Source organism: Typopeltis vanoorti, chromosome 5, assembly GCF_054136105.1.
Source record: "Typopeltis vanoorti isolate ZY-2024b chromosome 5, IOZ_Tvanoo_1.0, whole genome shotgun sequence".
Classification (NCBI taxonomy): Eukaryota; Metazoa; Arthropoda; class Arachnida; order Uropygi; family Thelyphonidae; genus Typopeltis; species Typopeltis vanoorti.
In genome coordinates, this window is record NC_143553.1 from 145,524,710 (window position 1) to 145,647,974 (window position 123,265).

A 123,265-nucleotide genomic window follows, 5' to 3' on the forward strand; every position below is an offset into this window, starting at 1 on the left:
ATCAATTTAAAACTAGGTGATTTTTAATTTAAAAAGGAAACAAATTTAAAGCGATGTAATATTCAGCTTAAAACTTAGTGGTTGTTATGTCATTTAAAACTTAACCTTTTCAATTAAAAAAATTACAAAAGCTGCTTTGCGAAATAGAAAAAAAAAGGTGGTGGGGGAGAAGGAGGATAGTTCACGGGATTCACGGTGACGTAACATTGTTGGGATTTCCAATGACACGTGCATAGAGTAGCGGTGAGGAAGCTTTCAACGAATGACTCGAACATTATAGAATTAGCAAATATACATACTTTTTTTTTCGGAAAAGCATTCGGTATTAGCAGAAAGAGTTTTTTCTCTTTCTTCAGCAGATTATCATGTTTAACTCAGAAACATGTATATGAACAAAGTAACTTATTTTTCATTTATTTACATTCTGTACTTTGAATTCCTATAGTTTTGACATCTGATGTTCAAAAGGCTGACTGAGAAGTTTTTCATTCTTTTTATGAATGATTGGTCCTGTCGTTTATAATTAAGAAATTCTTTATACGTCATAATTTCAGAAAAATAATACGCTGTTCTCAGTTACTTATATAGGTTTACTATTCAAAATGAGGATGCATTTAACTAGCGAAGTGGAACTTAATAAAGTACTTCTAAAAAACTTTGTAGATTCAAGAAGTAAGGGTAATGCCAAAATTTACCGAGACTATGAAACGAAAAATCATTTTCTACCGCAGTGGCTCAGACCTTCAGGTAAGATTATCGGGGCATACTCATGTAATTTACAAGAACAGCGACTTGCATATTATGAGATATGACAAAGAAAGAAAACGCTGTTTTCTTTCTTTGTCATACATGCAGTGATAACATAACATGCAGTGATAACATGACAAAGAAAGAAAACGCTGTTTTCTTTCTTTGTCATGTTATCACTGCATGTTACCTCTCACTGATTTACATTGAGCTTTGTACTTTTTTTTCCCCTCTACATATTCATTTTCAAGATGTGCATAACTACCATAACCAGCTATTTGTAGCAGGGTTCTTCATTTTCATTTGTTGAAATTTGCTGAAAACATATACAGCGTATATTGATAAGTAAACGTTTCCAATGCAGTTAATGGAAACAGTCACGATATTTAATAAAATAGGCTTTGGAGGTTATCCCAAAATCACATTTTATGATATGTGATTAAATGTTCCCATTCTCCTTTTAAATCTTGTGCTAACGTCATAATGCTACATTATGTAAACTTATATTGGCTGCTTTTCATTTCTTCCTCTTATAAATTAAGGATATCAAGAAATTATATTAATCCTTTATCCAAGTGCATTAGTCTACTTCTATATAGAGGCTAATGACTTCACATCAATTGTCTTAGTATCCCATAATGTAAAGCACACACCAGTTCAGATATATATATATATATATATATATATATAACGCTATACACGAGTAGCTCAGTTGAAAAGATACTTTGCAAACATACATTGTTTGTTTACACTTTGATAAAGGATTAAACCAAGAATATAATCTCTTGGAATCTTTAATTTATAGTATAATCAAGTGAAAAAATCTTTCAACGGCTATCTCTAATCCAGAGTTTAATAATAAGGTGTGACATCTTTTAACTGCTTGTATATGGAAAGTATATGACTTTGCATTACTTCAGCCTTGGTGTCTCTTCTGGGTCTGGCTCTCACTGATGTGGTTTTGCTTGGATGTGAGATGTCCCCCCAAAGTGGTCCTGTGGTTGCCTTGGTGAATGTCCTACCTTTGGGATATGAGCGGCTCTGCTTGGTAGTGGGGTGGGCCTGTGCACTGAGTTATTAGTTAAATTGTCCTTTGGGTCATTCGCTGAAATTAGCATGATCTGGGAGTTTGTCTGAGTTTTTGGAGAATTCTCTTTACTTATATAGTGGGGAATAGAGAGGCTTTGGACGGAGGTTGGTTGTTGCCTGTCAGTGAGTGGAGCCACTGTCGAGATTCCTGTCATGGAATGGTTCAAGTCAGGATCGATGAGTTTAATAGGTGATCCTTTAGTGTCACTCAGTCAGATTTAAAGTAATCTTGTAGATCACTGTGAGTTTTTGGAGAGGTATCCCTGCACTTTAACATGCATCAATAACTGGTGTGGGTAGTGGCCTTCCCATAATGCACAGCATGATACACACCTGAAATGGTGGATGCTTTGCATTATAGTATGTATGCTAAGGCAGTTGATGTGAAGTCATTAACATCTATATTAAACCAATAATATAATTTCTTGTCATCTTTAATTTATAGTATAACTAAGTGAAAAAACTCAATTTCTTCCACCTGTTCTGTCCATCAGTCTGTTCCTTCAAGTTTTGGTTAGGGAATATGTAGTAATGTAAGACTCAGTTGCTGTATTTTCATTATTTTGTTATTAGATATTGCCCTGCTGTCTTTTCAGTTCCAGATTCAAAACTGTTTTTAACTGAATATGGTCATATATATATATTTATACACACACACACACACACACTATATTATTATTATATAAGTGCACCTCCATGGAGTTCTTAGACTCATCATTAATAATCCACTAACATCAACACAAACCATTTTCACAAACCTGTCATATCTTGCTTTGAATTCACTTGCTGACAAAGCACTCATAACTGACTCCAGTTATGAGTGCTTTGAGAATGTGCAGAGAATGACTGACTCCAGTCATTCTCCCCACTTTCCCCATTTTCAAGGGACAATGGGAAATTGAGTGAATGACTAGAGTTAGTGATGAATGCTTTCATGAGGACTAGAAAAAAATCTATTCCTCATACCCTTGCTAACTCCAGTCTTAATTTATAGGAATGAACCCTAGTTTTTCCCACACTAGTCATGTGCTGAAAAATTTCCTTTGTATCAATCCTGTAAGCCCCCTGAGCAACTTATGTCTCTATGATATTTCTTTTCCTCCCTTATCTGCCTATCATTCAGCCTCTGTAACCCAGAAATCTTCAATCTCTCTTCATATGGAGCATCCCCATAGCCCTCTACCATCTCGACCACTTGCCTCTGGCTCAGCTCCACATCTCCAAGAGACATGGAGCCTTATAAAGAGGTATAATAACCTCTTATCTCAATTTAAAAAAACAAAGAAAGAAAAAAAAAGCCACTTTTTGGTCACTTTATGCTCTCTGAACTTTAACTCCCTATCCCCAAATCTCAGGCTTTGTCTGTTTCATGGAGTATGGTTCCATCAGGGTAGTATGCAGATAATAATCTTTTCACCTCAAAATGTATAAACTTACATTTTGCACATTAAACTGATATTTGTTCACCTTTGCCCAGCCTGTCTGGTTGGCCAAGTGGTTAGCGTGTCTGCTCTCCGGCCAAGAGGCCGTGGGTTTGAATCCCACCATGGGCATGGATGTTTGTGGTTGTCCTTAACTTTGTGTGGAAAGGGAATCTGCAACGCTACCACTTATTCTAGCAGAAGACATCATTGCCAAACCATGTGAGGTACGGCAGTGACCATACTGCGTCTACTGATGTCAAATGTGAATTTTTTTTTTTTTTTTTTTGCCCATACTACCAATCTATTGAAATCATCTTGAAAATTTTCACTGTCATTACACACAGCCTTGCCATAAATACTGTTTCAACTTCTGCACATCCCCTCTGCTGCCAACAGAATGTGCGAGCCCAGTTCCATTAGTGGCACTGTGCACAGCCAACATTTGTGTATTTATCGGTAGGGAGAGTTGTCTATCTGTACGGGTTAATATGTAGTGGGGAGATTATGAGAACTCGGGATCAGTAGGATGTTTGTGTATCAGATTATTAACCATTATAATGATACAGAAGATGTATCTGACTGCCAAAGAACAGGTTGACCACACTGAGCTAGGACACAACAGCTTGTGAGGGCTATGAAGGCATGCCTCTGCCATAATCCTATGAGAACACAGAAAGTGATGTCATGAGGGATGAATGTTTCTCAGAGAATGATGTCACATGTACTAATGACTTGGAGGTGAGAGCCTATTGTTATTCTACTGGACACTTTCTAACACCAAAATTTGTGCTTCAGAGGCTGATAAAATCAAAGTGCTTTTCTGGAATTATGTAAAACAGACACAGATATCCTCTTCACAGAAGAGGAAGAGTCATTTGACTGCCAAAATGATCAGGTATATGCTCCAGATGGACTGCATAGTACCCAGGATTCAGAGCGGTCATCACCCCCATCAGTGATGGGGTGGTAGTATATCGGAGGTATCCAAGTCACATTTCTGCAAGAAAGGGGGTCAAAATCTCTGCCAAAGTGTATCAAGATACTGTGCTAGAACCTGGTATACAGCCCCTGAACACCTCGTTTCATGGTAGGCAGCGGACTTTCCAACAGGATTCAATTCGTTCACTGATTAGCCATCTGGAAGCCCCCTGATCTGAATCCATTGAAATTGTGGTTGGAGTTTGAGAGAGTAGCCTGCAGGAAACACCACCCCAGCATTGCCAACATGAAGTGGATTTGGAGTGAGCAGTGGCAGAGTTGATATTGTGTGTACCATCATCGATATTATTATCATGTGACACCTCAGGAGTCCAAAGACTCATCGAGAGATGGGATCTACTCTACGACACTCCATCTTCATTACTTAATCTACCAACTACACCGAACTGCAACTACCATCATCATCTACTGCCCACCATCACTAGTATTTTTTGTCTGTAAATTGTGTGTGTTCTCAAGGCCAATTTGTCTGTATGTGGGATGAAAAACCTGAGTCTCCGACCAAAAAAAACCTTGCCAAAAAAAAAACAAAAAAACTGCTACCTCTGTAGCAAAGGTAGAAGTTTTTTTTTTTTTTTGGTTTCAGTTCCTCCATTTGGTTTCAGTTGTGCTACAGAGGCACTGAAAAGGTAATCATGCTGTGCTCATCCGGGATATGTGAATCACAAACTTCAGGTGTTCGTGAAGTCAAAAGGGGAACATTTCAAACATTGAGTGCTGCAATATGCACATTATACATGTGGTTTGTATGTGCTGAAACCTGTAAATGATTTACTGATTGATTAAAGTATAATAAACTTAGTTTAATCCTTACTGAAGGAGTAAACTAAGTCTATAGTAAAATTTATTATAGTCTAACCAAGTGAAAAATAACCTTTCAACATGATTGATTAAAGGTTTATGTGCTGTTCAAGTTGTAACAGTACTTCAGTTGAGTTTGATTCTCATTGTGTTGAGAGGAATCTTTATATAGGCTTTTTCAATTAATAGGTCCGTTAGCTTATCTCTGCATGTGATTGGCTAACTCACCTTCAAATGAAAAAACCCATATAAAGATTCCTCTCGTCATGAAGAGAATTGAATTTCTAATAGAAGGGTGCAATATACTATCATTTTTCCAATTGTGCTGGGCTCGTTTGGGATATGTGACCTCACAGACTTTGGGTGTGCATGAAGGCAAAAGGAGGATATTTCGAACATTGAGTGGTGCAATATGCATATTGTGCCACTTATACATGCATAAGTTATGTGCATATTGCAGCATTCAATTTACTTTATACTTGGCTTGTATGTGCTGAAAGCTGTAAATGATTTATTGATTGATTAAAGGTTTATGTTCTGTTGAAGTTGTAACAGCACTTCAGTTGAGTTTGATTCTCATTGTATTGAGAGGAATTTTTTTGTAGGCTTTTTCAATTATGTGCATTAACTGATCTCATACAGATATGATAGCAAAGGTTTTTCATCCTGCATACAGACAAATTGGCCAAAAGAATACATTCCATTTACAGACAAATACTACTAGCAGTGATTGGTAGATAGTATTTTATGTCGATAGTAGTAATATCTTGAAACTGGAGGATTAAGTAGGGTATACAGTGAGTTGTGTACACTGGAGTAGTGTGCCCTCCTGCAATGAGTCCAGGAACTCCTTGGAGTTGTCACATAATACTAGTAATAATGGTAGTAGATTCCATTTGGCAAATTTAAGGAGACAAGTCTGAAATAATGAAAAGTGGTAATGATAAGCAAAGTAGGGTATATAAGAAATCAATCACTCACGTAACTTCAAATTGATGAATAGTGGATATATATATATAGCACCACAAAATCCTTGTTAGCTTTTGATATGTTATAATTTTAATACATATTGAAAATAATGTTTAAAATGGTATACAACTCTGAGTTTTATATTTTGAAAAATTTGTTTAATGCCAGAAATTGTTCTTTTTTTTGAAAATTTTTGAGATATGTAATCTGTATAACACAGTTGTCCCAGTCTATTGTAAATCTTTATTCTGTGCACTCTTCTCTAATAGGAGGTATGCCTTTGTACGTAATGCAATGCTGGGAAAACTCTTTATGAAGCATATTTAATAGATGAATTTCCAATTTGGAGCATTTTGTCTTTTGCTTGGTTTCAAATAAGAATTTTTATCCAACTGATATTTATTTAATTTGCAAAGTGGCCAATAGTTTATAGAAAATGCATGACAATGATGCTAGCAAATCCAAATTATTAATTTTTTTTTTTAGCTTTCTTTTTTTTTTTCCCCTTTGCAGAGGTTTTGTTTTCACTGGAGATCATCTTCATTTCAGGATATTTGATAAAACTTTTATTGATTTGTTCTACAAAAAAAGTGGAAGGATGGATAGACAAAAACAAGTGGCAAGTATAGCATGTACTGTATACTAACAAAAGAAGCATGTCGCTGTTGAAGCTACCTTTGTCTCTCATACACACACATTCCACTTGTTGTTGCATGTACATAATTTAAATCACTTTATTTGTTACTGAATGCATAAATAATTACATTATAAACACCAGAGTGGAATTATAAAATATAGAATTATATAATTACAGAAGCATTTCTCCCCCCTTCAGAAATAATTAAAATATTAGCATTTCATGCATGCATGCATACGGTGCTTTTTTTTATTATTTTTTTTTTTATTTTTGGACAGTATGTAACAGTTCGTAGCGGAATCTTTATTAACAGTGATGTTAATAAACTTACGGATGCAATTCATTTAGAAATTTGTAACATTCAGTAATTTTGTACACATTTACCTATTATGCAAGTAAGCTTGCTTATTTAATGAAGTTTATATTTTACACTGTCTGTTGTTAAGATATCTGCTATTTAAAATTTTTATTAAAAATTATTGTATGTTTTCTTATGTTTTATATTCTTGTACTATAGTATTGTAGTGTACTATATAGTTAATATATATAATGCTTAATAAGCTGTGTTATACACTTAATTTGCTATTCTTATTACAAAAATGTTAAGTGCTATGAAATAACAATATCAGTAAATAATTTTTAGTTTTCTTTTCATATCCTTTTAATTTCAATTTTTCCTGTTTGCAAAGAACGAATAATGGTACTTACCATCAGTAGCCATTTGTACTCAGCTATAGGTGATGGCTAAGAATGCAGCTCAGCTACCTTTCAGTTGCTAAGGGCAGTAAGTGCTAAAAGAATTCTAAAAAAATTCTATAAAAGATTTTATAGGATTTTTTAAAAAATTATTATTCAATACAGGACTTAGTAGGGAAAACATATTCTGATTGAAGACGGTTTTATTTCAGCCTAGTCTCCATAGAAAAAGGCTTCATTTGAAAATTACATGCATGAAAGGATACTAACTCATGGCTGTGGTGTTTCTTGTAGCAGGAAAACCCTTGTTCCAGTGAGGTCGCTCTTAATAGACTGCTAGAAACTGAGGGATTGAGTAAAGGGATATGAAGTGAGGTTGTTGGTAATGAAGAAATCTCAATAAGGGGACCACACTATTTTCATTTATAATAGGTGTTTCAGATACTGAGTACTCTGGATGTCAGTAAAGCTGTGGGACTGGATGGTATTTCGCCACGAGTTTTGAGAGAATGTGCTAGGGAATTGACAATACCCTTAACATGGCTTTTCAATGAAAGTCTGGCTTTGGCAAAGGTGCCCAGGGAATGGAAGGAAGGTAAGATAGTGCCATTGCATAAGGGTGGTAACAGACTGGAAGTGTCTAATTATAGGCCAGTCTGTGTGTCATCAGTAGTTGTTAAGATCTTGGAGAAAGTAGTGAGGGACCGTGTACAGCATTGGGCAGATGAGGGTAATGTTATCTGTGAGAATCAACATGGATTTGTGAAAGGACGCTCTTGTTTTAGCAATATGCTAGCCTTTTATAATAAAGTTACAAGAGCATTAGATGAGGGAAAGGCATATACTGCAATTTTCTTAGACTTGGCGAAGGCATTTGACAAGGGTGCCACATGATAAGCTGATATTTAAGTTGCAGCACATGGGTCTGGATGTCAGATTGGTCAACTGGATTCAGGATTGGCTGTCTGATAGGTATCAGAGAGTTGTGTATGGTGGAGCAGTTTCCAGGAGGCAGAGGGTTACAAGTGGGGTCCCACAGGGCTCAGTACTAGGACCTATATTATTTAACCTTTATATCAATGACATAGCCAGTGGATTGCAGGGGGATATTCAGTTGTTTGCGGATGATGCGAAGCTGGGAAGGATTATTAGTAATAGTGCAGATGTGGTAGCCCTGCAAGAGGATTTAAATAAGCTAGATAGATGGGCAAATGAATGGGGGTGTCAGTTTAATGCAGCAAAATGTAAGGTCTTGAGGTTTGGGAAACATCGATGGGATGCTGCATACTCTATGGGAGGAGTTATACTGGAGGAAGTAGGGGAGACAAGAGATCTGGGGTTGATGATTGATAGAAACCTGAAGTTTAGGGGACATATTGCAAAGGTGGTGAAGGTAACACAGAGGATTGCTGCTATTATGAGAAGGACACTGACCTGCAGAGATAAGAGGGTTATCATTCCATTGTATAAGTCTCTGATCAGACCACACTTGGATTATTGTTCTCAGATTTGTTCCCCAGGATTTGAAGGGGATAAATTAACTGTGGAAAGGATACAAAGACGGATGACAAAGATGGTTTCAGGACTGTACAAGGATAGTTATGAGGATCGGCTGAGAGAATGTGGACTGCAGAGTTTGGTGGATAGAAGAAGGAGAGGTGATATGATTGAGACTTTTAAACTGTTGAGAGGTGGTTACAGGGTTGACACTGGGGAGTTCTTTCACTTGGTTGATCAGCGGGAAGGAGTGATGACAAGAGGCCATCCCTGGAAGTTACGAAAGGAAACTGTGAGCAAGAGGGTGAGGAGTGGTTTCTTTGTGTGGAGGGTGGTTGAGCCGTGGAATGCATTGCCTGATGGAGTGGTGGGAGCGAGAACGGTCAGTGAGTTTAAAGAGTGGTATGATAAACTTTATGTTTCTCAGGGGGGGACCTCCCCTCGATGAGTCTTTACAGAATTTATGTCTTAGGAAGGACCTCCCTCGATGAGTCTTTTGACTCCTTGGAGGCCTGAATAATAATAATAATAATAATAATGCCTTTAATTGAATTACTTTAATTGAAAGTACTTGTATTCTGGTGGAAGGAATTGCATGACAAGAATTGGTCCACCACTAAAAGGTTGTGACATAAAGATAGGCAATGTATTCTGCTTGCATTAATTATCCTAACAGCAATAAATTTATTATAAAAGTTTATTATAAATTTGAATAAAATCTTTGTCAGAATTTTATTAAAATTTGATATTTGGAATCCTTAGAAAAATTTGTCAGCCCATTTGTCAACTGAAAATTGTTATTTCATTAAATAGGATTTAAGATCTCTATTAAAATTAATAAAGATTTTAAATTGTTTTCAGTTTTTGTTTTTATGAAATGATTTGTTGTGACCAAATTATACAAAAAACAAATATGTCTAAGGCACCTAAGCCAAAAGTTAGGTTGATATGTCATAATCTCACAATAACTTTTGGCATAGAATTTTTACAAAAAAAACCCCACTATGTTTAGGTTATTATTCATAGAACTCTATTAAAAGGTCAATGAATAATGCAAATTGTCATCACAGATATTATTCTCAAAATATTTGTCAAAAGACTTATTAAATTATTTAAAAATAACTGACAGCAAGGAAAAATTCCAGAAAGTTGGAATTCTTGCAATTCTTGCAAAAACAATAGAAATATAAATATCAAAAATTCATTTCGCATCGTTTTCAAGCAGTGTTGTATAAAGTTATTAGAAATATAGGGTGCAGTATGTTTAGCACAAGTATGCTGTGGGGAAGCAGTTTACTTTGTTAGTGAATAAGTTCTATTCTTGAGACCACTTGATGCAAGATTTTTTTTTTTTTTTTAAATTATAAGTTCACTGCTTCACTTAGGTGTGCTAATTATAATTTTATTTATTTGCTATAAATTGGACTGAGTATATTGTCAAAATATGCTGAAAAGTCGACTCTGATAATGATAATGAATGATGTCACTAGTTTAACATAGTTGTTTTCCATTATGTATCTCTTTATACTTTATTTTTCATAAGATATGAATTGTATATTATTTCTTTATTTTATTTTAGAGTTTATTATATATTTTTTATTTTAGCTTGCATTCCAGCACGATACCTTTTAACCTTTTGGTCATTCTGGGGATTTTTTCTTGTTTATGCTCTTCGTGTGAATCTAAGTGTGGCAATTGTTGCTATGGTGAACAGTACAGCGGTTATTCCATTGGAGTCAAACAACCGGGAATGTCCAAATCTAATCGATCAAACAAATACAACATACAGCTTTGAGAAGGTATGTAATAATATTTAAATGTATGTTTTATTGTTGTTGACTAATTTATTATACAATTCTGTAATTGTATAATAAATTCTTCACTTGCTGGAGCTTTTATTTTGCCCACCAAAAGTTGAATTTTATGAATTATAAATGTAGAAGATGGAATAAATATAGAACTTATTAAATATGCAGGTATCCTATTTGTCAAAAGACATTAAATTATTTAAAAATAACTGACAGCAAGGAAAAATTCTAGAAAGTTGGAATAAAGCAATTATCTTATTAATATATAAAAAAGGCAATAAGTGCAACTGTGAAAACTACAGAGGAATAAGTCTCCTAAATATTGGTTATAAGTTGTATGTGCGAATACTAACTTCAAAACTTAAATTATATTAGAAGATAAACTTTGTGAAGAACCAAAATGGCTTCTGAAAAGGATAATCGTTTACTGGACTTTTATATTACATTAAAAATCTTAATGGAGAAGCATTGTGAATTCAATATAGAAACATGTATAGCATGGGTTACCAGAACATACATAGATTACCAGAAAGCTTTTGGCAGTCTTCAGGAACAAACTGCAGCCCATACTCAAGAAGCTAAATATTCCAAACCAGCTACTTGCAGTTTTGGAATATTTGGATAGCAATAGCTATCATGTATCTAAACAGCCAAATAGCTGTAAGAATCAATGAAAAAGTATTGAATAGAAATCAATAAACAGAGATGCTCTCAAGGATGCCCAATGTCACTATTATTTAATACCTATATAGATGAAATAATAAAGAAATGGGGGGAAAAAATATAAAACCTACATTTAAACTGGATTGTGGACCCATACTTAATACCTTTTTTGTTTGCAGATGACCAGATAATCATAGCTGAAAGTGGAAATGAAATCCAGAGATCAGTATACTCCTTAAACATAATTGCTAAAGAATTTGGAATGCAAATGTAAACAGAAAACCAAAATCAATGTTTTTAAAAGACCATCTCCAATGAGAAGTAAAACCATTATTTGAAAATTTAAAAAAATGTTAGAACAAATTAAGTGCTTCATGTATCTCGGATATGCTGTATCATATACAAAGGAAGCTGACATTGATGTCAAAATTTGAAAATCCTAAAGATAACAGGGATGATCAATAATATATTCAAACCTAACCAAATTCAAAAGCATACAAAAATAAGAGTTTATAAAGCTTTGGCAAGACCTTCTCTACTGTACAGAAGCAAATTATGGACCATAAGAATTGCAGGTTAAAAAAAGAATAGAAACTGGAGGGGGTGCTTAAGGGTTAAAGCTGTATAACTGAGAGGAGACCTCCACATAGACTTTAAAGGAATGCGGAGAACTGACCAGAACTTCTGACCTAATGTCCAATCCTCACCTTCTCATGGTGCAACCTGTTGGGTATCTACCTGGATACTGAACGAATGAGGATGGACTGGCAATTTGGAATTTAGCCGACCAAATTGTATTCTTATTGACTTACACCAATATACAAATGATGGTACAACATGACAAAATTTCATTTCTTTTTGTCTACATAAAAAATATCTAAAAAACTTTAAAAAAAAAGTTTTTAGATATTTTTTATATAGACAAAAAGAAATAAAATAAAAGTTTTTTTTACCTTAATTTTCTGCAGCCTCCTGGAACTTGACTTCTCTTTTTTTCTACCAGAATAGCAAAGTTTAGATAGAAGGACTTGGTAGTTGAAACTTTCATTATCGCCTTTAAATGGTCATCGGTTATCTTTGAACGATATTTTGATTTGTTTATGTGCATTTGAGAGAATAACTGCTCACAAACATATGAACTTCTGAAGATAGACATTATTCTTGCAGAAAATAGTTTGAATTCAGGATATTTATCTCCCAAAAACAGATAAAATGTTTTCATGTCTACCTTTGAAAATTTATCCATAAGAGCTAAATTACACTTTATATTTATCACTTTAAGTTGGAGTTCTTCAGGCACAATGTCTATGTCAACAGAAAATGGATCCAGGAAAATGGAGAATTTTTACTTTATTTCATGTAAATCTAAGAACCCTTTTTTGAAAATGTCTTCTTAGATCAGAAATTACATAGCTGTACTTTTCAAATGAATAAATTCCCTTTCAACATTTGATCGGCCCAAACTCAAACTTGATCTCAAATGCTTCAATGCATGAAGAAAGTTCAGTCACTAATTTAGTGCTTCCTTGCATTTTTAGGTTCAGATCATCCAAATGACCAGTAATGTCAACCATAAAAGCTAAATCTTGAATTCATTCAGTATCTTCAAATTCAGGCACATTTTTTTCTTTCATTTCCATGAAAACTTTAATTTCGCCAAACAATTCATAGAAGCATTTCAATACAATTCCCTTACTTAGCCAACGAACAATACTGTAATAGGGCAGTCCAGGAATATAAATCTCACTTTAGAAATTATCAAATTGTTGGTGATTTAAGTCCTGTGCACCTATAAAATCAACTCTTTTTACCACAATATCAATGACATGGTCCAGTTTGAGAGCTTTGCAGCATAGTACTTCATGATGTATAATGCAAAGCACACCATAGAGATGGTGATCTTTATTTAATAGCCTGCAATTTTGATTTTAATATGGACACTACACCCAAATCACTGCCTACCATTTGCAGAGCTCCATTTGTGGTCAAACTCACCATCTGTTTCCAGTTTATGTTTAATTTATCTAAAGAAATAACTAAAGATCGAAATATATCTTCCCCTGTTCTTTGACCTTTCCACAAATTCTTCTATGATGTACATATCTTCATCAATAACTCAAATAAAAATACGAAGTTATGCTACATTAGTAATGTCAGTGCTTTCATCAATGGCAATGGAAAATGCAAAAAAAAATGAGCTTTATTCTTAAGTTGCACGTTTAAGTTTTCAGAGCTATCCATAATATGTTCTGCAATAGTATTCCTTGACAATGATATATCTGAAAATAATTGCCATTTGTTTATTGCAAATCAAGCAGATCGGTTTACCATCCAATTCAGCAAAAAAAATATAAATCTGTCCATTTTTTTTGCATTATTCTACATTCACCATCAACTTTTCTTTGCTTTGGCTAATGGGGTTAGGTAGATATAAAATTTTTATGACTAAAATTATGTAAATCTAAAATTAGCTTTAGTGAAAGCAGTATATATGTGTGTGTTTGTGTGTGTATATATATATATATATATATATACACACACACACGCACACTTATATACTTTGTCTAATGCAGCTTTGTTAGCACATTCGTTCCGTGGTGTAAACGCAGTTCTGCAGCGAAAGGTTAAGCCTTAATCAATTTATCTTTAACCGTTTTATGACCTCTATAGGTATATATTAACAGAATAATTTAAAATTACAAAATAGTAATAAAATAATTTTTTCATAAAATTGAGCTGCAAGCAGGATTTGGCCCGGGCCATATGTTTAACACCTGAGTTACAGTATATAGGTTTGGATATCAGGTTAGTGAATTGAATTGGCTTTCTGATATTAGAGAGTTGTATAAAAGGGAGCAGTATTAAGGTAGAAGATTACAAGTGAAATCCCTCAGAGCTCAATATTGGGATCTGTATTGTTTAACCTTTATATCAATATTGCAAAGGTAGTGAAGGTTACCCAGAGGATCATTGAATACTGAGAAGGATGCTGTTCAGCAGAGATAGAAGAGTTGTTTAAAGCCATGACCACACTGGGATTATTGTGCTCATATTCGTCGTCGTGATATTTGAAGAGAATAAATTAACTTTGCAGAGGATGTAAAGGCAGATAACCAAAATGATATCAGGACTGTAAAATGATAGACTGAGGACATGTGGACAGTAGAGTTTGGTTGATAGAAGGAGAGGTGATATGGTGTTAACATTTAAACTGTTGAGTTAGTTTCAGGATTGACACTGGGGAGCTCTTTCATGTGGTAGATCAAGAGGAAAGAGCTACGACAAGGGACCATCCTTTGAAGTTATTAATGGAAGTGGTGAGTAAGAGGGTGAGGAATAGCTTTTTTTTTTGTCATGGAGGGTGGTTGAACCATGGAATGCATTACCTGATAGGGTGTGACAGCACAAACAGTGAATGAGTTTAGGGAATGGTATGATAGACTTTGTGTTGTTTAAGATGAGCCTCTCATGATGAGGTCCTGTATAATAATATAATAAAACTGTTTTTTATTATATTATTATACAGGAAGTTTTTTTAGGGTCTTTTCAAGAATGCACACACACACACAAATCTTGTCAGGATACTCAATAATGAAATTCTATAATTTTCCATATCAGTTTTATTTCTCCTGGTACAATGAGCTCTATCTTAGTCATATGGGATTCAACCATCTGCCAAGCTCTCTGAATCATGCATTGTAATCATCATAAAGCCTTCATTCCTGTGCATTTGAACATTTTATGTCTGTGCCTATAATTCTCTGCATTTCTGGTTTTTAATGAATTTTTATATCTTTATTATTGAAGTGTTCTGAAATATTTTTCTACCTTTGTTACATTGCTCCTGGGTATTTTTTTCTGCTGTTCTATTACCAGTTACCTGATTGTTCAAAATAATTATGCTAAACATTAGAATATTCTTCAGTGTTTATATCACTTTTATCATTTTTGATTTTCTTTTGGGGGATTTTCTCAGAAATTTCCAGAACATTTTAGTTATCTTCATGATATTTATCTTCCATATTCTTGCTATGACTTTTGTTTAACTACTTTTACACATTAAAATATGTATGAAAGTGGTTAAATAAATATATTTTTTATGATATTATAAAGTTATATGCTGATTACTAGCATGGATTTTTTTTTTCCTAGCCTGTTTTTTTTTTAACTTTCTGTTCTTTACTGAAACCTTTATCACATACTCTGTGAGCTATATCTAATGATGTTTTCTTCATTTTGTCATTGCCAAAGCTTTGTTCTTTGGTTATTTTTAAAACTTTCTTATACATTTTTCTTTTCAATATGATTCTTGTGTTTGTCTTGCTCAGTATTAAATGGTGTTCACTTCCTATTTCAAATTCCCTGTAAATGCTTGTATCCTGTAGATATCACTATCAATAATAACATAATCAATATGATTTTTTTTGTTTCTTTTGTGTGCTATATCAGTAAACTTATGCTCATGTTTGTGGTGAAATAGTATTAATAATGGTATTTATCATTATTGTTATTATGTCTTTTTTTTTTTCTTTGCCTTTTTCAGAATATTTCTGATAAGCCTAGGATTTATTTTCTTATCTTCTTGAACAATTTACACACACACACACACACACATATATATATTATTTTGCCAGCCTGGTTGGCTGAGTGGTTAGCGTATCTGTTCTCCAGCCAAGAAGCTGCGGGTTCAAATTCCGTGTAGGCATGGATGTTTGTGATTGTCTTCCACCTTCATGCATTGATTCACCCAAGTATAGATACTTTCCTAATATGGACTGGATCACCATGGGAGTAGTGTACCCTAACCTTCTGCAGTGGGTGAAGTCAGCACAATTTCTGATTACGGTGTACCATCATTATTATTTTGGTTTCTTGCAATACAGAATGCAATTTGTTTGACAAATTGCCAAGTTGTAAGCCTCGCTTCATCCATTCATTTGGTGTCCAAGTGAGTATCTAATAACAGTGCACCATGGGAAATTAAGGACTTTTAAATCAGATGCTCTAGTAGGTTCTCTGCATTCGTTATAAGTCCTATGGAGATCTATTAGTTATCTAGCTTAAGTGACCTGCCATTTTTATTTCATAATTTTTTTCTGGTATCTTCTGGTGAATGTCATCATCTTATAAACTGAAAAGCTGTCATCAACTTTTCTCTCGCTTTACAAGTGAATCCTGAAAAGGAAGGACTCCATTATTTTCTTTTTCTAATGCAAATTTTATTCTATGGAAAAGGTCATTAATTTTAATGTAAAATCTGTCTAATACTTCATTAGAATATGATCAAATAGTGAAATCATCAAAATAATGTAAGCAGTTGGAGAAAGAAAGAATGATAGTAGTGAAGAGTTGTTGCCAGTGTTCTCTGAAATAATTTAGATAACAGTGGTGACAAGAGGGGGGGGGGAAACCCATGTGTAACTTTTCACCTGCTTGCATAGATTACCTTGCAAAGAAGAGTATCCAGAATGCGAAGCAAAGTCAAATAATATAATGAATGTATGATGGACACTGGACAAATTATATTGTGTGCTTGACCATGGAGCGGGATATGCCAAATTGTCTTGTCCTTCCAGCTTGCATATTTGGTGGGCACAGAACAAATTGTTACATGTGATTTCCAGAAAACCAAGGCTATGTAGAAGGGAAAATACTTTTTGCTTTCAGGTTATATAAGTGACCATAATTAAAAAAAAAAAAAAAAAAAATCTTTATGTGTTTGTATTTTTAAATTTCTAAAGGTGTTGGAAGTTATGTTCCAGTTATCAGTAATCATATTTCAATATGCATTAATCAGACATGGACTATTTGCATATGACTGGCACATCTGAGGGAATTATTTAGTGGGAATATTTAGTTATTCGAAGTTGACAGGACATATTTCAGAAATTGGCAAAATAGTTCAAATAATTACTTTGATATTGGACATGTTAATATGCAGAGATAGAGAGATTATTATCCCTCTATATGATAAGGTCACATCTTGACTACTGTGTATAGGTTTGGTTACCAGAGCTTTTTGGAGATGAGTTGGTGAAGAATTTTCAGAGAGAAGTTAACATGCTGGTGAGAGCATGGAATGCACCTTATGAGCACAGATTGAAGGTATATTGGTTGCAAATTGACATAAAAGAAATTTTTCGGTAGAGAGAACTAGGGGTCACCCACTAAAGTTGTGTAAGAGTGTGATTATTAAGAGAAGGGGGGGGGGTTGTAGACCAGATTTTTTGTTTGGAGAGTGGTGAATGACTGAAAAATGGATTGCCAGAGGTAGTTGTGAGTGCTCTGATAATGAATGAGTTTAAGAAGAGTTATGATAGGTATTGTGTGAATAATGGTTAGTGTAGGTCTTGATGAGTCTTCTGACTGAATGAAGGTACATGTCTAATAATAATTACTTCTTGGATGTTTTCAGAATTTAATTGCATATTTAGATTTGGGATGTTGTGAATATTGTTTTAAGACAGCGAGATAGTAGTATGTTTTTCCCCCCTTAAACAGATGACTTGTTTTATAAATGATTTTTAAATGAAAATCATTAATAACAAAGAAATGTTCTGTGAAGTGGAATTTGTATATTTGAACATTTTTATAATTTTAAACTATTTTATGCATACTTTATTAAGTGCCTATCTTATAAGAATGTACTTTCTTTTTAAGGAAGGAGAATTTTTTTGGGATGAAGAAACTCAAGGTTTAATATTAGCTGCATTTTTTTATGGTTATATAATCACCCAAGTGCCTGGAGGATGGTTGGCAGAGAAATTTGGTGGGAAGTGGTTACTGGGTGGAGGAATTTTTTGCACTGCTTTTTTCACGCTGCTTACTCCCTATGCAGCTTGGTTAGGAGTTTATGCTTTAGTAATTGTACGGATCGCTGCTGGCTTAGGAGAGGTAAGTTTAGAAAATAAAATTCTTTCTCTTTCTTCCAGATATGATAATTTCCTAGTACATTCATCTCTTGCATAGAAAACACTACTACTCACTATAGCAAATGCCATTATAAAACTCATTAACTGTAACTAACTACTGAAATGTCACATTCTATGTAGCTATTCTAAAAGAAATTCACTATAGCAAACTATTCAGATTATTCTCAAGGGGCTATGAGTTTACTTTAGTGAGTGTTAATTATATGTATTATTCTCAAGCTTTATGCAGGGAATGATGGTATGCACAGGAAACACAACGAAGACTTCATTATTACTTTAAAAAATTTTCTTTCTTGTTGGTCTGTTATTTGTTAAATCTCCAATATTGCCAGCATGGAGGCACTCCAGACAGCATCATTCATTCAAGATCTTGGTCTTTCTATAGATATATTTCTTTGGCTGTTTTTGCTTTTTTTTTTTTGACTGTGTTTACTTCAAACATCTGTTTTGTTAACTTACCATCTCTCCATTCCATTTAATCATCATATATCCTAAATTAACTCATGTTCTTGAATGCTAAAAATATCAAGTTCTTTTCTAACACCTTCAGTTGTTCTGCCATAGATGCCATCTGTTCACGTCCTTAATTTTGCCCAACTCATATCTGTTTTATTTTTGATCCACCTCTCAGATGTGTACAATTAATTTAAATGCGATGGTGTGTTGCTAATCTTGTAGTTCGGCTAATTTCTCTCTTATTCTCTATAAACTTATTCGTTTGGCCCTGCACTTTGCCATTCTTGAAAATGCTACTATCTATTTCCATATCTAAAATTTTCATTAAAATTGCACCTACATAACTAAATTATATTATGTGTTCTGAAGGTTAAATGTTGATAATGTAGTAAATATTTTTTTTTTGCATATTTTGCTATAACTTCCATCTTTTTATTACTAATTTTCTTATTAAATTTAACAAGGCAGTTATTTAATTTGGCTTAAAGATTTTATGTAATATATTTATTTAAGAATATAACATCGTCTGTGAAAAACTGAGCTTAATCCTGTTATCAGAATAATCTCCAATTTATACAACAGGTTTAATCACTGTTCCTAAGGGATAGTGTTAATAATGTTAACTATCCCTTGGATTATTACTATAGCAAATGCCATTATAAAACTCATTCACTATAACAAACTACTGAAATGTCACATTCTAGGCAGCTATTCTAAAAGAGTTCACGTGGTTAGCTAGTGGCTATGTGATTCGCAACCATATGCCTGAGGAAGGAGTGTCCTAGGTTCGATTCCTGTCGATGGTGTGAGGAGCTTAAGGATCTTCCTCAGCCATAGCCAAGTTAGCTGGTCTTGGGGAAAGCAGGGTTTTTCCCCACCAGTTTATTGGGGTTTTTCATCCCACAAGCAAACAAGCCAGCCCCATGAACACACAGGCTATCGTCATAGGATATAATATTGCAAGGAAGGCAATGGGGAACCATCTTGCTCATAATCATTTTCCCTAGTATGGTAGCATATAGGTATCCTCCCCACCACCACCAGCCGTGTGGCTGAAGGAATAGAATTCTAAAAAAAATTCACTATTCAAACTATTCCCACATAGATTATAAATAACAGTAGAGATTGCAAACATCTGTCTTGCCTCATATTACATTTAGTACCAAATCAGATCAGAAATTAGTGATCCTTGTTATTATAGATGTCAATGTAGGCCAAAGCACAATTCTCAAGCCGCACATTGCTCTTGGAAGCTAACAATGCATCTCACAAAAGACCTCTGAACATTGAAAGAGTTAAAGTAAAAATCCTTGATGACTTGATGCTGGTCTCTTAAAACTGTAAATTAAAGAAATGCAACATAATGCACTGTTTTTTAAATATATATATAACCTACACCATATGTTATAGATCACAAAACCTTAACTACTTAACCACTTACCCACATATGGCACAATAGTGCCATATGTGGATAAGGGAGAGATAGGCCTTGGGAGAGAGAGAGAGACCTAAGCCTTCTTAGGTCTCTTTCTCTCTCAAGGACAGTATCCCCAACCCCCTTTTTACTTTATCTTAGAATCTATAAAATACCATGCTTATGCAGTCTGACCTACAAAGGGCAGACAAGGTGTGGATTTGAAGTGAGAAAGAAGGAACATGTTGGCAATGTTGAGCTTAAAAGAAAGATCTGGTTTGGCCCACCATGCCATATTTAGAAGAAAACTTTTATTCCTGGCTCCTAAAAGAATCCAGTTATCCATTCACACAGATTCTCAACAGAAACCAAGGACTTATATTAAATGACAATGGGAAATCGCTCATTAAATCTTTTAATATTTCAGGTTTCAGTTTTGCCAATAATCATCTCTAGTCTTCTTTACCTGATGACCGCTAATGCATGCCATGTGATTTTGCATTCTTGCTTAGGATGAATTGTTTTTTTTTGAGTGAGTGAAACTACAGTAATCTACTGTTTATACGACCTTCAAAATAATGACCCTTTAGTTATCTGTGCGTTAAGGCTTCAAGTGGTGCTGGGAGAAACTCATGTTAGAAAGCTTAATGGAGTGAAATAGCATGAGAAAAGATTAAAATATTAGTTAATTCTTCCAATATTTCATTGCAGTCACTGAGACATCGTCAAGGAGTACAATATGAGACGTAACACATATGCACATAAAGGCAACACAAAACAAAGTGAAACACAGGGATGAAAGACTAGAGTCCTAACCAGGTGGGATGCTCACTTTGGGCACAATTTGGTAGCCTTGGATGTTAATTGGGATCTCGACGTATTAGTGTCTCAAATAGAGATAGTTGTTGGAAGTTTTCCCACTTGGTTATACTCTAAATTAAAGAAACCAAGAAATTATATACTTGATTTAATTTTGGCCCAGTCCTGAAAATACTTCAGGCACAAACTTTGTTTCCTTACACTTGGATAAATAATCTTGAAACTTGAGTTACAGGGTTTATCTTATGAGTATGATGAACGGAGATCATCATCATCATCAAATGCCTGCCATGTACCCTCAAGGGGTGTACAGGATATGATAGTACTACATGAAAAAAATTACATCATTATTAATTTCCTATCTACAATTTTCCTCCAAATCAGTCTGTTACTTGTCAAGACTCCAACATTATCAGATCTTATATTTCTATCGTCTAAAGCATTTTGTACCGTATCAATCCACCTATATCTTGGTCTTCCTCTGGGTCGTTTTGCTGCCAACCTGGCAGAGAACACTTGTTTTGCTAATCTTTCCTCGCCCATTCTGTTTAAGTGACCATACCACCTAAAATTAGCTCTGCTAACGCATTCCTGGATGCTGACAATGTCAAGTTCTTTCCTAATATCCTTGTTTTTAATATGATATTGCCATTGATGCCATCTGTTCATGCCTATAATCTTTCTCAGGACTCTCATATCTGTGGTCTCTAGTCTTTGGTCAAGTGTTTTATTTCTGACCCAGCTCTCAGATCCATAAGTTAACATCTCCAATTTTGATATCATGTTTAATATCACTTTCTTTCATAATGTGATCCATATAAATAATGAATAACAGAGGGGATAATGTACATCCTTATCTCACACCAGATTTTACATTAAACCATCTGCCTGTACTTCCTTCAATTCTAACTGCTGACTTACAACTCAAATAAAGACTAAGTATTGCTTGATATAATGCCCCATTGACACCATATAACTGCAGCGTATTGAATAGCTTCTCTCTTGGCACCTTGTCATATGCCTTTTCCAGATCGACAAAACTTAAATACAGATCTTTGTTATATTCCCATGCTTTCTCGACTATTTGTCGTAAAGTGAAGATCTGATCCTGACAGCCTCTATTTGGCCTGAATCCAGCTTGTTCTTCACCAAGCTTTTCTTCTACAATTCTTCTCAACCATTTCTCAAGTATACTTGCATAGATCTTGCCAGGAACACTCAGTAGGGAAATACCTCTGTAATTCTCACATTCATTTTATTTCCCTTTTTATATATGGGTACTATGAGAGCTCTGCTCCAATCATCGGGAATTCGTCCCTCTGTTCAGGCTTTCTGAACTATGCAGTACAGCCACTGTAAGACTCTTATACCACCATACTTCAGCATGATGGTATAAGAGTGGTATATCAGAAGTATACTGGTCGAATATCATCTACTCCTGCTGCCTTTCCACATTTCAAGCCTTTGATGGCTTTTTCTACTTCTAGTATGGATATGTATTCCTGACTGCATGCCTGGTGAGTGTTTTTTACCACTGTGCTGTCATCACTGCTTGTTTCATTTAGCAGTTTTTCAAAGTAATTACTCCATACTTCAAGGATATCTTTTTCTCCAGTTTTCATGTCACCTTTATCATCTCTAATTCCTTTTACATCACTCTTTCCTTCATTCTTAAGCTTCTTCAACACCCTCCAGAATATTTTGCCACCTTCTTGATATTTATTTTCTATATTCTTACCAAAGTCCTCCCATGACTTTTGTTTAGCTAGTTTTACACAGTGTTTAGCATTCTTGCATTTGTCTCTATATTCTCTAAGAGCATAAGCTGACTTATTTGCCAGGAACTTTTGGTATGCTTTCTTCTTTTCCTTCACTGCCTCTTTAACTTCCTGTGTCCACCAGGGAGTTCTGATTTTTTTATCCTTACAGATAACCTCACCACATGCCTCTCTGGCAGAATCAGTCAATGTTTTCTTCAGAGTTTGCCACTGAATCTCCAAGGTTTGATTCCTGTTCTCAAACTCTTTTCATTTTTTCTTCAATAATCTTTGTGTATTTTAGCCTACAGTTCACATCTGAGAGCTGCTCAACTTTTATTCGATTTAAAACTTTCTTACATGTCATTCTTTTCAATATGAAATTCAATTTTATCCTGCTCAAGACTAAATAGTGATCTCTTCCAATTTCAAATCCTCTGTACACTCTGGTGTCCTGCACCAGGGAGAAAACATCACTATCAACAATAACATAGTCAATGAGACTTTTCTTATTCCTAGCCTCTTCTCTCCATGTGAATTTGTGCACATTTTTATGTTGGAACATGGTGTTAGTAATAACCAGTCCATGTCCTGAGCAGAAATCCAAGAGATATTTGGCATTATTATTAGCTTTGCTCTTTTCTCCAAATTTTCCCAAAATATTTTTGTATGTCTCACAATCATTTCCTACTCTACTATTTAGATCCCCAACAAGGACCCACTTTTCATTTTTCATTGTGTCAGTCGCTTTTTCTAAAGCCTCAAAAAATTCCTCCACTTCTACCTTAGTAGAACCTTCTGTGGTATCATAGGCACAAATAAGTCTTATTGTCCAGTTCCCCATTTTGATATTTGCCCACATTACTCTACTTGAGACTGACTGCCATTCAAGAAGATTAGCCTCGTATTTTGTGTTGAATACTATGGCTAGTCCTTCTTTTCCTTGATTGTCATTGCCTGAATATAACATTTTGTATTTGTTGCTCAGAAAGATCTCACCAGTTTTGGTCTTTTTTGTTTCAGTCACCCCTATTATGTCTATCTGGTACATATCTAATTCCTCAGCTAGCTCCATTTCTTTGCCATTCAGGCTTCTTACGTTGATAGTACCTATCTTTAACTCTGGTGATGTTGAGTTGGGGTTTATTTTCAGATTTGTTCCAGTAGCTGACTTTTCACTGTTCACCCTGGTTCCCTGGCGAAAACAACGGGGGCTTTGTTTAACCAGGCGACGTCCCAGCCGGCATGAAATTTTGTCATGTTGTACCATCATTCTATATTTTGGTTTAACCAATAAGAATACAATTTGGTCATCTAAATCCCAAATTGCCAGCCCATCCTCGTCCGTTCAGTATCCAAGTAGATACCCAACAGGGTGCACCACGAGAAGGTGAGGATTGGACATTAGGTCAGAAGCCCTGGTCGGTTCTCCGCATTCCTTTAAAGGCTATGTGGAGGTCTCCTTTCAGTTATACAGCTTTGGCCCTTAAGCACCCCATGAATGGAGATTGCTGACTTTAATAAAACTGTGGATAGGATTTGAGCTCGATGAGAGGTCATTTGTGTATATGAGGAAGAAAGTGGTGAAATAACAGAACCCTGAAACACCTGCATTAATTGAAAAATCTGTAGAGAGAACATTTGTCACCATTACATTCAGTGAATGGCCTAAGAAAAAATTGACCATTCATTTACAAAGGATGGAAGGCAGACCATAAGATGATAATTTGCTGAGAAACCGTCAATGCCAAACCCTATCAAATGCCTTGAGATGTTGAGTGCAACAGCACAGGTTTCTTCAAGACTTTCGATGTTGTGTGTCATGGGTGGAGGGTGATGGAGGCAAAAACGATTGCTGTAGATGTTTACTAGTTGAATCAATATGGCTAGATATTGATTAGTTTACAGCTCTTCAAGTGATAAGTGCCTACCATCAGACTATAAGCCTACTTCTCTCACCTGAGTGCTGTCTGAAGTTGATTGTTGTCGACTTTTTTCATTAATTTAAACAGTCTGAAGTGAGAGCAATAGATTTATAGTTTGTTGGTAGGCATGTCAGTTTTGGAATTGGTTATATATGGGCTTGCTTCCATGCTATGGGAATAATGCCAACTGAGTATGATATGGTGTAGAGATGAATGATGCCAAGAGTTAGCTTTATATGATGTTGAAATGGCACCATCTGGGGGGGGGGGGCAGAGCACATATTGGGTAAACATTGTGCCCAACAGCTTTTTACAGTAACAGAGATGATATAACCATCATTGGCACAGGCAAAACATTTCTACATTTAACCCTTTAAAAGTCAGACTTAGCCTTGCTAATATTTTTTAGGAAGGGACAGACACTGCATATTTATTGCCATTGCCCATGTACATCATTACATAATGTGCAGAAGCAAGGGAAAGGAAAAGGCATCAGGATTATGGGGGAAAACATGATTTTGTGAAGGGTAGGTCATGCCTCAGTAACTTGCTCACATTTTATATAACACAGTGACAGCTGAGTTGGATAAAGTTAATGGGTTTACAGTGATACTACTGGACTTTGCAAAAGTCCTTGACAAGATACCACATGGAATTTGAATCAATAAACTGCAGCACATGGGGATGGATGTAGGGTTGGTGAGGTTGCCATACCAGTTCTGGCAACACAACATTTTTGTAGTTTCTATGCAAACACTTTCTTTTCCATCATAATGCTTATTTAGATTTTAGCCATTACAGATTTAGTTTAATCATTAATTCAAATTGCCAACCAATCCTCATTCATTTAGTATCTAAATGAATGATTATAGTGAAGTTTCAGAACTAAGGTAAGATTATGATTGGACACTTTTTGTAGAAAGTTTTTCTACCTTGATACAAAGTAAATTATAATAGACAAAAAGTTATATTTTTGTTTTAATCTTTTACCCACGTGTGAGAAAAGTTTACATGTGATGTATCTTTATGACTGGTCTACACTATATGGAGGCTGTTGACTTTGTCAACTGCATCAGTATTTCATAATGCAAAGCATACTTCCTTTAGATATATATATTGTTACAAAATTAATGACGGAAAAACTCATGTAAAAAGATTTTTTATTAGTATAATTTTCGCCTGTGTGTCACAGGCATCTTCGGTACATTTTTAAGTTCAAATTAAATAATAACAGATAATTCCAAAAAGCACCACCTAAGCAGTCAGAGTAAGATAACTAAAAAGGTCAATAAAATTTCCTAAAAAAAAAAAAATTATACGTATAATAAAAAGTTAGGCCTGTGTAGCTCAGTAGAAGTGGCGTTTGCACTCTACAGCGCTTGACCGCACGAAGAAAGGGTTTGGTGGTTCAAATCTAGTCGCCGACTAGAGGAAATTTTTCTAAGCCTTTTTTCGACCGGTTCCCAAGTTAGTCGATCTCTGGCAAGGGAAAGCGGGTTTTTCGTCCCGTAAACTCAAGAAAATCGACCGTAGAACCCACATTATTTTCAGACATTAAATATATTGTGTTAAGGTTAGGGACCACGAGATGGCGGCACATTTGAGCCGTCTCTCTTCATTGTGTACCGCTTAATTAGTGATAGCCTTGGGCCATCTATCTCCGATTGGTACCAGTGGAGATTGAACTGCCCACTCAGTCTCCAAAAGTTAGATAGGGCTAAATGGCCTCGCCTACTCCCGTATACGGGAATAAAAAGGCGTTAGCTGATTTTTTTTTTTATTATTTTTTTTTTAAAAAGTTAGGAAAGATTAGCCAATTTGTAAAGTATTATCTCTTATAAAGGGGATAGATGTAAACCATCGGATCGGTTTAAGTTAGGAGAGGGGAGTAAAGTTTCGCATGTTTCTTTATAAAGCCGTTCTATGAGGAACCGACTTTTGTGAAGGACTCTCGTCTTTTTCCAGTGAACTCTGTGTCTGGTTAATGTGGTGTTCTGCAAGTCCAGACTATTCAGGTTTAAGGTACTGAATGTAAGACTGATGTTTTTCTAGTCAAACAGAGGCAGATCTTCCTGTTTGTCCAAAATAAGATAATCCACAAGAGCAAGGAATCTGATAGACACCTGAATAATTAAGATGTGGAAGCTTGTCCTTAGGAGAAGTGAGAAAGGTGGAGATTTTTCTGACCGGACGAAAGGAAACAAAAAGGAAACGTTTTGAATGTGCGAAAATTCTTTTTAATGCCAAGCCTCCTTGTCCTAATCTTTCTTATTCTGAATTTAAAGCATTGAAATCTCTGAAGAATAATAATAATATAATTATTACGAAAGCTGACAAAGGGAAGGCTGTAGTTATTCAAGATTGGAAAGAATATGAGAGAAAAATGTCTCTATTACTCCACGACTATTCAGCTTATTGGCCTCTTGCATCGGATCCTACTGGGAGTCAATTGAATAGACTTAATTCTCTTATAGACAATGTATCTACTTGGGATGAAGATCAAAAGAAAAAACTGAGAACCTTCTTTGGTCGTCCACCTAGATTGTACAGTCTTCCGAAAGTTCACAAACCAGACATTCCGTTGAGGCCAGTTGTAGATTGTATAGGTTGTCCCACTTACAAAATTTCAAAATTTTTATCAAATTTACTCACTTCCTCGACTAGAAGAACTGACACTTATATAAAAAATACTTTGGATTTTAAAAAAATTTCAAATCTTCATTTGGACATTTCGGATATGATAATCAGTTTAGATGCTGTTTCTTTATTTATAAACGTTCCGTTATCTGAAAGTATTGAATTACTGCAACAGGAATTTCCTTCAGACATTGTAAAAATATTTGATTTTGTAATACATTCTGGCTATTTTTCTTTTAAAAATAAATTTCAGAGAGAAACTTCAACAGTTTCTCACCAAGTTAAATGCACTTCATCCAAGTGACCCATATATATTGTATATAAGGGTCACTGCTCACTAGTGACTCTTCTCATAATGCACAGCGATATACGCTTATGAAAGGAAGTGAGTTTGGCATTATGGGAATAATGAAGCAATTGATGCGAAGTCAACAGCCTCTGTATAGAAGTAGACAGGTGAAGATGTCATGCACAAACTTTGTTTGCTTATACTTGGTTTCTTGTCTATTGTAATTTATTTTGAAATTTTAGTTAACTCTGCATTCTGCCTAGTTTAAATGCTGTTTTTGTATTAAATAGGTGTATTATTATTTTATTTTATTTTATTTTTTTAGGGTGTAACATTTCCTGCATTTTTTGCTCTCTTTTCACACTGGGTTCCTGTACAAGAACGCAGTACTCTGATGTCTATTGCAAGTAATGGGGCTACTATTGGAACTGTTGTTACCTTACCACTTGCTGCATTATTGTGTGAACATGGTTTTGCTGGAGGATGGCCTTCTGTATTTTATGTGTATGGTAAATATTGATTTTAATCCATTTTTTATCTAATAATTTTCTTCAAAATGATGAGAATGTTATAACACAATTATAATTTAAAATAAATCTTTCTTCTAACCATATATAATATAGTGGAGGATCCATTGTAATATATGCTAATCTTCCCATTCTCAGTGATATTCTTATATATTTTATCATATTATATATGAAATTAATATTTAGAACTTCAGAAGTGTACCTGGGCAGATGGTTATAAAGATTTTTTTTTTTTACCTTTCTGTTTTAGCATGACATCAAAATAAATATGAACCATTTTTTATTTTGTGTTCTTTTCATTTGCTAAACAAATTAGATTTTGTATGACCAAACAATTTTAAATAATATTATGTCAAAATAATGACTTTTCAGATCTCTATAACATCCAACCAAGACAAATTGTATAGTTACTTTGCATTAAATAAATAAATAAATATTTTTTAATTAAATTTTTTTTTTATTTTTGTTGGCAGAACACATAAATATTAGCATTTAAACTTTTTTCTTTAGGTGATTTTTATTTTATTTAATCTTTGTTGTTTGTTGAAAATTTATTAGGTTATTAGTTTATTTTTTCTTAAGAGATTAAGCCTTGAGCACTGGAATTATTTATGAGAAATGACTGAGCTAATTTAAATGATTTTTTACTGTTAAATTCTGTTTTTTAATAATGCTTGTTTCCATCCAATGCTTTGTTTTATTATTTTGCACATCAACAGGCTCTCCATGTGTTTTTTTCCCAATCATTTACTTAATTTGTTAGTTAAACAATAATCATTTACTTAATATTTCCATGATGTTAAAAAAATTAATGCTGTAAATGTTCACTTTGTACCAGAGTTTCACAAAAGTCTTTATGGGAGAAAAAAAAAAAATTTTTTTTTTCAAGAATTCAAGACCCAGATTTATATTCCAAAAAAAAATTTGAAGTGAGTTTGCTAGTCAACATAAGAAAAATTCACATGTGCAGATTCACACAACTATCATTATCATCATGGCTCTTTTTAGTCACTCATGCCTAAATACCTTTCATAACTTTCTTTGAATACATTATGCAAAGATTCACTCATAACATCTAATAGTAGGCAATTCCACACTTACCATACATCATGAGAAGAACTTTGACCTCACATGCTTGTTTCTAGGTATCTTCAGTTTCTAGGTATGGTTCTGGATTCTACCTGTTATAAGCTGTAAATTCTCACTTGTATCTGTAATGTATGATTCCCCCTTACTAACTTGTATGTTTCTATCATGTCTCCTCTCTGTCTATTTATCAAATTTAGATGAGTTCCTTCTCTCAGTTGAAAAAATGGTGAAGAACCAAGCATTCATGATCTGACTCCATGCATGCATATATGAGGGTTGTCTGAAAAGTTCTTGGCCTCGACCATAGATAGCAACACTGTTTGCAAGATTTATTTATTTTTCTAAGTTGGTGCATCTGTCATAAGCATCCATGTGAAATTGCAAGTCATTCTATCTAATTGCACATCTTCTACAATGGCAGTTCTTTCTTTCGTAGTTTACAGAAAGCCTATCCACAATAGGTACGTTCACAAACTTCCCATTATTCACTCCCTCCCCCCTCTCACACACACACACGTGCACGCACGCGCGCACACACACACACACACACACACACACACACACACACACACACACACACACACACACACACACACACACACACACACACACACACCTAACAGTATGTTATCATAAAAATCCTTGTTCACAAATTCACTAACCTCTGTTCCAGAAAGACTGCCCTCATAGCTGAACTGTCATTTATTTGTCATACCTTCCTATCCAATGGCTACAGTGTCAAAAAAAAATTAACTAAATAATTGTTTCTCTTACATTCTTTTCAACATATAGATTACAGTAATGTTGTTACTATTTCCTATTCTGGGACACCTCTGAAAGAATAACTAGAACTTTAAAAAAATGCAATCTCTACACTACTTTTATATCTCATGTGAACCTGGCTGCCCTTTTCTGCTCTCCAAGGATCAGCTCTCTCTTCCTCCTCCTCTGTTTCAGGTGTATGCAAGTTCCTTATTCTTGCAGCTTGTATTATGGACAAACTGGGACATCTACTAACATTCCATCTTGAGTAACACCAGAAATATATCTGCTGCCATAACTATGGTCACTTCAGATCTAGCTAGACCTTGAACACCTTGCATAGAATCAAATGAAAAAAACAAACAAACAAAAAAAACGACTATGCTTACCACAGTAAATACACACTTGAAAGATTTTTTTTTTTTTTGGAATCAGCAGCAAATTTAAAAAACAACAGCAACCAAATCTTGGTAAATATGGTTGTGTAACTTCCCAAGACTTCAGAAACACTTATTAGACCTCCTATCCAACAAGCCAAGGATGAGAAGAGGTCCTAAGAGGGCATCCCTCTTCTAATCTAACATCTACTTATTATTTGTGTGTGGGTTATTATAATTTTTATATCATATCCCAGATGATTTCTCTGTGACAGAGACAAGATATTGGAATCATTGAACCTGTGTTATAACTACATCATGTTGTTTTTATTCCATTAAACTTGAAGATGAATCGCTGCTTAGCCTGCAACTTAGCTTGCTTGGCCTAATTTCTTATTGTAATAAGAAATTAAACCAAGAAGGGCTCCCTTGCCATGCTGGTCATTATGCCTTGTACTGCTCATGAGCTTTCTGATCACTTTTTTTTCTCTCTTAATGTCCCACAGTATTTTATTTTATATTTGCAGTCCTGCATAATGTTACTACTTATCCATCTAACTTCTACCTTCCTATCCAGTGGCTACAATGCCAAAAATAACTAAATAACTGTTGCTCTCACATTCTTCTCAACACAAATTATAGTAATGCTGTTACTATTTCCTATATCTGGGGCACCTCTGAAAAAATAGCTAGAACTTTAAAGAAATGTAATCTGTGCAGTCATTGCTTTTTTTCAGACATGCATCCTCTCTTTGTCGATTTGTATGCCATGACACTGCTTCAAGTTGTCTCATAGTCACTGGTTCTGTAGTTTCACTTATATCTCTTCTTAACTGAGAATTCCACATATTTAGATACCATCATCGAATTCCTGACATATACCCTGAAGGGATGTACAGGATATTGTGATAGTGGAACAAGTAAAATATTTCAGCTACTTAGGCACAATTTTTAGTCAAGATGGTAAATTAAATATGGAAACAGACAACAGAATCAATGAAGCTGGTATGGTAGGAAGTCAACTGAATAAATTTACTGATTTCAAACCGATTTTAACTTATGGATCTGAGTGCTGGGTTAGAAATAAAACTTTTGACCAGAGACCACAGATATGAGAGTCTTGAGAAAAATTAGGGGCATGAACAGATGGCGTCAGTGGCAGTGTTATATTTATTAAGTGTTCTATATTTCTATTATTATAATTATTATTATTATTATTACTTAACACCTCCAGGGAGTACAAGGACTCATCGAGGGAGGATACCTGCTCTACAATGCTCCGTCTTCACCACTCCACCAACCGCAACTACCTTCATCATCTACATCAACATTATCTACCGTAGACTACCACCACTAGTATTTTCACAGACAATTACAAACATCCATGCCCAAAGCGGAATTCGAACCCACAGCCTTTTGGCTGGAGAGCAGATACGTTAACAACTCAGCCAACCAGTCGGCATTATTACCCTGCTTTGTCTTTAATTTCTTTTATTTACTTATTCAGGAATGGATGACTGCTGCCATCAGTCTATTTCTACTATATCTTATTTCCCATGCTCTATAGTCTAACAAATTTATTGGTTTTACGACTGCACCAATTAGACTATATATTGAATGTGAGATTATAAGATCTTAAATCAAAGACAAAGCAGATATCGTTTATTTCCCCCGCTTATATATATATATATATATATATATCCTTACTTTAAATTTGTCATGGCTTAATTATAAATCCCATGAACTTCTATCTTATACTGGTTCAAATATTTTAGGATAGTGCATTGATCGAATCAGTCCAATGTGTTCTTCACAAACCATTTAATTAAGTCAAAAGGAAATATTTACAGAATGATGTATACAGTGTCATTACATGATGTATACATATGTATATATAGTGTTATTACAATTCTCTTTATAATTTTAATTCTTTCTAATCTAACCTTCATTCTAAGCTAATTCACAATCTAGCATAACATTAACTGAATATAAGGCATACCTTGTTTAACCCTAATTCAACATTAATACACATTATCTCATAATCATATTCTTGTTCAGCACACTCTCTTTGACATTAACCTTTTGTTCATACGTAAGTCTTCTTCTTGTCTTTCTTTTCATCTGCTGGCTTGTTTCTGATTTTCCCGCTAAATTTCTTCCTTGTCCAAGTCATCTATTATTCTTTGCTGTATAGGACCCTTGACTTGGTGGCCATGTACAGCTCTTTCCTTTCAAGATGATCAACACAATACTTCTCATGTGGCGATGGACCCAGGCAGAAGACTCAAAACCCATTATGCTTCTCTTTAGATTGCTGACAGCAAACCTAGCATAATGATGATGGAACCAGGTAAGAGAAGGTTTGAGAACCCTAAGACAAACTTCCTTCTCTTTCAATTTCCAACAAGAACCTTACATGATAGCAGACTCATGTGAGAGAAGGCTTAGAAAACCCCAAGAGAAACTTCCTCCTCAATGACTTGCATTATATATGCTCAAACATTCCTTGTTCACATGCATGTCTCTCGAAAATGGTCATGTATTGACCTTTGGACATGCTGACGTCATTCTTCGTGCATCTTTAGAATTCTCTATCCATGGAAATTCTTAGAATTCTTCACTATTTTTATAATTAGACTTACTGATTTAACATGAGTTAATATTGTTACATGATAACGTCATTATTTTAACAAAGACTCATAAGATTATTACAAAAATTAACATTTCTCTAATACATCATTTTCCTAAACAAAAAACATGTAAAAACGAACATGATAAGTTACAAAGTCACATATCATAAGAGATTTTACAGTAATATCATATTAATATCAAGATATAGCAATGTCATAACAGTATCATATATGCTAACAACTCGGCCAGCCAGGCTGGCCGAGTGGTTAGCATATCTGCTCTCCAGCAAAAAGACTGCAGGTTTGAATCCTGCCATGGGCATGGATGTTTGTAATTGTCTGTGGAAATACTAGTGGTGGTGGTCGGCGGTAGATAGCTTTGGGGTAGTTGTGGTCAGTTGGTGGATTGAGTGGTGGAGACAGAGTTGTAGAGCAGGTGCCCTCCCTTGATGAGTCTTTGGACTCCCTGGAGGTATCAAATAATAATAATAATAATAATAATTAAAAATGAGGATATTAGGAAGGAACTTGACATTGTTAGCAGAGCTAATCTCAGGTAGTATGGTCACTTAAACAGAATGGGAGAGGAAAGATTAGCAAAAAAGTGTTCTCTGCTAGCTTGGCAGTAAAAAGACCCAGAGGAAGACCAAGATATAGGTGGATTGATACAGTAAAAAGTGCCTTAGAAGACAGAAATATAAGATTTGGTGTTGTTGGAGTCTTGACAGATAACAGATTGATTTGGAGGAAAATTGTTGATAGGAAGTTAGTAATGATGTACGTTCTTCATGTAATGATGCAAGTACACCTCTTGAGGGTACATGTCAGGAATTTGATGATGATGAAAAATGAAAAGATTTCTGAAGAATGTCAATTACAATCCATAAATGCATAGATAAAAAAAAGAGAAAATTGGAATGGAATCAACATGTCATTAGAATGGACCTAGAAAATAGTTAAACTAGCAAGAAACTGGAAAACCAAATATGGAACTTGGTAGAGCAAAAAAAAAAAAAAAACAATCTCCCTGCATAGATGAAACACTATGTTATCCTCATAGATAAGGACACTGTAGAGAAAACGAATTTTAAGTAATGAACCTGAGAGCAAATTTACAAAAATAGTTATTCATAGACTAGAGACCATAGACATGAAAATTCTGAGAAAAATTTTAGTGGTTGGGCAGTGGCATCAATGGCAGAATAATATTAAAAATGAAGATATGAGGATGGAACCTATCATTGTTGTCTTTTCAGAATGACAGCAGAATGTGAGCGGAGTTTCTATGGTTATGTAAACAAAATGGAAGAGGAAATGTTAGCAATACTGGAGTTTAATGTCAGGAAAACCAAGCTCTAGGTGGTTCGATGTAGTTTAAAGTACCTTAGACTGAAAAAAAAAAATCTGACAATGTTGGAGTCCTAACAGATCAGACTAATTAGGAGGAAAATTGTTGACAGGAAGTTAGTAATAATGTGAACTTAATCATATATACTAACATAGTATCTTTTCCATCTCCTTGAGTGCACATATCAGGAATTTGAAGAGGATGATGAAAAAATGTATAATTAAAAAATCCTTATTTCATCGGTGATATTATGTTTACAGCCTTTCATGGGTGGGAGTTACACTAAAAAAAGCTTGTATCCATTAAACGTCTGTTGTGAATGATAAATTGGGTAGGAAGATTTTGCAGTAAAAAGATGAAAATGTCAGGAATATGAAAAATATCAACTGCAATTTCTCATTGAAGAACCTATAGAATAAGTAAAACATTTAGGCCAATTTTTAGCATATGGAACAAGAAAAATTAACAAAAATATTAAACTAGTAGTATAGAGAATGGAGTTAGAATTAAAACAATTAAGCTGTATAACTGAGAGGAGACCTCCACATAGCCTTTAAAGGAATGTGGAGAACCGACCAGGGCTTCTGACCTAATGTCCAATCCTCAGCTTCTCGTGGTGCACCCTGTTGGGTATCTATTTGGATACTGAACGAATGAGGATGGGCTGGCAATTTTGGATTTAGCTGACCAAATTGTATTCTTATTGGTAAAACCAAAAAAAAAATGATGGTACAACATGACAAAATTTCATGCCAGCTGGGGCGTCGCCCGGTTAAACAAGGCCCCCGTTGTTTTTGCCAGGGAACCAGGGCGAACAGTGAAAAGTCAGCTACTGGAACAAATCGGAAAACACACTCCAACTCATCATCACCAGAGTTAAAGATCGGTACTATCAACATAAGAAGCCTGAATGGCAAAGAAATGGAGCTAGCTGAGGAATTAGATAAGTACCAGATCGACATAATAGGGGTGACTGAAACAAAAAAAGACCAAAACTGGTGAGATCTTTCTGAGCAATAAATACAAAATGTTATATTCAGGCAATGACAATCAAGGAAAAGAAGGAGTAGCCATAGTATTCAACACAAAATATGAGGCTAATCTTCTTGAATGGCTGTCAGTCTCAAGTAGAGTAATGTGGGCAAATATGAGAATGGGGAACTGGACAATGAGACTTATTTGTGCCCATGAGCCCACAGAAGGTTCTACTAAAGTAGAAGTGGAGGAATTTTTTGAAGCTTTAGTAAAAGCAACTGACACAATGAAAAAGGAAAAGTTGGTCCTTGTCATCATCATCAAATTCCTGCTATGTACCCTCAAGGGGTGTACAGGATATGATAGTACTACATGAAAAATTTACATCATTATTAATTTCCTATCTACAATTTTCCTCCAAATCAGTCTGTTACTTGTCAAGACTGCAACATTATCAGATCTTATATTTCTATCATCTAAGGCACTTTGGACCGTATCAATCCACCTATATCTTGGTCTTCCTCTGGGTCATTTTCCTGCCAACCTGGCAGAGAACACTTGTTTTGCTAATCTTTCCTCGCCCATTCTGGTTAAGTGACCATACCACCTGAGATTAGCTCTGCTAACGCATTCCTGGATGCTGGCAATGTCAAGTTCTTTCCTAATATCCTCGTTTTTAATATGATATTGCCATTGATGCCATCTGTTCACGCCTATAATCTTTCTCAGGACTCTCGTATCTGTGGTCTCTAGTCTTTGGTCAAGTGTTTTACTTCTGACTCAGCTCTCAGATCCATAAGTTAACCAGAGTTAACTTATGGATCTGAGATTTCTCCAGATCTTCCTGTCTGTCCTACGTAGCAAATCTCGCAAGAGCAATGGATTTTGTAGACTCCTGGTTTTTTAAGAGGATGATGAGATGGTTTTGGTGGATGTAGGAATCTTGAGATTTTTTCCATAGGAAGTAAGGCTACTTTTATGTTGTGTTTGTTCATTAATTTGGCTAGCTTGTCTGTAACATTTTTGATATAAGGAAGCGAGATTGCGTTTTTGTAATCCTGTTTTATTGTGTTGTTAGCTGGAGGCATTTTAAGGATTTTCTTGATGGTTTTTGTTTCATATTCATTCTGTTGGAGGATTTGTGTTAAGTATTTTAGTTCTTCATTACATCTTTCTTGTGTGCTGGAGATATTGTATGCTCTGTCTCGAAGAGTTTTAATTAAGTTTATTTTTTGTGAAGGATGGTGGTGTGAGGTTGCATTTAGAAATCTTCCAGTATTTGTCGGCTTCCTATATGCTGAGAAGGAGAGTTTACTTTCTTCATTAACTTCTAATAGAATATCCAGAAAAGGAAGTTTTTTATTTTTTTCTTGTTCTAAAGTGAATTTTATGGTGTTGTGCAAATGTTGAGATAATCTTTGAAATTGATAAGTTCATCTGTTGTTCCACTGAATATGATGAAAATATCGTCCACATAGTGTAGCCATATTTTTGGTTTTTTATGGTAATTCTTAAGAGCATTGTTTTCAAATTTTTCCATAAATAGGTTTGCTAATACCAGTGATAATGATGAACCCATGTTCATCATTATCACCAGTATTGTTCAACGTCAATAACGTTATATATCTGCATTCTGTTATTTGAGTTTTATGAATAGCCAGATGGTTATGATTTGTATTTATTAATTCTCTTGTTTAAACTTTAAGTTATACTATTTACCCCTGAAGATGTAAATCCTACGATTTACGAAACTTGTCGGGAACTATTATTTCAGTGTTTTATATAACTGAATAATAAAAAAATGTGGTGTAATCACCGAAATATGTCTTTTGAACCAATTAGCCACAGAAGTTTACGCCTGCAAGTAAATTATTTTGTTAAATAATATGATATCCTGTACCCCACTTGGGGGGACATAAAAATAATGATATTTACATATTCAACTTTTTCTGAATGCTTGGTGGCTAGTTTTATTTCAGCGAAATATTTGTGTGTGTATGTGTGTGCGCCCGCACATGCATAATCTTAGATGTTTATGCAGCAAATTTTGTAGATTTTTTTGTCTGGATGCATTCTGCTGTGTTTTCAGATGTGCATGATCTTGGTGATTTTGCATTAAGGCACTTCCTGTTTCCCTAAACTGAGTAAACCATTGATTAATGGTGCTTTTCTGATTAGGTGATTGTGTTTCATATGTTCATCAAACATGATATTGAATGGTTACAGTTCCTTGAATTGGCATACTAGAACTTGGACTGAGATCTTTGCAGAACATACACTGTTATATTGATTTGGATAAATACATAACATGAATATCACTAAGCCATTAATGATGTGCATCTATGATGACTATACCCATACTATTACAGTAATTTATTTATACATTTTGTTTGGTTCCATGTTTCCTAACATATATTCTTATAATTAATATTTTGTATATCCTACAATTCAAAGAATAAAATTCTGAACAAATAGGTTTTCATCATCATCAAATTCCTGATATGTACCCTCGCGGGCATACAGGATTATTATGATAGTACTACATGAAAAAGTTACACCGAACAAATAGGTTTTCATCATCATCAAATTCCTAATATGTACCCTCGGGGGCATACAGGATTATTATGATAGTACTACATGAAAAAGTTACACCATTACTAACTTCTGATCAACAATTTTCCTCCAAATTAACCTGTTATCTGTCTCTTCTTCTTTCTTCTTTGGTGCCTCACTCCGAAAATTGGTAAATATAGCAGCACATCACAACATCCTATCTTGTGACTTCCTTTTTATCTCTTCATAACTCTTAGCACCAGTTAGCATCGTTATTTATATATAAAATTCTTGGTCTGCCTCGTGGCCTCTTTCCTTCTGCAGTCCTCTCCATTATTTCTGTAATCAGTCCCCCATTCCTCAAATGGTGTCCAATTAGGCTTTTTCTTCTCTTATTGATGTGTTTCATTGATGACCGCTCTTCATGAACTATATTCAGAACTTCTTCATTACTTTTCTTTTCTGTTCAACTAATTTTCATCATCTTTCTCCAGCACACTAAAGTTCAAATGCCTTGAACTTTTTCATGTCTTGTTTTGTTAGAGTCCAGGCCTCACAACCATATAATGCAATGCTCCTTATGTATGTTTTCGCTAGCTTTTTTTTGAGCTGGATGCTAAGTCCTTTACTGGTAAAAATATTTCTTCTGTTATAGAATGCTTTTTTGGCTAGGATTATCCGTGCTTTAATATCTGAGTTTCTTCCATCTTCTGTGATAAGACTTCCAAGATATTTAAAAAAGGATACCTGTTGTAGTAGGTTATTATTTATTTCTAGGTTTATTTTCATTGGATTTGCTTTACTTGTAATTAATAATTTTGTTTCTTATAATTAATTTTTAGGCTGTACTGTATGAAGATTTCTTCCATCAATTAATATCAATTCCATTTATCTTAATTCCAGTTTCTATTAGTTCTTTCAGTTTATTTATTGCATCTTCAATGTACAGATTAAACAATATGGGTGAAAGCACCCCTGTCTTACACCTCTACGTACTTTTGCTATTGCGGTTTTTGTTGTATTGTTGGCTGCTTCTATTAGGGCTTCTTGATGCTTGTAAAGATTAAATATGAGCCTTCTATCTCTCCAATCTACCTTTATTGTTTTTAGGAGGTGAAACATTTGATTCCAGTCAATACTATCGAAGGCTTTCTCCAAGTCAAGAAAGATTATCAGAGTATTTTGATTCTTCTCCAATCTTCTTTCAATAATTGTTCTTAGAGCTAGTATTGCTTCTCTTGTCCCCTGCTATTTCCTGAATCCAAACTGGTCATTGCCAACATATTCTTCAACATTCTTTGTTAGTCTTTTTTTGTATAATTTTGAGTAGTATTTTCGAAGCATGTGATATTAAGCTTATTGTTCAATGATTTTCACACTTGTTTGCATTATTTACTTTAGGAATGGATATGATAGAATGTTGTGTAAAATCTTTGGGGATGATCCCTGTTTCATAAATATCCTTTATGATCTTGAAAAGGTATGCCTTAGTTATGTTTCCTGAGTATTTTATTAATTCTTAAGGGATCAGTGCCTGGTGCCTTGTTGGCTGACAATTCATTCAGTGCCCATTCAAATTCATCTTTTAATATAGTCGGACCAATTTCTTCCATATCAAGTCTTGTTTCAGCTTCTATAGCCTTGGCATCTAGATCTTTTTCACTATATAGATCTTCTAAGTACTCCTTCCATCTTTCCGAAATTTCTTACTTATCTATAAGTATGTTCCCCTGTTTATTTTTGATAATTGTACTTCTTGTCTTGTTTTGCTGGCTTATTCCTTTTATAATGTTATAAGCTTTATCGATTCTTCCAGCCTTTGTTAGATCTTCTATTTCTTTACATTTCTCTGTATTCCATTGTTCTTTTGCTTCTTTACACTTTCTATTTATCATATTTTTTATATGTTTATATTTATCTTTGCTTTCTTCCTTTAGGGAGGTTTTGTATTTTCTTCTTTCATCTATTAGATCTAGAATGTCCTGGGTGATCCATGGTTTTTTTATTTGCTTCTTGCTTAATCCTATGCAGTCATTGGCATCCTTGATGATTGTGTCCTTCAAATGAATCCATTTTTCCTCTGTTTTTCTTTCCCCTCTCTCCCATTTTAATGCTTTCATTAAAACAGTTTTCCTCTGTTTTCAGGTTACTTATGTTTCATTTGGGCCTTTACCATGGTTGTGACAACTTTTTAAATTTCAGATTACATTTCAATAAAACCAAATTGTGGTCACTATCAACATAAGCTCCAGGGTAACTTTTGCATGATTTTACTTAATTTTTAAATCTATTTCTTGTCATAATATAATGTATTTGGTACCTTCCTATATCCCCTGGCATTTTCCAAGTATACCTTCTTCTTTTTGGTACTTCATACCAGGTATTAGTAATGATCAGATTGAATTGGTGGCAGAACTCCAAAAGTCTATCTCCTCTTTCATTTCGGCATCCAAGTCCATACTTTTCCACCTCTCTACGATCTTTGCCTTCACCAATGACTGCATTCCAATCCCCATGACAATAAGATTATCTTCCTTCTTGGTCAGTTTGATTAGATTCTTAATATCTACATATACTCTCTCAACTTCATCACCACTGTGGTCGCTAGTAGGCATGTAAGCTTGTATTATTATAATATTTGTTGGTTTTGCTTCTAGTTTTACCATTATCAATCTGCTACTACATTTTACTGAGTTGATTACTCTTCTTCCCCATTCCTTATTGAGAACCTCCGCGACTCCATTTTTTGCTGTCTCATCACCCGAATAAATGATTCTGTAATCACCACTCCAAAAGTTTCCAGTTCCAGTCCATCTCATTTCACTAATTCCCAATATGGCTATTTTTAATCCATCCATTTCTCTCTTCAAATTTTCCAATTTTCCAATTTGTAGGAGGGTTCTCACATTCCATGTCCCAATGAATGTACAAGGATTTCGCTGGTTTACGACCTGGGAAGCCTTGCTTCTTCCCCTGCCATGCACAAGTATTGAGCCATTGTGCGCTTTACTATCTTTTAGAATGTCCATCCATACTGCTATCTTACTAGGGAAAAATAGAACAAGGTGGTATACCCTTGCCTTCCTTGTCCAGCAATAGCCTTCTAGAGAGGCTCAGTGTGCTAGCCGTTTCTCATTCCTCGTGATTATCCGCCTACCACAGTATCTTTTACACCGTTGTCACTTATGGTGATCTTCCGCTGATCAGGATGAAAATTGTTGCTGCCCCAACTTCCAGCGGGCTGTAACTTATTTAATGGCGGTTATATGTCGCATCCCCGTCAGTGGAAATGTGTGGCTTTTTATAGAGATAACCATGCCACTGTCTATCTCGCCACTTCCTGTTGGTAGATGCCGTCCCATTGTCCACGACTGCTTATTCACAGGTTTGCCTGTTTATTCGCAGCTAACCTCTGTATCCAGAGGCCATTCCCCTATCTGCAACCCGGGGACGCACTTGGTAGCATGGGACCCATGCCCCAAGTGTTATCTATCAAGATTCCAATATTATCAGATCTTATATTTCTGCCTTTTAAGATGCTTTTTACTGTGTTGGTCCATCTACATTTTGGTCATCCTCTGGGTCTTTTCCCTGTCAAACTGGCAAAGAATATTTATTTTCTCATCTTTCCTCTACCATTCTGTTTAAGTGACCATACCATCTGAGATTAGCTCTACTAATGTATTCCTGTTAAAATTGATTTCAACACCATCTTGTATACAGCTAATTTAGTGTTTTCACTAATTTCTTTCTTATTTCATATAAATTTATTCATCTGACTTCCTACCATACAACTTTACTAATTCTGCTGTCTGTTTCCATATTTAATTTACCATCTTCACTAAAAATTGTACCAAAACGGCTGAAATGTTTTACTTGTTCTATAGATTCACCATTCAGGATACAGTTGATGTTTTAAATTTTTCTGCCTATTATCATATTGTCTTTGTTTTTTTTATTTCTGATTTTCATATCAATTTCATTATGACAGTTATTCAATTTAGTCATGGAATCTTGCAAATTTGTACTGGATTTATTCAGAAGAATAACATAATCTGCATAAAGTAAAGAGCTCAGATAAAAAAAAAAAAAAAAAAAAAAATCAGCTAACGCCTATTTGTTCCTGTATAGGGAGTAGGCGGGGCCATTTACCCTATCTAATGTTTGGAGACTGAGTGGGCATTTCAGTCTCCACTGGTAGCCAATCAGAGAGATAGCTGGCCAAAGGTTATCACTGATTCATCGGTATGCAGTGAAGAAGGTGGCAAGCTAGTGCTGCCATCTCGTGGTCCCTAACACAATATTTTTAATGTCTTAAAATAGTGTGGGTTCGACGGTCGATTTTCTTGAGTTTACGGGACGAAAAAACCGAGTTTCCAGGAGAATAAACCTGCTAGCCCGTGCCAGAGATCGACTAACTCGGAAACCGGTCGAAAAAAGGCTTAGGAAAATTTCCTCTAGTCGGTGACTAGATTCAAACCACCAAATGCTTTCTTCGTGCAGTCAAGCGCCATAGAGTGCAAACGCCACTTCTACTGAGCTACACAAGCTAAGATTAACATCACTAATTTTGATATCAGATTGAATACCACTTTCTTCATAATGATATCCATATAGATAATGAATAACAGTGGAGATAATGAGTACTCTTGTCGCACACTTGATTTTATCTCAAACCATCTCACTGTACCTCCTTCAAGTCTAACTGCTGACTTACACCTTAAATTGAGACTATGTATTGCTCAATATAATGTCCTATTTACACCATATAACTGTAGCATTTTGAAGAGCTTTCCTCTTGGCACCTTGTCATATGCCTTTTCCAGATTTAAAAAACAACCCTTAAATACAAATCCTTGTTATATTCCCAAGATTTCTCAACTATTTACTTTAAGTGAGAAAATCTGATCCCGACAACCTCTATTTGGCCTGAATCCAGTTTGTTCTTCACCACGCTTCCCTTCCACAATTTTTCGTAATTGTTTCTGAAGTATACTTGCATAAATCTTACCAGGAGCACTCAATGAGGAAATATCTCTGTAATTCTCACATTCAGTTTTATTTCCCTTTTTTATGTATGGGTACTATGAGAGCTCTGCTCCAATCATCTGGAATTTGACCCTCTCACCAGGCTTCTGAGTTATGCAATGCAGCCACTGTAAAACTTTCATACCTCCATATTTGAGCATTTCTAGCCGAATTTCATCTACTCTAGCTACCTTTCTACATTTCAGGTTTTTGATGACTCTCTTTCAAAGTAATTACTCCAGACATCTAGAATATCTTTAATTTTCATGTCACCATTATCATCTCTGATTCCTTTTACAGTACTCTTTCCTCTGTTACATCCTGAATAAAACATTTTTGAAAGGAATTTATTCATTCAGGATTTAACAAGTCTAAAATAATAGATAAGAAAAAAGAGCTTGTACTCGAGTAGAAAGAATGAAATGTCTGTTGTAAATAAAGTTAGAATGTTACCTCTTTATGCAGAATTACAGAACTTAGTGTTAATCTCCAGAAATCATGTAGAGAATTTGTATAAAAATATAGTTCTTATAAGGTTTTTTGTGTACAATGAAGTAGCAGACACAGTGTAAACAATAGTCCAAGGGTCACATGCGAGCCTTAGGGCAAATGGCGAGCCTGAGGCAGTGTTAATCTTGGAAGATGACGCACGCTCAATTTTGTGAAGACACTACTCGAAAAACACGTGCAGTACCGTATCGCGGTGGTCAAGGCAGGTCAGTCTCAGGCCAAAAGAGGGTGCAAAAGCTAAAGAGAATAAAAGGAGTTTGCACCCCTCCCTCGCTCCTTTTTTGCTTGTTCATTCCTTCCCGTGGACCTGTAGATCTCGGATGAATTCGAGACACTATTCCGATATCGGACAGTGAGCCTATCCCCTCGATGTCCGGACGGCGCTAAGCACAGAATATCGCCATGTGTTGTCCACGTTCTTTTGCTGAAGATTTCGTCTGAATGAATCATGGACGTATCCCACGTTCCTACGGCAGAATGCCAGGAATCATCGAAAGCAGAACCAGAATGACGTGGACATAATGCCAGGAGCAGAGCAGATGTTTCAGTGGATGACTAGTTAAGATCCCACCACGTGGACACAAGCTTATGGAAGTTACGTGTCATGTTATGATAAAGGAGGTAGAAACAGACGGTCCTGGAGATCTTATTGCAGACATGGTAATGTAGAGATTTTGATATTTGTTCCCCGTTAGATAGGAAAAGGAAGTTCATAAAGTAATAATCAAGTGTGGACTGAATTAGAGAACTTTAAATATTTGTTTAGTAGCAGATAATTTCCCTTAGACAGATTGTCCAGGAATGATTATAGAAGTTTGTGTCATAATTAGTGTGTGTAAACAACCTTGAAAGCAGAATGATAATTGGATCTATTTAGTGTATATAATATGTGAGTTTAATGATTTAACTTAAAGGAATGTGTTTTTTTTCAAGTACTAGAATGTTAGTTAATTTCACATAGTTTGATTGAATATAGCATTGACTTATTTGAATGTGAGATATGATTAGCTGTATATGATTTAAGATTCCCAATAAATATGTTGTTTCTTATATGTCTGCGTGGTGCCTGTAATATGAACCAAAACTACCACTCATAAAATCTGAACCATAGTGGGAAAGGGAAGGAAAGTATAATATGTTGTATTAGAGGTCACAACTGCAAACAAAGATCATATAACTTAGTAGAGTGTTTAGTTTTATGAGTGAGGGTACTAAATTGTTCACAAATGTGCTTCAAAAAATCTGGAAAGGTTCCCCTGAATAAGAGTCTCTTCTGTTATAGGAATATTGGCTGGTGCAGCATAAAAATATAAATTTTGTCAAGATCCGAAAAGGGACTGCCCCAGACAGCTAGATTAAAGGATTCTTTCTTTGTCAAGGATTAATCTTTTCTAATTAGAATAAGCATGTGTACAATCTAGAGATCGGCTAGAGTAGTTTATTTTGTCTCCCTTATAGTACAAGAACATGGGAAGTGATAGAGATATTTAAGTCGGTAAAATATTGGAAGAGTCTAATGGTAATTGTAGAGAGGCAGGATTATAATTAAACTAAACCAAGAATAAATGCTAAAAGAAAATATAAGAATAGTGATGACATAAGACCTCTATTTCTAAGCTCTTTCAATAGCCTCTAGAATATTTTTCACTTTCCTGATATTTATTTTCTTACCAAAAGTCTTCCTATGACTTTTCTAACAAATTGATTTTCTAACGTATCAAAATAAATTTTGAAATGTTGTTTCTTTGAAAAAACGGATAATGCTGAGAATAAAAGGTGTTTTGTGTTAACGGTTCCTTGTGATCACATTTAATATAAATTTCAATGTTCTTGGAAAATTAAAATTTTTTTCTAGTATAATGAAATTTTTTGCTTTGTATTTTTTTTAAAACAAAATCTTTCATAAATTTATGATATATACATATATATATATATATATATACATACACACACACACACACTTTTTTTTTCTTTTTAAGGTCTGTTTGGATGCGTATGGTTTCTCATTTGGATATATGCTGTTTCTAATACCCCTGAAGAGCACTCTACAATTTCTAGAAAGGAACTTAATTGGATTCAGAAGAAAAGGGAAACTGATGTTAAAAGATGGAGCGTGTGTAATTTTATTAAAATTTATGTGAAAATTTCTTTGAGTATTTTTGAATTACCTTTAGCATTTAATGTTTAGTCACAGATAAATCATCTTCTTCCTTACTTGCCAAATTGGACGAAACATGACAACAATGTGCTTATATTTGCTTACTGTCAAAATCATAGCTATGTAAAAAACAACCTCTAGTAGGATATGTATGAGTGATTTATCATGAAGATAATTTCTAGAAGCATTTCTTGAAAACCTTTTCAAGAAATTGCCTTTTCTTGAAAACATATACAGATTTATTTTTATGCACTTTGAAATAAACAATGGGATTTTTATTCACTTAGACATCTACACTTTCAGAATCCTGAAAAAGAAAGGATCCAAAGATAAATAATGATATTGCACTGATTTAAACATAAAATATAAGAGATGTTTTATTGTAGTATGAGGAACATTAGTTTCCTAACAATCTATTTCAACATAATAAGTTAAAATTATTCCAAGAATTATCAGTGTCCCATGCCCTATCATTCTATTCTTGTACCTGAAGAAATAAATTACCTTGCAGGTTTCAGAGTTTATTTCCAAGAAAAAAAAAAACTCATGCTAATTCTTTAATCTTGAATTTTTTGGAAATCACCAGCAAGTGTAAAGATGAAATAAAATATTGTAATGCTTTATGCAAAATCTGCATTTTGAATGCTGTTGATATGCCTGCAACTTCATTTCATACAGAAATATGTAATGGAATATATTAAGGATTTAGAATTCTCTTTCATAAATGAAATAAACAAAAATGTGTATGATAATTTTATAAAAGTAATGATAACCACGGTGTTTTCTTTCTGTACCTAATTTTTTGATTTATTTTTGATCTCTGTAGGGAAGGAAAATTATTATTATTGTTAGTATTATTAGACTTCCAAAGAATCAAGGACTCGTTGAGAGAAGCCATACGTCACCTACACCAACTGCCATACCGTCTCTTAAACAAATTCATGCTGGATGAACTAACCACTTCAACAGGCAAACTGTTCCACTCACTTGTGTTTCTGACAGAAAAAATACCTCTCACCCCTTTCTTAACAGCACACAAACAGAACTTCCACAAATGTCCCCTTTCTCCACCTTTCATATAATGAAAAATTTTATCAGCTGATATCCCGTATGCCCTCTCCAAAGTTTATAGATCTCTATCACATTACCCATCTTTCTCCTGTCTGTGTCTGCAGTCTTATGCTCTCAATCCATACTTGTAATGTATACCCCATAATCCCTATCATCTTTGTAACTTTTCCTTGCAGCTTCTTTATTCTTATGGAACACAGAAGACAAATCTATACACAGTGTTTCAGGTATGGTCTTATCAAATCCTTGTAAAGAGACAAAATAACTTATCCTTACATGTCAATGTTTGTTTCAATATTGAAATTATCCTCTAAGTTGTAATTTGCAATTTTTGATATGTGACCCTTAAATTTCAAATTCCTGTCCCCGATAACTCCAGTATATCTAGCCTCGTCAGTTATTCCAAGCATAATCCCACCAATATAATATGCTGTTGGATGTCTCATCACACCAGATTACATACCTTTTCATTTACTAACATTGAATTGATGGCTAACATTATTGTTTGTTCTGCCTATCTTTGCATCATCATCAAGCAGTTGAAGATTTCCCAGCAGTCTTTTTCCAATATCACTGATATATGGATTAAACAACAACAATGGTCCGAGGACTGTTCCCTGGGGCACACCACTGGTCACCTTAAATCCAGAAGATTCACTCCCTTCCCATATACCACTTTCAGATACTTGTCTGTCAGCCACCTACTTATCCAAGTCAGTAGTTTATATTTCAGTCCCATATTCTTCAGTTTATATAACAGCCTTTCATGTAGTATACTATCAAATGCCTTAGCAAAATCAAACAGTGTCATAGTATATTTCCTTTACCTTTAGTAAACTCATGCTGTTCCTTGCAAAGTGTAGTTTGTTTGTTCACTCATTGCTGTATGTGACTTCTTACTAACTTTCTAAAATCGTCACAATCATGCCAGAGATACTGATAGGTCGATAGTTAGATACATCGGTCTTTGCGCTGGAATGATCTTTCATGAGTTAATACTCAGATGATACAAACATGTTAAGGGCCTAGTTGATTGAACATTCCTTTGGCAAACATACTAATATTCCATCTGTCCCTGTTGTCAAATTTCCAGGTTATGCACCAGCATTAGAACCTCCATCTCTTCATCAAATTTTTTTTGATTACCTTTAGTCTGTGCAGCCAATTTCTTTTCATATTCCAACTTAGCTTTTCGTATAGTACTAGTAACTATCTTACCTGCATTTAATATATTTCATAACTTCTCTCACTGTTATTCTCACAATATTCTTTTCATATCTTCTTATTATTATGGATCTCTTGCTTAATAGGATTGTGCATCTGTTTTACTCCCATCCTATTTGTTCTTCATATTCTAGGAACATATTCAGATACTGCATCATTTAAGCATATTTTTAGAGCTTCTCATGCACAGCTGATATATACTTCCTATTGACTAACTGATACCAGGGAACTAAACAAAGTATTCTCCTGAGTTTGTTATAATTTCTAGATTTGTAGTTCAGCATGTAACCTGTCCTGATTGGAACATCCATATAGTTGGTTACTTCCCTGGTCAGTACAGCATGATCGCTGTCACCAACTTGTGGCAAAACAGTCACATCCTTAACTGAGATGCTGTTTGATGCTACAAGAATGACAGCTGCAGCCTTCAGATTTATATATCAGCTTTCAGCATATCAAATTGCAAGTTTGGTAATTCAAATATATATTCATAATTTTTGGGGTGCTTAAGGATCAAAGCTATATAACTGAGAGGAGACCTCCATATAGCCTTAAAAGGAATGTGGAGAACCGACCAGGGCTTCTGACCTAATGACCAATCCTCACCTTCTCGTGGTGCACCCTGTTGAGTATCTACCTGGATACTGCACGGACGAGGATGGGCTGACAATTTGGGATTTAGCTGACCTAATTGTATTCTTATTGGCTTAAACCAAAATTTAAAATGATGGTACAACATGACAGAATTTCATCCTGGCTGGGGCGTCGCCTGCTTAAACAAGGCCCCCCCGTTGTTTTTGCCAGGAAACCAGGGCAAACAGTGAAAAGTCAGCTGCTGGAACAAATCTGAAAACACATCCCAACTCAACATCACCAGAATTCAAGATCGGTACTATCAACATAAGAAGCCTGAATGCTGAAGAAATGGAGCTAGCTGAAAAGTACCATAGCCGATAAGGAATTGGATAAGTATCAGATCGACATAATAAGGATGACTGAAACAAAAAAGACAAAAACTGGTGAGAACTCTCTGAGCAATAAATACAAAATGTTATATTCAGGCAATGACAATCAAGGAAAAGAAGGAGTAGCCATAGTATTCAACGCTTAATACGAGTCTAATCTTCTTGAATGGCAGGCAGTCTCAAGTAGAGTGATGTGGGCAAATATGAGAATGGGAACTAGACAATGAGACTTATTTGTGCCTATGGTCCCACAGAAGGTTCTACTAAGGTAGAAGTGGAGGAATTTTTTGAGGCATTAGAGAAATCAACTGACACAATTTAAAAGGAAAAATTGGTCCTTGTCATCATCATCAAATTCCTGACATCTACGCTCAAGGGGTGTACAGGATATGATAGTACTACATGAAAAATTTACGTCATTACTAACTTCCTATCTACAATTTTCCTCCAAATCAGTCTGTTACTTGTCAAGACTCCAACATTATTGGTCCTTGTTGGGGATCTAAATAGCAGAGTAGGAATGATTGTCAGATATATAAAAATATATTGTGAAAATTTGGAGAAAAGAGCAAAGCAAATTTAATAATAATGGCAAATACCTGTTGGATTCCTGATTAGGACACATGGACTGGTTAGTACTAACACAGTGTTCCAACATAAAAATGTGCACAAATTCACATGGAAAGAAGAGGCTAGGAATAAGAAAAGTCTCATTAACTATGTTATTGTTTTCCCACTGGTGCAGGACACCAGAGTGCACAGCAGATTTGAAATTGGAAATGATCACCATTTAGTCTTTAGCAGGAGAAAATTGAATTTCATATTGAAAAGAAGAACATGTAAGAAAGTTTTAAAGAGAATAAAAGCTGAGCATCTCTCAGGTGTGAACTGTGGACTAAAATACACAAATATTATTCAAGAAAAGAATGAAAGAATTTGACAGTAAGAACCAAATCTTGGAGATTCAGTGGTAAGCCCTGAAGAAACTGATTGATTCAGCCAGAGAGAGGCATGTGGTGAGGTTGTATGCAAGGATAGAAAAATCATAACTCCAATGTGGACACAGGAAGTTAAAGAGGCAGTGAAGGAAAAGAAGAAAGCATATCAAAAGTTCCTGGCAAATAAGTCAGCTTGTGCTCTAAAAGAATACAGAGACAAATGTAAGAAAGCTAAAGACTGTGTAAAACTGGCTAAACAAAAGTCATGGGAGGACTTTGGCAAGAAACATAGAAATAAATATCACAAAGGTGCAAGATATTCTGGAGGTTGTTGAAGTTCAGAAATGGAGGAAAAAGTACGGTAAAAGGAATTAGAGAAGATAAAGGCAATATGAAAAAAGGAGAAAGATATCCTTGAAGTATGGAGTAATTACTTTGAAAAACTGCTAAATGAAACAAGCAGTGATGACAGCACAGTGGTAAAAAACATTGACCAGGCATGCAGTCAGGAATACATATCCATACGTGAAGTAGAAAAAGCCACGAAAAGCCTGAAATGTGGAAACGCAGCAGGAATAGTTGATATTCGACCAGAAATGTTCAAGTATGGGAGTATAAAAGTTGTACAGTGGCTGCACTGCATAGTTCAGAAGGCCTGGACAGAGGGACGAATTCCAGATGATTGGAGTGGAACTCTCTCATAGTACCCACATATAAAAAGGAAGATAAAACTGAATGTGAGAATTACAGAGGCATTTCATTACTGAGAGTTCCTGGTAAGATATATGCAAGTATATTTGAGAAACAGTTGAGAAGCATTGTGGAAGAGCAAGCTGGATCAGACGAAATAGAGATTGTCAGGATCAAATTTTCACTTTATCACAGATAGTTGAGAAATCATGGGAATATAACAAGCATCTGTATTTAAGTTTTGTCGATCTGGAAATGGCATATGACAAGATGCCAAGAGAGAATCTATTCCAAACGACACAGTTATATGGTGTTAATGGGGCATTATATCAAGCAATACTTAGTCTCTATTTGAGTTGTAAGTTAACAGTTAGAATTGAAGGAAGTACAGGAAGATGGTTTAATGTTAAATCTGGTGTCAGACAAGGATGTATATTATCCTTTCTGTTATTCATTATCTATATGGATCAAATTATGAAGAAAAGTGCTATTAAACCTGATATCAAAATTGGAGATGTTAATGTCAGCTCTTTGCTTTATGTGGATGATGTTATACTTCTAAATAAATCTGTTACAAGTCTCCAAGATTCCCTGACTAAACTGAATAACTGTTGTAATAGATATGGTATGATGGTCAGCATTAAAATGACAAATACAATGAAAATAGGCAGAAACATTGAAAATATCAATTGTATTGTGAATGGAGGTTTTCGCCCTGGTGCAGGACACCAGAGTGTACAGAGGATTTGAAATTGGAAGTGATCACTATTTAGTCTTGAGCAGGATAAAATTGAATTTCATATTGAAAAGAATAACATGTAAGAAAGTTTTAAAGCGAATAAAAGTTGAGCAGCTCTCAGATGTAAACTGTAGACTAAAATACAGAAATATTATTGAAAAGAAAATGAAAGAGTTTGAGAACAGGAATCAAACCTTTGAGATTCAGTGGCAAACTCTGAAGGAAACATTGATTGATTCTGCCAGAGAGGCATGTGGTGAGGTTGTGTGCAAAGATAAAAAAATCAGAACTCCCTGGTGGAGACAGGAAGTTAAAGAGGCAGTGAAGGAAAAGAAGAAAGCATATCAAAAGTTCCTGGCAAATAAGTCAGCTTTTACTCTTACAGAATACAGAGACAAATGTAAGAAAGCTAAACAGTGTGTAAAACTAGCTAAACAAAAGTCATGGGAGGAATTTGGCAAGAATATAGAAAATAAATATCAAGAAGGTGGCAAAATATTCTGGAGATTGTTGAAGAAGCTTAGAAATGGAGGAAAGAGTGCTGTAAAAGGAGTTAGAGTTGATAAAGGTGACATGAAAACGGGAGAAAAAATCCTCGAAGTATGAAGTAATTACTTTGAAAAACTGCTAAACGAAACAAGCAGTGATGACAGCACAGTGGTAAAAAACACTGACCAGGCATGCAGGCAGAAATACATATCCATACTTGAATTAGAAAAAGCCATCAAAGGCTTGAAATGTGGAAAGGCAGCAGAAGTACATGATCTTCGACTAGAATTACTGAAGTATGGTGGTATAAAAGTCTTACAGTGGCTGCACTGTATAGTTCAGAAAGCCTGGACAGAGGGACGAATTCCTGATGATTGGTGTAGAGCTCTCATAGTACCCATATATAAAAAGGGAAATAAAACTGAATGTGAGAATTACAGAGGTATTTCCCTACTGAGTGTTCCTGGCAAGATCTATGCAAGTATACTTGAGAAACGGTTGAGAAGAATTGTGGAAGAAAAGCTTGGTGAAGAACAAGCTGGATTCAGGCCAAATAGAGGCTGTCAGGATCAGATCTTCACTTTACGACAAATAGGCGAGAAAGCATGGGAACATAACAAAGATCTGTATTTAAGTTTTGTCGATTTGGAAAAGGCATATGACAAGGTGCCAAGAGAGAAGCTATTCAATACGCTGCAGTTATATGGTGTCAATGGAGCATTATATCAAGCAATACTTAGTCTTTATTTGAGTTGTGAGTCAGCAGTTAGAATTGAAGGAAGTACAGGAAGATGGTTTAATGTTAAATCTGGTGTGAGACAAGGATGTACATTATCCCCTCTGTTATTCATTATCTATATGGATCACATTATGAAGGAATGTGGTATTAAACCTGATATCAAAATTGGAGATGTTAATGTCAGCTCTTTGCTTTATGCGGATGTTGTTATACTTCTAAATAAATCCGCTACAAGTCTGCAAGATTCTCTGACTAAATTGAATAGCTGTTGTAATAGATATGGTATGAAGGTCAGCAATAAAAAGACAAAGACAATGAAAATAGCCAGAATCGTTGAAAATGTCAACTGTGTTGTGAATGGAGAACCTGTAGAACAAGTAAAACATTTCAGCTACTTAGGCACAATTTTTACTGAAGATGGTAAACTAAATATAGAAATAGACAACAGAATCAGCAAAGCTGGTATCGTCGGAAGTCAATTGAATAAATTCATATGGAATAAGAAAGAAATTAGTCGGAACACTAAATTAGCTGTTTACAAGACTGTGTTCAAACCAATTTTAACTTATGGATCTGAGAGCTGGGTCAGAAGTAAAACACTTGACCAAAGACTAGAGACCGCAGATATGAGAGTCCTGAGAAAGATTAGAGGCGTGAACAGATGGCATCAATGGCAATATCATATTAAAAATGAGGATATTAGGAAAGAACTTGACATTGTCAGCATCCAGGAATGCGTTAGCAGAGCTAATCTCAGATGGTATGGTCACTTAAATAGAATGGGAGAGGAAAGATTAGCAAAACAAGTGTTCTCTGCCAGGTTGGCAGCAAACCGACCCATAAGAAGGTGAAGATATAGGTGGATTGATACTGTACAAAGTGCCTTAGACGATAGAAATATAAGATCTGATAATGTTGGAGTCTTGACAAGTAACAGACTGATTTGGAGGAAAATTGTAGATAGGAAGTTAGTAATGATGTAATTTTTTCATGTAGTACTGTCATATCCTGTACACCCCTTGAGGGTACATGGCAGGAATTTGATGATGATGATGATTGTGAATGGAGAACTTATAGAACAAGTAAAACATTTCATCTACTTGGTAGGTAAGATGGTAAGTTAAATATGGAAATAGACAACAGAATCAACAAAGCTGGTATGGTAGGAAGTCAACTGAATAATTTTATATGGAATAAAAGAGAAATTAACCGAAACACTAACACTAAATTAGCTGTATACAAGACAGTGTATAAACCAATTTTAACTTCTGGATCTGAGAGTTTGGTCAAGTGTTTTACTTCTGACCCAGCTAGAGACTGCAGATATGAGAGTCCTGAGAAAAATTAGAGGCATGAACAGATGGCATCAGTGGCAATATCATATTAAAAAAGAGGATATTAGGAAAGAACTCGACATTGTCAGCATCCAGGAATGTGTTAGCAGACCTAATCTCAGGTTTTATGGTCACTTAAACAGGATATGCAAGAAAAGATTAGCAAAACAGGTGTTCTCTGCCAGGTTGGCAAGAAAATGACCCAGAGGAAGACCAAGATATAGGTGGATTGATACCATACAAAGTGCCTTAGATGACAGAAATATAAGATCTGATAATGTTGGAGTTTTGACAAGTAACAAACTGATATGGAGGAAAATTGTAGATAGGAAGTTAGTAATGATGTAAATTTTTCATGTAGTATTATCATATCCTCTATACCCCCCCCCCCCCGAGGGTATATATCAGGAATTTGATGATGATGATTCATAATTTCTTTCCAAGGAATTAAGTCCTCTACCTTTTTTTCAAAGTAATATTTTTATTCAATTTCAAAAATAAAAAAATAGTGGTTGAAAATATATGTGCTCAAAGCAGTTCATAAAATTAGTATGAAATTGAAATTTTGCTAGTGCACACACACACACTAATCACATAAGGCCCAAATAAACAGATTTCTGTAATGGATGATTATTATTATTATACATATATCCCCATGCAGTCAGAAGACTCATTGTCGGAGACCCATGCTAACCTTTATACACAATACATATCATACATCTTCTTAAAATCATTCACTGTCACAGCTAATTCTGACAATTTATTCCACCTATTCATTATCCTCCAAGCAAAAAATCTAGTCCACACACACATTTACTAACCACACACCTGCACAACCTTCAGGAATGACCTCTAGTTCTTTCTCTATTTCTCATGTAGTAAAAAATTTCCTTTGTATCAATCTTATAGAACCCCTTTTATAACTTCTGTTTCTCTCATGTCCCCTCATTTCTGCCTATCAACTAAACTTTGCAACCTACACACCTTCAACCTCATAGTGAGCATTCCACAGATCTGTCACCAACATAACTCATCTCTGAATCCTTTCCACCACTTCCTAATTGTAACAAATGAAGACTAGGTTTGTGCATAGTAGTCAAGATGTAGCTGAATTATAACCTTATAAAGAGGAATAATAACCTACCTATCTTTACTTGTTAGTGTGTTTTTCAACATATAAGTAATTTTTTGATTTATTTTACCAACTTTTACAATAGGCCCTCTAAATTCAATTCTCTGTCCACCATTAACCCTTAGTCCCTAGCTGCATCAATGTGATACATAGCATGTAATCTTTTCAACCCATAGTTCATAAACTTACATTTTGCAACATTAAATTGACAATCATTATCCTTCATCCACAATACTAAGTTATTTAAATCATTCTGAAGGATATCTACAGATCACTTTTTATCAACTATAGGCCTCCTCAGTTTTGCATCATCAGCAAATAACTGAATATTCCCACTCCTTATATCTTTCCTTGTATAATTAATATAGGAATTAAAGAGTAGTGTCTCTAGTACAGAACCTTGAGACACAATCTCTAGGCACCCTCATTCTCCTAGATTCCACTCCACCATATAGCACTCTCTGATGTCTGTCAGCCACTCCCACATCCATGCTATCACCTTTTTATACATTCTTATTTGCCCCAACTTTTATAATAATTTTCCATGCAGTATTCTGTCAGATGTCTTTGCAAAGTCCAGCATCTTCATGGTGTAGTCATTTACCTTATCTAGTTTTGCTATCACTCTGTCATAAAATGTGAGCAAATTACTAAGGCAGGACCCACCTTTTAGAAAGTCATGCTATCAACACTAAAGTATCATATTCCTATCCACCCACTTGAACCAACTTTTCTGTAGTGTAGCCACAACTCCTGATATGTTAATTGGTCTGTAATTTGCTATTAATGGAATTTGTAATGGAATATCTTATCCTCTTTCCACTTTCTTGAAATCTTGCCAGAGCTGAGTCTTAAATTGAACAGCTTCATCAGAGAAAGATATCCTTGAAGTATGGAGTAATTACTTCGAAAAACTACTAAATGAAACAAGCAATGATGACAGCACAGTGGTAAAAAACACTGACCACGCATGCAGCCAGGAATACATATCCATACTTGAAGTAGAAAAAGCCATCAAAGGCTTGAAATGTGGAAAGGCAGCAGTGGTAGATGATATTCTACCAGAAATGCTCAAGTATGGGGGGGGTATAAAAGTCGTACAGTGGCTGCACTGCATAGTTCAGAAGGCCTGGACAGAGGGACGAATTCCAGATGATTGTAGTGGAACTCTTTTTATACCCATGTATAAAAAGGGAAATAAAACTGAATGTGAGAATCACAGAGGTATTTCCCTACTGAGTGTTCCTGGCAAGATCTATGCAAGTATACTTGAGAAACGGTTGAGAAGAATTGTGGAAGAAAAGCTTGGTGAAGAACAAGCTGGATTCAGGCCAAATAGAGGCTCTCAGGATCAGATCTTCACTTTACGACAAATAGGCGAGAAAGCATGGGAACATAACAAAGATCTGTATTTAAGTTTTGTCGATTTGGAAAAGGCATATGACAAGGTGCCAAGAGAGAAGCTATTCAATACGCTGCAGTTATATGGTGTCAATGGAGCATTATATCAAGCAATACTTAGTCTTTATTTGAGTTGTGAGTCAGCAGTTAGAATTGAAGGAAGTACAGGAAGATGGTTTAATGTTAAATCTGGTGTGAGACAAGGATGTACATTATCCCCTCTGTTATTCATTATCTATATGGATCACATTATGAAGGAATGTGGTATTAAACCTGATATCAAAATTGGAGATGTTAATGTCAGCTCTTTGCTTTATGCGGATGTTGTTATACTTCTAAATAAATCCGCTACAAGTCTGCAAGATTCTCTGACTAAATTGAATAGCTGTTGTAATAGATATGGTATGAAGGTCAGCAATAAAAAGACAAAGACAATGAAAATAGCCAGAATCGTTGAAAATGTCAACTGTGTTGTGAATGGAGAACCTGTAGAACAAGTAAAACATTTCAGCTACTTAGGCACAATTTTTACTGAAGATGGTAAACTAAATATAGAAATAGACAACAGAATCAGCAAAGCTGGTATCGTCGGAAGTCAATTGAATAAATTCATATGGAATAAGAAAGAAATTAGTCGGAACACTAAATTAGCTGTTTACAAGACTGTGTTCAAACCAATTTTAACTTATGGATCTGAGAGCTGGGTCAGAAGTAAAACACTTGACCAAAGACTAGAGACCGCAGATATGAGAGTCCTGAGAAAGATTAGAGGCGTGAACAGATGGCATCAATGGCAATATCATATTAAAAATGAGGATATTAGGAAAGAACTTGACATTGTCAGCATCCAGGAATGCGTTAGCAGAGCTAATCTCAGATGGTATGGTCACTTAAATAGAATGGGAGAGGAAAGATTAGCAAAACAAGTGTTCTCTGCCAGGTTGGCAGCAAACCGACCCATAAGAAGGTGAAGATATAGGTGGATTGATACTGTACAAAGTGCCTTAGACGATAGAAATATAAGATCTGATAATGTTGGAGTCTTGACAAGTAACAGACTGATTTGGAGGAAAATTGTAGATAGGAAGTTAGTAATGATGTAATTTTTTCATGTAGTACTGTCATATCCTGTACACCCCTTGAGGGTACATGGCAGGAATTTGATGATGATGATGATTGTGAATGGAGAACTTATAGAACAAGTAAAACATTTCATCTACTTGGTAGGTAAGATGGTAAGTTAAATATGGAAATAGACAACAGAATCAACAAAGCTGGTATGGTAGGAAGTCAACTGAATAATTTTATATGGAATAAAAGAGAAATTAACCGAAACACTAACACTAAATTAGCTGTATACAAGACAGTGTATAAACCAATTTTAACTTCTGGATCTGAGAGTTTGGTCAAGTGTTTTACTTCTGACCCAGCTAGAGACTGCAGATATGAGAGTCCTGAGAAAAATTAGAGGCATGAACAGATGGCATCAGTGGCAATATCATATTAAAAAAGAGGATATTAGGAAAGAACTCGACATTGTCAGCATCCAGGAATGTGTTAGCAGACCTAATCTCAGGTTTTATGGTCACTTAAACAGGATATGCAAGAAAAGATTAGCAAAACAGGTGTTCTCTGCCAGGTTGGCAAGAAAATGACCCAGAGGAAGACCAAGATATAGGTGGATTGATACCATACAAAGTGCCTTAGATGACAGAAATATAAGATCTGATAATGTTGGAGTTTTGACAAGTAACAAACTGATATGGAGGAAAATTGTAGATAGGAAGTTAGTAATGATGTAAATTTTTCATGTAGTATTATCATATCCTCTATACCCCCCCCCCGAGGGTATATATCAGGAATTTGATGATGATGATTCATAATTTCTTTCCAAGGAATTAAGTCCTCTACCTTTTTTTCAAAGTAATATTTTTATTCAATTTCAAAAATAAAAAAATAGTGGTTGAAAATATATGTGCTCAAAGCAGTTCATAAAATTAGTATGAAATTGAAATTTTGCTAGTGCACACACACACACTAATCACATAAGGCCCAAATAAACAGATTTCTGTAATGGATGATTATTATTATTATACATATATCCCCATGCAGTCAGAAGACTCATTGTCGGAGACCCATGCTAACCTTTATACACAATACATATCATACATCTTCTTAAAATCATTCACTGTCACAGCTAATTCTGACAATTTATTCCACCTATTCATTATCCTCCAAGCAAAAAATCTAGTCCACACACACATTTACTAACCACACACCTGCACAACCTTCAGGAATGACCTCTAGTTCTTTCTCTATTTCTCATGTAGTAAAAAATTTCCTTTGTATCAATCTTATAGAACCCCTTTTATAACTTCTGTTTCTCTCATGTCCCCTCATTTCTGCCTATCAACTAAACTTTGCAACCTACACACCTTCAACCTCATAGTGAGCATTCCACAGATCTGTCACCAACATAACTCATCTCTGAATCCTTTCCACCACTTCCTAATTGTAACAAATGAAGACTAGGTTTGTGCATAGTAGTCAAGATGTAGCTGAATTATAACCTTATAAAGAGGAATAATAACCTACCTATCTTTACTTGTTAGTGTGTTTTTCAACATATAAGTAATTTTTTGATTTATTTTACCAACTTTTACAATAGGCCCTCTAAATTCAATTCTCTGTCCACCATTAACCCTTAGTCCCTAGCTGCATCAATGTGATACATAGCATGTAATCTTTTCAACCCATAGTTCATAAACTTACATTTTGCAACATTAAATTGACAATCATTATCCTTCATCCACAATACTAAGTTATTTAAATCATTCTGAAGGATATCTACAGATCACTTTTTATCAACTATAGGCCTCCTCAGTTTTGCATCATCAGCAAATAACTGAATATTCCCACTCCTTATATCTTTCCTTGTATAATTAATATAGGAATTAAAGAGTAGTGTCTCTAGTACAGAACCTTGAGACACAATCTCTAGGCACCCTCATTCTCCTAGATTCCACTCCACCATATAGCACTCTCTGATGTCTGTCAGCCACTCCCACATCCATGCTATCACCTTTTTATACATTCTTATTTGCCCCAACTTTTATAATAATTTTCCATGCAGTATTCTGTCAGATGTCTTTGCAAAGTCCAGCATCTTCATGGTGTAGTCATTTACCTTATCTAGTTTTGCTATCACTCTGTCATAAAATGTGAGCAAATTACTAAGGCAGGACCCACCTTTTAGAAAGTCATGCTATCAACACTAAAGTATCATATTCCTATCCACCCACTTGAACCAACTTTTCTGTAGTGTAGCCACAACTCCTGATATGTTAATTGGTCTGTAATTTGCTATTAATGGAATTTGTAATGGAATATCTTATCCTCTTTCCACTTTCTTGAAATCTTGCCAGAGCTGAGTCTTAAATTGAACAGCTTCATCAGAGAAAGATATCCTTGAAGTATGGAGTAATTACTTCGAAAAACTACTAAATGAAACAAGCAATGATGACAGCACAGTGGTAAAAAACACTGACCACGCATGCAGCCAGGAATACATATCCATACTTGAAGTAGAAAAAGCCATCAAAGGCTTGAAATGTGGAAAGGCAGCAGTGGTAGATGATATTCTACCAGAAATGCTCAAGTATGGGGGGGGTATAAAAGTCGTACAGTGGCTGCACTGCATAGTTCAGAAGGCCTGGACAGAGGGACGAATTCCAGATGATTGTAGTGGAACTCTTTTTATACCCATGTATAAAAAGGGAAATAAAACTGAATGTGAGAATCACAGAGGTATTTCCCTACTGAGTGTTCCTGGCAAGATCTATGCAAGTATACTTGAGAAACAGCTGAGAAGAATTGTGAAAGAAAAGCTTGGTGAAGAACAAGCTGGATTCAGGCCAAATAGAGGCTGTCAGGATCAGATCTTCACTTTACGACAAATAGTCGATAAAGCATGGGAATATAACAAAGATCTGTATTTAAGTTTTGTCGATCTGGAAAAGTTATATGACAAGGTGCCAAGAGAGAAGCTATTCAATACGCTACAGTTATATGGTGTCAGTGGGGCATTATATCAAGCAATACTTAGTCTTTATTTCAGTTGTAAGTCAGCAGTTAGAATTGAAGGAAGTACAGGAAGATGGTTTAATGTTAAATCCGGTGTGAGACAAGGATGTACATTATCCCCTCTGTTATTCATTAACTATATGGATCACATTATGAAAGAAAGTGGTATTAAACATGATATCAAATTTGGAGATGTTAATGTCAGCTCTTTTCTTTATGCAGACGATGTTATACTTCTAAATAATCCGCTACAAGTCTGCAAGATTCCCTGACTAAATTGAATAACTGTTGTAATAAATATGGAATGAAGGTCAGCAATAAAAAGGCAAAGACAATGAAAGTATCAGGATCATTGAAAATGTCAACTGCGTTGTGAACGGAGAACCCGTGGAACAAGTAAAACATTTCAGCTAATTAGGCACGATTTCTAGTGAAGATGGTAAATTAAATATGGAAATAGACAACAGAATCAACAAAGCTGGTATGGTAGGAAGTCAATTGAATAAATTCATATGGAATAAGAGAGAAATTAGTCAGAACACTAAATTAGCTGTATACAAGACAGTGTTCAAACCAGTTTTATCTTATGGATCTGAGAGCTGGGTCAGAAGTAAAACACTTGACCAAAGACTAGAGACTGCAGATATGAGAGTCCTGAGAAGATTAGAGGTGTGAATAGATGGCATCAATGGCAATATCATATGAAAAACTAGGATATTAGGAAAGAACTTGACATTGTCAGCATCCAGGAATGCATCAGCAGAGCTAATCTCAGGTGGTATGGTCACTTAAACAGAATGAGCGAGGAAAGATTAGCAAAACAAGTGTTGTCTGCCAGGTTGGCAGGAAAACGACCCAGAGGAAAACCAAGATAGGTGGATTGATATGGTACAAAGTGCCTTAGATGATAGAAATTAAGATCTGATAATGTTGGAGCCTTGACAAGTAACAGACTGATTTGTAGGAAAATTGTAGATAGGAAGTTAGTAATGATGTAAATTTTTCAGTAGTACTATGATATCCTGTACACCCCTTGAGGGTACATATCAGGAATTTGATGATGATGATGACTTCAAGAGACTGCCCATTTTGAATCTATTAAGGGGATTTGATCTTTTAACTCTGTTGAACAATTCACCCATTTAGAATTATGGCCAGTCTTTAAAATCTGGGTTTCATGAAACAAAAGTTTAACATTTTGACAGAAAAAATTTGATGGATTTCCTCAAAATATGATTTATAGCAAACACTGCTATAGTGAATTAGCTCACTTTAACAAATTACTTTTCAGCAGTTTGTTATTGTTAATATATTACCATTCATCACTGTAGCAGTCCCAGTTAAATCCTCATAGCTTTGGTGCTATGCTAAAGAACATTTGCTATAGTGAGAGTTGACTGTATTAATGTAATACTGGAATGTTGTGGTTGCATGTCAGAACCAAACTTTAGGTTTGTCTCTCTCTCTCTCTCTCTCTCTCTCTGTCTGTCTGTCTATATATATAGGGTGGCCCATAAGTCTCAAAGAGGTTTAAACATTTAATAACTTTTTTATTTATTAATTATTTTATTCTTTTTCCTTTTAATGAAATATAGAACCTGGAGACTTTTTATCAGTTAAGAAAACCCACATTTTGTAAATGCCTTCCGTTTAATGCTTCACAAAGATGGATCCTTTCTGTGGCATGTTCCATGGCAGCTGTTAATGTTTCTTTCTGCAGTGCCCTAATTTTTGCATGAATATTCTCCTTCGGTTGTTGGATTGTCTGAGGCTTGTTCACATACACCTTATCCTTCAGGTAACGCCCAAGGAAGAGGTTGGTAGCTATCATATCTGGAGAATGTGATGGCCAGTTTATTGTAGATCTCTGCAAAATTATTCGCTCACCAAAAAAGTGCCCAGGAGTTCCATTCTGGTGGCGTGGGCAGTGAAAAAATCTCCTCATTTTGGGTTTCTTTAGAATAATAAAAAAAAGAGAATAATTAATAAATAAAGTTATTAAATGTTTAAACTCCTTGTGACTTATGGGTCACTCTGTATATATATATAGAGAGAGAGAGTATACATACACACAAAAAATTCTCTCTCTCTAGAATTGCAATTAGCATACTAAACATTTAATTCTTGAATAAACTTCTTTTTTTTTCATCTAGGATGGTGTTCCTTGGAGAGCTATAATGACATCGCGTGCTGTGTGGGCTCTTGCAATTACAAAACTCTGTGCTGGTTGGGCATTTTGTACATTGTTAACAGAATTACCCAACTACATGCATTCCATATTGCATTTCCCAATTGAAAGGGTAAGTTATTAATATGCATTTTATTTGTAATTTTTATTGACAATTTAAGTAATAAATAAACCTATTAAGTAAATGTTTGGTTATATGGCTTTCTGTAATAAGCGCTATCTTTTTTTTTGTAAACATTTAGCAAAAACCAGTAAAGTTAAGTACAGTATTATTCAAAATATCTACAAGGAAATTTTTTTCTTTAGAAACTGATGAATCAGGATGAAAGCATTCAAGATTGCCAGTCACTTTCTGCTGCTCTGGTTTGTCTGTTTTTGAGATGGTGTGTGTGTGGGGGGGGGAGTGATCTGAGAACAGGGTTACCCATAAATCACGAAGGAGTTTAAACATGATAGGAAGAACAGTCCTTTTATCTTTATATATATGAGATGGGCTAACTTATTTTCAGCTGAAAATCTCTTTAAATATTTCTCATTTACTGAATGGGATTCAAAATCCAATGTAACTTTTGAGCTGAAAGTCTCATAATTGTAGTCTCAAATTTTTGGAAACCTCAAGCTTCCAAAAATTTTTGTCAAGGATGATTCAAGGAGTAGTCACTGAGTTATCTGATGTCTGTTCAAAAAAAATAAAATATGTTTGTGTACAAGTTTATTGAAGTTAAGCCACAGGTTCACTGGTTGCTATGTAGTATCACTCTTCTTTGGTGATCTAATAAATTCAAATATGTCTTTTGAAAACCTTCATGGCTCAGGCAGCCATAGATCTCTCTGTTTCAAATCCTATCTAGGATGCAAAGAATCTTCTTCAGGGTTCTTTGACAGTTCGGGTTCTTTTACATCCCTCAAAATGGGCAGACTGACCTGAAGAACACGCAATTTACAGCCATAGCAGACAACAATGCAGATAGCATGCCCTTCCCCCTCAAATCGTATGTATTATCAGGTTTCTAAGAAGTCCAAGTTTCTCCATGACAGGCCATTGAGTCTAACAAAAGGGTAGATGAGCTGGACGTTTTTCTCTGTAGAGATTTTCATGCTCTCTGCAACAGATTGTGTGTATTAAATTTTATTTTAAAATGGGCAAAATGACTAGTTAAACACCAAAGTTTTTTTCCAAAAAAATCTTTGATATCTATTTGCAATTGACAAAATATATGTGCAAAGCCAGTATTTTGCTAACTCAAGCTATCATTATTCCAGCACTCAAAACCACACATGCACACAATTTGGATAATCATGGATAATCCAACAATAGGTTGTTCATACCATATATGTTTATATTTTTATGCTCTTTTCTTCTCACCATGATATTCTGTCCTGTATGTTCAAAATACTGGGTTTCATATTAACACAGGTTGCTATAAACTGCTGGGAAGAATTTCTACAATTTTATCATCATCATCATCATCATCAAATTCCTGCCATGTACCCTCAAGGGGTGTACAGGATATGACAGTACTACATGAAAAAATTACATCATTACTAACTTCCTATCTACAATTTTCCTCCAAATCAGTCTGTTACTTGTCAAGACTCCAACATTATCAGATCTTATATTTCTATCGTCTAAGGCACTTTGCACCGTATCAATCCACCTATATCTTGGTCTTCCTCTGGGTCGTTTTCCTGCCAACCTGGCAGAGAACACTTGTTTTGCTAATCTTTTCTCTCCCATTCTATTTAAGTGACCATACCATCTGAGATTAGCTCTGCTAACGCATTCCTGGATGCCGACAATGTCAAGTTCTTTCCTAATATCCTCATTTTTAATATGATATTGCCATTGATGCCATCTGTTCACGCCTCTAATCTTTCTCAGGACTCTCATATCTGCGGTCTCTGGTCTTTGGTCAAGTGTTTTACTTCTGACCCAGCTCTCAGATCCATAAGTTAAAATTGGTTTGAACACAGTCTTGTATACAACTAATTTAGTGTTCCGACTAATTTCTTTCTTATTCCATATGAATTTATTCAATTGACTTCCCACGATACCAGCTTTGCTGATTCTGTTGTCTATTTCTATATTTAGTTTACCATCTTCAGTAAAAATTGTGCCTAAGTAGCTGAAATGTTTTACTTGTTCCACAGGTTCTCCATTCACAACACAGTTGACATTTTCAATGATTCTGCCTATTTTCATTGTCTTTGTCTTTTTATTGCTGACCTTCATACCATATCTATTACAACAGTTATTCAATTTAGTCAGAGAATCTTGCAGACTTGTAGCGGATTTATTTAGAAGAATAACATCATCCGCATAAAGCAAAGAGCTGACATTAACATCTCCAATTTTGATATCAGGTTTAATACCACATTCCTTCATAATGTGATCCATATAGATAATGAATAACAGAGGGGATAATGTACATCCTTGTCTCACACCAGATTTAACATTAAACCATCTTCCTGTACTTCCTTCAATTCTAACTGCTGACTCACAACTCAAATAAAGACTAAGTATTGCTTGATATAATGCCCCATTGACACCATATAACTGCAGCGTATTGAATAGCTTCTCTCTTGGCACCTTGTCATATGCCTTTTCCAAATCGACAAAATTTAAATACAGATCTTTGTTATATTCCCATGCTTTCTCGACTATTTGTCGTAAAGTGAAGATCTGATCCTGACAGCCTCTATTTGGCCTGAATCCAGCTTGTTCTTCACCAAGCTTTTCTTCCACAATTCTTCTCAACCGTTTCTCAAGTATACTTGCATAGATCTTGCCAGGAACACTCAGTAGGGAAATACCTCTGTAATTCTCACATTCAGTTTTATTTCCCTTTTTATATATGGGTACTATGAGAGCTCTACTCCAATCATCGGGAATTCGTCCCTCTGTCCAGGCTTTCTGAACTATGCAGTGCAGCCACTGTAAGACTCTTATACCACCATACTTCAGCATTTCTGGTCGAATATCATCTACTCCTGCTGCCTTTCCACATTTCAAGCCTTTGATGGCTTTTTCTACTTCAAGTATGGATATGTATTCCTGACTGCATGCCTGGTGAGTATTTTTTATCACTGTGCTGTCATCACTGCTTGTTTCATTTAGCAGTTTTTCAAAGTAATTACTCCATACTTCAAGGATATCTTTTTCTCCTGTTTTCATTTCACCTTTATCATCTCTAATTCCTTTTACAGCACTCTTTCCTCCATTCCTAAGCTTCTTCAACAACCTCCAGAATATTTTGCCACCTTCTTGATATTTATTTTCTATATTCTTGCCAAAGTCCTCCCATGACTTTTGTTTAGCTAGTTTTACACACTGTTTAGCTTTCTTACATTTGTCTCTGTATTCTGTAAGAGTAAAAGCTGACTTATTTGCCAGGAACTTTTGATATGCTTTCTTCTTTTCCTTCACTGCCTCTTTAACTTCCTGTGTCCACCAGCGAGTTCTGATTTTTTTATCTTTGCACACAACCTCACCACATGCCTCTCTGGCAGAATCAATCAATGTTTCCTTCAGAGTTTGCCACTGAATCTCAAAGGTTTGATTCCTGTTCTCAAACTCTTTCATTTTCTTTTCAATAATATTTCTGTATTTTAGTCTACACTTTACATCTGAGAGCTGCTCAACTTTTATTCACTTTAAAACTTTCTTACATGTTATTCTTTTCAATATGAAATTCAATTTTATCCTGCTCAAGACTAAATAGTGATCACTTCCAATTTCAAATCCTCTGTACACTCTGGTGTCCTGCACCAGGGAGAAAACATCACTATCAACAATAACATAGTCAATGAGTCTTTTCTTATTCCTAGCCTCTTCTCTCCATGTGAATTTGTGCACATTTTTATGTTGGAACATGGTGTTAGTAATAACCAGGCCATGTCCTGAGCAGAAATCCAACAGATATTTGCCATTATTATTAGCTTTCCTCTTTTCTCCAAATTTTCCCAAAATATTTTTGTATGTCTCACAATCATTTCCTACTCTACTATTTAGATCCCCAACAAGGACCAACTTTTCCTTTTTCATTGTGTCAGTTGCTTTTTCTAAAGCCTCAAAAAATTCCTCCACTTCTACCTTAGTAGAACCTTCTGTGGGACCATAGGCACAAATAAGTCTCATTGTCCAGTTCCCCATTCTCATATTTGCCCACATTACTCTACTTGAGACTGACTGCCATTCAAGAAGATTAGCCTCGTATTTTGTGTTGAATACTATGGCTACTCCTTCTTTTCCTTGATTGTTATTGCCTGAATATAACATTTTGTATTTATTGCTCAGAAAGATCTCACCAGTTTTGGTCTTTTTTGTTTCAGTCACCCCTATTATGTCGATCTGGTACTTATCTAATTCCTCAGCTAGCTCCATTTCTTTGCCATTCAGGCTTCTTACGTTGATAGTACCGATCTTTAACTCTGGTGATGTTGAGTTGGGGTTTGTTTTCAGATTTGTTCCAGTAGCTGACTTTTCGCTGTTCGCCCTGGTTCCCTGGCGAAAACAACGGGAGCCTTGTTTAACCGGGCGACGCCCCAGCCGGCATGAAATTTTGTCATGTTGTACCATCATTTTTTATTTTGGTTTAACCAATAAGAATACAATTTGGTCGGCTAAATCCCAAATTGCCAGCCCATCCTCGTTCGTTCAGTATCAAAGTAGATACCCAACAGGGTGCACCACGAGAAGGTGAGGATTGGACATTAGGTCAGAAGCCCTGGTCGGTTCTCCGCATTCCTTTAAAGACTATGTGGAGGTCTCCTCTCAGTTATACAGCTTTGACCCTTAAGTGAGCCAGTGGTCTGAATAAAGTTTCTACTCACTATCTAGACTGTTTGAAATTTTTTAAGAATCCAGAGGATAGCCTTATTTATCTGTAATACTTTTAATATAAGGCAGGAGGATGATGTTTTATGTATAATAAGATTTAGGGAATGGAACTTTTTGTTTAAATTTTTGCTGTAACTGTTATAACTAGATAGATGCCCAATGGGTAACATCTGGTAGAAGTTTCTGTGATTAGAGTACTTTGGAAAGTTGTTTTAAAAAACTAGTGATATTGCTTGTAAATTGTATTAGATGTAGTTTATGCCTGGTTCCAGTTAGATTTAGATTTGTTTTTTCTTGGATATATAAGTTATTCTCTATCGTACATTTCATAGTGCACCAGATGGCACTGATGCAAACTAGAACAGTGGCACCCAAAATCTTGTTCCATTCTGACAGATTTTGTTCATTCCATCTTTTTCTGTATCAAAAGTGAAACTAATTCTCAGTAGAAATGACAAAAGAGAAAGAGATCATCTCATTTAGAGCCAGTTTCAAATGGAGAGTATGTGGTGATTCCACTGAAAACTGCTATTCAAAATCTGCTCTATTTCTGTTTGTGAGTTATATAGGCCTATTATCTTAAATCAGCCGAATATACTGAATAAGGACTCGTGGACCAACAGGGCCATAAGGGGCAATCATCTTGATTGTAAGGGAAGTGACACTCCCATGGACCCCTAGCTGGATCTATCCTCCTCCTCTTCTTCTATTTTGAGGAAGATCCACTCACTTTAATCTTTCCTATAAGGCCTTATCAGCCAACTCTTCTTATTTTATGATCCTTATGCTATTAGAATACTCGAGGGCCATGGGGTCTTTTCATTTCTGACCTTACAACTATGCCCTCTCTATAAACCTTACTATAATCTACTCTTTCCCCTTCAATATACCCTATTCTTCCTATGGGTTTAAATTTGGAAGAAGGCTAGTTCAGAATCCTTAAGGTATCAGCCCTACCACTGAACTATTCCATAGTCAGGCTAGTCCCCTGACATGGAGAACATAATTCTACTTGTAAGCTGACAGAAAAATATAATCAGATTGAATCTATGGAAAACAACCCTGGAATGGAAAAGGTAAAACAAAAATGGAGACGACAAAATATAATACGCATAGCAAACTGGAATGTAAGAGGAATAGCATATAAAGAAATAGAATTAGACCAACTATTAAATGAAAGAAATTTTAATAATCACTGAAACAAAAAAGAAATTAAAAGGAACTATGAGAACCGAAATTTTAATGTGATATACAGTGGAGTTGACAGAGACCAAAGAGCACAAGCAGGAGTCATGATTTGGATTCATAACTCCCTTTCAAAACAGTTAAAACATTATAAATTATTGGATGAAAGAATAATAGAAGCTAGAATAAAAATAGATAGAGGCTATTTAATAACAATTGGTTTATATTCCCCCAGAAGAAGGAAGAGAACAGGATAATATTGATTTTTATAATCAGCTACAAAACATCATCATCATCAAATTCCTGCCATGTACCCTCAAGGGGTGTACAGGATATGATAGTACTACATGAAAAATTTACATCATTACTAACTTCCTATCTTCAATTTTCCTCCAAATCAGTTTGTTACGTGTCAAGACTCCAACATTATCAGATCTTATATTTCTATCGTCTGAGGAACTTTGTACAGTATCAATCCACCTATATCTTCACCTTCTTATGGGTTGGTTTGCTGCCAACCTGGCAGAGAACACTTGTTTTGCTAATCTTTCCTCGCTCATTCTGTTTAAGTGACCATACCACCTGAGATTAGCTCTGCTGATGCATTCCTGGATGCTGACAATGTCAAGTTCTTTCCTAATATCCTAGTTTTTCATATGATATTGCCATTGATGCCATCTGTTCACGACTCTAATCTTTCTCAGGACTCTCATATCTGCGGTCTCTAGTCTTTGGTCAAGTGTTTTACTTCTGACCCAGCTCTCAGATCCATAAGTTAAAACTGGTTTGAAGATTGTCTTGTATACTGCTAATTTAGTGTTCTGACTAATATCTCTCTTATTCCATATGAATTTATTCAATTGACTTCCTACCATACCATCTTTGTTGATTCTGTTGTCTATTTCCATATTTAATTTACCATCTTCACTAAAAGTCATGCCTAAGTAGTTGAAATGTTTTACTTGTTCCACAGTTTCTCCATTCACAACACAGTTGACATTTTCAATGATTCTGCCTATTTTCATTGTCTTTGTCTTTTTATTGCTGACCTTCATACCATATCTATTACAACAGTTATTCAATTTAGTCAGAGAATCTTGCAGTCTTGTAGCGTATTAGGCCATAATATTATAGATGATTATACTGACAGTTTCACCACATGTGATTTATGAAAATAACATGTGGAATTTTGCTATGGATCATATAGTTTTTGAGTGGATATATATTTAAAGAGGGAAGAACCTCAGTCAGAAATGTTCCATAATCCAGATAACCATTGACTTTGAGAACTGATGAAATTTGGGCGGTTGGGGGAAGGTTAAGTGAGTAGTTTAATATGGATAGAAAGTTAATTGTAATGTGATAGCAAAAAATTTCTGCATGCTCATACAATTCAATTTTAATGGAATATATGATATTAAGAACACATTATCATTTTGATGATAATTATGTTATCTCAGCTGTTTATTACATCATGGTAGCTTAAAAATGACAAATTTCAAACTTAAATTATTACTAAGACAGTTCTGTACTAGGAATATGAAATTGAGTCATGGGACTGAGATCATCTTTGGTGAATGCATTTAGTACGTATTTGATTCTGAAGTAAGATGCACAAAAAATGTACTGATTATTTGTGTGATTTTTACATGGCAGTAATTGTTTGGATTAGTTTGTAAGTTGGAAGTTAATTAACCATCAGCATTTCCAACATTTTTTCCATCTGATGCTGTCATGGCATTACAGACAGATGCAGTTTATATATAACACTAATAAATACTATAGCAGGTTTTGCTGCACATAGTGATTGATTGTACATGAACGTGTATCAGAGTTCTTTCCATATTTTAAAACTTCTCTGCTTGTTTTTTGTGGCAGCTCTCACCATAGCAGACTTCATTATAACATAGTATCAGAAATTCCAGCAAGCATCTCATTTCATCAATACAATGCTTAGAGTAATTCACTATGGCACATCATCCACTCTAATGAACTACTCCATTGGTCCCTATGAGTTCACTATAGTATCAAATATTGAATAATTATGCTAGGTCATTTTAGAAAGTCTGGTATTAGAAGATGTATCATGTATTAAAGAATTATCAAATATTCTTTTGTTTAGCAGGGCAAATAATGCATATGTATTTGCAAATTCAAAATTCTATAATCAACTTCACTATACAAAGAGTTAATCATTTCTTCACTCCATTATGCATTAATGGAAACTAAATATATGTATTTTAAATTAAGAGGATATTAAATCCCACATTATTTCAAAGCCAAATATGAAACTCAAAGATCGGAATCAAAGAGTTTCATGCCGAATATAGCAAACTGTAAAAGTTACGGCGAATTGTAGCGTAAGCTAAAGCACATAGCACATGTAGTGCAACACTAGGGCAACTTGTTGCAAAGGTGAAGAAAGCTCTGATCACTATTCTTAATATTTCCCATAATGTAAAACACATCTCTTAGGAAATGTATGATTTTATACATTATGGTGGAAGGTCAATGATGAGACCTCAATAAGGGATGAAACCGGTCTGGGTAGTGACCTTCCACCATAATGTATAACATCATACATCTCCTAGGAGATGCATTTTACATTATGGGAAATATTAAGAATAGTGATCATAACTTTCTCCACCTTTGCAACGAGTTGCCCTAGTGTTGCGCTACATGTGCTATGTGCTTTAGCTTACGCTACAATTTGCCGTAACTTTTACAGTTTGCTATATTTGGCATGAAACTCTTTGATTCTGATCTTGGAGTTTCATATTCGGCTCTGAAATAATGTGGGATTTAATATCCCCTTAATTTAAAATAATGTTACATCGCCAAAGTGAAGCCTATTGGCTCTTTATATTTTAAATATATGTACATCTACTATACGAGCATTTTTCTTTGTTCTTTTCTTATGTATAATAAGAAAAAACAACCCGTTATTGACCATCAAAACGTTTTAAATAGAATTTAATCTTTTAAAAGTCTTCATGTTTGAATCATACATTGGTGATTACTAAGAGAACCCTGTGTAGACATCTGCTTACCCAACTGATAGTTACTGCTTATTACAGGTAAATGGAATAAGATAAATACAATAGTTTCCTATATTCATGATATTTACTGAACATCATTAAATCAGTAAATCATTAGTTAAGTATAAAATTATTTAATTGTTCTGTTTATCAGTATGGGTTCAAATTCTAACCATGTCTCATTTTTATTTTATTCAGAATGGTTTCCAGAATTCTTTCCTGTACATTGCTTTAAGTGTGACTACTGTTTTGTCTGCTATTGCTGCGGATTATCTGCGATCACACAGATACCTGTCAGCTACTGCCATTAGGAAGTTGTTCCAAACTATAGGTAAGTGATATATTCAGATAATAAGATGAAATGAGATTTTTTTTACTTCATTTCTTAATATTAAAAGAATAAGTTTATAACTGCTTAACAGCAAAAATGTTCTTTTTAAATTTATTTTTTCTAATAGTAAATACATTGGGTGCAGTGGTGTTTTGCACTTGAAACTATATGAAATTTATTTTTCTTCTTTTAGTGGAATAAGTTCTCTCTCTGGCACATTATCTCATGTTTCTTTAAACTTTGATATTGTAATTATAAAAAATGTTATCTGGTCTTTAGTAAAAGAAGGAAAACAACCCATTATTGTTGTTATATAAACTGCATGATCAGCAATAAAAAAAATAATTATTTTATCATCATCCACTTCACCCACTAACTAAACTGTCAGATCAACACTTTATTTTTGGGTGATTTTCATCTTATTATTTTTAGACATGTTAACTATCATTGGTATTATAACTGCAAATATGTATGTATGTATGTATGCTCTCATGTTGGTTTGCATATTTTGCAGATGGAAAAAAATCAGAATTAGAAATTGCAAATTCAGAGATTCTATAATCAATTTTATACAAAGAGTTAATCCTTCATCAGTATATTATGTATTAATGGAAAATATTGGCTGAAGTCAGTCATGGTTGAAAAATCCCACATTGTTTTAACCATGACTGAATTTACCCAATATTATTTATTTATTTTATTATTTTTTTTTGTGACTCCCACTCACAAAAGGTTATATAAGCCTGCACTACATTGGTGCTGTGGATTGGGTGAGGATTTTTTCCCCCATTTTTATTAATTTTTATGATTTTTTTTTTTAATTCATTTTTTATGCCATCCCAAAATCCTGTCCTAAAGATCAAACATGGAGCTTTTTCAAGCCACTTTAGGCCTCCAGTAAGTGGAGATGGTGGTAGTGGTCTTGCACTGGGCAGTAAAATTCATCTACCTCTTAAAGACAGTCAGATACCTTTGGTGAGATTTGAACCTGTAACCTGTTGGTTGGAGAGCAGGATATGGTCACTTGGATAACCTGGCTGGCAACCAACTCATCTAACCAGGCCAGCAAATGCAGATTGCATGCACACACACAAAGTACTTCAACACCTATAACACGTGGCATATCACTAAATAAAATAAAATAAAAATCATATATTGATGATATTGCTGTCCTGTAGCACAATATTATCCTGATAATTCCAGATGAAAGCAGAACTTGTTATTGCCAATATATATATGTGGGTGTCCAGGTAAGATTTATGCAAACACACTTGAGAAGAGGCTAAGAAAAGTTGTGCAAGAAAAATTTGGAGAAGAATAAGCTAGGCTCATGCCAGATACAGCTGAAAGGATTGGATTTTTTACTTTAAGCGATATACAAGGTGTCCCATAAGTTGTTAGATATTTCAATAATTCATAAAAATTAGAAAAATTCGTATATTAGAGTGCGGTTTGCATGAAACTGTTGTAATAGATATGCTATGAAGGTCAGCATTAAAAAGACAAAGACAATGAAAATAGGTAGAATTGTTGAAAATGTCAGTTGTGTTCTGAACGGGGAACGTGTGGAACAAGTAAAACTTTTCAGCTACTTAGGCATGATTTTTACTGAAGATGGCAAATTAAATATTGAAATAGACAACAGAATCAACAAAGCTGGTATGGTAGGAAGTCAATTGAATAAATCATATGGAATAAGAGAGAAATTAGTTAGAACACTAAATTAGCTGTATACAAGACAGTGTTCAAACCAATTTTAACTTACGGATCTGAGAGCTGGGTCAGAAGTAAAACACTTGACCAAAGACTAGAGACCACAGATATGAGAGTCCTGAGAAAGATTAGAGGCATGAACAGATGGCATCAATGGCAATATCATATTAAAAACGAGGATATTAGGAAAGAACTTGACATTGTCGGCATGCAGGAATGCATTAGCAGAGCTAATCTTAGGTGGTATGGTCACTTAAACAGAATGGGCGAGGAAAGATTAGCAAAACAAATGTTCTCTGCCAAGTTGGCAGGAAAACGGCCCAGAGAAAGACCAAGATATAGTTGGATTGATACGGTACAATGTACCTTATACGATAGAAATATAAGATCTGATAATGATAATATTGGAGTCTTGACAAGTAATAGACTGATTTGGAGGAAAATTGTAGATTGGAAATTAGTAATGATGTAAATTTTTCATGTAGTACTATCCACTGACACAATATTCATTGTGTCAGTGGCTTTTTCTAAAGCCTCAAAAAATTCCTCCACTTCTACCTTAGTAGAACCTTCTGTGGGACTATAGGCACAAATAATTCTCATTGTCCAGGTCCCCATTCTCATATTTGCCCACATTACTCTACTCGAGACTGACTGCCATTCAAGAAGATTAGCCTCGTATTTTGTGTTGAATACTATGGCTACTCCTTCTTTTCCTTGATTGTCATTGCCTGAATATAACATTTTGTATTTATTGCTCAGAAAGATCTCACCAGTTTTGGTCTTTTTTGTTTCAGTCACCCCGATTATGTCGATCTTATCTAATATCTAATTCCTTATCTAATAACTTATCTAATTCCTCAGCTAGCTCCATTTCTTTGTCATTCATGCTTCTTACGTTGATAGTACTGATCTTTAACTCTGGTGATGTTGAGTCGGTGTTTGTTTTCAGATTTGTTCCAGTAGCTGACTTTTCGCTGTTCACCCTGGTTCCCTGGCGAAAACAACAGGGGCCTTGTTTAACCGGACGACGCCCCAGCCGGCATGAAATTTTGTCATGTCGTACCATCATTTTTAATTTTGGTTTAACCAATAAGAATACAATTTGTTCGGCTAAATCCCAAATTGCCAGCCCATCCTCGTTCGTTCAGTATCCAAGTAGATACCCAACAGGGTACATCACGAGAAGGTGAGGATTGGACATTAGGTCCGAAGCCCTGGTCGATTCTCCGCATTCCTTTAAAGGCTATGTGGAGGTCTCCTCTCAGTTATACAGCTTTGACCCTTAAGCACCCTTAAGTAAGCTTAAGCTATTAGTGATGTTAAATCACTAATAGCATTATGCTTTCACTGAAGAAAAGGTTAATTATGTAAAATAAACTGTATAAATAATTAAATAATTTATATTATCATGCAAAATAATATGAATTATTTATGCAATTTATTTTACATGATTAACCTTTTCTTCAGTGAAAGCATAACGCTATTAGCGATTTAACATCACGCGGCTTGTGCTATTTTGAATAAGTCAATTGTTTGTATTCTGCCTTGTAAAAAAACGGTTGTTTAAGCCACTGATGATAGTTCATTAATTTCAAACTGAAATATTTGCCAGTATATTTAATGAATAATACTTTTCTTTGTGTTTATGTGTAGATAACTTATAATACTATGACATAAGTATCCCTGAAAACTAGAAATACTAACTTCCAATCAACAATATTCCTTCGAATTAATCTGTTATCAATCAAGACTCTAATATTATGAGCTCTTTCATTAAACTGTTTAAACTAAACATATTTGGTCATTTATATAATTCAAATACAAACTTATTTATTAATTACTGCATTACAGCCTACACCAGTTTCGCCAGCAAACTGTCTGGCTTTTTCAAGGCATTTACGGAGACATGAAAAGACATTTACTAGTTTTCATGTCTCCGTAAATGTCTTGAAAAAGCCAGACAGTTTGCTGGCGAAACTGCTATAGGTTCTAATGTAGATTTGTTTTTCGTAAATGGTCAGTAATTAATAAATAAGTTTGTATTTGAATTATAAGATCTTATATTTCTCTTTTTTAAGCACTTTTGACTGTATCAGTCTGTAGTCCTTGGTAGTATTTCTGCCAACCTTTCCCTCTCCCATTCTGTTTAAGTGAACATACCACCTGAGATTAGCTCTGCTAACACATTCCTGAATGCTAACAATGTCAAATTCTTTCCTAACATCCTCATTTTAATATGATATTGCCACTAATCTCGTCTGTCCACTCCCCAATCTTTATCAGAATTCTCATATCTGTGGTTTCCACTCTCTTATCAAGTTCTTTATTTCTAACCCAGCTCCCACATCCATAAGTTAAAATTAGTTTGAACACTGTCTGTATACAGCTAGTTTAGTGTTTTGACTAATTTCTCTTTTATTCCATAAATGTATTCAACTGATTTATTGCCATATCGGCTTTGCTAACTCTTTTGTCAATTTCCATATTTAATTTATTGTGTCCACCAAAAATTGTGCCTTAATAACTGGAATGTTTTACTTGTTCTATAGGTTGTTCTCCATTCAGGATGCAGTTGATGTTTTCAGTATTGTATTTCTGCCTATATTCATGGTCTTTGTGTTTTTATTGCTGATTTTCATACTAAATGTATTACTGTTGCTATTCAATTTAGTCAGGAAATCCTGCAGACATGTACTGGATTATAACTATAACATTACCTGCATGAAATAAAGAGCTGAGATTAACTTCTTTAATTTTTATATTTATAATGTGATGCATATACAGAGGAGATAATGACACCTTTTTCTCACACCTGATTTAACTCACACCTGATCGGACCATCTTCCTGTACTTCTTTCAGTTTTAACTGCTGACTTACAACCCAAGTACAGACTAAGTATTTCTTGTTTATTTTTTTATAACATCCCAGTTACAACATATAACTGTAGTATTGTAAACAGCTTTTCTCTTGGCACCTTGTCATATGGTTTTTCCAGATCTACAAAATTTAAATGCAGATCCATACTATATGCCCATGATTTCTCACTATTTGTCTTAAGATGAAAATCTGATCCTGACAATCTCAATTGGGCCTAAATCTGGCCTACTCTTCTCCAAGCTTATCTTCCACAATTTTTCTCAGCTGTTTCTCAACTATACTTGCATAAATCTTACGAGTAACACTCAGTAGGGAAATTCCTCAGTAATTCCCACATTCAGTTTTATTTCCCTTTTTATAGATGGGTGCTATGAGAGCTCTATTTGAATCATCTAGAATTCAATCCTCTGACCAGACCTGAATTATACAGTGTGGTCACTGTAAAACTTTTATTACACCTTCATATTTGAGCATTTCTTGTTGAATATCATCAACTGCAGCTGCCTGCTCACATTTCAAGATTTGAATGGCTTTTTTTTTTACTTCAAGTATCGACGTGCATTCTTGCTGAGTGTTTTCTCTCACTGCTAGTTTAATTTAGCAATTTTTCAAAGTAATTACTCCAGACATCTAGAATATCTTTATCTTCAGTCTCCATGTCACCATTATCATCTCTGATTCCTTTAACAGTACTTTTTCCTCTATTTCTAAGATTTTTCAATAGCTTCCAGAATATTTTGTCACCTTCCTGATATTTATTTTCTATGTTCTTGCAATAGTCTTCCCATGAGTTTAGTTTAGCTAGTTTTACACAATACTTTGCTTTCTTCCTTTCCTTTACTGCTTCTTTAACTTCCTGAGTCCACCATGGAGTTCTGATTTTTCTATCTTCAGACAACTTTACCACATTCTTCTCTAGCTAAATCAGTCAATCAATCAATGTTTTCTTCAGTTTGCCATTGCAATCTCTCGAAGATTTGGTTTTTATTTTCAACACTTTCATTTTTTCTTGAATTATGTTTGTATATTTGAGTTTACAGTTCATTTCTGAAATCTGCTCAACTTTGCTTTGTTTTTAAACTTTCTTCCGTCCAGTAGCTGACTTTCAGAATGGAATTCAATTTTATTCTGTTCAATACTAAATGGTGATCACTTCCAGTTTTTTCAAACTGTATACTCTTGTGGCCTGAAACAGTCAGAAAACATCGCTGTCAACAATAATATAATCACTGAGATTTATTTCTTGTGTCTTCTCTCCATGTGAATTGGTGCACATTTTTATGTGAACATTGTGTTAATAATAACTAGTCCATGTCCTGAACAGAAATCTAGTAAGTACTTACCATTATTATTAGTTTTGCACTTGACTCCAAATTTTCCCAAACATTTCTATGTCTGGTACTCGTTTCCTACTCTGTTATTTAGGTCTCCAACAAGGACCAACTTTTCTTTTTCCATGTGTTAGCTGTCTTATGTAATGCCTTGAAAAATTCCTCCATTTCTTCCTTACTAGAATCATAAGCACAAATAAGTCTGATTGTCCAGTTCTCCATTCTGATATTTGCCCATATCACTCTACTTGATATCGCCTGCCATTCAAGAAGATTATTCTCATATTTAAGTTGAATACTATAGCTACCCCTTTTTTTTTCTGATTATTATGATGGTGAGGGCTGCACAATGTATAACATCTTATATTTGTTGCTTAGAAAAATGACACTTTTTTTGTCTTCTTTGTTGGTAAGATGTATTAATGCAATCTTATACTTATCCAATTCTTTTGCTAGTTCCATTTTTATTACATTGATGCTTCTTATATTGATGGTTCCAATCTTGAATTCTTCTTATGTCGATTTGGTATTTAGTCCCGTAGCTGACTTTTTGCTGTTCGCCCTGGTTGTCTGATGAAAGCAGCAGGGGGGGGGGGGCTTGTTTAACCAGGTGGCATTTCTTCCAACTAGGAAGATATCCTTTTGCAGTGGGAATGCTTACTGCAAATGTGGAAACTTGCCACACCATGGGAAGGCAGGGTTGACTTGGAGGCTGATATTGTGCATTCCTGCCCATTAGTGGCCTTAAGTGATTAAGTGACCAGGTATTGTATTAATGCATCAGAAATGTGATTATGGATAAGATATCAAATTTCAGTTAGGAGAAGGTATGCAAATAGGGAATGATGTTTGCAAGGAATGAAGATCATGCATCGAGAAAAGAGAAAGCTGAAGGATTTCATTTGTTAGAATTTGGACAGAAAATAGAATGGTGAAGGCATTTTTTGTCAGGTATCAAAGTTCAGAACAAATAAAAATCTAAACATTTTAAAATAATTTTTATAGTAGTGATGTAGCATTATCAACCATATATCACATGTCACATTCTATTTGGAATGTTTATTTTTTAAGACAGATTTTTTTCCCTTTCTAGGTTTAATTAAATGTAATATACAAAATTTGTATGTTTCATTTTAGCATGTATGGGCCAGGCAATCTGTTTAGCATTAGTACCTAGTCTAGGATGTCATCCAAATGAAGTCATTTATCTTCTAGTATTGTCTATGTCTGCTGCTGGCCTTTCTGGTGGTGGTGAAGGACCTGTTGCATTAGATATTGCACCAGCATTTTCAGGTTTGTTTTATATTACATGACTTATATGTTTACACCTCAGGTAGAGTTGTTATCCTAACAAATGAAAGTAGACATTGAAAGACCCTTCTCCCTCTTTCTTCACTTTTATAGAGAAAAACACTTTAAAATAACTTATAAAAGCATCATGTCAGGAAACTTTGTCACATGTATTTTATATCATTTTATTTAATTATTTAACTTATCATCTAATCAAGAAATAATTAACGATACTTATGATGGTAAATGTGTTACACAAACTTTTTAACAAGTTGTCTAAATATTGTATTGTAGGTACCATAATTTTTTTTATGCTTGGTTTTATCAGCTTCCACATGATATGTAATTTGCTTGATACTACCAATTTTTTAAGGACTGAAACTTATTCTTCCAAACGTATGTATTTACCCATAAAAATAAAAGAAAAATGTGTTCATTTTACAGGATATGACATTGCTCATTAGCAATAGAATATAAATTTCCTTCACTAAAAAGATGCCAAAATACAATCAATATTAAGGTAATTGACGATTTGTCACATGCCTTAATCTTGTTCCATATTAATGAGAAAAAGCATGAAAAAATTGTTTATTACTAGGTTTGTAAAAAAGTTAAAGAAAGAAGAAATATATGAATATATGTAGGCCTCATTTTACATTTCCTCAATTTATGAAGATTTGTATTAACAAACATTTCAAGATTTACAGCAGAAAATCAAAAACATAAATAACAAAACAAAAGACAATAGCATAAACACAGCATGTCGGCAGCATTCGCAATTGTCTTTTGTTTTATATTATATTATATGGCATTGTGGATACAGATCCAACATGAACCATGTAAAGACCGCTGAAAAAGCATAAGTTCTACTAATATTATTATTTTAACAATAAATTTAAAATGTCATCTAAACATAGAGCTGATTTGCATCTTCCTCAGCTAAAAAAAAAAATCACTTACCATTGAGAAAATAATGGAAGTGATTCAGTGCACTGAATGAGGTATGTGTCATTCTGATCTGTTTAAATTAAAGAAGACGTTAACAACTTCTACATTTTCAACAATAGTTACTTCACAACTGGGCTACTTGTATATGGGATACTAAGGATGAATTAAATAATTAGATGATTAAATAATAAAGGATGAAATATTTAAGTATTTCATCCTTTTTTACTTGGATAAAGGATGAAACCAAGAATATAACTTCTTGACATCTGTAATTTATAGTATAACCAAGTAGAAAAACTTTCAGCACTGTCTCTACGTCACACCTTTTGACTACTTGGTATCACTTCTGGGTCTGGCTCCCACTGATGAGACCTCAATAAAGGTTGAAACCAGTCTGGATAGTTGCCCTTCCCATAATACATAGCATTATACATGTTCGTAAGGATATGTGCATTGCATTATGGAATACTAAGGCAATTAATGTGAAGTCATTAGCCTCTATATACAAGTGGCCCAGTCATGAAGTGAACATGCAAACTGTGTTTGTTCGCACTTGGATAAAGGATGAAAGCAAGAATATAACTTCAAGTAGGAAAATGGATTTATACACTTACTGAGAGATAACCTCAAGTAGTTATCTCTCAGTAGATGTATAAATTTCATTTTCTTCCTGCTGTGTGATCTTTCTTCCTTCGAATCTATAGCTCCATACTTGAAGTCCCCCATAATAATCACTTGACCTGCACTCATCATACTAATTTGCAGGTGTACATCTTCCAGATCATTCCTAGAACCCCCTGGCCTATAGCAGTAACCAACCATATTATTATGTGACACCTCCAGGGAGTCCAAAGACTCATCGAGGAAGGATACCTACTCTTCAACTCTGTCTCCACCAACCCAATCCACTAACGCCCACCTCCGCTAGTATTTTCACCACAATCACAAACATCCATACCCATGGCGGGATTCAAACTTACAGCCTTTTGGTCGGAGAGCGGATAGATATGCTAACCACTTGGCCGGCATACATATTTTGTCTTATTAGCCTTGATCTCATACTAAGCTGCTTCAAATGAACAGCTGTCCTCCTACTTATCTCCTATTCTTTTTTTTTTGGCTGCAATTCATCTGCTATCATCAGCAGCACCCCAAAAGAAAATCATTAGCATTGCATGGTTTCAATCCATTGCTCAGCATGCTTTCACTGTGCCACTCTGCTGGTTTTGCAAGCCACCCACAGTAAGCTGAGTTTTTTTATTATTTTTTTTTAAATCTATTTTCCCCTTTAACTGCTTTGGCACATATTGAACAAAGACTGGAAAGTGGATGAGAATTTTGTGTAGAATGGGGAAATGAAGGCCTTGTCTATGAGGACAATTTCTGTGACTCACTTGGAACACTTATTTGGGTCAGCAGAGCAGAAGCAATAGTCTGACCATGGAAAGAAAGAGTAGGAGTTCTGGATTTGATCTCACTTAGTACCTTTTAGTGCCAAAGGACACAAGGTTGAGAGTGGTTGAAGGGATGTTCTATGTAAGAGGAAACTTGCACAAGATTGGAATGGGAGTCATTGAGAGAAGTGACTTCTGTGGTGTATATGGAATGATAACTGGTTAAAAAAGATCAAGGGTATCGTAAGAGGAAAGAGTTATTAGGAATTTGAGTAAGTGTATGATTTGCATTCGGTCATTAGTTATAGCAAAAACTTCAGGATCACGTACAGCTTGCACAGAAATGTTTGAAAAAGAGAACTGATTGGAATTGCAGAAGTGATCATCTATTAAGATGACTTCACTATTTGGACAACTGGATTGCAGAAGGCTTCATGGATAGGAAGGTGAAGAGGTCAGAATAGTTTTCAGAATTTGGAGTGCAGTAAATACAGTAAATGAATGTTACTGAATGGTATTAAAGAAGCATTGTACCAGAGGAGATCAAAAGCAAGGAATTGGACAGTCTCTGTCTCATAGCACCAGATCTCAAAAAGTCACTGGTGCCCTCCTTGTGACAAAGTAATGAGGAAGTGTGTAATTTGGACACTGAAGGTGGATGGTATCTGAAGTAGCTGTAATTTGGATTTCTGTAAAGAGTAGGAGGTGTTCATCTTCACTTGCAGACATCTGAATCAGATGTCTGCAAGTGATGATGTATGTTATTTATGCTGGCATTTAGAGAAGACCCAATAGCAGTTTTCAAGGTAATCTGGCCTGCATTAAGCAGAGTGGTGGTGGTTTCATGTTTGAAAAATGAAAATTATCTATCCCTTGCCACAGTGGGATTTAAACCTGTAGCCTTTTGGTTGAAGAGCAGAGATATCAGTCCTTGCACAGGCTGGCAACTTATGAACAAGAAAAAGGAACTATCTAAATATGGAAAAGTTGGTTTTAGATATGTTAATGATGTTTTTATAATATGACTCTTCACTTGAATCTTAAGACAGAATTTGAATAAACTATCATACCATTCCATGATATAAAAGTAGACATTAAAAAAAAAAAAATGCATGATGTTCAGAATCCACAAACTGTGAATTCATCTTGGCATCTAGCACAGAAAATAGGCATAATTAGAGCTTTAACATGAAGAGAAGGAACTTTCATTAATAATAACACTGATAACTGAAAGTCATAAATACTGAAGAATGAATTTCCGAGTCACTACTAATCCCAACTTTTGAATATGTTTTCTATTAACATTTAGTCATCATCATGCATACCTAGCATGGCCTGTTCCAGCCTTAGAAGTCATCGTTGAATTGTTTAAGAGGATGTCCTGGTTTTCTTTTTCCTAATGGCTTGTACTTTAAGGCTTGTTTTGGTAATCTTTCTGTTTTCATTCTTTGAATGTGTTCCATCCATTTATGTTTTATTTTTTTAATTTTTTTCTATTAGTGGTTCTTGGTTTAATTCTTTCATAATTTCTTCATTTCTTTTGTGATCAAATAGGGTATACTTTGCAGTTTTTCTCATAAATGTCATTTCTGCTGTTGTTAATCTTTGTTTGTCTTTTTGTTTTATTGTCCAGATTTTGCTTCCATTCATTAAGACTGGTAGGGCTAATGTATTGTATACTTTTAATCTGGTTTGTTTTTGAACTAGGTTTGGTTTGGTTTAAATATAGAGTTAATTACACCTGTTATTTTTAAATATTTTGCAATTTTTATATCTTTTTCATTTTCATATGTGATCATACATCCTAGGTAGTTAAATGAATTCACCTGTTCTAAGATCTTGTTATCTATTAACATTTAGTGCCCATCACAATTAAAATAATGTGAGTTACAGAGAAGACTGCAAAAGCCCGAAAAACTATCTTACAGAAGGGTTATAGACAGAATAGCTCGAATTCATGAATGAATATAGGGCACATAGAACATATTGACTGTCTCACTACAAAACAGACTAGGTTGTCCTTGCTTCTCTGTGCATGAAAAATTTCACACTCCTGATAGCAGTAAAACAAGATAAGGACCTGTGCATTCAACTGACATGAATCAACTTTAACAGACATACAGGATCCATCAAAAAAAAAAATGTATACACACTTTAACAGATGTCATCTATGGATATTTTTCAAAGTTGGATCGAATTACAGTAGCTATGTGTAGTACGATGTTCTCTTAAAAGATGTTGTTACTTGTATGAATACTATCATCAACACGTGACCGGTAGGGCAGTCAACCAAAATGGCCGAGGCATGCTTGTCGTTCGAGGAACGCAAGACCATTTTAAAGTGGTATTTCAAATTTGAGAATGTTGTTGAAGTTCAACGACAATGGAGGTGTGAGTTTGCAACACAACCTCCAACATGCCTGACAATTGCATGTATTTGTGATAGGTTTGAGATCCATGATACCTTGTGTGATGTGCACAAGGGAGATCCGGGAGGCCTTTCACAGCAACAAATCCTGCTTCATCGGCTATGTGTTGTTGACTGTCTGATTTTCCTACCAGTCATGTGTTGATGCTAGTATTCATGTGAGTAATGACATCTTTTGAGAGAACATCATATTACACATTGCTACCATAATTTGATCCAAATTCGAAAAAAGTCCATAGATGACATCTATTAGTGTATACGTTTTTTTTGCCGGACTCTGTATCTGGACACTATGGTGATTATAATCACAGTTGAAAAGAAGACGTCAAGACTTCATACATGGGTCTTTTTAAGCTGAAGGTGAGCTAAAAAGGTTCAAGTCTTTTCCTCCCAGAAACTTTGGTTTTTAATCTGCAAAGCAGACAAATTAGTCAGGCGAACAGGCACACTTGTTAGACATAAATATGTTGATCTCACAGCCTTGGTTTTCTTGGCCATAATTCCAGTCATTATGTCCATCAAACCAAATCTATGAATAGTATTTGTTGGGAATACTATTCATAAATTTGCATACTTGAAATTCAGTGGAGAATGCTCAGAAGCATGATATTAAGATGATATCCAGATTGTGAAATGCTAACCTAAAATCTGGTTTACAGATTTTTGGGTTGGAGTGTAATACTAGCCATAGAATCCTTTAGTTTAACACCAAATTACTACACAGAAGTGCATTCAAATAAGAAAACTTATTCAGCTGAATTTATTTACTGTTGTTCAGGCTGATATGTCTGGAGAAATTCAAAGCCACACAAATCAGTGTAGCTATTCAGTAGCCTTATTAACCAGAATGATGATAGACTTTCTATATCCTTATATAATTTCCCAGAAATTGTTATATTAACTTCTATCTTAACAGATTCTCTGTCATTTCTATTGATATAAGCAAAAGGAAATGAAGATGGAATATATCAAGGATATCTTGATTAAAAAAGGAAATAATGACCAGGTCGTTTAACAGTTATTAACAAGACACAACAAACATTGAACAAGATTCATGCACTTTGAATAGCATACTTATTAAAAATTATGACATCACAGTGACATTTGTTTACATATAGAAAGTAGTTATTATGTTTTGTCATCTAAGGCTTCACGTACTCTGTCATGGAAAACTAGCAGCCTACAAAATTTATTGCTCCTGTGGCATTTTTGCGACAGGAGCACTTTAAAATAAAATTTAAAGCCACCACAAATCAATGTAACTGTTCATATCAAAAGAAAAATATACAGTAGTACTATATTTAAAAAAAAAAAAAAAAAAACTACTACAATGCCAATACGTGGTATACAGCAATAATATAAGAAAGCTTAAAGCAGCAGAGATGATTTGCACACACACACATACCAACTCAATGCAACAAAAATCAGTGTTCTCCTCATATCAGCCAGTTCAATTAGAATGCAACGAGACTCAGTGATGCATGTATATAATTGCAGACATCATTTTACAGGACAAAAAATTCTTAGTTATCTAACAGGCTTATGACTAATATATGTTATTTTTATGTATCTTGGTATATTTGCAAGTTCAGTCAGATTACTAATTGCTCCTACAAAAAGTAGTTATAATACCAAGGAAATAATATGGAAGTTTAAACTTGCTTATTTATCTTATTTCATATTTACTGATAGGTGTATAGTCCAACCCCGTTTCATTATGAGTTCATTATTATAGCAAACTCATAATGAATTCACAGTTCACTGCTTGAGGATGTTCTCTATCATAAACAATTCCTTTGATTTCCACGAGTTGGCTTTAGTGAGAGTAATTAATTTCTCTCACTTCCTCTATAGATCTTTCCTCCCAGAGACACAAAGCAGAGCAATGGAAACTTTGAAATGTCTGATAATGTAGATGAAAATGGAACAGAAAAGAGTGAATCATGTCTGATTTGCTCTACATTATCAACAGTTTCAGAACATAGAACATAATTTGTTTTCCAATATTTTCCTTTAAAAGAATTAAAAAGCCATGACAAAAAAAATGAGTAGATACTTTTTTTTTTGCCCCTGCTTGTATATCTTTTATTTGTTTCAGCCATTCATGTTAATATAAATTATAAGTTAAATTATTATTATTTTATTTTTGTAATTTAATTTTCATTTAATGAAAAGGCAAAATTCAAATATTTTAATCATAAGCTCAAGAAGCTATATAAGCTTGTCCAAACAGCAGGTTTTTACAAACATCTATGCCTTAGTAGGGATTTCAATCTGCAGTGTTTATGGTAAATAAGCAGTGGTAATGGCCGGCCGAAAGAGAAGTAGATTTATTGAATATTAAACAAATTTTAATGAAATTTTTGTGTTAGACTTTTTATATATCAGCCTGTGTAGCTCAGTAGAAGTGGCACTTGCATCTTTCTTCTGCGGTAAGCTGCCCGAAGATAGACTTATAGTTCAAGTCTAGTCACCGATTAGACTTGGTTTTTTCTCCTGGAAACTCAAGAAAATTTACCGTAGAACCCACATTATTTCAGACAGTACATATCCTGTTAGGGTTAGGTACCAAGAGATGGCAACACTTGTTTGTTGGTCTTTTCATCAGTCGCTGCCTGTAATTAGTGATAGACATGGACCAACTATCTCTGATTGGCTACTGGTGGAGATTGAACTGCCCAGTTTAGTCACCAAGAGCTAGATAGGGTTTAAAGGCCTCGCCTACTCCCTATAAGGGAATAAAAGATGTTAGCTTATTATTATTATTATTTTTATTTATATGAATATTCATAGGCAAGTATCAATATAAAAAATGTTTTTGCTGTGGAGATGAACAAGCCAGTACAGTTGGGTAAGATATTATTTTGCAACTAAAATACTTTTTAATCTCACTTATCTGTGGAAGGTCATATTCTTCTAAAGACAAGCTAATACCAGCTTTGGTGTCTATAACAGTTGCCTTGAAAAAACAAGTCAAAAGCCTATCATTCACTGAACATAGCTCAGATATTTACCTTTTTTTTGGTTATTGTTTTAGAATTAAAAAAAGTGTTTTGTTTCAGGTACTGTTTGTGGTGTTACTAATGGTTTTTCAAATTTGGCTGGAATTTTAGCTCCGATGACAGTTGGTTTTCTGACACAACATAATGTAAGCCAATTAAAATTTTCTTCTTTCACAATTTGTGTGATTAGTTGATAATTAAGCATTGCATTTTATGAACTTATTTTATTTTATGTTTAAGGAAACCTTAAAAAGCTGGGGAAATGTCTTTTATATATCAGCTGTAATCTCAACAGTTGGAGGATTAATATTTTGCACCTTTGGCTCTGCTGAGGTTCAGGAGTGGGCAGTATCATCTGATTCATGCTTTGTAAAACTTTCTGTACATAGTTCAGATGAAGATGAAGAAGTAGAAGAGTTCAGTATAGAAAAATAGTTTGTGTAAAATTATAAATTTAAATTCAATTGAAAAGAAATTTAATCTATCATTGATAGATTTTTAGAGTATACACTACCTTTAAATCAAGAATAGCTTTAAATATCTTTGATTGAAATATAATTTTATGGTATTTTGATATTGAATCCTGAGATTTTTTTTTTTAATTTAACTCTTTCATTTTGTCCATTAGCTATCTGGAATCAGGATAGCTTTATGCCATCAGGGCCAGCTTGATACTATGCAGCTATAAACTGGACTTGAAGTGCCTTAATTAATATTTGATATAGTTCGGTAGTGTGTAATGCAGTTTAATATTTAAGCATGCAAATTATGCATGAAATGTCTCAAATAATGATATTACTAGTTAACTCTTCTTTAGAGAAATGAAAGGTGAAGAAAATTCTTTATATGTTAACTAGTGAGTGAGTCAGTGAGAACAAACAAGTACAACTAACATGTTAGGTAACTTTTTAAAGAAAACATTTAACCACTACTTCAGCATATGGATTATAGGATATTCTAGAACTTGAAAGAAAAAATAATTCTTTCAGTAGAAGAAAATCAAAACTTGTTTGGTGTGTTTTGTATCCCACATGCCCGTTATGTTTGGTGTCCAACTAAGTGGGTCGGGGAGGGAAAACAACATGTACTTAATATGTGTGCATTTTAGCAACTGTTGAAACCTAAGCCTAACATGGTAAAAATCCCATCTAGAACTTGAGGAACCTCTATAAGGACTTTCTACTAAAGATGATTTGGCCAATCTGATGTCAAGTAATAAGATTTTTCTTCCTGGAAACTCAAATTTTCATCCATTTTAACAGACAAATTTGTCAGAAAAGCACGCACGCGCGTGCACACACACACATGCACAGAGTTAACAGACTTACTGATGTTATAACTTTAGTTGTTTTGGGTATAATTCCAATTATTCCAATCTCTAGTGAAAAAAATTGCCTATAAATCACATGAGCATTTCTTATATTTGTATTATTCTTTAGAGGATTTTATGTTTATGACATGTAAATTATTTTATGATCTGATATTTATTTGAGAAAAAGTTGCATGGGCTTAACATAGAAATTGACAATGTGTTAATTCTTAAGTTTTTTTGTCTAAACCAGTATGTTTTGTAGCTCATGAAGAACATTTCAGACTGTTATCATTTTGATAATTCTTGCAAAACAAAATGTATTAAATTAATAAATTTTAATTAATTTAGAAGGTAAATATCAGGAAAGTGGCAAAATATTCTTGAGGCTATTGAAAAAGCTCAATAATGGAGGAAAGAATACTATTAAAGGAATCAGAGATGATAAAGGCAACATGTAAACTGAAGTTAAGGATATCCTAGATATCTGGAGTAATTACTTTGAGACTGTTAAATAAAACAGGAAGTGACAGAACTGTAGTAGGAAATTTTCAAGAGAAATGCAAATAGGAGTACATATCAATACTTGATGTCGAAAAGCCTGTCAAAAACTTGAAATGTGGAAAGACTGCTGGAGTAGATAATGTTTGACCAGAAATGCTCAGATATGAAGGTATTAAAGTTTTACAAATGTCTATACTGCATAATTCAGAGGACCTGGTCACTGGAGGTCAAATTCCAGATGATTGAAATATAGCTCTCAAAGTGCCCATCTATAAAAAAGGAAACTGAATATGAGAATTCTAGAGGAATTTCTCTACTAAGTGTTCCAGGTAAGATTTATGCAAGCATACTGAAAAGGGGCTGTGAAAAATTGTGAAAGAGAAACTGGGAGAAGAACAAGTTGGATTCAGGCCAAAAAGAGATTGTCAGGATCAGATTTTAATGGAGTAACAGACTCCATTTAGGAGGTTCATTTTGTTATACACAGCTCATCATGCCTTAAACACATTCAAATTCTCTGCAGACCAAGCTCTCAGGCAATGTATTCCAATCATTCACAACTCTCCATGCAAAAAACCTGCTTCTCATTCCTTTGCTCACACCTTTCTTATACAACTTCTAAGGATGATCTCTTGTTCTTCCCCAGTCTCCCACCAATTTATGAAAAACCTCTTCAACTTCTCTATCATATCATCCCTCTTCCTCTTATCCACTAGAAGGTAAACTGCATCTTCTCAACTGTTTTTTATGCTCAACATTCCAGAGACTACAAACTACCTTAATGAATTGTCTCTGGACCCTTTCCAATATCTCTTCATCCTTTTGAAAACCAAGTAACCAAATCTGTGCACAGTAGTCCATATGTGGCCTAATGAAGGCTTTATACAATGTAACCAGAATCTCCTTACTTCTGTAAAGTCACTGGCCTCTGCATCATTGTCTGAATTTGTTGTGTTGTCTTCACAATTTTGGTAATGTATTCTCTAAATTTTAGATTTTTATCCACATTTTATCCATCACCCCCCAAGATCTCTTATTTACTCCACCTCCAACAATATATCAACAGGCATAAACTCTATATCTCAACTGTTTTCCAAAATTTAAAACATTACATTTTGCAACATTGAATGGCCATCCCCACTCCTGCACCCATTCACTTAGTCTATTCAAGTCTTCTTATAAGGCCACAACATCTGCTGTGCTCCTCATAGTTTGTCCCAGCTTTGCATCATCTGCAAACAACTGAATATCCCCATTCAGATCTTCTCTAATATCTTTAACATATAGGCTAAACTTGCCGTTTAGCCTATATGCCTAAAGAAATCTGTTTTGGCCCCAAAACAGACTCCTGAGGAACACCACTAGTGACTTTCCTCTTCCGGGATGTTGCTTCCCCCATACTCAATTGCTGATACCTATCATACAGCTAATCTCCAATCCAGTGCACTAGTCTAATAATCAACCCCATCTGCTCTAGTTTGACTATCAACTTATCATTTGGTAATCTATAAAAAGCCTTTGCAAAGTGTAAGTATGCTAATGTGTATCCATCTTCCAATGCTGCTGTCACCTTATTGCAATAAGTAAGCCGATTACTGAAACATGACCGCCCTTTAGCAAATCCATACTATCCATCAAAGATAATATCACATTATCATCAATTTCCTGATTCATACTCCCAAGGGGTGTTCAGGTTACTATGACCTCACTGCATATTTAAGTTTACATTATTATTGATCTTCTATCAACAATTTTCCTCCAAATCAGTCTAATTACTTGTTAACACTCCAATATTGTCATATCTAACATTTTATGCTTCTAAGGCACTTCTGACTGAATCAATCAATCCACCTAGACTTAGGTGCATGATGACATCTCGGCATCAGACACCTGTTTTGCTAACCTTTCCTCACCCATTCTATTTAAGTGTCCAATACCACCTAAGATTAGCTCTGCTGACATATTCTTGAATTCAAATATCAAGTTCCTCTCTAATATGATTCTGCCCTTGATGCCATCAGTTCGCTCTCCAAATTGTTCTCAGAACCCTTATGTTCAAAACACTTGATCAAAGACTGTGCTCTAGTCTTTGATCAAATGCTTTATTTCTAATCCAACTCTGAGATACATAACTTGGTTTGAACACTATCTTATATACTGCTAGTCTGGTGTTTTGGCTAATTTCCTCTTATTCGATATAAATTTATTCATTCACCATACCAGCTGTGTTTATTCTGTTGTCTATTTACAGATTTAACCTGCCAACTTTATAAAAACTGTGCCTAAATAGCTGAAATATTTTATTTGCTTTATAGGATCTTCATTCAGAATGCATCTGAAGTTTTCTGTTTCTTCCTATTTTCATAGTTTTTGTCTTTTGCTGATTTTCATGCCAAATTTCTTACAGCTTTATTCAATTTAGTTGGAGAATCCTGAAGACTTGCACTGGATGTGTTCAGGAGTACAACATCATCTGCATAAAGGAAAGAGCTGTTTGCCATTTCTATTTCTAATATCAGTGCCACTTTCTTCCATAATGTGATCTGCATAAATGATAAATAAGAGTGGAGATAAAGTGCATTTTTTTCTTACCCCTGATTTTACATCAAACTATTTTCCTGTATTTCCTCCAATTCTTACTGCTGACTTACAACTTACATGTAGACTATGTATTACTCTGTACAATGTTCCATTCACCGCATATAATCGTAGTGTTTTGAAAAGCTTTTCTCTGGGCACTTTGTTGTATACCTTTTCTAGATCTACAAAACTTAAGTATAGATCCTTGTCATATTCCCATGATTTCTCATCTGTTTATCTTAAAGTGAAAATCTGATCTTGACAACCTCTTTTGGCCTGAACCAAACTTGTTCTTCTCCAAGTTTCTATTCCACAATCTTTCTCAACCTATTTTCAAGTATGCAAGCATACTTGAAAATAGGTTGAGCGACAAGAACACGCTTGTCACTTTTGTTATAAAAGGCAAGCATATTACTGAAACAGGAACACCTATTAACAAATCCATGCTGACTTTCACAGATTTATTCCTTATCTGTTCAATTTTCAACATCTCACTAATTTCTCCAAAATCCTAATGACTACAGAAGAAATACAAACTGGTCTATAGTTTAATGTCTCCACTCTATCACCATTGATTTTTGCACCCAGCTCCATATACATTATTCAAATCAAGTAATACAACTTATTTTATCAACTAGTGAACTACAGGTTCAGCCTCACTTCATGATCCTTACACAAATTCTTAAAATTCACTGCCTTAATAGGAGATTGAGTCTAAAATAATAATACTGGATGTTGAAAGATTTTTACCTTGGTTCTGTTATACATTAAAGATACCAAGAAATTATATACTTAGTTATAATCCTTTACTCAAGGAAGCAAAACAGTGTTTTGTGTGTGAAATATTTCTTGGTATCTTTAATGAATAATACCAGAGTCAGTCACTTCAAAAACTTGGCATTCAAAACCATTATCACGAGTTTTCATTTTTTATATTAGGCCACTAGCCTGTTATGGCAAGTAATTTGGTTTCTTGTGAATTTAAGGTTTTAAATTTTTGAACAGTTACCATATATGTCGGCATATAAGACAACTCTCAAATACTACAGAAAACCCCTCGAAATCATGGGTCGTCTTATACGGCAAGTATAAAAAAGGGAAGCTTAATTTCTTGGATGAACATTTAGTTAGTTACAATACATCGTTATATAAGAAAATAGGCAGTGTTTATAAACAAATCAGATTAATTTTTGTTACATAAATTTATTTAAAATATTACAATAGATGTAAGTCTTAAAAAAACAAATAATTATTGAGGTTAATAATTATTAACCTCGATTTTCATGTTAATTTTCTTCATCTGTTGAAAATAGTTCCTCAGATTCATTGTTTAAATGATTGTCATATGGATCCCAGTTCGAATCTGGTGAATTGATTTCGTTTTCATCATCATCATCAGTGTCCCACAACAGATCATCTTCCGTACCATCCATAAGATTAGAGATACCACACGTTTTAAATGATTTTATTATGGGTCTCTACTTTTACTTTATTCCATGCTTTGATCACAAAATTGCACAACATATCAAGTGATGCAATATGCATAGATCCACTGTTTGTAAATGATTTTTCACCAGTCAACATCCAATTATTCCACTCTTCTTGCATGTGATCTTTAAATAGTTTGTTCAAGCAGATGTCTAGTGGTTACAACAGAATTAAACCACCTGGTATAACAGCAATTTTTGTATTATTTTTTTCTAGAAGACTTTTAGTATTCTCAGTTAAATGACTAAAAAACATATCCCATACTAATAAACTGTGTTTCTTCATTATACTGCTTGGTCACGTGTTCCACACATTATTTATCCATAATTTCACACCATTTTCATTCATCCATCCTTTTTCATGAAAATGTACAAAAACACCTGAAGGGTTTTTGTACATTTGTAAATTGGGGGGGGGGGGTCATCTTATACAACCGATACAAGCTTAAAACCTAAAAATAGCCTAAAATTTAGGCCTTTTCTTATATGCCGACATATATGGTAATCCTCTCTCTCCCTCCAAAGCCTGTTACTGTCTGTTTATTGAGGGAGGCAGGAGAAAGCAAAGCGTTTATGAGAAAACACTGCCTTCTTCATGTGAGACTAATTTGCCTTCATTGAAAACTTTTATAAATATTCCACACACTCTAAATTGGATTCAAACCAAAGTGTGTGTGTATATTTATATATATATATATAGCACCTCCATAGTGCAGTTGAAAGAATGGCAGTATATTCTGTCCTTCGATTGGAAAAGACATGCGTTCAATTCTTGTCGTGATGAGAGGAATCTTTTCATGGACTTTTGGAATTGAAGTTGAGTTAACTGATCTCATATGGATGTAGCAGAGTTTTCCCTCCCAGAAACTCAGGTTTTTTATCTTATGTACAGGCAAGTTGGCTATGAGAACACACTTAATTTATAAACAAAAAATACTGTTGGTCGTAGTGATGGACAGTAGGATAGCATTGATAGTTATGTGTAGAGGAAGAATTAAGTAGTAGGGGTGATGGTGAGATGTGTGTGTGTGGCAGAGTGGAGTAGAGTGCCTTCATGCAATGATTCTTTGGATTCCTTTTATTATTATTATTATTATTATTATAATAATAAAACTAATATTGATTCACCTGATATTGTACCAAATAATAATTATGCTTAATACAAAAATTATGGATGACTCAGCTGCATACACTGCTATTATTACAAATTATTATATTGAGTAATCACCTGCCTTTTGATTGTTTCCTCTAGTAGTGTTTCCCTTACAAACTAAAAATGACCCCAAGCACACACAAAAGTAGTATTACATATATTTCTTTTGTTCCCACCCCAGATGAACTTAAGTTTCTTGAATGGATTGACAGTAGTAAAAAAAAAAATTAGGCATTTTGCAAAATGCAGGAATAGTTAGCTTGTAGATATCCATAAATTTTACTGAAAAATATAGAACTGCCAAGTTGTTGGAAAGAACTCATTGTTGAATTGATGAACATTGATACAAAACTGTTATTCTCAAAGCAATGCCATGTAACGTAATATCTTTTGTCTGTAATAGATCTCAAGGAAAACTTATTATTCATTTAATATATTATTATATATTAAATAAATTTAATAACATGTATGTGAATGTTTAATGTAGCCTAAACTAATGCTTTTCAGTGTGGGTTGGTCCTCCGTTGCACTGTCTATTTCCTTCTTCTTTAATGGGCCACAAAAAATTATTGAAATAAATATATTTTTAATACTGGGCATCAAGAGATTATAAATGGGCATTTAAAAAAAATTAACATTGCATATTATAGTAGTATAGTGGAACCATGGAAGTTTAAAACTTCCATGATTCCACTATATAAAGATTCCTGAGATATGCCTGCCTCGCTGGCCTAGTGGATAGTGTATCTGCTCTCCAGCCAAAAGGCTGCGGGTTTGAATCCAGGCATGGATGTTTGTGATTGTCTGTGGAAATACTAGTGGTAGTGGTTGGCGGTAGATGGCATTGGTGTAGTTGCGATCAGTTGGTGGATACTAGTGGTGGAGACAGAGTTATAGAGGAGGTGCCCTCTCTCGATGAGTCTTTGGACTCCCATGTCAAATAATAATAATAATAATAAAAGTAGAGACAGCACTGATGAAAACTGTGCAAGTAGATAGCAATAATTGTAGTTGTAATAGTCATAGTGCCTAATAATATTTGTGATTATTATAACATTGCAGTATTTACATGAAAGTAGAACATGTTTCTGCCTTCATTGCATTATTGCAGCTCTTTAAACTTAAGAATACATTAAATGAAATATAGCACTGAAACAGAGTTGAAACATTCAGACATTGAGTAGTACCATTAAGGATCTCCATAACTGGGGAAAAAACATGGTAAGAATCAAGCAACGTGCTAATCATAGTGCATTAACTGTAATAAAAATTACTTTGTCAGGCTAGAAAATAAGGATTTATTTGGAAGATTTCAAGTTACACTTTTAAAATTATACACCTGATATATTGTGATATATTCAGATATGCTGCTGGTGTCTAAGACTGTCCCTGTTTGGTGTTTTTAATTGATTTAATATCATATACAGTCAGCTCTCACTGTAGGAAACTTGTTCGCTATAACAAACTACTGAAAAGTTTAAGCCAGAGTCTCGCAGCACCAATGTTATTCTAAAGGAAATTTATTCTAGCAAACTTCCTTTGACTCTTTGAGTTCATTATTGTGAGAGTTGTCTGTAGTGATCGTGTGCTTCCAAACTCAAAAATAAAATGTTATACAAACTGCACAACTATTTTTTGAAATTTTTTTAAAATGTTTCTTTTTGGTTGTCTGTTATTATCATTTTTTATAATGTGCAATGCATGATAATGTAAATTAACAGAAAAAAGAAGAAAAATGGTTTGAGTATTATTATCAGTTGATTATTATTAGTATTATAATCACTTTCCTTTGTGGAGCTGAATGTAGAAATTCTAAGATTCTATAGCTGACTTGCAGTTTTGTGAAGAACATATTCCCAGAGAAAGTTGTTGAAGGTTTTTCTACTTGATTATACTATAAAGTAAAGATACCATGAAATTATATACTTGGTTTAATCCTTTATCGAAGTGTAAGCAAACAAGTTTGTGCCTGAACTATTTTCAGGACTAGAGTAAGTTGAATGTCTTATAGTCATTAAAGAAGCTAATGACTTCACATCATTTGCCTTAATATCTCATAGTGCAAAGCACATCTTGCTGACATGTATAATGCAATGCATTATGTGAAGATCACTATCCAGACCACTTTTAACCTTTATTGAGGTCTCATCAGTTGGAGCCAGACCCAGAGGTGCTGCTAAGATTGAGGTAATGCAGAAGTCATATTTTCATATACGAGTACCAAAAGGTGTCACACATTATTATTAAAATACTCTGGATTAGAAAAAGTTGTTGGAAGTTTTTCCACTTGGTTATACTATAAATTAAAGATACCAAGAAATTATATACTTGGTTTAATCCTTTATCTTACATTTAAAAGGCTTTTAAATCAGCTAATGAAAAATCTGTAACTATTTCACCAAATAATGCCCAATAGTAGTCTAAGTAATTTTATTTTATATATGCTTTGCTGAGGATTTGGATATGTTTGCTCCATATGTATGATGAAAATTTCACCATTCTTTTTATTTTGAGAATTTTGTTTTCTTTCATTTTGGAATCAAACTTCTGATAGAAATGTTGATTGCAATTTAACTTTGTCAATCAGTATAGGCTCAGTTTTCCAACCTTACTGAAGATTATTTTTTCTCTTGTAATTCAATAATCCTATTTATTTTTTCTTGACTGGATCTCAGCTTCACTTTCTTCACTCAAGCTTCCTTTTGTATCTTACTCAAAACTCCTGATACATTGAATTATAAGTAAATAATTGATTTTAATTTATTAAAAAATTCATAAATAGAAAACTATACCTAACTGACTGTTGTACTTTCCAGTTCTTTACTAAAATGACAAATTCCAATTCCTATCCATCCTTATTCTCCCCCCCCCCCTTCTGCTTTTTTAATGCACAGATGTAATAACCAACCTGCTAGAAAATTTGTTTTCTAGCAGGTTGGTTATTAAATAGAAAATAGCAAAAGTTATTAAATAGCAAATGAAAAAAAAGCAAGTTTTTTTTATTTGATTTTCCAACAGAGGATTGATCTAATTTACCTTGATACTAGTAGAACTTCATTCCCTGATTGCATTTTCACTGTGAATGACAGTGGATGGTACTGAATCTTCAAATATTAGTGCTCTCTCTCTCTCTCTCTCTTTTAATGTTTTTTCTCCTTTGACTGTAGACCTGATATCCATATTGTGCTATTGATTATGCTTCTTTTTTAGTTGACATATTTTGCACTACACAAAAAATGACTTGATTTCTCTTTGAGATATATATATTTTTTGTTTTATAATCAGAAACTGGTTTCTTCCATTTGCCATACTTGCTAGTCATGAGATGAAATCCTAATCCAAATATCATTCATCACTAAGGCATAATGTTTTTCTTCCCTTCATTGTCAAAACTAGATTAATACTTATAATATATAAGGAAAAAAATTCATCTTAACAAACTCCTAGTGTCCTAGTCAGCATAGGTTTCTTATAGTTCTTCTTGTTCCTTTAAATCCAAATTCGGTTTATTCATAATTGTCTGGCATTTAGGTGAAATTAAAAAACAGTTTCAGTGAAAATATTTTTTGACTTTTATCAAAAGTAATGCTTTGCTTTAAAAATATTACTTAAAAAAAATCAATATCACTATAAAATTATTCGTTGAAAATTTTTCATTGGTAAAATTATATTGAATTTTACTTAAATTACTTTTTTAAATTATTCTGAATATTAGATACTTAATAGTTATTTTATTTTTAAATTCCTGTTAATATATGGGTATCTCTCTCTCTCTCTCTCTGTACCCTGAAGGCACTATATACAATATGTATACAGTGCCTAGCATCCCTCTCCTTAAACTCATTCACTAAAAAAGTGCTTATAATCATCTCTGGTAATTCGTTCACCATGCTTGAAAAATCTAGTCTTCACATCATTGCTTACCCTATTATTACATAACTTCTAGGAATGGTCTTGTTCTCACTCTCACTTCCTATATTCAAATAGAATATAGATATATTCCTATATTGGAATATTTCTTCTGCATCTGTTTCTATAAATGGTCATTAGTAATGTGTTTATAATCCCTCTTTTTCTATCTCTCAAACAAATTTTGTAATCCTCAGACTTTTAGTTTATCTTTATAAGGAGCATGCTACAGATCTGTCACCATTTACACTACATCCCCATTAATGTAATGCACTGCTTGTAATCTTTTCAGTCCATAGTGCAAAAATTTACACTTTGCCATATTCGCAGTGATTATCCTTTGTTCATACCATTGTTTTATTTAAATCATCCTCTAGGATTCTCACATAACATTTATTAACTGTTGTCCTTCCTAGTTTAACCATTAGCAAACAATTAGCCATTTCCTCTCAAATCATCCTACCTCATATCATTAATATACAATTTAAAGAGCATCAGTTTAATCCTATTAACAATATCAAGGAAAAAGACAGGTGACCAGTGGTGTACACCATCGGTCACCTACCCTCTTTCTAGATTATTCTGTCCCATCATATACTAATGTTTTGATGTATGTCTAATCTTTGTCACCTATTTCATATCCATCCATCCACATTTCTTCCATGTTCCATAGTAGATTTTCATACAGCATCATGTCAGTTGCCTTTTCAGTGTTCAGCACTGTCATGGTATTGCTAATTATTTTATTATATAAAGTGAGTAAATAACTAAGGCAAGATCTGCTCTTCACAAAGTTATACTGTTCTCCATAAAGTATCATATTCCTATCCATCCATTCCTGAATTCTGGCCTTAACTATGGAATTATTTGGAAACCGTAGTTGGAGTAGAATGGTATAGGATATTCTGTAATATTATACAGTATTACAGAGCCTTGATGCAAATGCAACCATGAGATTAAAGATGATATATCAATTCATGTATTATGAGAATGTAAGAATTGGCAGTGTCTTTGACCAGCTTGTTTGGATCTCAGTTCTGGTAGGGTCTCAAGAGAGTGTAAAGAGAAGGAAAATAGTTCCATTACATAAACAAAGCTCCAAGACATAGGTTGTAAGTTATTGGCTGGGCAGCATCTCACAATATATTTCATTAAATAAAATTTAATTAAGACCCTTTTGGACTCCAAAAGATTTCAATAAATGTTTCCAACAGTGGGAGAAACAGTGAATAAAGCACATTATGATACTATTGAAACTTGTTATTATTTTAGCCAAGATAATTATAGCAATTCTAACGCAGTTGTTATTGCTGTCAAGAGAACAGCTGTAACCTCTATTTCTTTTTTTAAGCTCAAATTTAAATGAATTTATGGTAATCAGTGATTTTTTTTTCTCTACAGAATAATGCTTTTGCTACATAGTTAACAATTTTAGTAATCATGCATTTATAACTAACTTATTTTAATAAATGTTATTAATAATATTAGCAATTTTTTAAAAAAAGAAAAAGTTTCATTGAAATTAGCCAATTGTAACTTTTACAATTTCACTGGCATTGTGATTTTATGTTGAACTAATTAAAATTGGAAGTAATTCTTTGTGCTGTATATACCCTGCCTTTTTTGGTCTTTTATTAACGTGCATTTCTACTCAATCCATTTTTTTTTTTTAGAGTTTTCCCATATTGTTGTATATTATGAAGATAAGTTATAATACAGGGTTAGCCTAAAAAGAAATAGACACTTTCAAAGTTTTACAGATAGAAGAGTTTTAATAGCATGGCTCAAATACTCACATGGTTTGAAGAGTATGTCCTGAAGTTTACATGGGTAAGTTACAAGTGTTCTATGTCTGACCCTTTTGTAACACAACAAATATCAATACGATAGTTCAGTTCTTCCCAAACACTTCTCAGCATGCCCATGTCAACAGTCGCAGCAGCTACTGTGGTGCGTTGTTTAAGATCGTCCACACTTGTAAGGAGGGGAGGAACAAAAACTCTGTCCTTTATGTATCCCCATAAGAAGTAGTCACAGGGTGTTAAATCCATACTTCTTGATGGCTAACATGTAAGAGCCATGTTCTGGGCAGTTGAATGTCCAATTCAACGGCGAGGCAAATTTTCTTGGACAAATATGAAATTGTCATTGTCTTCTTGTAGTTGAGGCATCAGCCACTCACGTAACATGTCTAGGTAAGTTATTCCACGTACTTTTTTTCTGGTCCATACACCTTTTTACGGGATACAGCGCAAAAAAAACGTTCACTTTGGGTGAATCCCTCACATGCTCCACTACAGCTCTTGGGTTTTCAGTTCCCCTTATGTGAACGTTGTGTTTGTTCACTGTACCACCAATGTGGAAAGTTGATTCGTCACCGAAAATTAGACAGTCAAAGAAATCATCACTTTCTTCACTCCGTTGTTGCATGTCCATACAGAACGAGTGACAGAGCATTTTGTCATTTTCACCGAGGTTCTGCAATAATTGCAACCGGTAAGGGAACATTCGTAAACGTTTATGCAAGATATTCCACACAGTCTTTTGTGGAACTTGAAGTTCTAAACTTGCATGTGTTGTCGACTTCTTCGGGCTGCGTGTGTAAGTCTCATGAACACGAGTCACTGTTTCCTCAGATACAGGTGGTCACCCAGGACTTTTCCTCTTGCACAGACAACCAGTTTCCTTAAATTTCTTGCTCCAATCGTAGATTGACTGCCTTGTGGATGGTTGTTTACCATACCATGTTGTAAAATGACGCTACACGACAATAACAGAATTTGTTTTTGCAAATTCAATCACGCAGAAAGCCTTCTCCACCTGGCTAGTGGCCATACTGCTCAACTTACGTCAAGGACGCCCACGTGATGCTGACGTCACGAAGACAAACGAAAAGTGGAGGTTGTAAACTTGAGGACTTTTTCTATAAAACAGTACTAAATGCTTTCTGATGTAACAAACAAATTTCAATTTATAAAGCGTTTAAACTGTCTATTTCTTTTAGACTAACCCTGTATTATGAAATGTGAATTTTTTTTAGACATGGTTTTACATTGTCCACTTATGTAGTATGTTAGAAAACAGTTGTTTTCATCAGTATATATGAAGTGGTTTAAAATTACTAGTTGTGCAGATTTTGATAGTTTGATAACATTTTTATAATAACTCGTGCAATGTAATAGTGTTTGAGCTTAATTTTATTACTCAAGTTATCCTAGTCACCATTGTTTGTGATCTTGGAAAGTTTTTTAAAACTGAGAATACTGGAGATTATTATTTGTAAACATCTGTGGATTCATTTCAGTATTATTGTGGCTCCAAATATTATTAAGGATATGTACTGACATTGCAATGCATATGCCTATCTGCTTATCTTTCTTTTGCTATTGGAGTAGATTATGGTAAGAATGGGCACTAAATAATGTTGAAATTTGGGTTGAGAGAATTTTGTCAGTGTGCTGTTAGTTGCAGCCTAAATTAGTAACAATACAGTCAGAGATGGAAACTGTTTCATTTAATTTTTTTTTTTTATGATACACTGAAGTTTTGCCTTCAGTTTTTTTATTAGTATCAGATTAAATGTCAGATTTTTTTTTTTTTTCTGTAATTGACTAATGTGGGACACTATGGATGAATCAGTTTCAGTATTCATAGTTATATTATACTTGACAAGAAATTATATTCTTGTTTTAATCCTTTCCCCTAGCATAAAAGTTTGCACATGTGAAATATTTTCACATCTGGTCCCTTTTCATTTGACTTCTGTGTGAAATTCATTCATGCATGTATTCCAAGTCTCTTGACTGAGTAATACAAGTTCTAGACATATTTAAACCACTTTAACAGAAAATATAATTCGCAGCATTAAATATTGAATTTATCTGAGTAAATAATGAAAACATTTTTATAGTTGCAATAAATTCAGTAAATTTTGTTAAATAATGCAAATAGTAACAATTTACAATGATGTCGCAACAAAACCTACTAAATAGCTGCTATTTAGTAGCATGATAGAGAGTAAAACATAACAAGGTTGCTATGAATGTTCCGGTATAAAATCTAGCAACCCTGCTGAAAGAAATAGTGGTAGTCTTGCATGGTCTGCCACTTAAGTAATTTGAGTTGCTGGTGTATAATTCATTTCCAATAATTGTTAGTTCTTATTAATTATTACTGCTTAATTATGACTGTATATAACTGTGCTCTTTTTTTAATTTGTGAACCCTTTTACAATGGCAGTTAGCACTAATAAAAAACTAAAATTATCACAGAAAGGAAGTGGAAGAAATTTCCAAGATGCCTGGACTGAACAATATGTTGTTATTAATAGAGGTGATAAAGTTCTCTTTAAATTGTGTGGTGAGCTGTCTGTGAGTAGAACTTGGAATGTAAGAAGACATTTTGAAACTAATCACAAATGGCTCCTAGAAAAAACTTTTGAAGAACGCAAAGAATACATATCGCAACATCTAAAACTGGCAGAATCACAATCAGGGACTTTAATTAAATTTGTTTCAGGACCTTCAAATTTAGTAGCCGTAAGTTACAGTATTTCACATACTATTGTTGAACATGGGAAACCACTTAGTGATAGTGATTATATTAAAGAAGCTTTCGTAAAGTGTGCACCATTTTTATTTGAGAACTTTCATAATAAGGAAGCTATTGTAAAGCACATGAATGAGTTACCATTAAGTAGGAATACTATTAAAGACAAAGTTATATCAATGACTGCTAGTATAGAAAATCAAATACAAGACTTGAACTCATGCCATTGTTTTTCCATTTATCTCGACGAAATTACAGATATTACATCATCAGCTCAATTGGCTATTATTGCAAGGTATGTTCATGGTGATTCTATGCACGAGGAATTATTATTATTACGGGTACCTCCATGGAGTCAGTAGACTCATCGCGGGAGACCCAAACTAGCAAAACAATGAATTCATTTACAGACGAAGAGCTCACAACTAAGTCAGGCAATGAATTCCACTCATTCACCACCTTCCAGGCAAAAAACCTTGTTCTGACACCCTTGTTAACCAAACTCTTCTTTAATTTCCAGGGATGACCTCTTGTTCTTCCATCACTACCACACAGCTGAAACATTTCCACTGCATCAATCCTATAAAAACCTTTCAGTAATTTAAATGTTTCTATCATATTCCCTCTTCTCTGCCTATCAACCAATCTCTGCAATCCACAAGCTCTCAATTATCAATGTAGGGAGCATTTTTTACATCACTCACCAACTTGGTCACTCTTCTCTGAACCCTCTCCACAGCCTCCTCATCTCCAAGGAATCCAGGTGACCAGACCTGAGCACAGTAATCCAAATGTGGAAGAATTGATACAGTTAGAAAATTTACCTCAAAACACGACAGGTCAAGACATATGCAACTGTGTTGTTAAAGTGTTCTGTGAGAAACAGATTTATCGAAAATATTTTCGATTACAACTGATGGCGTGCCTAATATGGTTGGCCATAATGTCGGTTTTATCAAACAATTTACAGAATATGTTGGTCATCCCCCCCCCCTCTGGTTTGTTTCCATTGTATTATACATCAGGAGACACTGTGTGTGAAATCAGGCTTAAAGGATTTGGATGATGTGATGAGAATTGTGACAAAGGTAACTAATTTTATTGCTGCCAGGGTTTTAAACAAACGAGAATTTAATTCACTTTTAAGTGAAGTTGAATCAGTGTACAATGGTCTATTAATGCACAATAATATTCGATGGTTGAGTTGTAGCCAAGTACTTGAATAGTTTGTTGAATGTTTAAATTAAATTATATTTAAATACCAAGGGCATGGAGCACGAATTTTCTCAGTTGAATGATTCTGCTTAGCTCAGCAAGCTCATGTTTTTCACGGATTTTTCATTGCACCTAAATGAACTTAATATACAATTGCAATGTTTCGGAAAATCTGTCGATGTTATGTTTGGCACTATCAAAAGCTTTGAGAATAAACTCAAAATATTTCAGTGTGATTTAGAAAGTAACAATTTTAAGTATTTCCCAAGAGTGAAAATTTTTTTAACGAAACTAGCCACAAAAATCGTGAACAACATGTCAACCAATCTATCGAAGTTCTAAAGTCAGTAACTGAGCAGTTTTCTTCTAGATTTGAGCAATTTCGAATGTTGGAACAATCCAATTCATAAAGTATCCTGATGAAACAGAATTCATGGAGCTTAAATTAGATGGTTTTGAGTGATTGGATTTAAAAGATCTAGAAATGCAACTAGACGACTTCCAGTGTAATCCTATCTGGAAAAGAAAGTTTATTGCTCTTAGAAATGAATTAGAAGAACTTGAGCAGGAATGCCTGCATGATACCACGTGTAAAAATTCAGACTGTGAAATTCTAAGCATGTGGAATATCCCAAAAACTTTCATGCTCTTAAAATTTTTGCTAAAGTTCTAACAATTTTCTCTTCTACATACTCTTGTGAAACTATTTTCTACCTTAAATAATATCAAATCGAAAGGGAAAAATAGATTGAGCAATAATTTGAGCACTGACTGTGTAGCATTAAAATGTAACATTAATATGTTATTGTTGATAGTGGTGTCTTCTCCCTGGGGCAGGACACCAGAGTGTACAGAGGATTTGAAATTGGAAGTGATCACTATTTAGTCTTGAGCAGGATAAAATTGAATTTAATATTGAAAGGAATAACATGTAAGAAAGTTTTAAAGCGAATAAAAGTTGAACAGCTCTCAGATGTGAACTGTAGGCTAAAATGCAGTTCAGTTCAGGAGTAGAGCTCTAATAGTACCCCTATATAAAAAGGGAAATAAAAACTGAATGTGAGAATTACAGAGGTATTTCGCTACTGAGTGTTCCTGACAAGATTTATGCCAGTATACTTGAGAAACAGTTGAGAAGAATTGTGGAAGAAAAGCTTGGTGAAGAACAAGCAAGATTCAGGCCAAATAGAGGCTGTCAGGATCAGATCTTCACTTTACGACAAATAGTTGAGAAAGCATGGGAATATAACAAAGATCTATATTTAAGTTTTATAGATCTAGAAAAGGCATATGACAAGGTGCCAAGAGAGAAGCTATTCAATGCACTGACTACAGTTATATGGTGTCGATGGGGCATTATATCAAGCAATACTTAGTCTTTATTTGAATTGTAAGTCAGCAGTTAGAATTGAAGGAAGTACAGGAAGATAGTTTAATGTTAAATCTGGTGTGAGACAAGGATATACATTATCCCCTCTGTTATTCATTATCTATATGGATCAAATTATGAAGGAAAGTGGTATTAAACATGATATCAAAATTGGAGATGTTAATGTCAGCTCTTTGCTTTATGTGGACGTTGTTATCTTCTAAATAAATCCGCTACAAGTCTGCAAGATTCCCTGACTAAAACGAGGATATTAGGAAAGAACTTGACATTGTCAGCATCCAGGAATGCATTAGCAGAGCTAATCTCAGGTGGTATGGTCACCTAAATAGAATGGGCGAAGAAAGATTAGCAAAGCAAGTGTTCTCTTCCAGGTTGGCAGGAAAACGACCCATAGGAAGACCAAGATTGATATTGTGCAAAGTGCCTTAGATGAAAGAAATATAAGATCTAATGATGTTGGAGTCTTGACGAGTAACAGACTGATTTAGTGGAAAATTGTAGATAGGAAGTTAGTAATTATGTAAATTTTTCATATAGTACTATATCCTGTACACCCCTTGAGGGACAAGGCAGGAATCTGATGATGTACTAAAATCTAAAACACTATGTATTAAAACTAGTGTACTATATGTAATATATTACATTTAGGGGAGGGGAGGTAGATAATTTAGTAATTTTTTATGCAGATTCAGACTAATAAACAAGGTGGTGATCTTATACTAGGCAGAGAAATTCATTTATCAACTTTAAGACATTCACAAATGCCCATGGTCATATCAGAATTGAAACCTGCAACCTCTCAATTGAGCAGTAACATTATCCACCTATCTTACCAGGCTGCATATAATTGTATGTTAAATGCACTTTGAAGTTTTTCAGATTCAAAGAAGAATGTAGATTAATGATACTAAATAATTAATTTTGTTCTTGATCAGCTTCACAAGCATCTTGCCACGATCGTGATGTTTTTGCATTATGAAATCTTGAGGCAGTTGATGGGAGGTCAACAGTCCTTATATACAAGTACTTGTTACAAAGATACTTCACACATACTTTGTTTATGCTTGGGTAAGGGATTGAACAAGAACTTAATTTCGTGTCAAGTATAATATGCTTTATAACCCAGCAGATTTATAACTTATAGTATGAACATTTTGTTAGCTCTGCTGCTCAAAGGTAGACTTAAGTTCAAGTCTACTTGCCAACTAGAGGAACTTTTTCTAAGCCTTTCTTCAACTGGTTCCTGAGTTGGTTAATTTCTGATATGGGCAAGCAGGTTTTTTTGTCCCATGAAGTCAAGAAAAATGACCATAGAACTCACTAACATATCCTGTTAGTTAGGTATGAAGAGCATGGCAGCACTTGTTTGCCCATCTCTTCATCGGTTGCCACTTATAATTAGTGATAGTCATGGACTATCTATCGTTAATTACTTACTGGTGGAGATTGAACTTCCCATTCAGTCTCCAAAAGCTAGGTAGGTTAAAACGCCTCACCTACTCCCTGTAAGGGAATAAAAGGCATTAGTTGATTTTGATTTTTTGAGAGGTTATAAAATTAGGAAAAAAATCTTACTATGACTTAAGTTGTAGCACAATTGATATGAAGCTTTTTTTTTTTAAAAAAAAGAAAACCATTTTGATTATAATTATACTATTTATAGGATGCAAGATTTGTTACAATTCAATAAACTAGTCAAATTTAATATTTTTGAACCAAATTGAGTGTCATTTGTTAGACTTAAGCATTTTGATATATAGATCCTTTGTGATATGATTTTAGTTCTCATTAGTGATTCATGGTCTGCATTGAAACAGTTTGTGGAGCAACAATATGCTATCTCTTTTGCTTGGAATTCCTTTATTTGAATTATTTCATATTCTGATATTTATCTTTCATCATTGTTCGTGAGCTTTTCTACACGTAAGCCTTGAAGTTTCTCATATGTAGCTTTTATTCTACTGGCAGTGTGTGGTACATTAGCTTTACTGTTATACTCACTCACACATATATGCTCGTTACAACACAAGCTCTCTTAGAACTATGACATCTTTATATAATTCTGAAAGGATGTCCTTATTATTGCATTTATTGAAATGGAGCTTTTAGTACTATATTAACCCAATTATTATTTTAATTGGCTATTTGGTGGACTTAATTACACACATATATATATATATATTAACTTTTTTCCCCCTCTGCTCTTTATTGTTCCATTCCACAAATATCAGACACATGTTGCTTCAAAGCTTATTAAAATTAACAGTGCTTTTTTTTTTTGTGTGTGTGTGTGTGTGTGTGTGTGTATGTGATATAATCTTATAATGGCAGAAATTGAAATTTGAGCATAGGCATTGCATTAATGACATTGCCCTTTCATTTATTTTATTTATTTATTTTGTAATATTACTTGCCACATACAGTTAATAGTTGTCAAAATATAACAACAGAAATATGTTAAATGTGCTTGAGAATAAAAGCTAATTTCTGTATAAAATCATTGCTTTGTAAATGCATTGTTTTTACAAATATACTTTGTAAATACTTATGTTTTTTTTTATGTACATTACAGAAAATTTTAATGTACAATTTTATTGATACTGTTTATGTACAACTGTGGAATGCTACTGTAAAGATATGAACCATATGTCGTTTTGTTGAATTAAAAAGAAATAATCAGAAGCTTGAAAATAATTATACAGTTGTTTTCCATGGTACTGTTAATGCATTTTAAATATAAAGTCTTCCTTAGAAAGATGAATGTATGATACTTATTGTAACATAATGCAATTTTCTGATATTTTGTTGCTATTTACAAAATAAATTCACTTATTCAAATGATATTTAAATAAATTATTTTCTTTTAATATGTCATTTATTATCTATTCATGCACAAATAGATGTAGTAATATGTACATGCATTTATCTTATTTAGTTTTAAAAGAAAAATATTTTTTTAAAATTATGTTATTTAGGTAATAAGTTGGTATTTTTTTTTTTTTTAATTTTCAATTCCGAAAGTATTTTTATACCATCAAAGATAGATTAAGTATTATTAGAAAGGTTGTATATGACACATTGTATAAAGTTCTTTGTGAAGAGAGAAGGAAATTATCTTGAATAAAATATTTTATGTTTTTCTTTGTGTGGTGGGTTTTGTTTTGTTTTTGTTTATAATATCAGCATAAAATTTTTATTATATATAAAATTGTCAGAGGATAGGAATGTAAATTTTGAAAAAATTGTATTCTTAACGTAATAGGAATAAAAACATGTTTTTAATGGCCCGTTGCTACACTAATTGTTAGCGTAGCAAGTGCAGAAAAAAGTTTTTCCAAGCTTAAACCGATTAAAAATTATTTGCAAACAGCAATGATCCAAGAAAGATTGGTTGGTCTGGCAACTATATCGATAGAGGCGGACATAATTTAAATTTAGAAGAGCTTATAAACACTTTTATTGTGCGATATCCCCGTATAGTAAACATTTAATTAATATTATGTAATCGTTTTGCATTAATGTTTCTCTTGTAATAAAAACAAAATAGCAATTGGAGATTTTCTTATATTTTTGTCTTATAATCCATCAGGGGTGATATTTAATTTTTTGCCTCAGGTGCTATCTAATCTGCCGACCGCCCAGTCCATAGATAATCTGCAGTTGGTCAGACCATGCAGAATAACCAGGGACAGTATCTGAATGCACTGTGCATTGGATGCTATTCTGAATGGAGATCACTTAATCATCTTGGATACCATGGCTGTCAAGAAAAATAAGCAGAAAGGTTGTGTGCAGCGATTAATTCTGGTTCCTGTGGATGGAAGGACAAGAGTAGGATGATTAAGTGATCTCCATAATAAAAAGTCATAGACTTTTCAGGTTTGAATAAAGTAATGTATTTCATAAGATAATAATAATAATAAGACTCTTGATACTATTACAAGAGTTGAATGGTGCAACCCACCTGGATATTGTTGACGACTGGGTGTGCCCTTATTCATGTTGGTCGTTTACTCTATGTATCTGAAAGACATTTCCAATAGGATAAACTGCATGTTACGCTTGATGTGAGGAAACATATCTTTCTAGACAAAGGTTATTTAGCTTGTCTTATGTGATATCTCATATATTTATCTTTGGGATAACAGTTAACAACTTAGGGTAATTAAGATCAAAAGTCACGATTGATCCTCTCACCAACATTAATAGGAAAGATAAACAGTAAAATCTGATCCTATTGAAAAGTCAGCAGTGTTTCCATATGCTGTTGCAAGGTTGATCTGACAAATGCTCTTAAATTGTAAATGCCGTCACATAGTCAAGCAATATCATGGTGTAACATTATCCAATTTACTTACCTGCCACTTTACTATAGAAAGTGAGTGAATTATTAAGAGAATGCTTCCCTTTGACAAACAAGCAAAGTGTCATATCTTCTTCATTCTTAATTTTGGCTTAACTTTTTCTAGTCTCAGATATTGACTAGTCTTCAATTGCTACTTGAATTCCTCTCATATATATATATATATATAATGGGACTATTGTTCTCCTTCCATTCACTTGGGAACCTGCATGAGCCAATTCCCTGTCTCCCTCTCTTATAATTAGGGTTTCCGGGTGGGAATTTTTTTCGTTTTCCCGTTCCCGAATCCCGAGAAAATTTGGTGGGGAAATCGGGAAAATTTTTAAGAAATTATTTTTTATTAAATCATTTTAATATATTTTTATTAAAAATATATTAAATATTCTTTATACTCTTCACAATGAGTAAAGAGTATAAAGAATGTTGGGAATATTTTAGAAAAGATAACGAATCAGCTTGTTGCGAGATATGCTCCAAAACTTTGCAATGCAAAGCATCATCAACCAGCGGTCTACATAGGCACCTAGTATACATTCATGGAATGAAAAGGAAAAAACAGTCTGAATTGAATAATGATGAGCCAATGCCTTCATCTTCTAAGAGACAAACGACAATTTTACGTTATGTCAAGGGACTGGATTTAGAAGAAACCGTAAGCAAATTAGCCTTGGATCGGATATCAGTCAACACCATCACAAAAAGTGAGTTTATTATGGAAAGTTTCACAAGCAAAGGAATGCAGTTGCCAAGAAGTCCATATTCAGTTATGACACTAATACATAATTATTATAGTAAAGTGAAACAACTACATCCAGAAATTGGAAGTATTCAAATGTGATAATAAAAAACTGAGTATTTCAATAGACGAGTGGACCAGTTGCAAGAATCGCAGATACATGAATGTTCACGTATACTGCAATGAGATCTTTATGAACCTTGGTTTAATAAGAATACAGGGGAACTGTCCAGTGGAAAAAGTGTTATCCTTGCTTCAGGAAAGATTAGAAAACTTGCGATTAAAACTTGAAAGTGATGCGGTTGCCATTACAAGTGACGGTGCAGCTGTTATGGAAAAATTCGGAAAATTATCACCGACTATTCAACAGTACTGCTACAACCATGCGCTACATCTAGCTGTAACAAAAGTATTTTATGTTAAAAAGTTGAAAGGTGAAGCATCAGTGACTTGTAGCAGTGATAGTGAATTCAATACAGATTCTGAATGCAATAAAGATAACAGTGATTCTGAGTTAGATGGTGTGGCCTGAGCTGATCAGCAGTGCCGTAACGAGGATATGAAGCACCTGTGGCAAGTGTATAACTTGCTCCCCCCCCCCTCCCCCAACGTCACTGTCATGGATATGTGTTGTTGTGAGATAAGTAAATTGTTTGCATATGGCATGCGATGGATAGTGATAAGACAGTTTGGAATGTTCGGAATTTTGCTGTCCCCCCCTTTTTTGTCAAGGACATCACGTGGTGTGTTTCGTTTGCATATAGCAGTGTGGGTGGTTTTAGAGATAAGGAATCGTGATGTTATGTGTTTGGAAATTTCTGGGGAACATATGTCTCTGTGACATCACGTAGTGGTTTGGTGTGCATATGGAATTGTGGATGATGTTTTTGAAATAAGATAATTTGGAATTTTCCCAGGGTGATGCATATCCGCCATTGTCGTCAAATTTTGTCTTTGGTTGTCTATAGATGGCTGTACTAATTTTCCAGTATAGTTTGGGGTAATTTTTTCCTGTTAAAACTATCGGAATTCTTAAAGTAGAGTCGAGATGGTGGCAGCGTTTAGACATTTTCTGAATAATTTAATTATATACTGGTGTACCCTCAACCTTTTTTTTTTCATATACATAACTCATCCGAATATTTTGATTTGTCTACATTTATGATCTTAAACTTCATTACTTTTTCTAATTAATGTTATCTTGTTTACAAAATGTTTGGGTATTGGTGTTTTTAGTTCACAGTCAGGAGAAAAACCAAACGGCATTTTAAAAAATAAATTAAAATAAACAGAGACTTAAATGGATACAACAACTTTGGTATGTAGTCTAGAAATTCTAATGATAATATAAATTACAGACTTTCCAGAATGGCTCTTAATGCCAATAGATATTCCAAAATTAGTTGAATTAAAGCATATATCCACAGCACAAAACACAAAAGAGTTGAAAGAATGAAAGTTCTGTAAATAACCTGAAAAACTATTTGACTTTTGTTTCCTTAGATTTTCTGTCTGTTTGGTACTCTTCGTTAATTCCTTCGCATTGGGGTCATACTATGTTTTCATTCCCACGGTGGTGAGTGTCAAACTGTCTTTTTCTGACTAATATCTGGCAGCGATCAGTAATTTTGCATCTCTCAATTTGGATTTTTTCCCCCCAAATGATTGGTTGTTTTTCTATTTTACTTTTAAAATTTAGTTAACTATATATTATAACCAGAATAACTGATTAAATTAAATGCATATGTGTATTTCTTTTCCCCAACTGTAGATATTTCATGTGTTATCTTAAACTGACTCATTTCCTGTCTGTTGTCCATACGTGTGACATCCTCTGATTGGGTTTGGAATTCTCCGTTAGTATTTTCTTATTGCCGACACAAATAAATAAATAGTTATTTTTTATTATTTCAAATGAATATTAGATCTGGAATATAGTTTGTTAATTTCTATGTTACCTTTTTTTGACTGAAATATTATTTTGAGCAATTAATAAATAAATTGTCATTTCCCATCGCTTTTTTGTTGAGCCTACTTGTGAAATTTTCTGACTGGGGTATTTGCACTGATGTTCATTCATCTCGAAGATGACTGACTCATTTGGTTTTCGCTCTCTTTTCTGTGGGAACTTTAGTTTAGACATTTATAGATAATTAATCACTTCCTTTCACATATGTATCGCAGTTTTCTTCAAAGGTAAAATTTTTGCCAGGGTTGTGTATTTCTCATGATTTCTGATGTGACTAAATGTTTTTGAGGTGATACACGAATTGTTTACACTAGTGTTGGATACCAAAGGTTTGGAATTCGACCTCATGCGAACTTTTTCATTCCTGATCACGGGATTATGTTACTGTAGTAAATTATCCCACCCACTGTAGATTTTCATTTCTTTTCTACATACTTCTTACGTTACTTATATTTTATATTGCTCAAATATAAAATCACCAAATGCTAACACTCGCACTTTAATTCCAAAGCTCTTAACTTATGTAACTGAAATTTATTTATTTTTCTTTCTTTAGCATTATTAAGTTAAGTAACGAAAATGAGTCTTCCAATGGCAAGCATTATTTGATATATGCATGTTGATTCACTTATTATCTGCATGCCATGATACGTTTTTATTTTCTACAACAAACTTTTTAAGAGTTTAGTAACTTGATGGTTAAAATATCTAATGTCTCTCTGTAAATAACCAGTGTAGTAACAAAATTGTCACTTTTCATGTTCATTTGTACTTTATTCACAAAACTACAATTCCATTATTTGGTTTGGTCTGTTTGTAATCCCCCGCCCCAACACTACAATGTATGGGTGGTAAAGTTGTGAAATAAGTTTTGACTCACATTCAAGTTACTTGATTTTATATGCACACTACGATACCTTTTATCTACAGCAATATTTTTAAGAGTTTTAGTAGCATGTTGGGTTAAAATATCTACTGTCTCTCGGTAAAATAACCAAATTCTAACAGTTGACTGTTTTTTCTAGTCTGTTGGAGGTATCTACAGATATAATAACAGAATATTCTCCACTAAAATTCTGGCTATTAATTTAATACTCGAATCCAATTGCTTCCAAGAGTTCATGACACAGTTTCTTGAAATATTTGAGGGTTTGCATGAACAAATAAGACTTAATTCATGGAATGGATTTTCAACAACAAAAAAAAAGTCTGGTTAGTTTCTGGCAAAAAATTTCACAAGAAAAAAAAAACGGTCTTTCTTAAATTTGTATAACATCAATGATACCCAGTTGTTCATTTAAATTTACACATTTTATTTGAGTGAAATATTATTTACAAATTTGTTTACTGAATCTAACATACGGAAAATAAATAAAGTGAATGACTCGCACTCAAGTCACTTGATTTTATCTGCACACTACAATACATTTTTCTACAACAATGGCTATTAATTTAATACCCAATTCCTTTTGCTTCCAAGAGTTGAATCAGTTTCTTGAAATATTTGAGGGTTTGCATGAACAAATAAGACTTTTAATTCACTGAGAAGATTTTCAAAAAAAAAAAAAAAAATGGTTAGTCTGTGGCAAGAAATTTCACAAGAAAAAAAATGGTCTTACTTAAATTTGTATAACATCAACGACATCCAATTTGTTCATTTACATTTACACATTTTATTTGAGTGAAATATTATTTATAAAATTATTTACTGAATCTAACATATAGAAAATAAATAAAGTGAAAAATACAATCTAATTTTTGTTCCTTAATCATCTTATTGTTAAATTGTGCTGTTGTTCAAAGGTTCTTCCTATGCTTGCAGAAATGCCGTCATGTGGTTTTTGACAATGTAACTTTCATCTGAAAGTTTATTTTCATTTGGTGATCGTTGGGATTTGTTACTTACTGTAGTAAAATTAAGGGTTGCATATTTATTTATTTTAAACCAATATTCTTCTTTAGGAAATAAATTTGAACTCTTATTCATAAGAAATTGTACGTCAATTAAACTAATGATTACTGAAAATTTCTATCTTTCACCCATTTCAATCCTTACATTACTTCATTTGGCACCACAAATAAATAGTTGTTTATTATTATTATTATTTCACTGATTATTAGCTCTAATCCTATATTTTATGTAAACTTTCTGTTACAAAATTCTAAACAATTAGAACTTTTCACAAAGAAACTTTCAAAGAATATAATGGCTAAACCATTATTTTTACTTTACTGGACACAAAACACTACAACACATTAGATGCAGTGGATGAACGATTACCATTAGTGCAAAGTCACTCGATTCGATTGTTTTCCTTATAGTAGTGTTTACCCTACCTTATCCTATCCTGACCGTTCATTCAAAAATGAAACTTTCGTGCAGATGAATCAACGACATGTTTTCGCATTTTTCTGGATATACTGTTGATGTGTTTTTGTCTTTGTGTGGGAAAAGGTAAAATTTGTATTTGTGTTATCTGGAGAGTACAAACCTTTTTTTCTATACCAAACTTTAAGAGTTTAAATCACATTTTTGGGTTAAATTATCTGCTGTCTTTCTGTAAAACCACTATATTCTAATAGGATGGATTTTCGAGTATGTGAACGAAATGTTTAGAGAACTCAAATAATGTCAATAGGTAGCATTAGACAATTTTCTAAATATTTAATTACAAGACATCAGGTTTCCCCTCTTCCTGGCATTAATTTCACAGTAGTGATTTTTTTATAATAATTAAACAGAATTGCATTAAGGTATAAAGTTATGGATTTAAATATCAAATTCTAATCAGAATAACAGTATAAATTTCACTGTGGAAAACACAGCAACATCTTTGTTCATTTAAGTTTTACAAATGCAAGTTTTATTTTGCTGAAATATTATTATTTACAAAGAAAAAAAAACACTTGTAATTACCTAAAAATATTTCACAATATTTAGTTTACATTCTTAACATTTTCCAAAGATTTCAATAAAGAAAATGTTCACTACTCACTCTTTCTTGGTTACGTTACGTGAAAATAGTTGGTCATGCAATAGAATTTTTAGATCAGATATCACTGCGTCAGTCTGGAAATGATACCATGCCTCGTTAAGCATTCTGTGTATTCTTTTGTCACCAGATATACACAACCAGTTATTGTAAAATGTTCGAAAATATCCCAAAACAAAGAATCTTTATCAAATTCAATAAAATCTTGAAGGTCTAATTTTACCATTGATGTATTTAGATGATTAGCAGTAATTTTCCCCATGATACGAATTGCTGGTAATTCAGTTTCCAAAAATAATAAATGATTATCAATGTCGTGCATTTTTGGTGAAAATTTCTCAGCTTCACCTGTTATTTTACTTTACTTTGCTGGACACAAAAACACCACAACACAATACGATAGCTGCACTGGATGAACGAATTGCCGTAACTGAAAAGGCAGTCGACGTGTTTGGTTTTCCTTATAGTACTGTTTACCAGACCCTTACCCTGACCGTTCCTTCTAAAATGAAACTCGCAGACATGTTTCTGCATGCTGTTGGAAATGAAGTTGATGTGAGATTACTTTGTGACATCATTGGGCATACCTTATCGCTGTGGCTCAAAGGGTATTCTATATTATTTATCCTTATTATGTTAAGTATTTTTATCCTCAAACAGCGTTTTTGATGTTAGAGCATGTGACTAGTTCTCTTACTCATGCCCAAAATTGTTGGGATAGAAAAAAAAAAGCATTTAGTGATGGAAACGATAGCGTAGTCAAGAGGGTGACAGTGTCTTCCCTGCAATGCTCCCCAACCCCCATCCCTTAACCCCCCATAAGCCCCTCTCTTCTGCAGAAGATGTCTGCTAATAAAAAAATTAGCATTAGGTGGTGAAAGTGAAAGGATAGTCAAAAGGGTGACAGGTTCTTCCCTGCAGTACTCCCCACCCCATCCCCCTCTCCTACAGAAGATCCACTCAGCCTAGTGGAGATGAGCGAGCTCATCGTTTGCAGATATCTTTTAGTGATGCCACCTCCAACTGATACTGTAACTTTGGAGGAAAAAAACATGTACATTGTGATGTATTTATCCAGGACCACTTGGGAAAAGTTATGCAGAAAGTGGTCTAATATCCTTGGCTACTTGCAAAGAGTTGACTAAGAAATAGACCTCGGTGACTGTTTTATTCTGAAATGCCAAGGTGGTGAACTAATGCTCGATGATTCAAGAGGTGGTGGACGTAAAGTTTTCTCTATTAGTTGTGAAGAAGCTGAGAGATTTCACCAAAAATTCACGACATTGATAATCATTTATTATTTTTGGAAACTGAATTACCAGCAATTCGTATCATGGGGAAAATTATTGCTAATCATCTAAATACATCAATGGTAAAATTAGACCTTCAAGATTTTATTGAATTTGATAAAGATTCTTTGTTTTGGGATATTTGTGAACATTTTACAATAACTGGTTGTGTATATCTGGTGACAAAAGAATACACAGAATGCTTAACGAGGCATGGTATCATTTCCAGACTGACGCAGTGATATCTGATCTAAAAATTCTATTGCATGACCAACTATTTTCACGTAACCTAACCAAGAAAGAGTGAGTAGTGAACATTTTCTTTATTGAAATCTTTGGAAAATGTTAAGAGTGTAAACTAAATATTGTGAAATATTTTTAGGTAATTACAAGTGTTTTTTTTCTTTGTAAATAATAATATTTCAGCAAAATAAAACTTGCATTTGTAAAACTTAAATGAACAAAGATGTTGCTGTGTTTTCCACAGTGAAATTTATACTGTTATTCTGATTAGAATTTGATATTTAAATCCATAACTTTATACCTTAATGCAATTCTGTTTAATTATTATAAAAAAATCACTACTGTGAAATTAATGCCAGGAAGAGGGGAAACCTGATGTCTTGTAATTAAATATTTAGAAAATTGTCTAATGCTACCTATTGACATTATTTGAGTTCTCTAAACATTTCGTTCACATACTCGAAAATCCATCCTATTAGAATATAGTGGTTTTACAGAAAGACAGCAGATAATTTAACCCAAAAATGTGATTTAAACTCTTAAAGTTTGGTATAGAAAAAAAGGTTTGTACTCTCCAGATAACACAAATACAAATTTTACCTTTTCCCACACAAAGACAAAAACACATCAACAGTATATCCAGAAAAATGCGAAAACATGTCGTTGATTCATCTGCACGAAAGTTTCATTTTTGAATGAACGGTCAGGATAGGATAAGGTAGGGTAAACACTACTATAAGGAAAACAATCGAATCGAGTGACTTTGCACTAATGGTAATCGTTCATCCACTGCATCTAATGTGTTGTAGTGTTTTGTGTCCAGTAAAGTAAAAATAATGGTTTAGCCATTATATTCTTTGAAAGTTTCTTTGTGAAAAGTTCTAATTGTTTAGAATTTTGTAACAGAAAGTTTACATAAAATATAGGATTAGAGCTAATAATCAGTGAAATAATAATAATAATAAACAACTATTTATTTGTGGTGCCAAATGAAGTAATGTAAGGATTGAAATGGGTGAAAGATAGAAATTTTCAGTAATCATTAGTTTAATTGACGTACAATTTCTTATGAATAAGAGTTCAAATTTATTTCCTAAAGAAGAATATTGGTTTAAAATAAATAAATATGCAACCCTTAATTTTACTACAGTAAGTAACAAATCCCAACGATCACCAAATGAAAATAAACTTTCAGATGAAAGTTACATTGTCAAAAACCACATGATGGGAATTCTGCAAGCATGGGAAGAACTTTTGAACAACAGTGCAATTTAACAATAAGAAGATTAAGGAACAAAAATTAGATTGTATTTTTCACTTTATTTATTTTCTATATGTTAGATTCAGTAAATAATTTTATAAATAATATTTCACTCAAATAAAATGTGTAAATGTAAATGAACAAATTGGGTGTCGTTGATGTGTTATACAAATTTAACTAAGACCGTTTTTTTCTTGTGAAATTTCTTGCCACAAACTAACCACTTTTTTTTTTTTTGAAAATTCACTCAGTGAATTAAAAGTCTTATTTGTTCATGCAAACCCTCAAATATTTCAAGAAACTGATTCAACACTTGGAAGCAAAAGGAATTGGGTATTAAATTAATAGCCATTGTAGTAGGAAAACGTATCGTAGTGTGCAGATAAAATCAAGTGACTTAAGTGCGAGTCATTCACTTTATTTATTTTCTGTATGTTAGATTCAGTAAATAAATTTGTAAATAATTGAAAATAATATTCAAAAGGAATACATGGAAAACAGAACAGTGCATCTTTTTGCTTGCAATGTATCAACCAATTTCTGAGTACTTGTTCTCCGTTTAACAAAGTTTTTACAAACCATTTTTATCAAAATGCCGATTTTCTGTATCAGGATAAACATTTATATTATCGCACAACTCTGGTCCATGTTGAACAAATATTTGTATGTTACTATTATGTGCCATGTTGTGGGATCATTAAAATCTATTATTTTTGCATTATTAATATTTCTAATTTAACATCCACCATATAATTATCATTATTACATTGCTCCTCGATTTCCTGGTTTTGATGTTCAATTGTACTTTTCTCTTCTGTTTCAATTTCACATGAAACATGGCTACTTGTAGAAGGCAGATTTTATTCAGTTGTTAAGCTTAAACGAACTAGAGGTGGATCATCTGTTCGTAATTACTGTTTGTTGCTATCATCGTAATTTTATTTAATTAAGGTAATTTAATTTTTGGAATCACCACAAATAGTTGTTACATTAGTATCAGTGGCTGATGAGGGGGAATAGGTGGTATTGGTGGATGAGGATGTAGAAGCTGCTCCAATGGCTGGTGCTGAAATTTTTATGATTTTTGGTGCTGGTTCTGTTGAAAACTTGTTCTCTTTGGTGTCTTTCGTTAAAATTCCAAATCTCCTTATATCTCTTGTTGCTTTCTTTACTTGCTCTTCCTTTTCTCTTTTCCTTTTGAGAAAAGTAGCTCCGATAACTTTTTCAAATTACTGATCTAAATGACAATAAATTTCGTATTGATGAATTCTTTTTCTATTAATTATTAATTTTGAGCTACTTTATTATTTTTAAGTTTTAAAACAAAATGTTATTTTTAAAAAATCGATTTCAAACAGTTGCCTTATACTGATTTTTATTATAAATAATTAATTTATACAGTCATTTAAAAATTTCATAATTAAAGGTAAACTATAATTATTCAGGGCAATGTAAGACGTAAATTATGCTGCCCAACGAGCGATTTTGGCATTTTAGTAAAGTGCACCTCTGATTAATCTACTCTAGTATAAAATTATAAGCTGAAATTGGAAACGGATGTGACGTCAGCTTTGAAACGGATGTAGGCTTTTAAACAATGCAAAACCTGCATCCTACAAATCAATGAAAATAACAGTACATGTCAGTATTCATTACAGAAACGTGGGGATTGAGCGCCATAGGCGTCAGAATCCCCCCCCCCCTAGTATGTTTATAATTTATAAACTACTTATCTTTAAAATTTTATTTGTCTATCAAAATTCCAAAAATAAGTACACAATTAAAATCAAAGTCAAAAATTGTCCAAAGTCACTTAAACACAGAACACACAATACACGCCATATGTTTCATATTCAAAATTGAAATGACGCTGAAAAAAATGTAAGTGGATATCACGCTGTTTCGTCTATTCAAATTCGAAGAGGAATTTAAGAAAATGAACAGCGTAATATACACCTATGTTTCAGACTAAATATTTGGATAGATCAGTGTTTCTGAATCTTCAGATATCCATGTACCCCTTCTTTAATTTTCATTATTACCAAGTACCTTATCAAAATACCCTGATCAAAATAATAATAAAAATAAATAAAAATATATTTCATTGTAAATGTCTTCTTATATTTGAATTTAGATGTACATTTAAACCAAAAAAAAAAAGATTTTTTAATAGAACAAAATTTATAAAGATACTATACATTTTTACTTAATATAAATAATTTATCATCAACGAGAGGAGTGAAATTGCTTATTTCTATATCTGCTATATTGCTCTCTTTTGTGAGTTTTATAAATCCAGTCTTTAACCAATGATCTACACTTAAGAATTTGAAAGCTAAAAAAAAAAATTACCTTATATACTCGAATATAACTCGCACTTTTTTCCCCAAAATTAAAGCTAAAAAATCGTGGTGCGGGGATTTTCTGAAACTAAAGTTTTCACGAAAAAAAACTGAAAATGGGTATGACTTACCAAGAAGCTTTTATTCACCATCACTTTTGTCCTCGAGAGCGGTTTCCTTGTATGTAATCAAAGTTATCTACCCAAACAGAGTCATCTTCTTTCCCATTATATCAAGCAAAAATTCATCATCATCAAATTCCTGCATGTACCCTCAAGGGGTGTACACGATATGATAGTACTACATGAAAAAAATTACATCATTATTAATTTCCTATCTACAATTTTCCTCCAGATTAGTCTGTTTATTGTCAAGACTCCAACATTATCAGATCTTATATTTCTATCATCTAAGGCACTTTGTACCGTATCAATCCACCTATATCTTGGTCTTCCTCGGGGCCGTTTTGCTGCCAACCTGGCAGGGAACACTTGTTTTGCTAATCTTTCCTCGCCCATTCTGTTTAAGTGACCATACCACCTGAGATTAGCTCTGCTAACGCATTCCTGGATGCTGACAATGTCAAATTCTTTCCTAATATCCTCATTTTTAATATGATATTGCCATTGATGCCATCTGTTCACGCCTATAATCTTTCTCAGGACTGTCATATCTGTGGTCTCTCCCAGCTCTCAGATCCATAAGTTAAAATTAGTTTGAACACTGTCTGGTATACAGCTAATTTAGTGTTCTGACTAATTTCTCTCTTATTCCATATGAATTTATTCAATTCACTTCCCACCATACCAGCTTTGCTGATTCTGTTGTCTATTTCTATATTTAATTTACCATCCTCAGTAAAAATCGTGCCTAAATAGCTGAAATGTTTTACTTGTTCAACAGGTTCTCCACTCACAACACAGTTGACATTTTCAATGATTCTGCCTATTTTCATTGTCTTTGTTTTTTTATTGCTGACCATCATACCATATCTATTACAACAGCTATTCAATTTAGTCAGAGAATCTTGCAGACTTGTAGCGGATTTATTTAGAAGTATAACATCATCCGCATAAAGCAAAGAGCTGACATTAACATCTCCAATTTTGATATCCTGTTTAATACCACTTTCCTTCATAATGTGATCCATATAGATAATGAATAACAGAGGGGATAATATGCATCCTTGTCTCACACCAGTTTTAACATTAAACCATCTACCTGTACTTTCTTCAATTCTAACTGCTGACTTACAACTCAAAAAAGACTAAGTATTGCTTGATATAATGCCCCATTAACACCATATAACTGCAGCGTATTGAATAGCTTCTCTCTAGGCACCTTGTCATATGCCTTTTCCAAATCGACAAAACTTAAATACAGATCTTTGTTATATTCCCATGCTTTCTCGACTATTTGTCGTAAAGTGAAGATCTGATCCTGACAGCCTCTATTTGGCCTGAATCCAGCTTGTTCTTCACCAAGCTTTTCTTCCACAATTCTTCTCAACCATTTCTCAAGTATACTTGCATAGATCTTGCCAGGAACACCTTATCAGGAATACCTCTGTAATTCTCACATGCAGTTTTATTTCCCTTTTTCTATATGGGTACTATGAGAGCTCTTCTCCAATCATCGGGAATTCGTCCCTCTGTCCAGGCTTTCTGAACTATGCAGTGCAGCCACTGTAAGACTTATACCACTGTACTTCAGCATTTCTGGTCGAATATCATATACTCATGCTGCTGTTCCACATTTCAAGCCTTTGATGGCTTTTTCTAATTCAAGTATGGATATATCATCTCTAATGCCTTTTACAGCACTCTTTCCTCCATTCTTAAGCTTCTTCAACAACCTCCAGAATATTTTGCCACCTTCTTGATATTTATTTTCTATATTCTTGCCAAAGTCCTCCCATGACTTTTGTTTAGCTAGTTTTACACAGTGTTTAGCATTCTTGCATTTGTCTCTGTATTCTCTAAGAGCACAAGCTGACTTATTTGACAGGAACTTTTGATATGCTTTCTTCTTTTCCTTCACTGCCTCTTTAACTTCCTGTGTCCACCAGGGAGTTCTGATTTTTTTATCCTTGCAGACAACCTCACCACATGCCTCTCTGGCAGAATCAATCAATGTTTTCTTCAGAGTTTGCTTCTGAATCTCCAAGGTTTGATTCCTGTTCTCAAACTCTCATTTTTTCTTCAATACTCTTTGTGTATTTTAGTCTACAGTTCACATCTGAGAGCTGCTCAACTTTTATTCGCTTTAAAACTTTCTTACATGTTATTCTTTTCAATATGAAATTCAATTTTATCTTGCTGAAGACTAAATAGTGATCACTTCCAATTTCAAATCCTCTGTACGCTCTGGTGTCCTGCACCAGGGAGAAAACATCACTATCAACAATAACATAGTCAATGAGACTTTTCTTATTCCTAGCCTCTTCTCTCCATGTGAATTTGTGCACATTTTTATGTTGGAACATGGTGTTAGTAATAACCAGTCCATGTCCTGAGCAGAAATCCAACAGATATTTGCCATTATTATTAGCTTTGCTCTTTTCTCCAAATTTTCCCAAAATATTTTTGTATGTCTCACAATCATTTCCTTCTCTGCTATTTAGATCCCCAACAAGTACCAACTTTTCATTTTTCATTGTGTCAGTTGCTTTTTCTAAAGCCTCAAAAAATTCCTCCACGTCTACCTGTATTCTGTATTCAGTGACATAATAAAACTAAATGTTTTTCGTGCTTCTGCAGTATAGTTTCTGTTGTGGAGGGCATAATATTTACTGCAGGGAGTAAACAAGCAAAAATTGGTTATTTAAGACGTAAGATACATAATTAACAACCTTGACAAATTACTAATGAGAAGTGAAGATGTGCGTGATTTTAGACCAGTATAATGGAGAAAAAGCAACTATTAAGAGGTGCATATGATTTGTGCGATATTAACAGAAGATTACACTACCCAAAAAAACAAGCTGACAATTGAACTGAAATGCTAATTTTCTTAAGCCGATTTCCATAATATTTGAAATACATTCACTATATATTTCTTAGTTTTAACACGTTCGTGACTGCG

General features: G+C 34.2%; 1 protein-coding gene across 1 annotated transcript; it reads left to right on the top strand.

Annotated features, from left to right (window-relative positions):
* Positions 1 to 602: 602 nt before the first annotated feature.
* On the top strand, positions 603 to 87,325 carry LOC150106909 (sialin-like). Its single transcript, XM_090393502.1, has 10 exons — positions 603 to 747; positions 10,465 to 10,658; positions 17,991 to 18,224; positions 27,885 to 28,068; positions 45,338 to 45,471; positions 62,475 to 62,621; positions 71,771 to 71,903; positions 78,966 to 79,121; positions 86,951 to 87,036; positions 87,131 to 87,325. Exons 1-10 carry the CDS (start codon positions 603 to 605, stop codon positions 87,323 to 87,325), a joined length of 1,608 nt encoding a protein of 535 aa, XP_090249628.1.
* Positions 87,326 to 123,265: the final 35,940 nt, after the last annotated feature.

What these genes read in the sequence shown, in the direction of transcription:
- LOC150106909 (XM_090393502.1), top strand. Translation starts at nt 603, where the DNA reads ATGAGGATGCATTTAACTAGCGAAGTGGAACTTAATAAAGTACTTCTA. An exon ending in CAACATACAGCTTTGAGAAG is followed by an intron (nt 10,659 to 17,990) that starts GTATGTAATAAT and finishes TTTCTTTTTAAG; the next exon opens with GAAGGAGAATTTTTTTGGGA. An exon ending in GTTTTCTGACACAACATAAT is followed by an intron (nt 87,037 to 87,130) that starts GTAAGCCAATTA and finishes TTTATGTTTAAG; the next exon opens with GAAACCTTAAAAAGCTGGGG.